This window comes from Eulemur rufifrons, chromosome 7 (assembly GCF_041146395.1).
Source record: "Eulemur rufifrons isolate Redbay chromosome 7, OSU_ERuf_1, whole genome shotgun sequence".
Taxonomy (NCBI): Eukaryota; Metazoa; Chordata; class Mammalia; order Primates; family Lemuridae; genus Eulemur; species Eulemur rufifrons.
The window spans coordinates 44852501-44962084 of record NC_090989.1 but is presented as its reverse complement, the minus strand read 5'-3'; the positions used below and the strand labels follow the sequence as shown (position 1 = coordinate 44962084).

General features: G+C 38.9%; 1 protein-coding gene and 1 pseudogene across 13 annotated transcripts; one reads left to right on the top strand and one right to left on the bottom strand.

Moving 5' to 3' along the window:
* Positions 1–417: 417 nt before the first annotated feature.
* ST3GAL6 (ST3 beta-galactoside alpha-2,3-sialyltransferase 6) lies at positions 418–62662 on the bottom strand. 13 transcript variants are annotated; one of them, XM_069475061.1, is made up of 11 exons: positions 62392–62662; positions 25140–25239; positions 22682–22759; positions 22447–22516; positions 20754–20857; positions 19765–19828; positions 10281–10376; positions 7166–7352; positions 6931–7068; positions 4640–4792; positions 418–3280 (listed from the first exon to the last, which is right to left on the bottom strand). In XM_069475061.1, exons 4-11 carry the CDS (start codon positions 22470–22472, stop codon positions 3194–3196), a joined length of 855 nt encoding a protein of 284 aa, XP_069331162.1. In that variant the 5' UTR covers positions 22473–22516; positions 22682–22759; positions 25140–25239; positions 62392–62662; the 3' UTR covers positions 418–3193. The 13 variants fall into 13 exon arrangements, with proteins under 13 accessions (XP_069331162.1, XP_069331156.1, XP_069331157.1 ...); XM_069475055.1 differs by lacking the exon at positions 22447–22516 and adding an exon at positions 36299–36464 and having other exon boundaries at positions 62392–62615; XM_069475056.1 differs by lacking the exon at positions 22447–22516 and adding an exon at positions 36299–36464 and having other exon boundaries at positions 61919–62401.
* Positions 62663–94311: 31649 nt separating this feature from the next.
* LOC138388675 (U2 spliceosomal RNA) lies at positions 94312–94512 on the top strand (annotated as a pseudogene).
* The last annotated feature ends 15072 nt before the right edge of the window (positions 94513–109584 follow it).

Here is a 109584-nt window from a genome sequence, read left to right as displayed (position 1 = left end):
CTGTTTGAAGCTTTAAGAGAGATGTTTTCAATAACTATTTCTTTTTCCCAAAGAATTTTGCTGTTTTTGTGTAATTGTGTGTACCTGATTGTTTTTTCCTGGAGTTGTGTTTTTTGTTTGTTTGTTTTGTTGAGAGGCAAGTGTTTTCTGAAATGATGCTTATTTTAAGACTCAGTTCATATTGCCACACTGTGCTCTCCTTGAACTACCAATGAGTTTTATAAAAACTAGTAGTAAACCTTTATTTTTCTTTCCAGATGAAGAGCTGAGCCTGATTCAAATGGTTTTTCTGGTTTGTTTTTTGTTTTTTTGTTTTTTTTTTTTTTTAGTTTGTTTGTTTTCATATTAGAGGTTTTTGAAATTTGTTTTTGTTTTTTACTATGATTATATGTCTGATATATACAGCTTTGGAGACAATCAAGTAACAACTGAAAATGTGAAAGTAACCATTTTTGGCAGAATTCCCTTGAATTTTTATTCTTTTGCTTGAAACACTCAAAACATAAAGTCACTGGTTTATTGGATTAATTTTTCCCTGTTAATGCAATTATAGAAATAGAATCAGGCTGTGCCAAAGCAAGTGTGGTCATTACACGTCTCGTAAAATTACACTGACTTGGCTGTTACTTGATCTTAGGAACCAGTGTAGTTAAAGATAAGGTATTGTGAATTCTGATTTATATTTTATTAAACGCTGTAAATCTAAATAGATCCTGTTGTATGTGCCAGGTCTAGTCCAGTTATTTAAGTTCACGTTTCATTATTTGCACTTTGCTTTGAACAATGGGTTTGAGTAGAGAATTTACACAAAAGTTAAAATGATGATGTTATGTATACATTTGCCTCTCCCCTCTTCCCGCACCACCTTGGGAGTGTGGGGAGCAGAATATGAGCTCATCTACATGGAAATATGGCCACAAAGCTGTGGAAGGTGATAAAGCTTGAACTTTTCCTTAGCTTTACCTTGTCACCTGGAGAGCAAAGGGCTATAGCAACACCGTGTCAGATGAGACAATTAGAAGGAGCCAGTAGATTATGTGGGACATTGAAACCTTTTCATACCCTCTTAAGAGAAATTAATAAAGCTCTACCTAAAAATATAATAATTACTTATTAACTCTGCCTTTTGGTTCTGAACTTGAAGTCCCTAAACTGCAAAATCTAAATAAGTGTTGGATGGTTATTAAAATACTTTTTAGGTCAACTGTGGCACCAATTCTCATTTATTCCAACTTGTGACTAGCTCTGTCTTTTTTATTTTTTTGGCACTGGGAAAAGTGGAAACAAAACATGTATTGAATTAGATTGGAAATAAAAATGGCTTGGGCGTCACTGATATTCTCCCAGAATGTACTTTTCTTACCTCGGCATGTACTGTAGTCACTCAGTATTTGTATATGTTGCTAGAATTTAGATTGTATAAATAGTGAGATTTTAATGTGTTCATGTGTTTTTAATAAATTGTATATATGTGTCTTGCTCAGATTATTTGGCTTAACTAAAACACCCTTGAGGTTTGTAGCTTTTTCTCATACTACACAGAATTCCAGATTCTTCAGTTTTAACATGACTCAGAAATTTCATGGCCAATATTATAGTGTTTCCAGCAATATTTGAAAATGCCACTATTGCTTTTTTGTTTTCTGTGACCAGCACTATCCTTTTTGAAGCCTGATTTTCTTTACCTCAAACTGACCCTCAGCAACCAAGCTGCAGCCTATGGCTGTGCGTGGTGTGAAGGAAAAATCATACTGAACACATGTGGATTCCAGTCTAGTACTTGCCTTTTCCACGTCAAAGTTATTAGAAGAATCCAATGAAACTGTGGCACTGTGTAAACATGCTGGTATTAACAGAACACAGTCCATAATCAATGTCTGATCTGGGTTAAATCAACTACTAGTATTCTCCCTCTTATACTGCTTTCAAGTATTTTCTTCCTGTTTCTGAGCCTGATCTAATATTTCACTCTTTATACACTCTCTTTAGACAGGCAGGTTGGGTGTCAGCAACACCAGTGTTTCCCAGTGATATTTATTGTTCAAAAAACAGTAAATCTTTCTTTAGCTTAACCTCTTCTGACAGCTTTTAACTCCATCCTTCTTATAAATTCTACTTGTCGCTTCCTTCCTTCTTCATCTCTCCTTCCCCCACCTCCAAATCGCCTTTGATTATGTTCATTAAAATTTGGGAAGGGGGACTAGCTCAGCACATTAGTGGGCCTGGCTTGTTTGCATCCGATTGCTCAGACACTTCTCTGGTGCACTGCAGGTAGGCAGGTAAGCTTTCCAGTTGAAGATTAGCTTTGTTCATGAAAAAAATTGAGATTTTTCATGAAAATGCCATATAAATCCAAAAAACAGCCTGACTCTTCTTAAGGGGTTACTTGCTTTGTTGTCTTTGCCTTTCCTAGTTTACTTCAAATAGAAAGCTTTTAAAATTTAATGAATAAGCCAGGCAAAACATATTCAAGAATTTCCTCCTCCTTGAGCTTGCCTAGTTCAGCTGCTTGGTATAAAGTTAAACTTTTATATTTCTTTAAAATAATGCAAAGCCACTAGACTTTGGTAATTCTTTAGTTATTTATTCATCCAGAATTTTATGTTTGGCCTATTTCCTTTAACTTAACAACAAAAATGCCATCTTCATTCTACCAAATTACTCATCATGATTACGGTGTAGCTAATTGCAGGGGGAACAAAGCTTAATTAAACCAGAATGAACTTAGATTTCCATAGTTAAGTGGTTCCTGTTTGCCACATCAAGGCACGATCTCATGCCATTGCCCACCAGCCGGGTTTACAAGTAGCCAAATACACTTCTCAAAATGTCATTTTATAGTCAAAGTCTTGCGGTAAACTAAATCCCCTTATTAGGAAGTTGTATCCCTTCAAAAGTCTAAGATGAATTAACTATAAAAAGATGGTTAAAAACACCTTAGAAAACTAGCTTATTTTAAAAACAATGCAATTAAAACTTTACTTATTTCCCTAATAACTAAACATTTCTTGGTTTCCATAAGTTAAATATATAGTATTCACAGAAATTAAGCTGGTGGTTATGAATCACCAGGCAGCAACAGACTTCATATACATAATTATTTGACAAGTGCATCCAACATATTTAAAAATAAACTAAAAGTTGCAGTATAAAAATAAAACTAATACTGTAAGCATCATTTGAGTCTGTAGGGTCAATCTTGAGTCAAGTTGATTACAAAGTTTTTTTCTATAATGTCCTTCAAAAAGAGCTGTTCTGCAGTCACATTGTGGTATGCATTCTAAAGAAGAAAAACAATAAAATTACCATCTGTCCCACTCTCAAAATATTAACAGCAGCAATAGAATATTCTGTATGTACAAAGTGATAAATAAAAAACAGGAATGTCAAGTAACAAGTCACATGTATTTTTAACTTTTGTTACCTTTCTGATTTCTTTTTCCTTGATCATTATTGTGTAAGAACTTTCCCTACAGCCCACTCTTTCCACTGAAACTCACATAAGAGGCTCCTTCAGATCATCCCCTGGTATACTGAGTCATAGTATAAATCTAGAGACCAAAATTTTAAGTCAGAATAGGTGGTTCACTTTTATAAAAGCCCCTGGAACTCATTTTTTTTTTTTTAAATCTGCCTGGAGATAAACTATGATGCATGGTTCAATTTAAGATGTGGTTTTTTTTGTTTGTTTGTTTGTTTTTTTTAATTCCCTTCTCCAATCTGAAGGAAAAAGATGTGTTTTTAAAAATATATTCTGTTCTATAGATACCCTAATTTTCCTCAGGAAGTTGTTTTAATATTCTGTTCTTTAGATGACTCTTAAAATGCTGTAAATGCTACAGGAAAGATTAGGGATGAAGAGAAATGAGCTTAATCTAAAGTATGTTCCAGGCACCTAAATCTCAACTGTTGAAGTGTTTGTCTTACACTGCGGGGGCAGAGAGCGGGGGTGGGGGACAGTATTTGGGTAAACTTAAGAGGACTGATTTCATGAGATACAGCCATATACATCAAATAATTCAAATTTTAAGATTAAAAGTGTACAGACAACATTTTAATCCTATGGTGCCACTCGTGAGGCACCATTACTCTAAGTTAGAAAAGCAGGAAACTCCTTCCCAGTCAATTAAAATAAAAATCCTCAGAATCAAATCTACCACTATTGATCCCTCCCTATTCAATCTAATATAAAGGTATGTAAGATTTGACCATGAAGATTCTTTTGTGGTGTTAAAATATTCTAGACCATCTCATCTACTTACCTGGAAAAGAAATTATTGTGACCACAGCAATGCTTTTAGGTGAATTTGTATTATCTCAAACAGTAGGTTGTCTATACTTAAATAGTACAAATATGACAGAATATCTAAAATAAGGCTTGGTCCCTATATGTATTTGATGACATTTGGCAGTAATGACGTTCTTTCAAGGGTGTGAAGCCCACAAACTGGGAATTGCTGCTATAGTAAAATGATCTCAATTTGAGTCCCAGTTTCAGCCCTTGGTAGCTTCTGTAACCCCCATCAAGCCCTCAACCTCTCAAAACCTGTTCCCTCAATAAAATGAGAGGGTGAGAAGAGAAAATATGAGCTGTCCAATGCTGAAGATCAAAGATTATACCCAAGTATATGTATATTACCTTATTCATCAAAGACATGGTGGCATTCCCATAGTAGTGCAAAGGACTCTTGAGGTCAGAAAAGTTGTATTTAAAACCAGCGAGGTGAACTTCGTGACATATGTGAAATGCCAGTGTGATGGCAATAATTCCTGTCGTCGGGTGTTTGGGTTTCTGCGGGGAGAATGAAATTTAAAAAAAAAAAAAATCCAAAGGAAGTACTTCTTTCCAAAGCATATTTGGTTGGCCTAATTTTATAAAACAGGGGTTTCTGAACATTTAATCAGGAAAGAAATATTTAAACCCTCATGTTCTAAGGCTCAAGCCCTAAACAGTGCACACATATACCTCAACTCTGAAAAGAGTATAAACAGCCAACTCCTTCACTAGTGTATGATGTTTTACCCCATCTCTCTTCTCAACAATTTTGCTTCTACACTTACCTACTTTCTCCCTTCATCATCAGTATTTTCCTTTATTAAATCATTCCCTTCAGCATACAAACATATCTAAAAAAAAGTGAATAAAACAAACTTGCTTGATCCTGTCATCTTCCAATTATTGCTCCATTTCTCTGATCCCTGTTCTAGAAAACCCCATTAAAGATTTGTCTCTGCTTGCTAATGTCCCATGTTCTCTTTGACTCCACTCCAGCAGGGTTTCCTCCCCTTTCCTGTCAGTATCACCAGTGTGGCCTCCACGTTTCCCAAACGAGGCTTTATTATTTGTGCTTAACTTCTGCACAGCATCTGACATGGCTGACCTTTCTTGAAATACAGCAGGTCCTCACTTGCCTTCTGAGACACCATGTCCTGGGAGGACTTTAATCTAGTTACAACTATTTCTAATATCTCTAAGTACAATCAGGGTTGTCCTGTGCTTTTGGAATTAAAGACATTACGGGGACGGGGAGAAGCAAGGGATACATCTGATCATACCTCACTTAGGAAAATAGGAGCTGAAAAGTCACAAAACACACATTCAGAAGCTGTTCTTTACCCTCAAATTACTAAGATGTTGAGTTTAAATTTCAGATATGTATGCCTTCTGACTTAAGAATTCCCCTTCCAGGAATTTATCCCACAGAAATAACAGAAGTGTGCAGAAAACCCCTATAAGCACATGCAATGCTACATTATTCATAGAGGAGAAAAAGTTGGATACATCTAAATGTAAATATGGGAGTAGTTAAATGGAGGGGGAAAAAGAAAATAGAATAATACCTATGGTATAATTGTAATTATGTTGAACAAAGAAAAATGGTACGTGTATGTATTCATAAATGCATAGGAAATAGTCTAGAAGAACATAAAAGGTGGAAAAGATTGGGACATGACATGGGTTATAGAAGGAGTGGAAGGATGATTTCCTTTTTTATTTTTAAGGTGGAAAAACCTTGGGAGATGCCACAGGTATAGAGGGAAGAGATGGATGATTTCTTTTTTGTTTTTGCTTGTTTTTAATATTCCTTTATAAGTTATTTGATTTTAAGCATGTAACACTTTAGAATTTCTTAGTCACAATTTTTATCATGCTAAAGAAAAGATACATGATGTATATTTATTTATTTGGATGTTCCCTGCTTTACAAAGAGGGAAGAACCTCATTTCAGCTGAGGAATTAAAACAGTTACTCAAGCTTCAAATTAAAACACGTCTCTGCCACTGTACAGAGTCTAGAGAGTATTATCTTCTAGGGAATGTAGGCAAACAGGGGTGCTGAACCGAAGTCAATGAGATTTCATTTAATTAAATACTTTGGAGTTTCACGAACTCTTTCAATACTGAGATAACTACCATTTCTTGACAAATAGTGCCAATGTTTCCTCTGTCCACAGAAATATTTCTGGACTACCTTATTGTCCTTCCTCACCTTTCCTCTGGCTTTCTTGTGGTATTTTTATATAAATGCTTTGGACAGTTCCTTTTATCCTGAAAAGCCATGCACTTGTCCTGAAACCAGTCCTACTTCTATGAGCACAAGCCTAGCCTTCTGCCCACCCAGTCAGACTCTCTTTGCTGCAGAAACATTGAAGATGAAGTTATGAGAGAGGAACCATTTAGACATGCACAAAGAATCCCAGGACGGCACTGTAAAGGCAGGAAAAACCCTTCCACTTAAGATTCTTTCCCTTGCACCCTGAAAAACGTAAAGGTAATATCCACAGATAACTAATTTTACTAACTCAGATGTGGCCCTCAGAAACCATCTCATGAGGTGTGGTTCTCAAATAGTTTCCAAGAGCTCCCATGACCTTCTATCCTACCTCAGCCAGATCTTTAGTTTGAAACCTTGCAAAGATAAATACATACCTGATTTTTAGGAAACACTTTTGGAAAATGAAGCAGTTCATAAGCTGCCATTCTAATAATGAAAGGATCTAATATTCTAATTTGATAAGGTTTATAGATCAGGTTTAAGGCTGGTTTCTTCCAAAAACCATTAGTGTTCTGAAATAAAGTAAGAACATAGAACATTATGGTTGTCTTTGTTTTTAAGGAAAAAAAAATAAGGTAATCTGAAGACAGATAAATTTTGCCAACTTACTATTTTGTCACCCGTCAACAATTCCGACAGCCACCTTAAATCATGTGGCTTAAAAACAGTAAGAATTGCTGTCGTATTAGGATCATTGTGAATGGGATCTGAAAAAACAGATTCTGGATAAAAAAGTCGGAAGGTTGTCCTTCTTCCAACTTCCTCTTCATGTCCTAAAACAGGACCATTATTCATTCTGTGGGTAATAAAACATACGAGATTTCCATTACAATTCTCAGAGGTCGCAGAGTTAGACAAACATCAGTATTTATCCTGTGCTCTGAAGTCACAAGACAATTGCTCAATCTTTTACATGTCATGGCCAAAGAGATAATTCTCATTCAGGAAATAGCTACTTGATCAAAGGCAGAAACGTTCATTTGTATTTGAAAATTAATTGTGGAGCCAATGATAATTCAGTTTTACTGCTACGAAAACTGAAGACATGGGGACATAGAACCACAAAATACCATACTTAATAGAGACCTTAGAAGACAACCACACACAATCCCCTGGATTTACAGATAAGGGCTCTGAGGTCCAGAGAGCTGGAGTGACTTGCCAAGGTCACACAGTCATGTAGCACATGGATGTGTGTCTAAGCGACTAACAGGCAAGAAGAATCACATTTAAGGTGGTTTGAAGACCCATCAAAATTGTTGTACTCTGAAATAAAGCAACAATATAAAATTGCTGTATTACACTTAAGCACAACCAAATGAATGTCTACTGCTAGAGTGAACTAAAGAACCACAAAGGATCTACTGTTGGGTGTGTGTACGCTCAAAGCCAAGGTTAGACATGCACTATTTATGCGCACACTATGAAGGTATGCAATAAAAAAGGAATGCTTTGTTTCCAAAACAGTGACCCCTAGGAAGATAAATACTGTTTTACCCTTTGCCACTGACTCTTTGTAAATAGGACAAAGAGTAACAAATAACACTTGAAATGACTTTCAAAATGTTGTACCCATGGTGTTTTCCCACAAGGTCTTCTTGTGGTTCTAAATGATCAAATTTAGACAATTATGTGTAGAGAAACCCGTGATTGCTTCAAAATTGTTTTGTAGGTAAATTATCACGGCTTTCTTAAAATGGATAAAAACAGAAAATAAGGTGAACCTCTCCATGTAGAACCCTAGGCAGCTTGTAACCCAGCAAAACGCCCCACACGGCCAGGTCACCCCAGTGTGTTGTCCCAGTGTGCCGGCTTTCCCATTCTTCAAAAGACTATTCATGGCTACTCCTAACACGCACGCACACTCTTACCCCAGATGATGACCTTACCACACCCTTCCCTGTGAAAATAGAGACAGAAATGTCCTCGTTTCCCCACTCCTACAGCTAAGGGACTCCTGGTTGCTGTACCCACAATCCTGGCCCTCCTCTCCATTACAAAAGATTAACCATACTGTGCTCCAGACCTCACCACCCGCTGACCCCCACCCATCTCTTTTACCACACTAATCTCTTTTTCTACTTATTTCCATCAGTTTACCAATATGTCCTAGCATCTCCTATCTGTACAAAACAAAGCGAAACAAAAAATTCTCCCTTGATTGCATAGCCATTTCCAGCTACTATCTCATTTCTCAACTCCCCTTCAGAGCAAAACTGTCAAAGGAGTTGACTGTACTGGTTTCTCCACTTCCTCATCTGTCATCTTCTCCTCCACCCATTCCAGACGGGCTTCCTGCCATATCATGCCTCTAAACCTGCTCTTATCAAGAGTAGCAGGGAGCTTCGGTTGCCAGTGGGCACCTCTCAGTCCTTATCTTGCAGGACCTCTTGCCAGCATTGGGACACAGCTGATCCCTCCCTCTGTCCTGAAATACTTAGTACTCTTGGCTTCTGAGATCACTTTCTCTTGATTTTCTTCCTACCTCACTGGTGGATCCGCTTCATCTCTTTACACGCTCCTTTTTCTTTGCTTAACCTCTAAGTGTCAGGGGCTCCAGGGCTCAATCCTGGGCCCTCTTTTCTCTCCTAGGCTCTCCCTGGCAAATCTCACCCAGTCTATGGTTTAAACACAGCTTATGGGCCACTCACCGTCAAGATTTTAACCTGTTTGTCCAACTGCCTACTCAACTTATCCAGTGCAAATCTAATAAGCACCTCAAATCTAACATGTTCATACAGAAATCTTGTTTTTCCTCTAAACCTGCTCCTACCCCAGTCTTCCCCAACTCAATAAATGATACCACTCTCCAGCCAATCTCTTATGCTGAAAAGAGAAGAGGTATCTCTGGTTCCTTTATTCCCATTTCCGCCTCATATCTAACACAATGACAAATCCTGATAGCTCTACGTATCTCCAGTCTGCTCAGTTATCTCTTTCTCTCCCATGACAATCCTGTTTGAAGCCACAATCATCTACCTGATTACAGAAACCTAACTGGCCGCCTCCTTTCCACCCTTGTTCTCTTGCTTAAAAGCTTTCAAAAGCTTCCTATTGTACTTAAAATCCAAGCTTCTAATCCTAGTTTATGAAGTCCTACACAGCCTGCTCTTTGCTCACCTTTTCAGCTTCCAGTTGCGCCACTCTCCCCAGCCTGCTACCCTCCAGGCTCTCCATGGTTTTTTTTAGTTAGTTTATTTGTTTGTTTGTTTTTATGCTACTCAAACTCAGGATCATAACCTCCTAAGAACCTGCAGTAAACGTTCTCTCTGCCTGGACAGCTCTTGCTGGATCTTCACATGGCTGCTACTGTGTGGTCACCTAGGTCTAGTTCTGATGTCTCCTCAAAGTGGTCAGTCATTCTAAAGGAGCCTCTCAATCAGTTTCTATCATATCTTTTTTTGTCGCTGTGGCATTTAAAAAATATAATTAGTTTTCCTCCCTTCATTAGAATGTCAGCTTCCCAGGGAGCAAGAACATTGTCCTTATCCACTGCTATCTCCCCGATGGCTACAAGTGTGTCTGGCATATTAAGGAGAATAAATGTTTGCTAAATGAGTGAAATCTAGGCCTAACTTTAGCCAACAACTGAGAGAGAAGGTTGTGTAATCAAGTACAGAAACACATTAAAGCAACTCCCATTCCTTTTAAAACAGTTGTAGTAAAGTAGGAAACCATATTCTTCTGAAACAATTCTAGATTAGCAAATAGGAAACATATTTACCTTATTACTATATCATAGGAGTCGATTTTTTCTCCTAATGTCTTATTCTTCAAAATTCCTCCATTACCAACCACCACACACTTCTTACATGGCAGGCTGTGGAACAGATAGAAAAGTGAGACACTGAGCCATCTTTTACAAAACTGGGTAATTTCAAGAACCCATTCGTACTTTCAGAAGCCCAATGCCAAATTTTACTTGTTGCACAAATAGAAAAAGAACCAATTGTGACTTATAGGTCTAGAGATGTATTAAGAGATATAAGATTCAATAAATAACATTCTATAGGAAAAGTATATCATAACTGTCAGCAACTATTAACTCTTACCAGCCTATACACAGTCTCTCATTTGATTCTCCTAACCATCCTTTGAAATAAGTAAGCCTGATATCCCCACTACACAAATGAGGAAAGGGGTTCAGAAAGCTGTCATACTTCAAAGAGGTAGAACTAGCATTTGGATCCAGACCTTCAGACTACAAAACACCCCTCCACATAGGATTCTGCGTGTGTTTTGTATTATATGTGTATGTACCTTTGGCCAGCACTACCCATCCCTCTGAGATTCTACCTCTGGCTTTCTGTTACCTAAGTGTGGAGATGGACAGTTTGGAATCTGGCAGGGAGAGCTTCTGTATCCTGTTCATATTCATTTTAATTTCCCAATCATGGACTGGTCCTTGGAGCTTAACCAATACAAACTAAAAGTTCACTCTGTGTTCCTGGCAAAGAGCATTAAAGTAGAACCCAGAGGGGGACTTCCTGTTGCCAGCTGGGGTCACGCTAGAACCATGGCTTGTACACCGTTGGCTCTCAGCAAACATGTCCCTAGCCCACCTGTCTCCCAGCTCTTACCACCACCTGGTCAGGCCTGGAGAAATGACAAAATGGACCAGGTCCTTCCATTCTAAGGGACAAAACTACAGAATGGAAGGCTGCTAAGACTGTCCTTCCAGGCCTCTCATGACATGGAAATTCTAAAGAAAAAACTGTTTCTCTAAGCACCGTGAAATCAGCAGACCCATTGAACTCAATACCTTAAGGCTTTTAGGAAATTATTGAGTAGCAAACTATCCAAATGCTGTAGAATATTTAAACATAGAGAATGCAGGAATATAGGAACTATTTAAAAAATGCCAAGCATTGGCCTTGTCAGGTTAAGAAGAGACAATGTACATATTCCTACACCCATAAGTTTACCTTTTCTTAGTAGAATTTGTATAGCTCATCTAATTAAGTTTTAATACTTTAACATTTTAAAAATACACATATTTTAACCACGGGCTCTTAGGTCTCAAAATATTAGCCATGTGCCTAAATTAGTGTCTATATCATCAGACAAGAACAATAAGCACAGTTTCACAGGCTAGTGGGGTTTGGGGGTGAGCGGTGAAACTGTCCAACAGATGCTCTTTGAGGATGTCCCTGAAACCTCACACTACAGACATGTCACATGTCACGATGTGTTCTAGACATGTTTGTTTAAATCTATTTGTTTGTTCTCAACTCCAGAAAGTAATATTGTCTCTAGATGCTTTTATAAGCAAGTTTGACTTCAATCCCAATTCCAGGAAGCCAATTTTATCAAAGGCTCCTTGCTTCGGGGCCAAGTAGCATGGCTGGAATGGGAGCCCCAGTGAATATTCAAACCTCTCCTCTCAGGGTATTATTGCCATTAGCCTCACCAGATCCACCCCAGGAATGCTCTACAGCACTTACAGCATGCTTGGCCTCTCCATAAACTCTGGGTCAGCTTAATTCAGATCAGAGGGTAAAGCTCCTGAAGCTGGCTCCATCTGCCTCCTGGGAATGCTGGGCAAGGCTGGGTGCTGGAGGGCATGGCTAAGAGCAGACGGGATTGAAATAACAGTTGTTCCCATCAGGTGACCTGCATGGGCGTGGAGGAGGAATATCTACATATTGCCTTGACAAGAGTGCCTTGTCTAACCCTCCCCCTCCTATGAAAGTGGGAGGCCACTCCCTTGTCAAGGGAAAGGGCTGCCTTGCCCTGAACCCAGGTGCCCCAGAGGCTCCAGCATCCATCCTGGCCTGGAGTCCCCAGTCTGCCACCAGGATGCCTGCCTGACTCCAGCTACACCAAACATGCAGGGGGCAAGAGCCAGAAGCACAGACCACCAGCATATACCCCCCCACCCCAGATTCTTACCCTCAACAAAAGACGCCTAATCCACAAGCCAAACCTCTGAAGTTGACCCCAGAAAGAGTAACTCAGCTCAGTCCTAGACACACCCAGTTCTATGATGTTGTTCAACAATAATTGTCAGGTTGGATCTTAGTGTTCACAGAAGTTTGTCCCTATCAGACTGGATTACAGATAGTCATCAAGCCCTAGTTCATGTGTAGCTCAAAAAGCACCACGGTAAGGGCAGCTCACCAGTCCCCACTCAGGCTCAAGGTCTTGGGCCTCCCCCCACAGACCCAACTGACCCTTCTAGTCAAGAGAAAAGGGAGAGTTGCAGGCAGATCTCTTTTGCAGGATCCTTAAGAATTAGCTACGAAGACAGGGTCATTCCCAGTGCTCAGTCTCTCCTATTTATGGTCTCAGCAGGTTCAAGAACTTGGAAAAAATGGAAAGAAATCATACAGACATTGCCTCACTCAAGAGAAGTCCCATTCCAAAAACTCTTTACAATTCAATGTCACCACATTTTTAGGAATTTCACTTTCCATTTTCTTCTCTGTCAGCTTTATAGGGGACAGACAGAGCAGGGAAGATCCTTTATTGCAGGAAAAGTTTGCCAATGCCTTTGAAAAGAAACCTTATTAATGAAACTCCACTTTTCCTCCTGGTAAGGGATATTGCAAAGATGCCCACATTTTTCTAAGAGTCACATATAATGCTAGAAACTCTTTTGAGGGTGTTCCTAGGACTACTCTGGCAATAATATCTTATCTACAGCTCGCATTCCCAGGTCCACCAGGGCTCTGGGAAAATGGAATGGTATAGACAAGCCGTCTGAACCACACTCCCCACAACGCACTGCCTCCCTCTCTCCCCAGAGGCAGCCGCTACCATGAAAGGACTGATTCATTCTCTCCCTGGCTTCATCCTCTTGGCCTAGGCTCCCAGCTTCCCCTGCCTCCCTGGATGTGAAATAATGACTTTCAGTGTCCTTTGGGTGAATATATAACTTCACCAGATTTAATTAACACAACTTTTATGCAGTGAATTGTGAGTCCCTAAAGGAAAGAATAGTATCATTTATAACTCTGCATTTTCCACTCTCAAACACTTCCTTATTCATAGGCTGTGCATTTTAGAAATCAGTTTGGTTGTTACATTAAATGTGTGGGGGTCATTTTCCTACTTTCTGTCTGGAGAAGCAGGTACCTGTTACTCCTCCCCCAACCTTGGGAGCAGGTAGGCAAATGCACATGCCCTAAACTGCTCATTCAGAAAACAAAATTAATTCCAGAATGCCTGAACCTGTTAATGGAAAATCTGGAAAACTGCTAAACCAGTAGTGGTAAGAGATTATACTTCCCCCAGGCGATAGGCAGGCTTCTCATAAAGTCGGGCAAAGCCAGGAGAGTTATTACCATATACAGAGGGGAAATGTCAAGATAACCAAAACAGAGAAAATAAACTTGAGTTGCCCATTTCAAATGATCTGTGGTGTGTCTCCTTTTCTGAATGCTTTTTGACCACTCATTTGTTGCCTTCCACAGCATCATATACATGAAAACATACACTCCAGCTTCGGTCTAACAATCTCTGGTCATATTCTCCACAACCATTACCCCATGTGCCTTGCTAGCACAGCCCTGCTTTCGTCTAGAAATGAGCTCACTTCCTCTGCCAATGTTTGGTCTAGAGATAGCCAAGTGACCCATCTCTGGACAGTAAGATATTAGGCAAGTCTGTTAGATGTCTTTGGGAAAGATTTTGCCTCTGGCAAAATGGTGTGAGCAGAATACTTTCTTTTTACCCACCTCTTCTTTTCTCCTTAGACAATGACATGTGACGACAAAAAGTCAGAGCAGCTGCAACTCAGAGGAAAAGAGAGCCACAGAAAAACTAGCCTGGAGCCCTGACGTCACTGAGCCACAACCAGAACCACCCCAAATAGATGTGCAGGTTGCACAGCCCAATGTCAGGGAACACCAGGTAGGCAACTATGTGGACGACTCGGCTCTCCCTGTAGTTACGCAATCGCAGTCTGTGTAGCCATAAGCAGCCGCCCCACAAACTGGAACCACAAATCTGCAGACCTGAAATCACGTATCTATGCAGTATGGGAGATAATAAAGGTTCACTTAGTTTATATCCCTTATATCACTTAATCAGGAGACAATTACTTGCAACAAGAAGATCCTAGAACATTGTGCAAGGGACTGTAGGTGGAGAGACCTGACTACTAGTTCTGGCTCCCCACATGGAACTCCTGGTGCTTTGCTCTAGTAACCTGACCTCTCTGATCTCAGTTTGCCCTTTTGTGAAGTAAGGGGATCACTGAGTTCATGAATGTTGCTATACTCTGTTAGACATGACCATTTCCTCTGGCACAGGTACCAACATTTCTGTACCTTTATCCAACATCTGACCACAGCAGAGGCTAGAAAACAGGTAATAATGGCTGCTCCTATGTCTTTATCACATATGATTCACTCTGTTGATGTAGAATCACAACTTCCCCTCGCCCTCAAGTTTTCCTCCTGGCTGAAAATGCTGCAATGGGTGGGTACGGTGGCTCATGCCTATAATCCTAGCACTTTGGGAAGCCAAGGTGGGAGGATCACTTGAGGCCAGGAGTTTGAGACCAGCCAGGGCAACAGAGCAAGGCCCCATCTCTAATAAATTTTTTTTAAAAAAATTAGCTGGACGTAGTGGCATGTGCAGCAATTCAGTGAACTCTGATCATGCCACTGCACTCTAGCCTGGGCAACAGAGCAAGACCTTGCCTCAAAAAAACAAAAACAAAAACAAAAAAATAAAGCAACAGTGTAAAGAAACCACTCAAAACAGCAGGAGGTAGGATATCTCAAGTACAGAGGCAGATGTTGATATTCCTTATAGAGTCAGGACACTCTTTTTAATAAATACACCACTAATGTCTACTTCTTCTTTTTTTTTTTTTTTTTTTTTAAGTTTTCTAAGGACATGCTCCCACCCTGGCTGGTAGCCAATCTAACCCAGCTCTGCTGATGCTGACATAATGGATTCTGCTTGAGAGAGCAACCATGCAGCTTTACAAATCCCCATCCACTTAGCAGGCAACTGACTTGACACAGGTGCTTTTGTTAGTTACGATATTCTATTTATGTGTAGTTGCTATATAGCCACCTATGCTGCAGGACTAAAGCACTCTTCACAGCACCCCACTCGGCACGCTTTCAGAATGCAATGTTGGTGGTGGGGGATGGGGAACTCCTTTGCACACTTAAAGTGCAAGCTAAGGTTTTGTGATTTAGGGTTTCTGCTGCTTCTGGCTGTGGGAGGATACACTCCCATTGAGGAGAAAGCAACTATCCTCAGGACCAGGGGGCGGGGTGATGCTAAGGAGCCACGTGGACAGCCAGAAAGGATTAGGGCCTTGGAACGTGGGCACATTTTAAATATTCCTTTTCTGTGATGCAATTCTCTTAAAATACCCTCAATCTTGAGTGAAGTGAAGTTTGTTAGAAACGGTCCCCTCCTGTTGGCTGTGCTTTGGAGAACAAAGGGAGGAACCCAGGCCAATAGCGGCTGCATATAGAAAAGTTGCACTGAGCTCAGTTGTTACAGAGCAGAGTTACATAAATGACTTCCGAACTCTGAAAGTGACCAGGCACAGAAACAGATAGGGACCAGGGAAGTGATGGAGAATACTGATAAAAACGGCTAATTGTCCCTCAGTAATCATGTTTCCTTTGCCCCTTATAATCGGACTCATTGTTGTAAAGCTGCGCACACAGTCACCTGGAATACAGGCTGCATTTTCCACGCTACCTTCCAGCTAGCTGTGGCCTTGTGCCTGAGTCCTGTCCAATGGGACGTACTCAGTGGCTGCTAGTAAACGTGTAACAACCGGTCCCAGGGGGGAGAAGAAGAAGCGTGTGAACTAGGAAAGCCTGATTTTATAGTGTCTGCCAATTGCCATGGTATAAATACTTTTGCCACAGCTAATTTCAAGCTTCCACCTTGATGACAACGAATATGGAGCTGAATAAGAAGAGAGGCAGCTCTCACGAGTTGGCACCAACTAGTTGCAGCACATCACTGGATGTAATGAAGTATTACATGTGAGTTCTGGGAGATGTCCTTAAAGGAGGGGGCATGTCCTAAAGCGTTGGGGCGTGCCCTTTGCCTGTTCCTGCTCGCTGCTGGCAGGAATGTAGATGTGATTGGTGGAGCCCCAGCCGTCATGCTGGACCATGAAGAGGGAGTCGTGTTTTGAGGAACAGCAGAGTAAAGACAGAGAAGAAGCCTGGGCACCTGAGGATCACTAAACTGCCAGGCCAGCCCTGGAATGTCTACCAGGCTTCATGCACCTGAAAACTGTGAGGAAAAGGAACACTTCTGACTTGTAATCAGATATTTTGAGTTTTCCCCTTCGCAGTGTAATCTATCCTGACTGAGGGCATCATGCATGCTGTACAAGATAGCTAAACAAAACTAGGACTTATATCTGGTACATCTTAAAGGATTCAGATTTGAAACAACAATAATAAAATGTCTGAACCCTTCTGGAAAGTTCAAAGAGAATAGAAGGAGACTAAAAGGTAGGAAAAAGATCTGTGCTTAGCTGCTGCATTCTAAAATATGCCAAGCATCTTCCAAAAGAATAAGCAAAGAGCAAGGCCAGCAACTATTAACATATAAATATCAGTGAAGAACACAGAAACCAGGGAAAAGGAACGTGAAAGAGGCTGATCTCACCCCTCTCCACCTCCTCCTCTCTGACTGACAGACCCAGGACAAACAGCCAGCCAGCCTACCCAACAGGGCTTCCTCCCGGGACATGTGGAGCCCGCTCCAACTCCACAGGCCAGGAGCTCAGGGAGGACTCTCCCACCAAGGACAGACTTCTTTCTTTCTTTCTTTCTTTCTTTCTTTCTTTTCTTTTCTTTTCTTTTCTTTTCTTTTTCCTTTTCTTCTCTTCTCTTCTCCTTTCTTTTCTTTCCTCCTTCCTTCCTTCCTTTCTTGACAGGATCTCGCTCTGTTACCCAGGCTGGAGTGCAGTGGTGCCATCATAGCTCACTGCAACCTCAAACTCCTGGGCTCAAGCAATTCTCCTGCCTCAGCCACCTGAGTAGCTGGGACTACAGGTGTGCGCCCCCATGCCCAGCTAATTTTTCTATTTTTTGTAGAGACAAGCTCTCTCTATGTTGCCCAGGCTAGTCTCAAACTCCTGGGCTCAAGCGATCCTCCCACCTCGACCTCCCAAAGTGCTGGGATTATAGGTGTGAGTCATCACGCCTGGCCTTGGGCTTGTTTTTTTCTTTGTGTTGTATTAACAGGCACCAGACAAATATAGAATGATTTGTTGAAAATATAGGTAAAATTTAATATTACATGTGAACTGCTCCATAAAATTAAGTGCTATGCAAACAGAAGATAATAGTATTATAAAAATATTCTTTATCTATCTTCAGAATACTCTTTCTGAAGTCTCCAGGAACAGGTTTGCGCAAGTCAAATAAGCAATTTAGCAATGTTGACAGGACATCTGTGATGCTACAAAACAGGCACCACTGTGCTCACTGTGGGGCTCCTACGGGGACATCTGCCATTCAGTCTGTCTCTACGGAGTCTCTGACCATACATTTCCTCCCCGTCACACTCCGACTCTCGGCAACTTCAGATTAAAGAACTATTGTGCAGTCAGCATGATTTTCAATCCCTCCTCACGAACCACACCCCACCTCCTTCCCAATACAGGTAATGCTAAGAAATGGACACAGGCTGCTGGTGGGGAGAAGGAGTGTGCTTGGTGACAGAGGGGGCAAATGGCAGGGGACAGCAAGACCAAGGCAGCAAGAAGAGGGGGAAATGGCCCGGTGGGAGAAGGGGCTATGAGAGCAACTACATAAAGCACAGAAATGGGGTGGGGAACCTGCAGCCTTAAGGCCACATGTTTCCTTCTAGGTCCTTAAGTGCGGCCTTTTGACTGAATCTAAATTTTACAAAACAAATCCTTTTATTAAAAGGGGTGCAGCAGAGAAAGATGAAGATTTTCTTGCCTCCTTTGGTGCTTAAAAAAGAACAATCTTGAATTCGCCTTCCTATAAATATTTGCAGACACTTGCCGCAACTATTTAAGGAATAGCCCTTATCACTCTTTACTCAGACATCTAAGCACTGGAGTCAGAACTACCTACGTTCACATTCTAGCTCTGGCATTTACCAGCTGTAACCAACTGTATGTGTTTCCCCAATTTCAGTCTCTCCATTTACAAAATTAGAGAGCATTGACACAAAGCACATATGCGAAAAGTCTGCACAAAACAATATTCTACAAATGAGAGCTATATGAAATTTTAGGTTGGAAAAAATACAGTTGCTGTTGATATGCAATCAAAATTAAAATTGATTAGGTTGATGGCATAGTCTTAAATTATACCAAACTGGAATGAACCAACACACATTACACAAATCTACACTTTAATAACCTAGGTCTCCGATAGAGAAAAATGAGATAAACCCAGACACAATCCAACACGGCCTCTACTGCTCCATTCTGTAAACTCTATTTCCACTTTCACACCTCTACTCACTACCCCCAACTTCTGGACCCCTCCCACAGCAAGAGAGGAAATTCTGCCATTTTCCTTTTTAATGGAGGCCTGACATCTGTAGACAACCCATGTCATCACACTGGCTCACTGGCCAAATTCTAAAGTGTAGCTTAAAAGTTTGTGAAGTAAGTCTACCTCTATAAAATAAGCCTACCTGCCAAGAAGTCTATCTTTGGCAATTCAATTTCTCCAGGATTAACTTGACAACAAAATTTTCTAAAAACGAAGTTACCTTTATAGTCGTAAAATATCTATCTTAGAAAGTTGTTTGCTTCCTTCAAATATCATTCTGATTTTAAAAAGGAAGACAGCTGCTTCCAAAATCTAATATTCAGCCTCCTTCAAAGTGAAACAGAAGGGAGCTTCATGAGGAGTTGGGAGAATGTCTGGGAAAGGATGGGAAATAGTCCACAATGGGAGGTTTTGAGCTGGTAACAGGGTGTGTGAATTAATTCTTAAGTTGGAACAACTTAAAAAAGGTGAATGTGTGTCAAAAATGTCCTGCCTTGGGACCAACACTGATCATCAAGCCTGCAAACTTTTGAGTCAACCAGTTATGTAGCTTCTAAATTAATTTTGTAGTTTATTTATTTCAAGCATCAAAGAAATAACTACTAGAAGTTTTAGTTACGTGCAAATGCTACGAAAGTTTCCTGTAAATACATATTACATTCCTTGGAATACATATTTTGAAATACCTTAGCTAAAGCTAAAAGTCAGATGGAAGCAAGGAAATAAACTCACTTGTCAAACTCATCAAAGAGATCACAACTCTGCAGTTTTGAAAGAGCATGTCGAAAATATTCCGCTAGAAAACAAATGGAGTATTATGAATAAAAAGATAATCGTGGCTTTGTACGTACATAGTAAGCCACCTTGCTCCCTTCCCGCCAAACCCACTTCCATCTGGCATGGCCACATTTGATTTATTCTGTGAAAAATTAGTGATACACATGCAATCAGCCAGCACTGCTCGGTAAGCACATTTAACATGGTAAACGCTCCAAGGACACTTTCCAAAAACCCCAGAAAAAATAAGATGCTTAATCTGAAAGCCATCATTAAAGAGTAATCCAAAAATTAGCAATATCAGATGATTCTAAAACTAACATTAGAAAAGAAAAATCAATAGTAAGTTTAAGCCAATTGTAGGCCTGTCACCTCTTGGGTTTTTCAGGTCTCTCAAAAATCTACAACTTAAAGCTATATAAGGCCAATTAATTATCAATGAGCAGAAGGGAAAGTGTTTCATCATTAGGAGATGGAATAATTCTCTCTAAATTTAACAAAAATAAAATATCTACTGATTAACTTAAAAGATTGATCAAGAAGCTAAAGCTTGTGGATGAAATCAAATAAAACTCACAGGTAAAAAGGTAAAATGGGGAGATAGCAAGGAAGTTAACCCTCAGGGTTATCTGGAGCTAATTCTCAATCAGAATAAAGTGAGGCATCAGAACTTACACGAATCCCTCGGGGTCAGAGCGAATATAAAGCAATTTCTCAACAATAAAAACAAGTGTGCCTTTTTTATCCTTTGCTTCTACACTGCCTCAAAAGGATTGGAGATTTGTATTTTAAAATTTAATTCCTTTCATCACATCCCAAAACCATATCCCTTAGGAATCATTAGGAAGCAGAAAGATTAAAAGGCCTAAAAATTACATAAACATGCTGTTCTCATCAAACACCACTCAAATTTAACAGGGCAGGGTAAAAATAATACTACTGACCTGATCTTCTTATCCCATAGGGCAAATCAAACTTATCGCTACCGTACAAGGAAGCAATCTTTTCAAAATCGTCTGCACACAGAAAAGGGTGAAACTGATGAGACCTGGAAGGAAAGGAAAAAGGATGATTTTGCCAAATGCTTATTATATTTGTAGACTTTAAAAATCACAACTGAAAATACCTGTAGTATATAATTCATATTGTCATACTGACTACATGAAAATATATAATTATTTTTACATTTTTTAAAAAATAGTTTTAAGCAGTATTTGAATGTTACATAGCATGGGATATACAATGGAACTACACAACTAGACTGAAAACAATTTCCAGGTACGGAAACAAAAATTATGTTACAGATCAGGGGATGAAAATAAAATTTAAAAACAAACCAACCACCAAGTGATAAAATGATAGCCATATACAGGAAGAAACAAATAAAGTAATAAAAGTATTGATGTTAAGCCTAAATTGAAAAGTACCACACGTATGAAGTTGTATCAGCTGTGATGAATAATTTGTCTTGGGTCACTAACCCATAAATGAAAAAGCTGAAATTCACACCCAACCCTAATTCTAAGGAAACGATGTCCTCTTTGTAACAGCTCCAGGTTTCAGAGCAGAGCTTCTCCAAATTGCCACTGGCTTTTCTGTATTTCTGAGAAAGTGTCCTCAAGCACTCTTTAGGGGACTGTCCTCAGAGAATACTGTTCACATGACAAATGCAAATGTACTTGTCACTTCAACTGCAGACTTAGGTACCTGCTGAGCAATCTTGTATAAATATTTTACCCCTTTTGAGTTTTCTCAGAAATGAAAAGATTTTTTTTTCACTAGGTTTAGAATACTTTGATTCTTGAGTAGCATTTTAACCTGCAATCTGCAATCCACATGTGGCTCATAAAATCAATCTTGTGAGTCACGATCATCAATATTTTAAAAAAGTGAATAGAACACTTAGAGTAATGAGAGTAAATATTCTTCCCTTTTTTTTTTCTTATTTTAAAGGTGTGTGTATAATAGTTCCCAAAGTTAAGTGTGTTTCTTACTACGAGTCGTGGTCAAAAAAAGTTTGAAAATGCTCTTCCAGTTTTGCAGTGGTCCTAACTGGACACACACCCATAGATAGACTCCAGGCGGTATGGCACACTTGTGACCGTATGTAAAACTGTTTTATGTATTTGCAGTTTTCCAGAGAGTTGACTGATTCTAAAGGGATGTGTAGCCCTCTCAGTTTAAGAGCCGGTAATGAGAAGGTGCAGTAATATAATAAAAGAAAATATGAACTCTTAATGCTTAATAGAAAAAACACTGAACAGCTGTGCCGATTTTACACTATTACACATGCCTAAAACAGTCATTTATTTCTTGTAATCTAAAAGCATTTTGACCAGCAATCTGTCCAAAGTTGCGGTGATAGAGGAAAAGAACGTTTGTGGATGGAAGATTAAATTCTCCACAAGGCCTGACAACCACAATGAACAAACACTATTTACATCCTATGTATAATAATCATTATTTGTATTCTATGTAGTTCATTAAAAGTTAATAAAAGTCAGGGAAAATTTCCAATCATAAAGTTTACCCTAGAGCCAAGGGAGAAGAAATGGGAACAATGAGTGGGAAAAATAAAGCCCTAAAGAACAGTTCACTTTTTTATGATTAAACACAAATAGACCTCTCTAGCCTCACCTGTGTGAAAAGAATACTGGTTTCATTGAGTTCTTCAATGCCTTTTCTTAAAATACATGCAGGGCTCTGACTAAAATCACAAAAAGAGACAGGATATTCAAGCTCTTCCTTAAATATGAGGGGGTCCACTTTACACTGCTAAGACTTGTATAAAAAAGGTAAACAAGTGCAGAAAATGTTTACAAACACACGGTGAACGTTTTGTATGCCACTTTTTGGGGGGGAATATTTTTACCTCAGCAAAGAGGCAAAAGCTGGCTTTGATAAACACGGCTGGATCTTATTTCTCCGTTTCATTTCCACAGGCGGTACCCTATGAGACAAAAACAGTGTCGGTCAGAAACCAGACCCGGGCAGCCTGCCCAAAGGGAAGCAAATGCCCTGGGAACCCGCGAGTCCCACCACTGAGAGGCTTCTCAGGCAGCAAATAAATGTCCTCCCCAAAGCCCCTGAGGTTTGACCGTATGTTCTCCAAGTCCTGCGCACACCTGAGGATCTGTGGATGGAGGGCAAGGCAGAGTGGAAAAGGCTGAGGTGATTATTAACCCAGAAGTCACTCAAAGAGCAGGGATTCAAAGGACCTTCAGAGAAGGGCCAGGATTACTATTAATACATGGCAGAAGCCACAACCAGGCTTGCTTTTTAGAAGCCCCAGAAAGCCTGAGAAACCAACTCATCTCAGGTGCTCACGGCCATCTAGGTCCTCCATGCCACACCTGGGGACACCCACCACAGAAACCAGCAGCAACCACCACAGAAACACCTGACCAGAGCAGGTTCCATAGACTCTTGACTCGTGATCCCAGGGACTCCACAAATGACACTATTTAGAGTCGTATCTAAATCTCCTCTATTCTTGGCACAGGTTAGGCCCTTGTGTGATTCCTGAATGGAGTACTTGTCTCCACAATTTAAAAGGGTATTGTGAAACGTGACAGAGCGCGACAAGGAAAATAAACGCACGGGGTGGAGGGTGGCAGGGTCCAGCCTTAGCCAGGGAAGAGGAAAACAGGGTAATGCTAAAGAACTTATTAGTAATGATCCATCGATTCTTCTGTAAAGAACTGGTCTACAAAGAAAACTCATCAATTTTTTTTCTATAAATAGCAGAATTCAAACAGAAAGAAATAGCCTAGACCCTTCACAGATAGACACAATTTCAATTTGGGGGCACAAAATCCCCATAGTTAGAACTGCTAGGTTTCTGAACTATGAGGCTAGTAGAGTCCTTATGCAGGGAAACCTGTTTTGTGAATACCCTGAATGGCACGGACCCCTCGCTTTACAGGTAAGGAAGATCCATAAATATGTAGACTGGCATGTTAGGCCATAAAAGCTAAATTATATTTGGAGAACAAAATGAGGTATAAGATATTTGATGTCTAAGGTCATTAAAATATAGAAAACAAACTATTCAGATATTGTGAAGACAAACTTTGGGTGGCTTCTTTAAAAAAGACAATTAGCAGTCAAACAGTTTTTACGGAAGCGAGTTCATTGCATGACCACCCATCTGAAGTCATTTCCCGTGGCACTTGCTGTGACTGGAGTAATGTGTTAGCTTAGGTCACTCCTCAAATCCTGATGACAAAACATTGTGCTGAATTTAGACCCTTCTCATGATCTGCTTTGTCATTTTCCCTGTGACCCCAATAGGATTCATAGGAAAGTAGCAATCTGGTAAGCTTTTTGCTTTCTTTCCTGCTTTTGTCTTCCACTACTGTGGGACGGAGAATGTGGCAGAAATGGAAGGCCAGATCCTCATTTAGTGGATAACCAGACTTCAAAGTTCTCCAGGCCAGTACTTGGGTCCAAAGCCTAAAACTTGAGGGCCAAACCCAGCCACCTAGCATTGGGTATTTTTCCACTGACCATTTGCCTAACTTCCTTCCACGAAAAGCATTGCAATTATTTTTCAATCAACCAGTAATGAAATTAAATGCAGAAGCATCTATTTTTTTTAACCTAGTAAGTACAAGCTAGAAACGTGATCTAAGATCTACTATTGGAACACTGGCAAAAAATACTGATTCTTTGTCTAATACAGGAAGTTATCATGTGATTTATTTTGTAATTATGTGCTACCACCTATTCAGGATTTAAAGGTCATCAAAACTTTTTGTCCTAGGCAAAGGACTGGCAATGGGGAGAAGGTAAAAAAAACTTATTATAGAGACTTTATCTGCATCAAAACTATCTGTGCGTCGTCAAAGTTTTATATGTGACATTTTAAGGCAAAGCTATTTCAAAAGATATGTATGTCATCATTCACCAAATATTTTTAAGCAAAGGAAACCATGTGTAGCATCTATATTTTATCAACAATCTCTTATTCGAGCATTTTAAGTTCTAAAAGTTGAGCACCACTGAGTCTGAGAATTACTCCATTAATTTAAAGAGATGAGCTATTGTATAAATAAAGAATGTTATATCCCAAAGATGGTCAACACCACTGCTTCACTGCAGAGTCAATAAAAAGTAGGTTGTTCCTTATCAGTTTTTAAATTGTTAGAGATACAATCTATAGGGCACTGGAAAGGTAGATACCCAATTTATAATGGAAAGCTAGAAAAGATTCAAAATGTTACAGGTTTCTTTTTTTTTTTTTTTAATAGGGCCCTCTAATATAATTTGTGGGTTTGTGTGAAAGACTAGTTTGGGAGTTATTTTTAAATAGCAAAAATGAAACTTACCCATAGACATTTGTTCTCCACATTATACAGTACAGCACATAATAGAGGAAGACAGCACTCATGAATATGACCAGGAGGTATCCTCTCATGGCTGGCCCACCTGAGACACAAGGAGTGAAGTTCAAAGCAAAGGCAAAATTGTTACACAGATGGATTTTCACAATGACTCTAATATAAGCATTAGTGAATAAACATATAGAGAAGGAACAGTGGAAAAAAGATATAAGCCTATAATTTTGAAAACACTGTGCAGAAAGAGAAATTTTTTTCTGTCTCTCCTCTTATCAATCAGCACATGATGAATTTAGGCCAATAAACAGTTTCATGGTTTCAAAGTTAGGTGCTTCCCTATCACTTTCTGATGTTAGGTAAGAAAGGAAAAAAATTCCTTCAGAACAAAATTTTACACATCTATTCCATATCTAAAACTTTTTCTCAGAAACATTAAAAAGTATCTTTTTCCCTTTTAATAGAAAGCAATTATATGCCTTAAGAGGTGAATAAACATTTCATTTCTCAGTGCTTGAAATGACTTCTAAATGTTATAGATTATAAGTTTTACACATCCTTTTTCTAATTTTGAAAAACTAAGGAAAAATACTGAAAAAATATTTCCCACGTTCTCAATTTTTATATACTTTTAGATCCACTTATTTGATTTTTCAACATCATAGCACAGGTATATTCAGATAATTACTTGCTTGTTTTTGTATCAGACTGACAGTATTGTTCATTGCACATTTGCAGATACACAAAAACCTGGACACAATCCTTTCTAGAATGTAAATGCAAAAAAAAAGCTTTGTAGAATATATTTTTTAAAATCTCTAAAACATGTTTGTTTAGTTTTCTCTTTGCTTCAAAGATAAATATGAAAAGTTTCCACTTTCATATGTAATTAAATGCAAAAGACAAATTTAATATATGGTTCCATAACAGATCTTCTATTTCAATGCACGTGACTTTAATCAGGTATACTATTTCTCTGCCTCGCTTATCTACAACTGCATGTACCACTCCTCTCACTCCTGTCCATATCTGTTGGCCTCAGTTAGGGTGATGAGTATAGAACATGCTAGTCTGGTTGGATACATTTCCAAATAATGTAACACTGCCTCTCTTTTAATGGTAAATAAGTCCAAATGGAAATCTTAAACTACTCCCTTGCCTTCATAAGTAGAATGTACTAAACATAATTTAAGCTTTTCTTGATAGCATGGGGTCATCTTCACTAATATCCTAATTGTGCTGTGCTTTCTTACAGTTGAGACCCTTTGGAGCTAAGGAGCATGTGGGCTATTTGCTAAGCAGTCCTAAACTGCAGTGATTGTCTGGTTAAGATAGCTTATAGATTGCTGTCAGCTGTTGCTTCTCACTGCTATTAAAACAGCCATCACCCTCATATGCCACGATTATAAATTAGTTACAAATGAAGGCTATGTCAGGCGAAAGCAAATAAACAAGTTAAATGAGCAGTCGTTCATTTACACATACTTATAATCCCTGTGAAGAGTCAACACTAGTTGGAAATCAGAAGACCTGATTGACAGCCCAACTCCACATAAGACTTGGGGCACCCTGGGTAAATCAGTTTGCCTCTTCTGACCTAAAGCGTCCTCACATATCTACAGGTGAGAGCACACCATCTACCTCTTTGGTTATTAAACTGTCCTGGAAGGCAGTTTACCATCGGTCAAAATAGTCACCAAATATCTTGCTTAAATGCTCAAATTAAACAGTTAAGGCTCCACTAAGAATAACATCACTTATGCAAATATCCAACAAGGATACAACTTACCAGTATCAGTAAATTTTTAAAAAATATATTTACATCTAAGATAAAGCAGTGTATGAAGGTCTAGAGAAATAACTCAGTATTTACCATTCAATTTGCTCATCCATCCCCCAAAACATACTCCTTACGCAATGTATTATTTTACAGAGCATGGAGGTATGGATTAGCAAGACTTTTGTAATTGTTTTGTTGTTTTTCATTCATTAATATGTGGTTTAACTGAAAACAAAGAAGTTTTTCCTTCAAAAAGTAAACCAACCCCACTCTTGAACAGCCATTGCATACACCACCTGAAAAACATTTAAGAAGCTTAGCCACTCTCTTGTATTTCACCGGCAATACAAAGCTCCAGTATTCAAGTTGCAAAGAAGACTGGGGCCAGGCAGCATATCCTTGTGATAAATATGTACGGTTCCTCTTGCTCGCAGGAAGAAACTTCCGCAAATAAACAAATTCCCTAATTAAAATTCTATAAACGGAAGGACCATCTTGCTTTGAGCAAAATCATTCAAAGAAAAACCAGTTAGAATTAAATATAGGGTACCTGCTTTTAAAAAGACAGAAGGTCCTTCAATATAGCTTCAATTACCAACACAAACAGGTTTCAAGATCTTGACATTAAGGCCGGGCGTGGTGGCTCATGCCTATAATCCTAGCACTCTGGGAGGCTGAGGCGGGAGGATTGTTTGAGCTCAGGAGTTCAAGACCAGCCTGAGCAAGAGCGAGACCCCCCATCTCTACTAAAAAATAGAAATTATCTGGACAATTAAAAACATATAGAAAAAATTAGCCGGGCATGGTGGTGCATGCCTGTAGTCCCAACTACTCGGGAGACTGAGGCAGGAGGATTGCTTGAGCCCAGGAGTTTGAGGTTGCTGTGAGCTAGGCTGACGCCATGGCACTCTAGCCTGGGCAAAAGAGTGAGACTCTGTCTCCAAAAAAAAAAAAAAAAAAAAAAAAAGATCTTAACGTTAAACATGACTGACGCTAATGCCCTTAAAACCAGAATCCCTAAAATATCCTTTACAAAGTTTAAATCACAAAACAATCAAAAGTGGGTAAAGGGCAGTGAGGGAGAAGACCAATGGCAGAGAACAAATATTCACTTCTTCTCAAACTATGATATGCAACCCAATGTACACATACACATGCCAAATTAAGCTCAAGCTTGGCAACAGTTTTTCCTTTTCTTTAATAATAAAAGTATATTTTATTTGAGTGGAGCTCCAAAGTTTGTAAAAAGGTTATATGTCCATCACTCCATTTAAGGCTCAAAATAAGCTTGTTAAATGTTTGTACAAATTTTTTTCTTGATGAATGAGGAAACTGAAGGATTCTAAGGTTGAGTTGTCTCAGGGCACACAGTTCAAGGGAAACAGAAATAGATGCATGGTCTGACCATTTCCTTCTCAGAGTTCTATTCCTGGTGTCATCCTGTCTCTCGAGATAAAAGGCCTGAGGAGAACTCAAAAGAGAGAATTCTAATCTAAACTTTCTTATAGTGTCTTTTGGCATCTTGAGTTCTGGAAGGGTAAATTCAGACATTGGTGAAGGGAGGGGGTGACTCTAGGGCAGGTTCAGCACCAGCTGGGGGCTTGTTAACGTGTACATTCCAGAGTCTCTGCTTGATCTGAATCTCTGGGGCTCAGGAATGTGCATGTAAACATGCATCTTCCAATTTGAGTTTTATGCATATTAGATTTTGAGAATCACTGCTCTAGGATATGCAACAGAACTATGGAGGAAAAAAAGAAGTAATGGATTTGCTGAAAGAGACCATAACAAATGTTACAATAATTATCCCAATGAGACTGCAAGTACCATGAAAAACAGGTACTATCTTCTCTAACATTTTATTTCCATACTTCTAACAACACCTGTCACATAGGAGATGCTAAGTTGATAGTTGAACATAGTTACAGATCCCATAACTAGATGCTCTGTACTAATATTTTTTTACCCTAAATGCCTAGCACGTGGCAAATGCCCAATGGATAATCGCTGACTAGAATCATTAAGATGTATGAGTACTTAGCATGTGCCAAGACATGTGATAAATGCTTTTGGTGTATGTCATCCTGACAACCACCCTGTGAACGACGTAGTAAACTTACAATTTCCATTTTATAGGTAAGGAAACAAACTCTGAGAGAAGCAATAACTTTCCTGACCTGACAAGTAGCAGACCCAGGACTCAAACCCAAATGTATCAGGCCAGAGCCTATGCATTATACTACCTGCCCCCAGATCTGAGCTTTCACAAAGGAGCACAGGCCCACCCTTTTGATACCAGGCGAAACATTACAGAGCATTTATCCAATTTGTCAATCGCATCAGCTCCTTACGCAGTATCAATTCTAGGAATTGATGAAATGAAGAGAAAGTTTATACTCTTTTTGATTAAACTCTGTCGAAATAAAAGTCTGTTACTCCCAACCCTGTTCTTTCCAATGCTGCTCTTCCAGGCCATGCTAGTATTGTTTGTAAAACAAAATAAACCCTATGGAATGACAGTTGACAAATGGTAAGTTTTTTTTTGTTTTTTTTAAACTCTCCTAATGCTTTCTCAAACCAAAGGGAGCTTGTTTTTCCAACCAGCTAGAAAAAAAGCATGTTCAGCAATAATTCTGGAAACACTGTTCTACTCACCAGGTAAGAAAAGCCCTATGAGTATCTCAATCAATATCATACAACACCAAGTAAGAAACACTCGTGGTGACCTGAGTCCCTGTTGCTGGGTCCTTAAATTATAGCCTAGTTTTCATTCTTCTCTCTCCTAGCCACCCCAGCAGCTTGCAGCCAGCCAAACTTCCAATTTTTTTAGTCACTAAAATCCTAAACCATATCCACATTCACTCTGTGGTGAGGCCCCTTTGCTCCCTGCTTCCTCAGTGACAGATGTCCTGCTCTTTCTCCAACTAGGTCTTCTCTCACACCCAGCAAGCTACTGTTCAATACTAATACCCAATAACTTGCATCTTTGCGCAAATTAGAAAAGAATTCCCCCTCTGGCTATGCACAGCCTGTGGGCATCTAATGTCTAATATCTCAGCAGCAGCTAGATTTCAACCATGACTTTCCCCTTAGGCAGGTGCCCTTGTTCGTGGCTCACCTCCATATCTTTCCCAGGTGGCCCTGGTGACACCTGTGTCCATTCAGCCCTTGGACAGGCCCTCGTCCATGCAGGTCTCTGCCAGTCCTCAGTGCACACTGACGCACACTTGAGACTGTGTGGAGCATGGCCAACACATCTTACACCCTGCCTTCCTTCCTCTTTGTGCTTATTGCTCAGTTTGCGATTACCATCTGCAACCATGTGCCCATGTGAACAAACCTAGAACAGACCCTCCAGCTCCAGCCACCCATCAGTGTCTAGGTTTCTTGGTCCAGTACCACAGGTGCCCTAAGCCTAAGCCTCCCAGACCTCGCCATCTTCAAACATGCCAAGCCTTAATGGAGACGTACAGGGACCCACAGTGGCAGATGCAAAGGCCTCAGTCTTCTTCACCTCATTAACTACCCCTTTTTTAAGTTGGCCTTTACTGCTAATTAGACGGTCCAGCATCATTTATATACTGAGGACCTCCACCATCTGGCAGCAATGATCAGGTGAATAATATCACAGATTATTAAGCACTTACTAAATGCCCAGCATAGTACCAAGCCCTTTTCCACATAATGATGAAATCAAAGATATTATCACCCCCCTGCTAGAGATGTTTAATACCCAGAGCAGTAGCCAGAATTCAAACTAAGATCTATCTGATTTCAAAGCCCACACTTTTAAACTGTGCTTAATGATAGACTAGAATTACCATATTTTTAGCTATAACAGTGTGAATTAGTATATTCACTTAATATAAGGGGATGACATCCATTAAATGTATCCATTTAACAAATACATTTACTTAGAACATTATAACACAAAAAACTATTCATCTCACAATTAAAGAGATAAATCTTATGGAATGAGTAGTTTGGTTGACGGGATTTTCTGCTGGAGAGACTAGGAAATTCTCAATAGGCCATAATTAAACATTTAAAGACTAGCACACACAGATTTAAACAATATGCAGTATTATACCTGAAAAGTCTAAATTTAAATCTGAAGCTATAAGCTACTGCTATTTAACACAAATCAAGAAAAATACTGTGACATTACCAAGTAAATTAATAGAAAATTATAATTTGATTTATGCTCCCCTCCCAAAATAACAGAGTTGTATAATTTCAACAAATTGGACCAACTGTATAAATCCTGACTGATTTCTAAATACATAACTGTTTCTTTCTGCGTGGCAGAAGAGGAACATAAGTAACTTACTTTCCTGCTCTTCACTCTTCCAATTCTTCCGCTAATACAATGATATGAAGCTGGTTCCTACATGTACACATACCCTCTCAGTTTTTCAAGAAAGCCAGCGCTTTTGCTAGATTTCATCCTTAGCATATGTAGACAGACCTTTTCACTTAAAGCTAAGCCCTCACAATCAAGGCAGATTACCAAATCCTCCCATGAAAATGGGGTGTGCTCACTACAAAGAATATAAAAAGGACAGAAATGACTTTTCAGCAGAATTTTGTTTTTTAATAGCACAGCCGGACACAGTAAAATCATTCAGCTAATAGCAACTGTACTGCATAGCAAAAATAAATGAACTGGAGTTCCTGTTTTCAAGATCCCTCCCTTTAGACCAAGCTCCATTGCAAATACACAAAGAAGCTTTTAAGGGAACTTCTGATGTTTCCACTATTTTTTCATATTTTCTTCCGGGGCCCATTTCTTCTCCTACAGTGAAAATTTTCTCTATTTCCTTATACTAACATCCTACTGATAAGATACCAACCTCCAAGAAGTACTAGATATTTTTAACACAGTGGTGACTGTTGAGATAAATTTTGGCAATAAAATTCACTGCTTTTAAGTGTACTATTTTGATGAATTTTGGAAAATATATAAAATCAGGTAATAACCACCAAAGTATCATACTAAACATTTCCATCAACCCCAAAAGTTCCTCCATTTCTCTTCATAGTAAATCCCTTTCCCCTACTTCCTGGCCCCTAGCAACCTAATCTATCACTAGTTTTGCTTTTTCTAAAGTTTTGTATAAATGGAATTATACAGTATATATCTTAGTTCTGGCTTCTTTCAATTTACATATTGCTTTTGAAAAAAATTGTCCAAATTGTTGCTTGTATTAGGAGTTCATTCTTTTTTATTGCTGACTAGTAATAGTATTATATTGGATGGCTATACCACAACTTGTTTATCAATTTACCAGAAAATAAACATTTTATTTCTTTGCAGTTTTTTAGTTATTATAAATAAAGCTGCGCTGAACATTCAAGAACAACTCTTTGAGTGGATATATATTTTCAGGGGTCATATAGTAAATATATATTGAACTTTATATTGCATTCTGGTGCCCAGTTTTGAATAGCACATTTACTTCAGTTTAAAATGAAAAAGCCCCTACCAATAGCAATTCAAATTACTGATGCTATTGTGATTTGTAAGAATGTAAGAATCTCTTCATCAAGCATTTCATAATGCCTATGTACTGTACTTTACGATCTGGGGAATAGAGCTCACAGTCTGGTGAGGGAACTAAGTTGTACTGTTTTTAAATTATTTTGATTATCTGTTATGAGAAGTAAAGCAAAATATTTTAGACCCTTGCTACTCAAAGTGTGGTCCAGGGATCAACAGAATTGGCATCACTTGGGAAGTGGACAGAAATGCAGACTCTCGGCCACACTCTTTGATCCACTGAGTCAGGACCTGCATGTTAGCAAGAAGCCCCAGTGGCCTGTGTGTTTGAGAAGTACTGCTGGAGAAGGTCAGAGGAAAGAGGAACTGTATCCAGCTGAGAGGATCAGGGCTTCACAGAGAACATAGCTGTTGAGGGGAACTGGAAGCTCACTCTAAGTTCAATGCTACGTCTTTTAAAAGTCTAGAGCTTGACCTTTTAAAATTTTCAATCAAGAGAATTTTCTCTGAAGAAACTAGTCAGACTCTCTTTGAAAATAAGTGGCTTTAAGAAAAATTTCCCTCACCATTCTAGGGCATGTTTGTGGTTCTTTGTAAATTCCCTGGACACTGTCCTTCCTATATTATTTTCAGTCATATCCTTTTATCTATTATCAGTATCACTATGATTACTGCCATTTGTGAGAAGAAAGATGTGGGACTTCTCCATTCATATTACACCTACAGCTGCAGTCCCCAACCTTTTTGGCACCAGGGACCATTTTCGTGGAAGACAATTTTTCCACGGGCCGGGGAGGGGGAGGATGGTTTCGATATGATTCAGACGCATTGTATTTATTGTGCGCTTTATTTCTATTGTTATTACATTGTAATATATAACGAAGTAATTACACAACTCACCACAGGCTGGGGACCCCTGACCTACAGGACACACACTTCATTCTGCATCTCTTTCGGATTCACCTAAAAGTGCCAATTAAATCACCGCCAACTATTTATAATATTTCCAATTTTTGCTATTCACAACTTGGACTCAAGAAGTACAGATCTTAGAGCTGGAAAGACCACAAGAGTTGAGGGCATTTAGACAGAGTGAGGTTTTATGTACCACATTACAGAAGAGGCAGCCAGGATTTAGAAAAACTAAAACACTTGTCAAAAGTGATCTTGCTAATAAGTAGCAGAGTGTGTGGCATGACGAAGCATTTTTACCTGGGTTCCCCTCCAGCACAATTCCTGTCTTATCACGTGTGCACAGTAATATTTACTTATTCAATGCAATAAAGGAATGAATTAATTAATATCTCTAACCCCCCACTCACCTTGGTTCTGTTCCAATCCTTTCTGATCTCCAGAGTTTTCAATTCCTGAACCACCTTCCCTTGGGGGACACCGCACCGGCCTGGGCCTCCCACCGCTAACTTCGCTGCCTGTGCTTCTAGATTCTCCCTTCCTCCTCCGCCCACCTAAATACAGGTGTTCTCAAGCTGTTATCTTAATCCTGTTTCCTAAACCCGTGTTCTCATTACTTCTCCCCCTTAGCAACTGGCAGTAATCTACAGTCTTTCTTCCCTTTAAACCAGCCCACATGCTGTATCCGGCATAAAATCTTCAAAGTGCAGCTCACATCTTGCCACTTAGATTTAGCCTGGCATTTAAGACTTCTACAATTTTGTCCTCCCATCTTACTTTTCATCATCTTCTTCATGCAATTTATTCTTTGTAGGCAGCAGCATAATTCGGTGTTAAGATTACTTCTTTCCTTTGCAATCAGACCCCCTGAGCTTGAGTCGCAGCTCTTCCGCTGACTAGTGGTATCACCCTAGGAATTTGCTTAACCTCTTTATACTTCAGTTTCCTCAGCTATAAAATGGGAAATAATAATACTACCTAATAGAGCTATTATGATCTAAAGCACTTAGATAAGTATCTGACACATGGTAAGGTAATCTTGTTTTAATTCTTCTTTTAAAACTAGAGAAGTATTAGCTGGCCATACACCAAGCCTTCCCTAGAAAACTAGCTTTGTAATATCCTGGTAGAGATGCTAAAGAACTCATGACATCGTGTGCTAAGAATAGCCTCAAAAAAATAAGTTTACATTACTGTGCTATTATTGCTGCACATTCATTTTGACACTTTAAAGTATCTGTGACAGGAAGTCTTACTCATCTGCTTCTGAATGTAAAATGAAAGGCATTCAAAATAGTAGTAATTCATTGGCAAAACTCAGAATTAGATCCTATTTCTGGTTATATAAACCACACCTTTTTATGCTTTTCATAATAAAACTGCTCTGAGACTTAGTAAAAACAAACAAACAGAAAACCCGATTTGTAATTGGCATTTCAAATTTATATCTTGAAGGAAAAAATAAAATGAAGAACTCTACAAAATATCGGAGCTGACAAATAGGTTTCATCTTCCACTCTCATATGGACCCATTTTAATGTTGAGACAGATTCACATATTGTGTCCTAGGCTTAGAAGCAAACATTGTGGTGACTCAGTAGCGTCTAGCAAGGTAAGGAGGAAGACTGGAATTTTTGTCAGCCCTAAGCTAGAGAATGAAGGCAGAAGAATAAACACTGTGCAACAGATGGCAATAAAAATGGTTACAATTTACTAAACACTTATGTGACAGAACTGGTCTAAATGTTTTAGATGTACAATTCTTTTAATCCTCAAAACCACCCCTTAAGAAAGGTGTTATTATCATCTCTCTCACACGGATAAAGACCCTAAAGCGCACAGGAGTTATAACTTCTCCCAGGATACCCAAGCAGTAAGTGGCAGAGCTGGGACTTGAACCCAGGCACACACCAGAATCCATATTCATCAATATGCGACTCTCAAAATACTTTAATCTCCTTGATGCCAGAAAATGGAAAGATTGACAGAAAAGGTAGCTCCACAAATCACTGAGATGATTACAGCCTAGATTCCATTAAATTAAGATGTTGATGTGAATAAGAAACCTGTAGCCTAGGTTCATCGTACTCAAGAGTTCTGCAAGTCCAGTGGTTCAGGTCTATGCTGAGGAGCTCAAGCGATTCCCTAGAACTAAATCACAAGACCACTGTGAATCTACATATTTACCAGTGCCACTAAAGCATAATGTTCCCAGTCAGTAACTGTCTTTCATGAAAAGATCTCCAAACAAAACTGTAATGTAACAAATTTGCTAGTAGAATTATTATTCTCTGATGAACTTTAATGCGTCAGAAAGACTACCTAGATTCATGAGTAAAATGTAGCTAATTCCTGATGGACATTTGAGCTCCACAGCTTTCTCAAAACAGTTTTGAGACACACTGGTGTCTGAAATTTCTGCATGGGGTTCCAGGAATAGTAAGGAGAATAAACCTAAAAAAATTACAAGGTACTTTAATGAAATTATTATTAATTGTTGCATTTAAAGACAGAGAAGGAACTAGAATTAACTCTACTGAGAAAACAAGGCCCAAAGAGTGCCAGCCTCTTGCCCAAGTTTACACAGCTTATTAATAGCAGAACTTCTACAATATTGGTGATGCATGTAATGTTCTAGTTTTAATTTAAAAGACTTTTCTTACTTCTTATTTACATTTTGGCTTAGAATAGTTCCAAAGAAGGCCCATTCAGATTGAAAATAAAAATAACATTTAAAACTTTAATAACTTTAGTATATGCTGGTTCTATTAACAGTCTCATAGACACTGGCCACCTGTAAAACTAGGAAGAAGGAAAATAACAGGCAGCTGTATTCACAGAAGGAGAGGGGATTTTAACATCACCTACTAGAGATACAAACATTGTATAAAAACATTTCAAGTGTTCAAACTTAACATTTAACGACTCTGAGACAATGGTGGTGTTGCCTTTGCTTACCTGCCCTTTTAGAATCTGTTTCCCAAAGGCCCTCTGTTCCAGCAGGTGAAGAACGTGGTGAGCAGGGACCAGGATGCCAAAGGAGGCTGTCTGCTAAATTTGGGGGGCTTCTCTACCGGAAGTTATCCAAGACCGAAGGGTTGTGCAGCTTCTTCACTAGCAAGTACTGAAATAAAATACAAAGATAGCATACGTGTAAGAATGGCTCAGCTACCTAAGAAAAATTTAAGGCCATTTAAAAGAAAACCCCAGTATTTAATGAAAACACTATTTTAGTATTGTGATCTCCTAAAAACTCACTTCTAACTTCCTAAAAAAATGTTCTACTGGATGATAAAATTACCAAGCACAAAGCAAAAAATCCAACAGCAAAACCAGTAGCACATATTACATTACAGTTGTTCATGACTGGTTTTCCAAAGAATCCCACTCAGTCTCCTTGAAAATAATAACATATTCAGCTCAATTAATCCAAAGCAACCTGGTAAAAGAGAACCATCTGTCTTATTTTTCAGCTTCTCTCCACACATACACACAGCTTTATTGTTATATACAGAGGGAGAGAAGGAGCTATTGCTCTGAAAACCATCAAAAGAAGAAGGGAACAGAGGGAGAAGGGAGAATGAGGAGGTTGAGAAGAATAAAAATATCTAGAAGACAGTGAGGAAAAAGGAAGTGTGGGTGAATTATTGAGAAGAGCAACTAATTTAAGAATGTGCTGTGGGCTTACTCAAAAAAAAAAAAAAAATGAAAAAAATCTCAAACTGCTCCTGCTACAGCTTTTCTTACACAAGACTAACCCTGACACACACACACACACACACACACACACACACACAACTGCATGCACTTAAAGGGGCTAAAATATGGTATTCTGGTATTTTTGAGTATTTAAATTGAAGGCACTTGAAAAACAGCAGGTGCAAGAAGATCATTTTGACTGTTGTGCTGTTTGTTAAAAGCAGATAAAATTTCCATATGAAAGATACTTTCCTTATACTAGAAAAAAAAAGGCGACGTCCTTATCTTCAAGGACAAGCAATTGAGACAGACCTTATTGGGTAACTCTTATCTTTTAAGGCTCCCCACATAATTTAATCATATTATCACAGTTTACTATTCTTTGTTCAATCCAATATATACGTACAGGCAAACTAAGATATCGTGGGTTCAGTTCCAGACCACCGTAATAAACCAAATATCATAATAAAGCAAGTGACACCAATTTCTTAGTTTCCCAATGTAAATAAAAGTTATGTTTACACTATACTATAGTCTATTAAGTGTACAATAGCATTATGTCTAAAAAACAAAGTACATACCTTAATTTAAAGATACTTTGTTGCTAAAAAATGCTAACAATCATCTGAATCTTCAGCAAGTTGTAATCTTTTTGCCTCAATGATGATGGCTGCTAACTCATCAGAGTGGTGGTCCCTGAAGGTTGCAGTGGCTGTGGCAATTTCTTACAATAAAAGACAATTATGAAGTTTGCCACATCAATTGACTCTTCCTTTCAGGAAAGATTTCTCTGTAGCATGTGATGCTGTTTGATAGCATTTTACCCACAGAACTTCTTTCAAAATTAGGGTCAATCCTCTGAAACCCTGCTACTGTTTTATCAACTATGTTTATGGAATATTCCTAGTCCTTTGTTGTTATTTCAACAGTATTCACAGCATCTTCACCAGGACTAGATTCCATCCCAAGACACCACCTTCTTTGCTCATCCACAAAAAGCAAATCCTCATTCATTAAAGTTTTACCATGAGATTGCAGCAATTCCGTCCCATCTTCAGGCTCCATTTCTAATTCTAGTTCTCTTGCTATTCTACCACATCTGCAGGTACTTCCTCCACTGAAGTCTTGAACACTTCAACATCATCCTTGGCCTGGTGCAGGGGCTCATGCCTGTAATCCTAGCACACTGGAAGGCCGAGGCGGGAGGATCACTTGAGGTCAGGAGTTCGAGACCAGCCTGAGCAAGAGAGAGACCCCCGTCTCTACTAAAAAATTGAAAGAAATGATCTGGACAGCTAAAAATATATACAGAAAAAAAAAATTAGCTGGGCATGGTGATGCATGCCTGTAGTCCCAGCTACTCGGGAGGCTGAGACAGGAGGATTGCTTGAGCCCAGGAGTTTGAGGTTGCTGTGAGCTAGGCTAACGCCATGGCACTCTAGCCCGGGCAACAGAACAAGACTCTGTCTCATAAAAAAAAAAAAAAAAAAAAAAAACCATCATCCATGAAGTTTGGAATCCACTTCTTCCAAACTCCTGTTAATGTGGATATTTTGCCTCCTCTCATGAATCACAAATGTTCTTAATGGCATCTAGAATGGTGAATTCTTTGCAAGTTTTCAGTTTACTCTGCCCAGGTCAATCAGAGGAATCATTAGCTATGGCAGCTACAACCTTATGAAATATATTTCTTAAATGATAAGAGTTGAAAATTGAAATTAGTCTTTGATCCATGGGATGCAGAATGAATGATGTATTAGCGGGCATGAAAATATTAATATCCTTCTACATCATCATAGCAGCTTATGAGTGACGAAGTGCCTTGTCAATGAGCAGCACTGTTTTGAAAGAAATCTTTATTTTTCTAAAAAGTATGTCTCAATGGTAGGCATAAAATATTCAGTAAACCATGCTATAAACATATGTGCCATCATCCAGGCTGTGTTGTTCTATTTATAGAGCACAGGCAGAGTAAATTTAGCACAATTCTTAAGGGCCCCTAAGAGTTTTGGAATGATAAATGAGCATTGGCTTTAACTTAAAGTCAACAAGGCCCTTAACTCCTCACAAGAGAGTTAGCTTGTCCTTTAATGCTTTGAAGCCAAGCATTAAAATTCTCCTCTCTAGCTATGAAAGTCCTAGATGGGATAGTCTTCCAATAGAAGGCTGTTTTGTCCACACTGAAAATCTATTGTTTAATGTAGCCCCCTTCATCAACTATCTTAGCTACATCTTCTGGGTAACTTGCTGCTGTTTCACTTTCCACTTTGTTATAGAGACTCCTTCTTTCCTCAAACCCCAGGAACCAACCTCTGCTAGCTTCCAACCTTTATTCTGCAGCTTCTCGCAGCTTTCATAGAATTGAACAGAGTCCAGGCCAGAGATGGAGAATTTTTTCATGTTGGAAGGCCACATTAATTTAGCTATAATCAAATAAGGCACCATTCAAGAAACTTCAATTAGATATGCTTAAAAATGTACATTATTTTGTAAAATCTAACTACTATGTACTTAATAATGGAGGTCCACAGTTTCAGTTGATCCTCTAGATGGGTATCAGTCATTTGTGAACTTAAGGGCTTCTTGATTTGGGCCAGGTAGGAGAATGTAGATTCACAGCAATAAGTGGTTGAAAAGCAAGAAAGCATTTTTCAGGCACGTTGCCAAAGATGTGGGTATTCTACTGTATTTTTCCATATTTCAATTGGATTTTTCTTAGCATCAAATGACTTTAAAATGTCATCTACTGAGAGCTCAGTCAATTCCATTCGCCGTTCTTTAAGTGCCTTGGTGATATCAAATAGGTGAGGCTGAAATGCTAATTTGAGAGTGATGTCATGATTTTCAAAGTCAGTGAACATTTCTTTGCATTCTCCAATTAATAGGTCTATAATAGCTGCATATTCATATTCTTCAAATGATTCGAGTATATCATCCTGCTCATCAATGACCTTTGTTAACTGGGGAAAAGACATCTAAAATTTCCTTTTGAAGAAGTGTTTTGAGAAAAGATACCTTTTTTCAAAATGCTTGGATTTTTTTTGCCACATATCATATATAGACTTAGTTTTACCTTGCAAAGAAATATTCAAGTAGTTTTGATTTGACATGATATCACACAGAAATGTTGCATTCCTACAGAAATATTCTTTCAATAATTCACATTGCTGATTCTGTTCTTCATAAAATTTAACTATCTGTTCTGGCAGAGATAAAATTTTGGCTAACACCTGTCCCTGAGATAGCCAAAGAACTTTAGAACGATATAGCAAATCCACACGGAATACCCCATCATTCAACTTTAACATGTTACAAAACTGACGATGCCCTGTTGCATTTGCACAAATATAGTTAACAATACTTACAACTTGTTGCAAAGTGTCACTTAAAATATTAATAGTAACTTTAGCACAGAGGTTTTGCTGATGCAAGATACAATGAAAAGAAATGACAGCATCTAGATCTGTAATACTTTTTTTATCTGTGCAATAAACCCTTCATGTTTTCCTGTCATGGAAGGTGCACGGTATGTATATATACTCACTCGATTTACCAAATTTAGTCCAACTTCATGAATTTATCTTGCAAGTTGTTGAAGATATCTATTCCCCATGTTCAGTTCACAAGAGTGTCCAAAGTAACTCTTCATAGCAAAGAAAATTTTCTGTTATGATCCAAATGAAGTATAAAACCTGTGCTGAGTCAGTATTAGTTGATTCATCCAAAGCAATTGAATGATATACATTTTCCTTTTGAAGTATTGCATGAAGTTCTCTTAAGTTGAAGGCTAATTCATGCTGCTGATCATTTATGGCTGCCTGAAAAGAGGCAGTTGTTTGTACTTTGAAATGTTATCAGGGTCTAAGCATCCTACAACTTTGACAATGCATTCTTTCACAATTTCTACATCACTGAATGGCTTCCCTTTTTTCCCGAATATATAAGCTACTTTATAAGTTGCTTCAGTGGCATTATTTCCAGGTCTTATTGCTGCCTGAAAGAATTGTCCCTGCTTTTGCTTGCTATCTTTTCATTTCTGCAATACAACCTTTCCTGTCTCTTCCGCTAATTTAAAATATTTGTGGTCTTATGAGTGTCGTAATACTGATGAACAATGAATTTCCTTACTGTTGATATTGCTGTATCACAAAGCAAGCAAATCATCTTATCTTTAGCAAAAATAAGATTATATTGCAATTCCCAATCCTCATTAAAAAATCTATTTTCTTCCTTCAGTGTTCTGTTGGTCTTCTCTGACATGATGGGCTGTTAAGCAGACGGAATTTAAAAATACTGTCGAGCTGTGCAACTATTCAAAAACTCCACTTCAAACAGAAACACAGCACATACTGTGAAAAGCTGATAACAGACTGGCATACTCGACCCCCTAAACTCTTGCCAACCAGCCTCATGTGGTAGTGGTGCCAGTCAGGCAGGGGAAGTTAGAACTAAATCATGAGTGTAGCAGCCGTCAATTTATCCCTTATGGCTTACTAATGTTCTAATTGTGCCAGTCAATCTGAGAGACTATTTCACTGAAACTTATTTTGTTCTTTGGTATTTTAAATACATTCATTTTAAAAATAAAATAAAAACATAAAAGAAGAACAAAAGTGTATTAATAAAAATAAAAAGATTTCATTGTAAAATCTGGACTCAGTCAAAAGGCCACCCTTAAATCTAGAAGGCCACATGTGGCCCAAAGGCAGCAGGTTCCCCACCCCTGGTTCAGGCCTTGCTCTGGATCAGGCTTTGGTTGAAGAGAATATTGTGCCTGGTTTGATCTTCTATCCAGACCACTAAAATTTTCTCCATGTCAGCAATAAGTGCCGTATTACTTTTTTATCATTTGTGTATAGCAGTTTAAAAAAGACATCTGCACTAGAATGTTTATAGCAGCACAATTCACAATTGCAAAGATGTGGAAACAACCCAAGTGCCCATCAATACATGAGTGGATTAATAAAATGTGGTACATATATACCATGGAGTTCTACTCAGCCACAATAAACAACGGTGGTCTAGCACCTCTTATATTATCCTTGATAGAGCTGGAACTCATTCTACTAAGTGAAGTATCACAAGAATGGAAAAACAAGCACCACATGTACTCACCATCAAATTGGTATTAACTGATCAACACTTAAGTGCACATAGTACTAACATTCATGGGGTGTCAGGCAGATGGGAGGGGGGAGGAGGAGATGGGTATAGTCACACCCAATGGGTGCGGTGCACACCACCTGGGGAATGGACATGCTTGAAGCTCTGACTTGGGTGGGGCAAAGGCAATATATGTAACCTAAACATTTGTACCCCTGTAATATGCTGAAATAAAAAAAAATTTTTTTTAAAGTGACCTACAAAAAAGAAAATTTCCTTTGCATTCACAACTTGGCTAAATGTTTGGTGCAAGAGGCCTAGTTTTTGTCCTATTCTCAGCTTTCTGACATGGCTTTCTCACTAGCTTAATCATTTCTAGTTTTGATTTAAAGTGAGAGATGTACGACTCTTCCTTTCACTTGAACACTTAGAGGATATTGTAGGGTTACTAACTGGCCTAATTTCAATATTGTTGTGTCTCAGGGAATAGGGAGGCCCAAAGAGAGGGAGACAGATGGGGGAAGGGCTGGTCAGTGGAGCAGTCAGAACTCACACATTTATCAATTAGGTTTGCTGTCGTACACAGGTGTGGTTTTTGGTGCCCCAAAACCATTACAATAGCAACATCAAAGATCACTGATCACAGATCACCATGACAGATACAATATAATAAAAAGTCTGAAATTCTGTGAGAATTACCAAAATGTTACATACAGACATGAAGTGAGCATATGCTGTTGGAAAAATGGCACTGATGGGCTTGCTAGACACAGTGTTGCCACAACCTTCAATTTGTAAAAAACGAAATGTCTGTGAAGTGCCATAAAGCTAAGTGCAATAACATGAGGTATGCCAGCAACTGGCTCTAATGCTGCTTCGGGTCTTTATCTTTTAGTGAGGGCTCCTGTGCTACATAAAACTTGTCAATAAATCTGTATGCTTTTCTCCTGGTTTTTGGTTTTTTTGTTTTGTTTGTTTTGTTTTGTTTTAGACAGGGTCTCTCTCTTTGTCTGGGTTAGAGTGCAGTGGCGGCAGCGTAGCTCACAGCAACCTCAAACTCCTGGGCTTCAGCGATCCTCCTGCCTCAGCCTTCCGAGTAGCTGGGACTATAGGCATGTGCCACCACGCCCAGCAAATTTTTGTATTTTTTATAGAGACAGGGTCTTTCTCTTGCTCAGGCTGGTCTCAAACTCTGGGCCTTAAGCAATCCTCCCACCTTGGCCTCCCCAAGTGCTAGGATTACAGGCATAAGCCACCACACCTGGCCTTTCTCCTGTTAATCTCTCTTATGTCAATATAATTTTTGGACCCACCCTGGTACCATAAGAGGATGGGGGTGGAGTTTTTTCCTGCCTCTGTACTCCCTGGTGTTAGTAGAAAATATTTGTTATTTTAAAAAATTCTTGGGAAACAAATATTTTTAAAAAGGTGAATATTGTATTTTAGAAGCCACATATGAACTCTAATGTCCATCAGCAGGCAAGTAATTTGATTATTATGAAAATCATATAGTAAAATAAAAAAGTCAGATTTTACCAAATAAAGAAAATTTTTAAAAGTTGAGTACACTAAGATTATTTCTATGTGTTTTATGTATGTTTGTGTAATACATGACAATAAGTCCTCACTTAATATCATCCATCATTCTTGGAAACTGCAATTTTAAGCATAACAATGTATTAATATAAGAAAACCATTTTTTCCAACATTATAAAAAAAATATTGAACAAAATGACATTATTTGAGGAATGGCTGTATGTCATTTCACTTAAAGTCACAGTTCCCAAAACTGAAAGGCATTAGAGAAAAACAAAACCAGTTGACATGCTGAGTTGTAGATTACAGGGCATTTTTTCCTTAAAGCAGACACATTTTAAAATTTACAGAGAAACAGAAAATGCTTATGTTCATATATTTCTATGTACATTTCACTTTGAAATGCTAAGTGATTGATAAATTTAGAAATTAGAAAATAAGTAATGTAGTGCTATTTAGTGGTTCTTTTTATAATAGAGAAGTCTTCACTATGAGACAGAATTTTGAACCTAAAGAAATTATGGATTATGGTAAATTTGTACCTCAGAATTATTTTCCTGAAATGTACAGAAAGAACAGTTCCTTGGTTTCTATCATCTTCTATTCACTATTATCTACTACTCACTAGAGTAAACGATCAATCACAATTTCAAAGTTAAAAGGGCCCTTTAAGATAATTTAGCCTGAATAGATTGGCAAAGAAACCCCAAGTAATGCCAAACCAGGAAAAGCTGGGGGATGGGGATTTAGTTACACCTGGAGAAGCATAAATCAAGGGAAGAAACAAGATAGCCCAGTCTCCTGTTTGAAGAGCCTTCATGAAGAAGAGGAATTAGCCTGGTTCTGAAGGCTGCCTACCGGGCATTTAAACCAAGGCCAGTGAATGCAAAATTGAAGGAGCTAGGTTTGAGTTCAGTATGAAAAACAACATGCTAATATTTAGGATGCCTAAAAATAATACAGGCTGCATTGTTGAGTAGTGGGTCACTCGTTACTAAAGATATTCTCTTGTAAGGACCACTTGGCAGGGCGTGCAGGGTAATGCTTAACAAACTTTAGTATCCATTGGCATCACCTGAACATCTTGTTCAGCTGCTGATTCTGATTTGGCAGGTCTGGGGCTGGGCCTGATTATCTGCACGGCCAGCAAGCTCTCCGGTGATACCAGTGCTGCTAGTCTGTGGCCCGTGCTTTCAGTGGCAAGGATGTAGGGTGAAGGGGGCATTAGAATGTTACTTAAACCAGTTTCCCAAACTGTGGTCATTGCACAGAGTCTTCCAACTACATGATTTCAAAAGTCTTCTCCAACCCTGATTTGGGGGCAGATGATTAATAAATAGGGTAAGTGGCTATTGGCAGAGTTCTGTGACTCCACACGTTCAAATTTCTAAAAAAGTATTGTATCTTAAACCCCTAAGCTCACAGCAGTAATTCATTTTCACAATTCTAAAGAAGAGATGTTTTACTTATATTAAAAAATGGTGCTCTTATTCTGAGCTTGGAAAGTAACTGAAACCAAATAAATGTGCTCCGATGAATGAATGAATGGATTATTTCAGTATACTACAGTTAATGGAAATGCAGGATTCGAGAAAACTTGGCTCTGAGTAATTTTTCCCAGAGATTTCTCTTACAAAATTGTGTCTCTAAAGGGGGTGGGGAAAGTCTCCCAAGGCCACAGTTTGTAGTGTTCCCTCCACTTCCCTACCACCTACATGAACCCCAAGAATTCCTTCAATGCCTGGAAGGCCCCTGTATCTTGGTCATATTTTTCTGTGCTCCTCAGCTTATCTAATAAATTTGGGCTTTCAATGGTACAAAATTCCATGTGATGCCTCTCCTGGACAAATGTGCTGATTATCTGAATAAAAAGCCCTTCCTCAAATTTGAAAACATTCTTATGTTTCTCTTCCAGAGTAAATAAATCTACAACTAACAAGAAACCAGTTTCCTGCCTCTCCTCTGACTCTGAAAGTCCTCATTTTCATTCCTAAGTTACAAATAGGTGGGGCCTGGTGACGACTCACACCTGTAATCCTAGCACTCCGGGAGACTGAGGCAGGAGGATCACTTGAGGTCAGGAGTTCCAGAGTAGCATAAGCAAAAGCGAGACCCCTTCTCTACCAAAAATAGAAAAAAATTAGCTAGGCGTGGTGGCTCATTCCTGTAGTCCCAGCTACTAGGGAGGCTGAGGCAGGAGGATCACCCAAGCCCAGGAGTTTGAGGTTGCAACAAGCTAAGATGCTGCCACTGCACTCTGCCTGGGGTGAAAGAGTGAGACTCTGTCTGAAAAAAAAAAAAAGTTAACAATAACATTCCATCCGATTTCAAAAGTTTCCTTTGCAAACTACTTACTGAGTTATTCTGAATGAACCCAGATTATTTTGGCCTTTAGGAAGTATCATCTCCTGTTTGTTACTTTTTCTCCTTATCTCCTCTGCTATTTTTAAAAGAAAGAAATGGGTTAGCTTGAGGGTAAACAAGCAGATGAGCATATATCAAATCTTAACATTCTCATGTTGGAGACCATTCTGCTCTCCACAGCAAATGAAAATATGTGACAATATGTGTACCACTATCCATCAGACGATCTCCTAAAGCCCATTACAAATATGAGGTGAATCATAACTTGGAGTACCTGATAATTTATTAGTACAAATAAACCAACACATATGGTATATATATTTTCATGAAATCATACAATCCATACTTTCTAAAACCAGTAGGTTAACGCTTCAGGCAAAATGTGTTTCTAATTCATTTCTTGATAAAATTAACTCTGAACGTTTTCACCTCCCCCAAGTAAGCGTTGATTTATTCAATAAAGAATTTCCCAATGCCTACTCTATGCCAGACACTGTTCTAGGGACTGGGGATCCAGCAATGAAAAAGAAAAACAGTTTACAACCTAATGAGAGAGGCAGACATTAGCAAGTAGATCACAAGTAATTATCAAATTACAATTGTGGGGGACTAGGACCTGACTCAGGGAGGGAAGGACAGCAAGAGTATCTGAAAGATAAAAAGGAGTGAACCAGATGAAAGAACATTCCAGGGAGAGGAGACGGCAGCATTTGCAAAGATTCTGGAGAATGAAAATGGTCTACTGGAAGAACTAAGGCTGCCCATAGATAGCACGGGTGGTGATGAAAATAATAGCTCATCTACTACATTCGAGGCTTCACTGCACACACTCATCTAATCCTCACAAAAGCACTAAGCAGGGCACTATTATTCTCATTCTATCTATAGGGAAACTGAGGTCTGGAGAAGTTAAATGACTTGCCCAAGGTCTCAAGATAAAAGGGATCAAGACTGGTTTGGGCTTAGGCAGTTTGCTGTGGGATCTTCATTCCTAACCTCTAGGCTACTACAGCTTCCCAGAAGCAAGGGCAACTTAGAGCTCTCCCCATGTCAAAATTTATCCTCTTAATTTTCATTTTTCACAGAAAGACATGGTGAAATATTAGATGTGTTAAACAAGAGCTTCAGTCTCATTCCCAGAATCTTGATAAAGGTATGATTCCTAGTTGGAATCTATTTCATTAGAAAATATTACACAGAATTTGTTTTCTACAAAAATGTTAATAGAAGTCCAAATGTTAATATAATAAATGTGCATGGGCCCCTTAACCAAAATAACCATATCTTCTCAAGGATATTTTTAACTAGATTTATGATCTCTTTCCTATCCCTATTCCTCTTCTCCCAGGGACAACCAGTATCATGAATTTGATGGACAGCCGGTCTACTTTTCATTCATACACACATACAATCATAAACATTATGTGGTATATGATATTGTTTTAAATAATATTTAACATTTACATAACAAATACATAATATTCTGAAATTTGTTTTTCACTCTATACTTTTGGTTTTGAAGTCTATCCATATGATGCATAAAGATCTGGTTTATTCTTTTTAAATACTGTAGAATATTCCATGAACCAAATATATCACAAAGTTACTCATTCCCTGTAGTAGACGTTTAGATTGCTTTCAGAGAATTGTTTACCTAAATGTCATTTTGGAGTCAAATTTCTTCTTGCCAATCTGGTAGAAACAGTTTACTAAGCCAGTGAATCCTACAAATTGCCAGAAATACTTAAAAATTATAATTTCATTTTTAAATAGAGTTTTTTCCCTAAAGCATAAACCTTTGGTAGTTCAAGCCATAAAAAATACCTAGATATTTAAAATACTATGAATCTCTGAAAACAGAAACTAAACAGTATTTTAAATGAGCAAATAAACTTCTAGTGTATGTGAATCTATAATAATTCTGTTGAAAATAAAACATATTGAAGAGAAAGTAAATGCAGAAAATAGTCTTCTTACGACCACTTTCCCTTCCTGATAACCACACTGACTGGATAGAAAAATCAGTGCTTTGGAGAAAGTAAGATAAACAAACCAAAGGTCCTCTGGAATGCTTTGTTCTGTGTTCTGGCCAGAAAATAATCCAAGGCACAATCTTACAGAAAGGTGCCTAATTTTTTTTTTTTAGAATCAAGGGACTGTGAAGTGCCTACTATGTGCCAAAGACAATGTTTGATAAAGGGGACAGTTAAACAGAGCAATAAAATATTTGGTCTTTGATCTTGAAGTGGTTAGACCTATAAATAGTGTAACTATAAACAATGATCTATGTATATTAATGACTATTTTTAGCTCAAGGACACTGTAACAAGATTTATTACCAAATATAAACTGAAGTCAAGTTTATAAATATGTGAAGACTCATCTATGGGATTCCTAGATCTTTAACATCATTTTCTATAAAAAAAGCATCTGAGGGATGGGGGAGGAAGTGCAAAAACCCACCTAATAGGTACAATGAACACTATTCAGGTGATGGGCGCACTTATAGCCCTGAGTCAAGCCATGGATCAAAAACATCTGTACCCCTTTAATATTTTGAAATTAAAAAAATATAAGTATCTGAGAAAACCTTAAAAGGTAAAACCTTAAAATGTAGATCTTTCAAAATATGGATGACTATTCAAAAATGATTGCATTCTTCACAGTATAAAATAACATAGTCTAGAAAATACAAAAGGAAAGTTGAAGATAGGCATTTCTCTTCTAGAGGAGAAGGGAGAAGAAAAGTCTCTTCTAGCAGAAGTGTACAGAACTCTCAAGAAGGAAAATAAAAAAAAGAAATGTGGGTTCCCAATGAAAGAAGTCATTCCCAGGACACTGAGGGTCACAGTGAAGTCCGACTATTTGGCCCTAATTTCACAAACTAGAAAAATATTTTAGTCCATTATATAAGCAAGTCAAGGAGATACCACTTCTTCTAGATACCTAGCTCAAGCTTAAGAAATCCTCCTGGGCTTAGGAAAACCCTCCCGAGCTTCAGGAGGCAACCCTGAAATCGACTGAAATTCATCCCACTAGTAGGTTAGTGAGAAAACTGGCCAAGCAGATGGAGCAGCTCCATCATATGTCCACCCATCTATACATCCATCCATCCATCCAAACATCCACCCAGCCCAGATATTCATTACTCATCTATTATGTGCCATGGAATCTCAGGGTGCAAGAACTGTGTGAACTGGGAGAGCACACACATACTAAAGGCAAACCTACATAGCTGCACATTTAAACACAGACAATTAAACATAACATAACACCCTTGCCCTCTTGACTACAGGTTCAAAGTACACTACTTTATAATTTTTCAATTATATAAAATGTGTATTATATAGAATATGATTATCCTAAAACCCCCTCCCCAAAGGGGAAAATATTTCCTAAGTATAAACAGCAAAAAACAGAAGTTGAAAGACGCTGAACAGAATAGGAAACGACAAGTAGACCAGAAACCAAAACTAGGATTACTTAACACTTCTAAAAGTCCCCTATGTTTGTGATTTTTTTCAAAATGTACTGAAGACTTTCCTATAGTTATGAGCAAGAATCTGTGGCTTCTGAGCAAAAAGGAAGGGGCAGTTGAGGAATGCACATCCACTCTGCAAGCAGTCCAGGCTGGGGACATTCAGACCAAAAGGCAGTCTGTGCTACGAGCATTTAGAAGAAATGCCACCAGTGGAGTCCCTAGGTCCCAAAGCAGGGTCCCAAAGGTCCGAAAGCAAGGATGTGATCACAGAGCACAGGAACTGACCTGGGCCTGCGGAGTTACTCTGGGGACTTCACAACAGTACCCTCCTTGTGATTCCCCTGACACCAGAAACTCAGCCCAAAATAAACATAGATGGTTGTAAGGCAGTTTAAAGCGAATCCTTCGCGAAGAAAGTATATCATGTGGTCTAATATGCTCTGCGTAGTTCCCCATTACTAACCAAAGCCTAACTGTTGGGCACCTTTTTGATCTGAGAGCTTTCTTATTTTCGCAAATAAGAACAGATCTTTGATATGCCTAAGTATAGCAAAATGAAGCCTTTATTTACAATGTGGTACATTATTTGAAAAAGAGGGATTTCATGTAAAAAAATAAAATGTGATTTTTTTTTTTTTTAATCAAAGATGATTCTAGACCAGAGCAACTAGGGAAAACTGCACCAGGGACATGGCCCCAGGCTGGGTCTGGAAGGAGATGTACCGACACCAGCAGAGACCCACACGAGGTGAAAAGGGAAGATCTGCAAGACTTAGCCTGGAGCATGTCCAGCAACCAAACTGACTCAGTCTGAAAGTGCTAGTGAAGAGCAGAGTCCCGAAATGAAGAAAAAACCATGCAATAGTAATGCAACCTCTATCTTCCTATGGGCACACCACAGACAGGGAGCAACTCAGTGCAAGGGAGGCAGTCTGTGAGTCAAGTTTAGAGCGGAGCAGCCCGGACAGGCTACAGCCACTACTCAGCTGAGCAATTCCAGGACCAGGGGCCAGGTGTGCTCAGGGGATGCAGAGATGAGGGCACCAGTCCCACTGCACACCCTCTGTATTAGTGTCCCAGGGCTGTCAGAACAAAGCACCACAAACTAGGTGGCTTAAAACAACAGATATTTATTGTCTCAGAGTTCTGGAGGCTAAAAGTTTGAAATCAAGGTGTTGACAGGGCAACGTTTCCTCTGAAAACTGTAGGGAAGAATCCTCCCTGGCCTCTTCCCAGCTCTGGGTGGTTTGCCGGCAATCTTGGGCATTCCTTGGCTCGTGGATGCATCACTCCAATCCTGTCTTCACATGCATGCCAGTCATATTGGATTAGGGACCCACCCTACTCCAATATGATCTCATCTTAACTTATTACAGCAGCCATGACCCTATTTCCAAATCAGGTCACATTCTGAGGTACTGGGGATTAGGCCTTCAACAAATCTTTTTTAGGAGGGCCACAAATGGATCTACGTGACGACCCCCTCTTTGCGGTGCCCAGTGCTCAACCTTTACCAGAGAGACCCTGATGCTCTAGAGCCATCCAGAATACCTGGGTGCCAATTAATGTTAAAGGAAAACAGAAAAAAATTAACCTGTAGTGGCAAACGTTAGAATAGTGGTTACATTTGAGGAGAGAAACAGTGACTGGGTGGGGGCACGTGGTGCCCTTCTGGAGGGTCGGTAATGTCCTATTTCGTCATCTGGAGGCAGCCTACCTGGGCGTGGTCACTGAGAGGAAATTGACTGAGCTACACATATCATGTGTGTACTCCTGTGTCTGATGTAGTTCCATAAAAACTTCACATTAGAAAACATTAGAGAAGATGGAGCTGTCGAAGAAATAGGGGTCTTGGCAGCCCCGGTAGAGCCTCAGAGAGGGTCATTCTCTGGGACAAGTGACAAAGCCAGGAGCTGGCAGCTCAGCCCCGCTGGTGAAGACACTTGAGCTGTCAGTTCACCTGTGAGGTGCAACTCCCGGAAGGCTGGTGTACAGCTGGAAATGCCAAAGTAATTTATCTATAACAAGAAAAATGTAAGTGCCAAGGAGTCTGTATATTTGAACCAGTAGATTGGCAACTTTTATAGGCAAATCCACGAGTGATAATTAAAACGTTGTTTGGTAAGCACAGACCCATAACCAGGGCACGTTCTCCCCCACACAGTGCTGGAAATATGCTGAGCATTCTGCTCTGCCCTCTGCTTTCCTAGGCTCCTTGCGGACCTCTCCTCCACATTCCACTCTCAGGCTAATTACAGTTCAAGTCAGTTCCAGTGTTTTTTCTTTCACATTTAATTCTTCTCTGGGAATTTAAGCTCTTGTGGTTAGGGTGTTTTGGTTCTTAATGCTTAATTTCCAAGGAAGAGAAAACACTGCCAAAAGACAGAGTTAAAGCTACTGGGCAACACTCAGACTTAGAAGAAAACATATTTTTTTTATTTCAGCATATTATGGGGGTACAAACGTTTGGGTTACGTATATTGCCCTTGCCTCCTCCCCGCCACCCCGAATCGGAGCTTCAAGCGTGTCCATCCCCTAGATGGTGCCCATCGCGGTCATTATGTATGTATACATCCATCCCCTCCCCCTCCCCCATCTGCCCGACACCCTATTAATGTTATTCCTAAATGTGCTCTTAGGTGACAATCAGTGAAACCAATTTGATGGTGAGTACATGTGGTGCTTATTTTTCCATTCTTGGGATACTTCACTTAGTAGAATGGGTTCCAGCTCTATCCAGGAAAATATAAGAGGTGCTATATCACCATTGTTTCTTACAGCTGAGTAATACTCCATGGTGTACATATACCACATTTTATTAATCTACCCATGTATTGATGGGCACTTGGGTTGAGAAAACATATTTTTGAAGTAAAAACATACACAATTGTTTAGAATTAAATATTAACATCAGATATTACATCATCTGTGAATAACATATTGATGTATCAAATCAAGGGAGTGGAGAGGGGAAGGAAGCCAAAACTTAAGTGCGGTATCAACAAAGAAATACAAATAGAATATTAATTAAAATTTACACATAAATTATGAAAAACATAACTGTGGAAAATGAAGCTGTGAGTAGAAGCACCTGGCTTCTACATTTTATTGTGTGAAATGTATCAATACAGGGGAGGGACTGAAAGTTTCCGGGCCATGGATAGTCTGTGATCCTCTTGACTGTTCTCACTGGAGGTCTCCGTCCTGGCAAAGCACATCTCTAGTACTGAATTTCATACAGAAGTCAAGAAAGACACTTCATACTTCTACCCTTTAAATGCCTAACTTGTTAAAAAAATGAGAGCTCTAATTATCAATTACATATTACCTTAATTACTGTTTTCATCATTTTCTTATGAAAACAATAATTGGAAGAGATGTATTACGTGCCGAGAGTAAACTCCAACTTTAGAAGCAACATGCTGAGTTTACCTGTTTAAATTGTCTATACAGATCTACCTCCCCACCTGCACAGGCTTATAGGACGACATAAAAATACAAGCCATAGGCCTCTAAGTCTGATCCAGCTGCCTCCTATGGCCTCTCCTGCCTCATTTCCTGAAATGCTCAACTTTGAATGTTGTGCTCTAATAATACCAAACTTTGTGCAGTTCTGAGTCCCTACTCGACACTTTCATCCCTCAGGGCCTTTGATCATGCTGCTCCTGATGCCTGGAATGCTCTCCCTCTCCTCCCGGCACCAACCTACTCCCAGCTATAAATTGGAATCATCTGTCGGGATTCTGCTCTTTAAGAAATACTTCCTTTTCCACCTCTACCCTGCAGTGGGGTAAGGATAGAAAAGAGTCTAAGAAAGAAAGTATATGTAAAGCTGCTTCAAGAATAGGGATAAATACAACTATCCTACTTTTTAAACTGTAAAAAAAAAAACCCTCAGACTACACGATCTTAAGTTTTTAAACCAACATTTAGAGAGAGCAGCTTTTGCTCCTTAACCCTAGTTTATTCTGAAAAATTCATAGCTCTATTCAACCAACAGATTTTCCTTCCCCGGCTCCACTAAAACCATGTGTACACACACACACATTACATCCCTCTGCTGTGTGCCCACAGATTCCTTCATAATGGCACAGTGCCTGGCACGTGATAGATACCTAAATATTTGTTGCTGTTCACTGAAGAATGATTAAAGAAATACAACAGAGATGGATTAATATAGTCCAAACTGAAATCAGGTGCTAAGAGGAAACAGACTTGAGAAAAAATCAGAAATATATAAGACCAATCAGAAAGGCTTTCTAAGGAAAGTTAATTTTTAACTATGTGAGGAAGAATAAAATTGACATAATAGCTACAATAATAGAGTTGTAACAGTAATCATGGCAGATAACATTGATTAAATGTTTGCTACTTGGCAGAAACTATGTTGAACTGTTCATATGTGTTTTCTTTTTAATTATCACAATAATTGTGATGTGGATATTATTTCAAATTTAAAGATAAGGAAAGTGAGGCTCAGAGACGTTAGGCAACTTGTTCAGAGTCATGCAGGGATAAGCCATGAAGCTGGAAACAGAACACAGGCTACAGTCTGGCTTAGACGGGAGACAGTGGAGGGGACGGAAAAAGGCACTGAGTATCAAGGAACAGCTCAAACTAAAGCACTGGGAGGCCTGCGTGGCTACAGGATCAAATGGAAGAGTAAAAAGAAAGTTAGCAACATGCAATGGCAGAAAACTTCAAAGACCAGTAGGAGAAATTCTCTGGATTTTTGAGCAGAAAAAAAAAAAATCCATAATAAAAACCATGCTGGAGGAATGTTATTTTGAAAGGTATACATCCAGGAATATTGGTGGTCATAGGTAGAGAGCTTAGGTATAAGATCTTTTTTAAGAATCTGATTATTTTATTTTATGATTAAAAAAGAAGAGCCCTACCTACCAAACTTGTAAAAAAAACAGTTTTTTTTGCAACAGGTGGGCCAGCTTTGTCTTCCAAAAAATTCAGTGCATGGAAAACATTTATAAGTACTTCATGATCAGAAAGCACACATATGTCTCCTAACATCCTGTTTATCAAAAATCCATTTATGTATTATTTACTTGTCACATAGCTGGGATAAAACAAGAAAAATTAACTAAATCACTTTGACATTTACCTGAAATATTGGCTACAAATATCAAAAGTATTTTGACAGCAATGTTCTTTATCTCATAAGATCATTTATAACAGAAAGCTGCTTTAACTATCAAGCTTTATCAATTAAATAAAATTATAAATTAAATAAATTTCTGTTGCTAAAAAGCAGTTGAAAATCCATTCATGTCCTCCTTGAACGCCTAGATTATCACCTCACTGCTCATGTCTAAATGTTACTGGATCACTCATTTTCCAATTTTTAAATACAGTGAGTTATTCATAAAAAGGAATCAGGGAACTAAAAAATAAAATTTATGATTTTTTTTTATTCTTTGACTCTATGCTGACCATGGAAAATGTACACATTCCCGATCTCTCCTTTTTCCACCCTGTTTAAGGACTCTAACATATTCAAGAATTGCACAAGATTTTAATAGAAGCATTTGAGACTTCCGTCTATGGAGCTGGCTTAAACTTTAGCAACAGAATATTTACCAAGACAAAAACTCCACCAAGAGGTCAGAAGGAGTGGGCTGATACATCTGAGGACTAAAATCTGATGAGACAGAAGGGAACTGACTCTATAGAATCAGCTCAAAGTCAAGAAGGCTGTGCTTATATAGTGTGTTCTTGTGGGACAGGAGAAAACAAATATAAAAGGCAGAGCCTTTACTTAGAATTTTTAAAATGTGTATACAGAATATCTCTATTAACCAAGAGGATGCCCTCTGAAGACATCATCTTTCATGAGAATCTCTCTCACATGAGTCTCAGCTAGAGCCTAAGGCTGGACCCCCTCCCCTGGGCCATTGCCTGTTTCTCCCTTCTCTGCTATGGGCTTCTCCTGACTCCTCCCAACTCTGGCAATCTTGATGAGAAGAGTATTTTTATTGCCCATGGCATTTGTTTGTGTCTCAAACTAGGTTAAGTGATACCTAATAGAAATCTAAGAAATATCATAATAAGCAGTTGGAACTTAAACAAGAAATCTTGGCCTACTAAAGTGCTTAAAAATAAATGCATGAAATCATGAACATAAAAGATGTTTACTAGTACAGAGGGAAATGATTTTGTTATTCACATTCTTGTCACATTTATTTTCTCAGTAATGTAACCAATAACCTGACTAGCCCAACCTAAATTATTGTAAATTAGGAATTATGAAACTTTACTAAAAGTTTACTGCACATGAAAACAAATTTAAGAATATCCATCTGGTGACATTTACATGCCAATCTCTTCTTTGTCAGCATAAATATACTATGATATTTTCAGGAAAAAAAAAACCTTTCAGGACCAAAATGTTTTCATTAATCCATATAAATCCACAGGGATGAATTCATTTTTCACCTATTTTCTACAATGGGTAAAGTTTTTGAGGTGACAAATTGGTAATACTAATAATTTGAAGATAAATCATGATCATTGTAAAGATGTTACAACTGAGCTAATATACAGACAGTCCCCGACTTCAGATAGTTCAACTTACAATTACCATTGTTTTTCACTTTCAGTACAGTATTCAATAAATTACACGAGATATTCAACATTTTATTATAAAATAGGCTTTGTGTTAGATGATTTTGCCCAACTATAGGCTAATGTAAGTATTCAGAGCATGTTTAAGGTAGGCTAAGCTACACTAGGATGCTCAGAGGGCTAGGTAGATTAAATGCATTTTAGACTTAATGATATTTTCACCTTACGATGGGTTTATCAAGATGTAATCCGATGGGAGGAACATCTATATTAACCCTGTAAGTCAATCAATGGAGATTGATTAAGTCAATTGACAAATGTTTGCTGAATCTAGAATATGCTAGACACTCTGCCAAGTGCAGAGGACATTGAAGTGAACAAGGCAAGGCACACCACTGCCCTCACAAACAGAAATATGTTCCAATTTTTTTTTTCTACTACATTAATCAGAAAAAAAAAAGCTGAATGTTAGTTGTTAGGTATGTTAAGTAAGTATGTAAGTTAACAAATGAGTGGGTCATCTGGCTAAAAAACTTCAAAAACAATTTTCTCTCTAAAAATTGTGCCAAGCCTCCCCAGAGAGTAATATACTGGTCATGATGAGACATCCTGAAATCAAAGGATACTGATAAAATGCTGGGACCTTCCGTTCATTTCTAATAAACCAGCATTACTAGTTTAACAGAAATAATAAATTTAAGATAATTTTAGTGCTATTAAACCTGCCAAGATCATATACAAAGACCAATAGAAATAAAATTCTCAGGTGTAGTATATGTCTATGACAAATATTGTAAGAGTCCTGTCCATTTCCACTGAAATTGTACTATAAACAGAGCATGAACCTCCCATGACTGATTGCATAGGCAGCAGCCCAGGACAAAAGGAGCAGGAATTCAGGAAAAGGCAAGGCCTTCGATTATTCAGAACACTGCCTCTTGCAACAATGATTGTCTTGCAAAAGATACCAGTTATGATCTGACTAGATAATTAACTTAATTTTTAGTATCTCATTTCAGATGTCAATAGCCAACCCAGAGACTTCTTAGAGACACTAGATGTTCAATTTGGAGAGCAGTTGAGAAATCAGGGCTAGTGATGGAGAGTTTCATGCATGAAGGTGAAACTACATGAGTATGTGGGTGTATTTCAGAGGATATGAATACTGTGCAGGGTTCTCTGAGCCTGCCTGTGTGTGTGGATACGCCCCTGGCCTGGCTTAGGGAAAGGAGGGGAAATCAGTGATGGACAATTAACAGGGAGAAGAAAAACCAACTGAAAGGGGAAATGTGTGTGTGTGTGTGTGTGTGTGTGTGTAAGAGAGAGAGAGAGAAAGACCCAAAAAACCACTGCCCACTGGGTAAAGACTTGGTCCCTAATCAAAAATCTTCACTGGCATCCCATTCTAATTAGAATGCGATTCAAACTTCTTTCCAAGGTTTGAAGGCTTCACAAAATCTGCCTTCCATCTACCTCATTGACTATATCTCCTCCCACTCTCCCCCTTTCACACTCTTCTTCAACTGCAAGTTGTCCCAGCCACTCTCTCTCTTCTCACACTGACTTTCTGTTCCTCAAACACCTCAGATTCATTCATGCCTCAGGACCTTTGCAGTTGCCATTGCCTCTGCCTGGAACGCTCCTCCTTCTGCTCTTCACTTGACTGGCTGCTTCTTGTCATTCACAGCTCAGTGAGATATCACCTCCTCAGAGAAGCTCTGTGACTGCTCTAATGTAGCTTCCTCTATCCTGTCGCTATCACACTCCCATGTCGTATTATCTTTGTAACACCCATTCTATCTGAAATACGCTTTGTAATTTATTTGTATCTCCTTTATTGACTGTTTCCCACAGCAACGAAAGCTCTGTAAGAGCAGGGGCTCTGTCTGTCTCATACAACACTGAACCCCCGCCTCCTGAGAACATCTCTTGTTACATGGTGGATGCTCAGTAAACACTGGCTGACCATGAAGAAAGTCACCAATATCCACTGCAAAACCACTCTCTGCTCCCTTGTTGCTCCCAGCTCCCAGCACGGTGACTATGCCCCACAGCCATACCAATCCCGGGGCTGCTTCCACATCTGTGGGGCGACCCCACCAGCTTTGGAGGGGCCTCCAGTCTCCTCACCTTATTCTCATCATCACCTAAAGATCTTTCCATTCCCAACCGGACAAAAACTAAATAAATGTTTAAAGATTCCTTCAAAGCCCAGTATTAGATGCTACTGAACAAAAGGATGCCATTTGCATACTTCATCTTACACCAAGTGTATAAGAAGGGGAAAGAGAGAACGGAGGACAGGAGAACTTTTTCACTCAGCTTTTCAGAGCTTATGGTAAGAAAATCTCCTAACGGCTGGGTGCTTTCTTTCCCCTCTTTCCCAGAGGGCCAGGAAGAGGAAAGCCCCTGGTCAGATGCAGAAGGTTATGGCAGTAAAAGGTAAGCTGGCCATTTCCCTGGGTTACCAAAAGCTTTCCAAGAAAAAGAAATACGGACCTGGGGAAGAAAGTGCAATCCTAATGTTCCTTATCTGGGTCACCCTCCTAACCTCACTGCCAGAATCTCAGCCCTTCTTAGCCCAACCACACAGCAGTCAAGTTCCTTACCGAGTCTGAGACACCACAGCTGATTCAGTGCTGAAGTGTCACCACCAGGGAAAAGAATTCCTGCTACCCCACAACCGGTGAGGGAACTGTGTTTCTGACACCTTGATATAGAACCATAAATACAGTTTCCTACTCAAACATTGTAATGCACACAAGGTATTCCATGCATCAAGCTCACTCCAAAGCAAATACAATTTTTAACCCAAAGGGTTAACTGGAAACTGCCATGTGTGCTATTATCCACTGTGTCTGGGATAGATAGGAGAGAGAGGTTCATTACAACTGTGAGGGCAGGAATGTTACCCTGGGAAGACTTCTTCCAGGCAAGATATAGCTGGTCCTTGAAGGGTAAGAGCTGCAGTGAAAATATATTCGGAAAGAAAAGAACTTTTGGAATACGACCTATTAGAGATAGCATTACCTCCTGGATTTGGCCAGACACAGCACACCTAAATGGCACATCAAAGATGTAAACTGCCAAGTATAGTGGCTCACACCTATAATCCCAGCACTTAGCAGGGCTGAGGCAGGAGGATTGCTTGAGGCCAGGAGTTCAAGACCAGCCTGGGCATCATAGCAAGACTCTATATCTACAAAAAAAATTTTTATTTTAATTAGCAGAGTGTGGTGACATGCACCTGTAGTCCCAGCTACTCAGGAGGCTGAGGCAGAAGGATCGCTTGAGCCCAGGAGTTCAAGGTTATAGTGAACAATGATTATATTACTGCAATCTAGCCTGGAAAACATAGTGAGAATCCTGTCTCTAAAAAATAAAAAAAAAAAAAAAAACATTCAAAAATTAAAGGAAAGATATGCAGAAGATAGATGGTACCTGAAGTCTGAAGCTGTCAAAAGGAAAGTGTGGCAAAATGTGCACACCACCTGTTCAAGAAGCCCAGCCTGAGGCGTAATTGGAAAGGTATATTCACCCCAAGGTGTATATAAATTGAGTGTGTGCAAAGCAAAGGACAAAGAAATACACGAGGAATGGAAGAATCTGTGAAGAATGTGTACTAAGGAGGCTTCCTCAGATGGTGTAAGGCAGAGGTAGCATTAGACCTTAATGTAAGGCATTGTAACTAAACCTTGGGCAGTCTTAGTTTTTTTGGCTATAAAATGGGGCTATAGATTCCTGTCTCACAGGGTTGCTGAGAAGATTAAATAAGATGGCATAAAAAAACAAATCACGGATCTGAGTAGGTGAATGTCACAAACGAGCTCCATGCTTCCCTCACCTCCTCAATAAGCATCACCTAGAATGCATGTTAAACAGATCTCTGGTCGGCAACCCTGGATGGAATCATAATTTCCATGGCAGCCATCTGGCAATCTGCATAGTTAGCCGATGATGCTTACCAGGGAAATGTGGGAAACACGGCAGTATTCTCTCCTCCTCCCTTAAGGTAGAACATGATATAGAACACAAACGTCTCCAACAGAAGAAAATGGCTGTGAAATTCAGTCCCCTGCCACTGAGTTCTGGAATGAGAAAACCTGAGAATTATAACTTTACAAAAGTCAAACTGATGTTTTTTAATGATATGTCTCTTAATGGCATTCTTCTGTCAATATTGTCTATTCTTTCTGAGCCTCAAACATTTTTATTTATTTGGGGCATAAGAACAAATTGAGTATCTCCAACAAATCTATTGGGATCTAGTAAAAATTGAAGTCCCATTCTATTGCATCATTAGAACAAGATATAGTACAATGGGACTGTGACATTCAGGGACTATATGGTAAAAATGCTGTTAAAGAAAGTTGGATGGAGCAAGGAATGACCATCTCCCTCTCACACTCCACATTACCAGTAACAACAGCCTGGGAAGCCAGACCAGGGTAACACTTTCTAGAAAAGTTATTTTCTTACAAACCAAAATTGCCATTATCTAGAGTGCCTCTGAAGCAGTTAGCCTTATTAAAAGACAACAAAGTAACAATCTAAGGGTGTCTCTTTTGCAGATCTTGATATGAAAAGCAGTCCTTAAGGAGACCAAAAGGAAGCAACACAAACCAACTTACAATGTCAAATCAGCATGCTTTCAAACGGGAAATAATCTGGCAGCCTGACCAAATATTTAACATCTCCATGTAAATAAAAAGACAGCTGCGTGGTCTGCAGCTAGGTAGGAAGATTCAAGACCGGAAAGTCAAATATTCAGGCTCGCATAATAGAAGAGAGTTACATGGCTGGAGGGTCACTGTGGACATGGGTACTGGGACCACAGAAGAGGAGAGGCTTCCAGCCAGTCTGCAGTTTCTTAATGATCTACCTAATCACAATACTCAGGCGGTCCTCTTAAAGCAAATGTGACCTGGGTGGCTTCTGAGACGCTACCATTCACTGGTTCTCCACCCCCACCCCCACACCCACACACTGTTTTCAAAGGTTACCTTTGAACAGCAACCTCCTCTCCCCCGCCCTCTACTGAAGATCCTAAATGAGGGCTCTTTGGGTTTCTTTTTGGTTCTGGAAATCACTTTTTACAGATTTTCTTGTAAACCAAAATAACAGCAGGTAAGAAAGGGGCTTAAGATTGCCGGGCGCTCCTGAGCTAGCGGCCGCAAAATGACAAGTTTCTTTTCCCTTATCCTGACATTAACGGCAGCCCAAACACTGCAATTTTCTCACTGCCTTCCCCCCGCCCCCAAAGTGCCTCGGTGTTTGTTTTGTTAGGTCTAGTTCTGTGGTGGGTAGAAGGTTTCCTCGAAAAAACTTTCTAAGGTAAAAGACGAGAACCCCTTCCAGACCCCTCGCCCCTCCTCGTGTACAGTCCCTTTTACAAGACAATAGTGAGCCAGGAGCTGGTCACCCCTCTGGGCTTCCAAGAGCACAACCTCGCCTGCGATTAGAGAAGCGGGTCCCAGAGCAGGTCCTCTGGGCTCCCACCGCCCGTCGGGGCGCCCGCGGCCGCTCCGGGACCCCCGGGGCACTCCCCAGCCGCCGCCTCGGCGCACCCCTACTGGCTCGCGGGTCCCAGCGCCCCGGGCTCCATTACGCCGCCGCCCAGCACAGTCCTTGGTGCTGGCAGGGTATGTGGAGGGACATTCAGCGCACCGTGCCTCCACCCCCACCCCTTAGCCACAGAAGGTCTGGGCAGCACAGACCCCAGGCCTCCCGGAGCCTGGTCCGGAACGCGGTCTCCCCGCACCGCCAACCTCCCTCCCCCCGGGCTACGCAAACCCGCAGCAAAGCCAGAGAGTTACCCGCCGAGGCCCAGGCGCGGCGACCGCAGAGGCGTGTCGGGCTCCGCGGCCGGGGGCCCGCTGCTCTCCGCCGCCCGCGCCGCTCGCTCCAGCCGGCTGCTGCCTCTCCGGCGGCGCCTGCCGCATCGGGCCGCCGAAGCCCGCGACTGGCAGAAACCGGAGGAAGGTGGCGCGGGGCAGGCGGGATTCCTTCCCCCCGGACCTTGGCGGGGGAGCGGAGGAGGGCGCAGCGCCACCCGGAGTCCGAGGCACCCGCCCGCCGCGCGCTGCCCGCTGCGCCCGGGTCCGGATCCCTGGCGACCGCGCTGAGCGCCTCCCGAACCGCGGGAAGCTCCTCCTGCCCGGCGACTGGCGCCAGATGCGAGGTGGCCACGGGCGCCCCCAAATTCTCGGAGGAAGGTGCTGGGAGGGAGGATGCAGCGGAACTCGCTGTCCCCCAGGGCGGTGAGCCGGGAGCTCAGCGGATCCCCTACCTTTCGGGCAGGGCGGACGCCAGCCGCGCGCCCTCGCCGGGCGTCGGGATAGGAAAATCACCGCGAAGGGAGGGCCCGAGAAAGGCGGCGGGTGGCTTCAGGACAAGGTAGGAGGATCAATTTCCACAGCCAAGAAGACACTCCCATCGCGCCCTGGTTTGTTTGGAAAACTGCGGGAGCGAAAGCGAGGGGCGGCGGGGTACTCCCCTTCCCCGCCGCACTGGCGGGCGGCAGAAGTAAACACAGAGGCTTGTAGCACTGAGGACCGCCTGTGACACGAGGTGCAGCGGGCGGTTTGGTCCCTACCAGAAGGGGAGGAGTGTTCAGAGAGCTTCACAATTCCCAGGCTCTGCCCTTTAAGGGCAAATGTGTTAGTACTTTTTATCTTTTGAAGAAGGTATTACTTTAGGAAGAAGAACGAAGGTGGGAAGTACGCTTCCCCCCCCGCCTTTTTGTATTGTTAAAGTAGCTCTCTGTAGGGAAAAGCCTACGTTAATAATGTCCTCATACTTGGATGACTCTGAATAGTTTTTTAAATTCAGTGTTTGTCAAATAATTCATTGTCTAGCAACATTCAATTCTTAGCTCCAGCCTTTGGGCAACTGAGCAGCATAATCACGTGAGATCAAATGACTCCAGAGGGAAAACCCGTGGACGTACTTGGGTATAATTCAAAGCTGGCAATGTGTCACGCACTGGAACAAAGTCCTTCATCTGTGATGGGCCTTCTGGTATTTGTCTTAATTATAGCAACAGTGTTAGGAGGTAGCTCTTGTTGTTTTTCTAATTTACTAATAAAAAAACTGAAAAGGTTGAGATACTTCATATCCTTTGCCCTTTCTACAAATTGTCTTTGACATAATGCACACGGATTTTGTAATTTTGAACGTCACTTTTGAGACATCAGGGTAGTGAAAAAAGGTTTGGAGAATTTGTCTACCTGTCTAATTTGTCTTGAGGTTTATGTTGCTCTTTTGGTTTCTCCTAAGTTCTTCATTGTCCTTCTCTTGTTCATGACCTTAAAAATTAAACCTGTATTTGACCTCTTCCAGTCTGTCCTGGTTAGATGTTTTGAATATGCTAAGTATGTGCTAAGGGAAGAGGCCATCCACTGTTCTTAGGTGACAGTTTTGCTTCACCCTGAGTTCAAATGCTGCCTCTTCCACTGGCCTGCTGTGTTTTGGGGGAAAGTGACTTCACCTTAGTGGCTAGCTCTGTTTGCTAGATTTGTTTTTCAACTATGGATGGTGCAATCTCTTTGAAATAAAATGATATTGTTTCATGGGATATGCCTCTCTGCACACCAGTGACAGAAACCAGGTTCCCCATACTACCATGGGATGCTATTCAGCACTTGTAGACTCATAGTCTAGAGTAAGGCCAAAGAAAGTAGTATTTCTTTCTTATCCACAGGGTAGGGCCCGCCTTCCAAATCCTTGTGTCTTGTCCCAAATACAGCCTTTGCTGGAATGACTAACGGTAAGAATGTTTACTCTTTGTAGGGGAGACCTACTCATAAGGGTGTGCTTCCCAGCAAGACAATCATATCAGATAGGTGAAACTCAGCACTGGAGATACCTATTAAATGACAATATTCTCTTATAAGTTAACGATATTCCCATACAAGTTAACAATAAAAAGAAGTTTTTTAAAGAACATTTCTCAAGGCTTCGGTTGTTCAGTTTTAAACACTATCTGGCTCAAGACTGAACTTGACCAAGCTAATCCTTTTTACATACGATCCTTCTTCCAACTTAAGGTAAAGATCCTGCCATACCAGTCTTCTGGTTGTGTTGGGGGTTTATCTCCTGTAAGCAATTGTTTAAAGAACATGTGCTTCTCTAAATAAATGCCACAGTGCCTATGCAGTCTAAATCCTGACTTAGAGCTGTGACTGCCCACAGTATGGAAAAACTGTTGCATTAGCAAAAAGCAGTTTAATCCTTTAAGCAGAGCCATGCTTCTTCTCCAAAATCTCTGCTTCAGAGCATGCTCCCAGCTATATTTTCTGCATATGTAAATATCCATTGTGATGATTTCCAACTATTGTGCTTGTACAAAAAAGGAAGTCAAGTCTAAGGAGGAACCCTTTTTGCAACTTCATAGATGATGATGTCCCTGTATTCTACTGGTCTTGTCAAGGGCTCAGAGGTCTTGGTAGCTCAGTCTCAGGAACTGTTTTTACTCTCCTTCCACAGGCTAGAGGGTGAGGGAAGGTGGGACTGGGGATAAGCTCATCCCAATCCCTTGAACATCTCAAACACATGTGGTAGAAGAACATCTGTACAGTGGAAAACATAATGAAGACAACTGACAGAAAACAATGGTAACATTATTTTTTTTAAAAAAAGGATGAATATCCAGAATATATAAAAGATTCCTATGGATCAGTAAGAAAACAATCCATTTTAAAAATAGAACACAGGCCATAAACAAGCAATTCACAGAAGAAATACAAATAGTTCACAAGCATAGAAAAATTTCAGTGTCCTTTTATAATAACACTAAGAAAAAGTAAACAATAATAAGAAATGATTGGCCCAAACTAAAAAGATTAATGGGATCCAATTTTGTCAAAAGGTGTCAGATAACTATTTAGAGAAGTGTAAAATGGTACTTCCTTTTTAGAGAGCAATTTGCTGATTGCTATCAAATTGACAAGGTTGTTTAGGATTTGAATTTCAAAACCCTAATTAAAGTTCCTTAACTTTCCTCCTCAGAAGACTTTTTGGCCTCAAGTCAACAAGCCACCTGCCAGAGAGGAGGGGGAGGAATAAGGACATAAGATCACTTAGCCGGCTCCTGGCTACTCTGGTCAAACAGGGAGGAATGCTTCTAGTTGCTGAGCAGCTTCCTACACACTCAGGGATGATAGAGGCTCTTCCTGGAATTGTGTGGGGGAAGTCTACAAAATGTTTGCATCTGGGAACAGCTTGCTCAGAGCTCTTATTCAGTTATGGGAAGCGTTAGAACCCTGGACTGTTGTCCCAGTTGATGGGCCCCTTCCCTCCAAGAAGAGGAGGGTGTTACAGTATTACATCCTTCCCATATGTCTGTGCAGCCTTGCTCTTCATTTCCACTTCAGTCCTATGACTTCTCATTCTGTCAAAGTATTGCAGGTAACTTTAGGTATTTGCTTAATCCATTAATTATGCTTAACATTCTCAGCTTACACGTTTGTCTCATCTTAGGTGGTTTACAGAGCTGGACTTACGCTATTTCACTTCGAATGGGTGTTTATGAAAACATTTCTGAATGTTTGATTTTCACAATAAGCACCTATTGCGTTTGTAACCCAAAAAATAATTTTCAAAACATTGCACACTTTAGGAATTTTTACATGCAGTTTCTTAAAGACATATCAAATTGAATTTTACTTTTTGGGGAAGGGGAGCATCCATTGTTTTTCCAAGAAGTCATGACAAAAGCTGATGTTATGAAGGTGTGTGTGCACCATAATCATCAGAACCTTCATAGTGATGACTTTTGGATATTCATTATTTTCAGCCTCAGAATTAAAAGAACTCATCTATTCCCAAACTTTCAGGGAATTCTCATATCATCACAAGGATATTTATATAAGGGTGGCTTTTCAAGCTAAGACACTTTTGGGATACAAAGTTGGTGCTGGAGGTCTGTGCACACTTGGGGACCTCTCCCAGCTTTCTGTCATTACACCTGAAGATAATGAGAGTGGCACCAAGAAGATAGGGGAAAATAGAAGGGCAAAATGGGAGTTATTGCATATATTCAAATGTAAACTCACATTTATTATATTCCTGCCAAATGCTGGGTGATTTTCTATGATTAATTGTTTTGTTTTGTTTGAGACAAGGTCTATTCTATCACCTGGGACTACAGTGCAATGGCACCATCACAGCTCACTGCAACCTGCGAGTCCTGGGCTCAAGCGATCCTCCTGCCTCAGCCTCCCAGAGTAGCTGTTACTACAGGCATGTGCCACCATGCCCAACTAATTTTTCTAATTTTTGTTTGTTTGTTTGTTTGGTAGAGACAGGGTCTTGCCTTGTTGCTATCTGGTCTCTGGTCTCAAGCTCCCAGCTTCAAGCAGCCTCAGCCCCCTCAAAGTGCTGGAATTACAGGTGTGAGCCACTGCACCCAGCCATATTATATTGTTTATTACAAACTTGAATTCTGTGGGCTATCATTATCCTCATTTTCCAGAAGAGAAATGGAAGACTTAGAGAAGTTACATAATTTGTCAAAGGGTTCAGAGCTAATATGTGTCAAAACTGGGATGTGAACCCAGATTAACCACCAAAACCTTCTTTTCATCCCCATGACATAGTACCTTTCTATTCAAGATACGAATAATATGAGAAAAAGTGATGACTATTATTCTAGAGTGGGACATTTCAGGAAAACATTTACAGCAATAGTAAACTGAATGAGAATCCTGTGAGGCTTTAATTAGCCTTTTGAAATGGGTATCAAGCTGTCAACTGAAATGGAATTGCACTCATTTCCAATTCCCACTGTTCCAGTTCTGGTTCCCCAAAAACTAGAATGTTTTCTCAGGGATATGTAGAATGTGGATTACTGAAACCTTTCTGCAGAACCCCTGGCATGGGTCCTCCTAGCCAAGTCAGCACTTTCACACCTGAACTCACTTTGGGGGATAGATCCCATTTTTAAGGTAATTATCATGGCTAGTGGTAGAAGCAGTAACTATAATGGCATCAGGCTCATCACAGGGAAAATATGTTCAGCAGTTACCTATGAGTATGCAAATCCATTACTTCAGTTCTTCATTTCTACTCTTTACTGGGAACTCTTTATTATACTACAGAACATTATAAATAAAAGAGGACCAGTATCAATAGTAAAGAGCCATGGATACAGGGAACCACTTGTAATAGACTGAATGTATTTCCGCATAATTCATAGGTTGAAATCTTAACCCTACCATGTGATGGTATTAGGAAATGGGACCTTTAGGAGGCAATTAGGGCTACCACGAGTGTAGAGCCCTCATGAATAGGATTATTGTCCTTATAAAAGGGACCCCAGCAGTCTCTCTCACGCTCTTTTCACTATGTGAGGATACAAGAAGAAGACAACAGTCTGTAGCTTGGAAGAGGACTCTCACTAGAGCTCAGCCATGCTGGCACCCTGATCTCATACTTCAGCCTCCAGAGCTGAGAAATAAATTTCTGTTGTTTGTAAGTGACCTGGTCTATGGTACTTTTTTATAGCAGCCCAAATTGACTAAGAGACTACTTGTGAACATCTGAAGTAGAAGTTTTAAACTAGTATCTGTTTTTACTACAATTTTTGTTTTATTTTACTGTATCTTCTTTTAAACCTTTTAGTTTTTTTTTCCTATACTCAAGATGCTGTATTGATAGCAGTTTTCCCAAATCCTATACGTAACGGCAGTGACTGTTACTTGTGATGAGTATGTTAACCACTTGGTGATATAGTGACCATCCAAATAGCTATCTGCAGTGCTTCCAAAGTGGTAAATACTGATAACTTCAACCACTGTCATCATTTTATTATTGGGCAACTGAGCAGCAGATGACTCCAGAGAGAGGACCCGTGGACATAGTTGGGTATAATTCAAAGCTGGCAATGTGTCCCACACTGGAACAAAGTCCTTCATCTTTTTGTTATTATTGCCCCATAAAATGGAGGGTTTTCTGAATCCTGCCTATGGGACTAAAAAGAAGCATGTATGATTTTGTTTTTGCTTGGAGAAATAAATGGAAACAAACAGAATTTAATTGTATGCCTTTGTGCTTATCATATAATAAACTAATGCATTTTATCCAAATCAAATAAGTCCCAGATTTTGCATGCACCAAATTTTGTATAACTGATAAAAGTTTTTACTGTTTATACACTACAAAGTTGAATACTTTGAATCTTCCTGGACACATTAGAGCTAAGAGTCCTGCCACTGAGAATCTCTCAGACAGACAAAATTGTAATCCATAAGCTGGAAAGCAATAAAACACCAATACTAAATATTTGGAAGTTGTCCCCAAATTTTGCTTAACCCTGGGATGATTTATAATTCATTTGCACATCACTTCAAAAAATGTGCATGTCCCTTTCAGGTCAGTACCCCCTCCCCCAACACTTACATCTATATCTGAGATATCTCTGGGATTCACTGACCAACCTTCATATAGGGACTAGGGAGTCTTCTACTTGTAGCTCTGACTACTTTCTTAAGTCTTAGTCTTGTACCTACAACTGCTTGCTGAGCGTTCAGTTAAGCATGTATTTATCAGCAACCACTATATGCAAAGTACTTTACAGAAAGCAGAGTCAACAAATTCAAAACCAAACTCTTTAGTCTTCCAGCCCAAGCAGCATTTTAACTTACTCATTTTTATTAGTGATGATGCTTTATTCTCCTATCTCCCCATTTGAGGAACCTCAGTCATCCTGATTTCTCCTTCTTTTTTCCCATGTTACTTGAACTTTCTTCCTTCATGTTGTTAACACACTCCACATGCAATGATTAAATACATCTTTACTAATTGCCCACTATTTGCCAGGCACTGTTGTAGATGCTAGGAGTACAGTTTGCCGGTGGGAAAACAAACAGAAATTCTTGACCTTTTGGAACTGATAGTCTAATAATTAAGGGTATTCAGAAAGAGTCTTCAAAGGTCATCTTGTTGATCCCTGCATCTCCGTTTCACCTGGACTTCCCCTGCCATGGTGTTCATCCTACGCCTGGGTCACCCCACCTGAAGTCCCATCACCTAAAGCTGTGTTCTCTGTGATAATACCCTCAGGACCCACAACTCACCCTTTTACTTCTCAGTCTTGGGCTAATCTCCAAACTCTCTGCTTAGGTTTCTTTTCCCTTTCTCTCTAGAACAACCTGCCTCTCCGACCCTACCTCATTCACTCTCCATAAAACAAAGCACAATAGTGGACTCTGCCTTCTCTAACTCAATCAGTGTGGGATTTTAAAACAAAAGCAGCATAAGATGAATTGTCTTCTAGCTATCTGTTAACTTTTACTTTTTATTGTTTAACCAAAAAATCACTGAGCCAACAGAAGAGCAAAGTTTAGTTATCTTCCTGAAATGGAGCAGGGATAAATATTTACAGCAGGGGTATAGGGGGGAACATAAAGAGATTTAAGACAAACTACTAACAGCCATCTAACAACACAAGGCTAAGTATGGCAGCCCCAGCTACATGAAAGCCCTCAACAGATGAGAGGTCAGGTAAAGCAAAAAGAAACATCTGTTGAGCACCAAAGAGGAGCGTTGCATTCATTATCACATCTAACAGTAACAAACCTGGTAGCTATTAAGGTCACTAAATATGAAATGTCCAATTTCGAATCAAAAGTTTATTATGTCTCAAGCAAGAAGCAGTACAATTAATCAAAGTATGTGCCTAAGCTATCAAAACAGTTTTGCCATCTTAATGGTGGCTTGTTTATGCCAGTAGCAAAGAAGCCTGGAGAGTGAGTGGTGATGAAATTGCAAAAGGCATTTTCCACAGCTTGTTGAGAATTGAATATTTTCCCTTTTCCTTGCAAGAAACAACCCAAAGCCTGGAAGAAATGGTAGTAAGTTGGTCTTGCAAGAGGATTGGCCTGTCTCTGTTGACCAGTCTTGGCTGCTTAATCACAAGCATCCTCATCATTTAGTCTATTTGGTTGCAGCAGACATCCGCTGTAATTAGTTGACTAGGTTTCATGAAGTCATAGTGGATAATACCAGCGATGGACCACCAAACAGACACCATTAGCTTTTTTTGATGAATATTCACTTTTGGACTGTGTTTTGTACTTCATCTTTATGCAACCATTGTGCCGAATGCTTGCGATTGTCAAAAAGAATCCATTTTTCATCACATGTAACAATACAGCATAGAAATGGTCTGCCTTTATGTCGTGACAGCAAAGAAAGGCAAGCTTCGAGACAATTTCTCTTCTGATGCTCATTTAATTCACGTGGTACCTATCTATCCAGCTTCTTTCCCTTGCCAATTTGTTTCAAATGGTCCAATATTGTTGAAATAGTGACATCAAACCTTGCTGCTGATTCACGCATAGGTTGAGATGGATTTGCTTCCACTACAGCTTTCAGTTCATCATTATCCACCTTGAACTTAGGTCACCCAAATAGCTCATTTTCAAGATTAAAATCACCAGAATGGAACTTCTCAAATCGTCGACGTACTGTGTATTCATTAGCCACATCCTTCCCAACACTTCTTTGATATTTCGAGCTGTCTGCACTGCATTGGTTCCACGATGGAACTCGTATGCGAAAATAACAGGAATTTTTGACTTATCCATGGTTTCCCAAAAAATTGCTCTAAAAATTTGAAAGATCATCACAATCTAAACCCATCCATTTAGCTTGGGGTTGTACCTTCACGATAAAAATTTTAAAAAAAGTTTCAAAGTGAAGTATCAGTGATATCAACTGTCAAACTTAGTACTTAAGGAAATCGGACATTTCATACTTAATAATATTGAGCTAATATGAAGAGAGCAAAAACAGCCAAGGACAGAACAAGATTGAAACCTAGGTCTGGGCTGGCTTTGTGGCCTTGGCACACGAATTCATTTTATGAGTCAGAGGAAAAGGAATCTATGCTTTTGTTAGGAAATCCTTCAATTGACTCTGACATAAAAAGAAAAATTTTAACTGAACAGAATAAATATAACTTAATGCCCAAGTTTCAAATTTTGATGCAATTTTGATAAAAAGTGACCCATATATGTCACTAGTTGTTTAAAAAAATTCAGACTAAACTTCAAATTTTCCATTACATTAATATTTCTATTTTTTTTTTCTAGTAGGAATTGTGGTCTTTTTTCTGTCCTTAAAAATAAATGTCCATCTGGGAATGGCCCATTGAGTGAAAAACAGAGTGTGATGCATTGTCCTGTAGGCTTTACTAGTTCTTCTCTTTGTAAATGTTATTTCAGAAACGATGCAATACTTGCTTTTGGAATTGAGTAGCCCTTCCCAAATTGTGTCCTGTTGGTAGGCACTAATATGAGTTCTAAGAACAAAGGATTCCTAGGCAAATAAAATTGAGTTCTAACTGTCCTCCACAAGCCATTCACAATACATATTAGCATAGTAAAAGATCAGATAAAAACAGTAATAAAGAGGGTGTTTAACTTTGCTTAAAGGTTAAGCAAATCTTAAGAAGCTTGTTTTTGTGGAGAAAGACTCTTTTATTCAGTATTCTATTATAATCTACACCTGTCTCTATCTCCCAAAGCCATTTAAGACCCAAAAAAAAAAAAAAAATCCTACAGGTTTGCTTCTCTGTACACCCAGTTAGAGAACCAAGGATTCGAATCCTTTCATGAAATCAGCCATAAATAAAAAAGAGTGGAGAAGTATATCACTCACTTCATTAGAAATATATCTGGAGGAAAGTTGCGTGACAGACTTGCAGTGACAGGCTTAATATAAAATCATCACTGTATGGTTCTTGGAACCATACATTTATCAGCATTTCCTAACAGTTGATTATGTAAGTACTTAATATGACTAGTCATTATTTTAGACTGTGTGTTTTAGTTCAGACATGATAAAAAAGATTCTGGTCCAAATTCAGGTTAATTTCTGAAATGACTTTCTATGGTTTTGCCAGCTGGCATTTCTTCGTTTCTACAGAAGTAGCTTGTGCAATCTAAATTCTCTAACATCAAATATTTTTGCAAAGTCTTAGTGCAACAGAAATTCCTTTGGCACCAGTCCCTGTCTACTTACTTCCAGCAAAACTTGATAGTGCCTCAGAATGTGAACTGAATATGGGGATGAAATTTGATATGTAAATCATGATTTCATTCATTTTATTTATTTATGTGTTTAATGAGAACATATTATATGTTCGCACAGCACAGCACAGTGGCATTCTAGGCACTGGACATACAGAGTTCTAGACATTGGAGTTCTTGCCTTGAGAGGTAAAATGGGGGAAGTAAGCATTCAGACTACAAATATTTACTGAGACTCTGTATGTGTCATGCATTGGGCTAGGGTCAGAGAACACAGTGGTGAACAGACAGATGCCCAGCCTTTTTGATGCTAGCAGACTAGCAGACATTGTCTTAGTCTATTTGGGCTAACTTAATGAAATACCATAAACTGGCAGCTTACAAACAACAAACATTTATTTCTCACACTTCTGGAGGCTGAGAAGTTCAAGATCAAGGTGCCAGTAGATTTAGTGTCTGGTGAGGACTTGTTTCCTGATAGCTCCTTCTGTGTCTTCACATGGTAGCAGGGGCAAGGCAGCTCTCTCGGGCCTCTTTTATAAGGGAACTAATTCCATTCATGAGAGCTCTGTCCTCCATAACCTAACTGCCTCCTAAAGGCCCCACCTCTTAATACTGTTTCACTGGGGATTAGGTATCAATATATGGATTTGGGGTGGAGCACAAACATTCAGACCACAACAGACCAATACTATTATCAGGGTTTTGTAACTATTAGACATAAACAGAATGTGGTAGAAACAAGAGGCAACAACTTTCTAGGAGCACCAGGAAAGATGGAATTGGTGATCTGCTTTATGCTGAAAATAATCTTTCCTGTGTTTTTTTTTTTTTTAAGGCTTTTTCTTTACTAGTATTGTCTTATCTTTGCTTAAAATAAAGCATGCATATACTCAGATTTTTACAGAAGAAAATTTCTACCCAAGGATTCTGAACCACTAAGTTGTGAAGGGACCTTTCTAAAACGGTGTTAATGCTCTGACACTTCAACCCAGATTACCTAACACAGCTCCAACCTCTAACAGGAATTGTTGGGGCCTACCCTGGGGTTTCTGATTCTGCAGGATTAGGTGTAGCCTGAGATTTTTTTTTTTTTTTTTTTTTTTTTTGAGACAGAGTCTCACTCTGTTGCCCAGGCTAGAGTGAGGGCCGTGGCGTCAGCCTAGCTCACAGCAACCTCAAACTCCTGAGCTCAAAGGATCCTCCTGTCTCAGCCTCCCGAGTAGCTGGGACTACAGGCATGCACCACCATGCCCGGCTAATTTTTTCTATATATATTTTTAGCTGTCCATATAATTTCTTTCTATTTTTTTTAGTAGAGATGGGGTCTCGCTCTTGCTCAGGCTGGTCTCGAACTCCTGAGCTCAAACGATCCGCCCACCTCGGCCTCCCAGAGTGCTAGGATTACAGGCGTGAGCCACCGTGCCCGGCCAGATTTTTTTACTTTTAGCAGATTCCAAGACGTTGCTGATACTTTTTGAGGGGCCACACTTTAAGAAGCTTGGTTTAGGGGATCCAATATACCAACTTACCAAGCTAAGATCATTACTAGAGGACTGTGAGAGAGATCATATCTCTGTTTCATAAGAGGAATAACAAGGCCAGGTTATTTTAAAAGTGTATAAAATGCAAAGTTATAAGTAGGTAGACAAAATTAACCACAATAATAAATATTTTATGTTTTCAGTGTAATGATCTATTAAACTGAAGCCTGAAGCCTGCTTCAATCACTGATTGTTAGGATTAAAAATACTTTGAAGTTGAGATGCTTTATGATTTGACTTAAAATCACTTTTTTCTCTTATAGACAGGTATTTTAGAAATTTACATTTAAAAAGTTGTGACCACATCTGTAACAAATAGTATAACGTTAGATTTTCTGATAAGAAGGCCGTCCCCAAAATGGGGGGAATTTGTTATTTCTTATGAATGGGCCTTAAATCACTGCCTTAATCTTGAGACACAAACTTCTTTCAAGGCAGCATCAATGAGAGCAAGCAACAGGGACTAGGATGGTGGTGACAATCCAGAGGCGTTTGGCAACATAAGGGGACGGATACCAGCTAAGAGACTTTAAAGAAGGAAACCCAAATAAACATGGAGAGAATTTATATTTTCAGATTAATGTACCTGCAGTCTGAAAACTCGATGTACTCGGTATCAAGAGGACTACACTGATAGGCTGAGTTATTAATAGAAACACAATAATAGAAAAAAAGTATCTAGAGTATCACAAACTTAGTGGTTTTAAACAACACAAATTTATTTTCTTACAGTTCTCCAGGTCAAAAGTCTGAAATCAAGGTCTCAGCAAGGCCAAGGCTGTGTTCTTTCTGGAGGCCCTAGGGGGCAATTTCTTCCCTTGCCTTTTCCATCTTCTAGAGGCCGCCTGCATTATCTTGGCTCATGGCCCCTTCATCCACCTCTAGGGCAAGTAGCGTAGCATCTTCAAAGCTCTTTCAACCCCTGCCTCCCTCATCACATCTCCTTCTCTGTCCATCCTGCCTCCCTCCCTCTTATAAGGCCTTCGTGATTACATTGGGGCCACCCAGATAATCTCATCTCAAGATGCTTAATCTAATAAAATCTGCAGAATTCCTTTCACTGTGTAAGGTAACAGATTCACAGGTTCTAGAGATTAGATATCTTGGGAGTGGGAGGCATTATTTTCCACATATGCCATCTATTTTGTTCGAGTCAAAAAACACTTGGAATAGTGTTTTCAATGCTGGGCATCACATTTTCAGGAGGAAATTGAGTAGTGGTGTTATATAGAAGAGAATGACTATGAATCATTCATTCATTCACTTAACACTTGTTAAGTGTTCACTGTGTACCAGACACAGGGCAAGGAGAGCTCTGGGGATACGGAAAAGAACACGAAGAAGCTGTAGATTGTGGTACTAATGAGCCAGGACTAGACATCTCATGATCTGGTTTGGAATCCTGGCCCCACCATTTAAATACTTTATGACCTAAGAAAATTACTCATCTCTCTGTGCCTCAATTTTGTCACTTAAGAAGTTGAGATAAAATTAGTATCTGTTTCACAGGGTTCTCATGAAGATTAAATGAGACTCCTGATAGAGTTTTTGACACACTGGAATATAGAGCTCAATAAATGTGGGCTTGGAGGAGGCGTGAGAGCGGACTACAGATGGAACAGGGAGGACTTAATGACCACGGGGAATTTGGAAAGGCTTTCCAGAACTAAGACTTCGTAGGTGAGTTTCATGTCATCAGGAGTTGAATAGAATGAGAGATACACATGGAGAAGACAGGGATGAATTTGGAAACCATGAGGCATGAACGGCTGAGGGGGCTGCAAGGAAAAGGCCTCACAGTCATGTGAGAGCTGTATTTGAATACTGTGCCCAGACAATTGACACAGCAAGTGTCAAAAAGAAGTTAGACTTACTTCTATCCAGAAAATACCCAAGTCCAAGTGGAAATGACAAAAGCAACTTTCATTTCAGCATTTGAAAGAACTTGTCAGTAATAAGGATTTTCTTAATTTTGTTTTTGAAGACAATATAAATCCTTCTCTTTGCACCACTATCAAAGTACACTGCCCTTTTTGTGGGGTGTCTGCCTTACATCTGTGCTCCCCTTAGCCTTTGTGGATAGAAGCGCGAGTATTTTCATGAATTAGTAGACCGTTAACTTCAGAGGAGGCTGGGCTGTTCTCCAGCCCCAGTGGTGTAATCAGGATTGGTTTCAACGAACCACAGCACCTTTGCCTTTGTTGTTGATTAGATTAGGGATGGGCGTGTGACAATTCTTGCCATTGAGAGAGGAGAGGAAAGCCTTTGGAAAAGTTTTCTTTATTTCTTCAAAAGACAAATGAGGAAGGTGGGTGTCCTTTCTTCCCCTGTTCCAGCTGTGGGACACCCTGGGTGAGACTGTGATGCCTGAAGATGTGGCATCCGTCTCGAAACCCTCAAGGATCTGAGGATCTGAGGACACAGCTGGCATCTGAGGACGGAAGGATGTCTTCTTAGATGGAAAGGATTCGGATCCTTGATGAGATGGATGAGTTGCTAAATTATCCAAACCTGGAATCATAATAAAATATGTCATTTAGTATATTAATATATACATCCAGTGTTAAAGTCAGTCATTTTTTTTTTCCCTTCTTACAGCCTGAAAATTATCCTGTATATGCAACTGGCAACATGGGACCTTGCCAGTCCAAACTCTCCTCAGAAAATAACCATGGATTCTTTGAGAACTAATTATGAATGAAAATTACTGACCTGATTTTCGGGTGAGAGATTCTATTAGACAAAATTTTGGTTTCATTTTTTTCCCCTTGGAGAAAAAGAGGGAAAAAAAATAGCTTCAATTTTATCTTTGGATCACTATATCATTAAAGGGCTATGTATCCATCCATTACAATTAATAATACAAGATGATCTGTAATATAATAAGTTGCCCATATTAACTTTATAACTACCTTTCAGAATTAATTCCTGCATAGATAAATGATGAATTTTCTAATCCCTAACATTTTTACAACTCTAAGATTCTATGATATAAAAATTTCTAACTATTGCATTAAACTCTCAATATGTATTAAATTGGTTCTTTTGCTACTGCAAAAATTCAACCAAGTGATAGGAAAATGTGTCAGTGACAACAGCAACCAATTAATGCAAGCTGCAGCAAAAGATTATTTACCAAACTTTCTTCCCTTATGTGGAAGAGAAAGCTGTCCTCTTTTTTGGACCATATTTCCCTAAATACCCTCATAATCTCCTTAAGCCTCTCATCCTCCATTTTTTTTTCTAGCCCATCTCATCCTCTTTTTGAATTAGGATGAGTTGAAACAGTTTCCTGGCCCAGTTTAGATTCCAGAAAGGGAAAGCTACTAAGAGATAACAGTGACATGCTTTTTTCTCTTCTCACATTGCTTCTCTTTAAAGTATTTACAGGACCTAGGCCTGCATTTACATCTGAAAAAAAGTTGTTTCATTCAGAAGCACATCCTTTCCAAAATTTATTGAGAATACTGGTAAAGGACAACACATTTACAGGATTCCTTCTTTAAAAACTGGAGAGATGGGCAAGTTGTTGCCATAAAAGTATGTAAATAAATAAATGAATAAAAATAAAAACTGGGGAGAGCAAGAAAATTTGATTTGTCATTCCTGAGTCTGGGGAAGAATATCAAGTCAAATTTAATTACAAAGTCTGAGACAATGGAAAAAGAAGAGGCATTTCTGTTTGTTCTAGGCCGCCTTCCAGTTAGAAGGAGATGGTTTCCGCAGTCTGCAGCTATGTTTCAATGATGTAAATGGAGTTTACAGGACTAAACAGCACTAACTATATTTTTTTATTTTCTGTATTTTTGATGCTCTGGTATCTGGGGCCTTGGTGATTGGGTAGGGACTGCTCTTCCCAAGGTTAGCTAATTCCTAGAGACAGAGGGAGCATGCTTCTCATATGCAAACTTCCAATCCAGAGCCCACACTCTCTCCCCCCACCTCCTCTATAGGACTCTTACATTCCCTTGCCCTTGTAATTGGCCTTGCAAAATGACCCCCTCCCTAAGTTATTGTTTTTTTTTTTTGTTCTCTCCCCAATACCTCAGATTTTCAGATCAGTTAAGCCTAATGAGCAGAACATTGTAACTTCTTGCCTAACTAACTTCTCCACAGGACTTCCTAATGACGCACCATCCATTACCAACAGCTGACTCTTGTATCAGCCCACCTGCAGACCCCATGACTCCAGACCCCATGCAACCTGACCTGCATTCCACTAGGAAAGCTCTTGCCTTAGTCAGTCATGGACATGGATTTGAGAAATAATGTCTTCTCTTCCGGTAATAAAACTCTTTCTTTCCTGGCAATAATCATTGTCTTGGTAATTGGCTTTCTGTTCAGTGAGCAACCAGACCTAGGCTGGTTGGGTTTGGTAACAACACCCTAATCACCTCAGAGCCAGGTACAAGATAACTCAGGACAGCTCCTGCACCCCAGAGCTTGCAGAAATTACTCAAAGTAGCCAATTCTAAGCCTGTTTACCCTACCTTGCCCATTCTTTTCCTCAGAAACCACAATTAAAGCCCTTGCCTCCTTTTCCTCCCACTCCCACTGCCTCCTGACTGACCCTGGTGGGTTTCCTACAAACTGTCAGCCAGGTATATTGGTGCATACCTGTAATCCCAGCACTTAGGGAGGCTAAGATAATTGCTTGAGGCTGGAGTTCAAGATCAGGCTGAGTAACAGCAAGACAACTGCAACAAATGATTAGCTGGGTGTGGTGGTACAGGCCGGTAGTCCCAGTGACTTGGGAGGCTGAGGCGGGAGGATCACTTGAGCTTAGGAGTTTGAGGTTGCTGTGAGCTGATTGTGCCACTGCCCTCCTCCAACCTGGATGACAGAGCGAGACCCTATCTCTAAAAAAAGATAACTTCTTTCTTCATGACAGTCTTTCCATGTCTACATGTCTTACCATATCTGATTAAAACAAATCCTGGGTCCATTTTAAAACATAAAGTCTGCTGTTGGACCTGCTGTGCAGAGCCATGCAGGCGAGGGAATGGCTTATGCAACTCTCCAGGTGGGAATCAGTCCGGGAGCCCATCAAAGGAGGAGCAGCACAGCAGGTGAGGATAAACGAGAGGTAGGAGTTTGATCATGCATCATACGGGGCCTTAAAGATAAGGGTGAGGAGTTTGGATTTTATTCTAAATGTGAAGGAAGCAACTAGAAAATTTTAAGCAAGGAGTAATATAATCTGACATATTCTTTTCTTTTTTTTTTTTTTTTTTTTTTTTGAGACAGAGTCTCACCCTGTTGCCCAGGCTAGAATGAGTGCCGTGGCGTCAGCCTAGCTCACAGCAACCTCAAACTCCTGGGCTCAAGCGATCCTCCTGTCTCAGCCTCCCGAGTAGCTGGGACTACAGGCATGCACCACCGTGCCCGGCTAATTTTTTCTATATATTTTTAGCTATCCATATAATTTCTTTCTATTTTTAGTAGAGATGGGGTCTCGCTCTTGCTCAGGCTGGTCTCGAACTCCTGAGCTCAAACGATCCGCCCACCTCGGCCTCCCAGAGTGCTAGGATTACAGGCGTGAGCCACCACGCCCGGCCTGACATATTCTTAAAAGATCTTCTGGGGTCTACGTGGAAAAGAAATACAATGAAGCAAAAGCGGAAGCAGAAAACCCAGTTAGGAAACGACTGCAGCAGTGGAGGCAAGAGGTGATAGTGCTCACACCACAGTGGTCGCTGTGGATATGAAGCTCTGTGCCTTCTAAACTTATCCTAAACAATACAGGAAATCAAAGGCTAGTCACAAACAAGACAAGCTCTAGCACCTGCAGAAAAACAAGTAGGACTTTGAGAAGTATCAATTATGCCAGCCAATTTCTTTCTTTGCTTTGTTTAATGCTCAATTTGCTAATCTCATCTTCCTAGTAAAATTTTGAAATACAGGAAGGGATGGATGTATACCTACTTGATGAGTGCGATGCTCACTGCCTGGGGAATGGACACACTTGAAGCTCAGACTCAGGGGGATGGGGAGGCATGGGCAATATATATAACCTGAACTTTTGTACCCGCATAATGAGCTGAAATAAAAAAAAAAATTATTAGTTCTATGTTCTTTCTCTTCTTTTTTATGCTTCTGGGGTTTTTTTGTTTTGTTTTGTTTGTTTGGGGGTTTTTTTTTTTTTTTTGGTTTTTTTTTACCTCTTCAAGATGGGACTGGGTCATAACTATCCAGTTTATTTTCAAAATGTTTTGAAAAACAACGATATTGATAAACATACTATGTAGAGTGCCAGATTAAAACCTGTAGAGAATCAAAGTCCCAAAATATTATGGAGCCCATGCTCAATATAGCATTCTGTGTAAAGACAATACTATTAGTAGTCCATTATATAAGTGGGAGGGAGACCAGCAACATCCTGATATTTTTCAGATGACTTCTTCTGTAGTTTGAAAATAATTATTTGTCAATTTCTTCAACAAATGTTTGGTGCCTCTGTTTTTCAGGTGCCCTAAGAATGTGTTTAAACTGCATTTGGATAATCCAGTTGCAATTGAGCATTGATTGTGCTGAGCACTGGTGCTTCCTACTGAATGGAGAGATAGGAGGATATGAGAGAGATTGAGTGGTGGACTTCCTGATTAGGTCATCAGAAAAGGCTTCTCTGAGAAGGGAACTTTTAAGTTGAGGACTAAATGATAAGGAGAACCCAGCTTGTGTAAACATCAATGGAATGAGCAATTCAGGAAAAAGAAATAATAAAGAAACAAGATCCTGGACATCAAGTACTTCCCCATCTAGTCAGGGAGACAGACATAAAAGTAGCTAATTTTAATACAGTGGGGTTCCTACTGCACTAGGCATGAGAAGAGAGTGCTCTGAGAACTCAGCAGAAGGAGTGATTAACCAGAACTGAGAAGTGGGAAAGGGTTGTGCAGAATAGACAAAATTGTAGAGTAGCATTGTGAGGATTTAAACCCATGCTTTATCAGAGGCATCTGTTAAAGAACAGATCACTGGGCTCCACTCCACATTTACTCAATGAGAATCTCTGAGTTAGCTGCCTGGAAATCTACATTCATAATCAAGCACCCTTCTGATGTGAAGACATTTTGGAATCCTCTGCTCTAGAGAATAAATCTTGAAGTCAGATGACTTGGACACAGGGCTAAGTCTCACTTTCCTGGTCTGTGAAATGAGGACAATAATACAATCTTCCTTGTTGAGTGTTAACTATGAGGAAGTGTTTGTAAAGTGTTATCTATTATGGCTGTCATAAGAAAAATACAGCTTTGATCATAACTGAGTAAAGTACTGAACAAGCTGTCTCAGAGCTCACTTAACATATCTCAGAATCTTGCCATGTAATCATGGCAAGATTACAGCTGTCGGAATAAGCTAGGGACACCAGGAAAGCATCATTCAAGGCTGGGGAGAAAGCCAGTTTCCACTGGGGCAAGAGGACAGTGAACAGCTGTGGTGTTGAATGTTTGTAGGAAACAGCTAGCTTTGCCTCTTCCTTGTTTTTATTTTCTTTATTAGTTTACTTCCTCCTTTAAAGTGCAGGGTGGCTCACGCCTATAATCCTAGCACTTTGGGAGGCCATGGCAGGAGGATTGCTAGAGGCTAGGAGTTTGAGACCAGCCTGAGCAACATAGGGAGACCCATCTCTACAAAAAATAAAAAAAATTAGCTGGGCATGGTATTTAAAGACTTTCCTCTCTAGACCCTCACCTATCCCTTGGCTAAATTGAAAGAAAGACATCGTAAAAAGGGGACCTCCCCCCCTCGGGGAGTTAGCCAGGCAGAATTTGGCAGAGGAGGATCAGGACTAGGAAATAATGGGTTGACTCCAACCCTTTCTATAGTCCACACAGCCTGAAAGTAAGTTGCTGACAGGCTCCCTGCCTTCCAACTGGTCAGACAAACCTTGAGGAGGTTAAAGGCAGTGATATAAAATTGTTCATCTCATCTTTAACTATCCACAAAGAGTTGTTTTCAGAAAATGGTCTACCAGGGTCAATGTTACTTGTAGATGTGCAAGAAACCACCTATCTTCTAGTCTCTGATTATCTCCATATATATGAGAGATGCTGGAAATTCTTTTTTGGACTGAGTCTTTTAAGCCTTACCTTCCTCTTCCATAGTCATGCTACGGTAACTAACAAATGAGGTTCCCAATATTGAGTGGGAAGAATGGGTTTCAGATGGTGGCAGGAGGGTGTGTAAGGAGCCATTCACACACTGCATCCTGCCTTCCAGACACAGTGAGGGGCAAGAGGAAGAGGAGGATCAGCTAGGCCCAGGTCCAGATTCCCACTGGACCATATAATTCCCATTCCATATAATGCTATGAAAGTGTGATGGACCCAGCTTATATTTAGATAATTTTAAGTGAAATGTTGACTTTACCAGTGAAAGCAAATTATAAGGATCTGAGTTTAGCACATATATAAAACTCTTCTATTTCTTTTAGGTTTGCTTTTTGGTTTTGATTTTTGTTTTTGGAGACAGAGACTCACTCTGTCACCTGGGCTAGAGTGCAGTGGTGCACACATAGCTCACTGCAACCTCAAACTCCTAGGCTCAAGCCATCCTCCGCCTCCTCCTCCCAGAGTGCTAGGATTATAGGCGTGTGCCACTGCACCTGGCCTACATTTTGTATATTTTGATTCATTAACAAAGAAACAATGGAATGGGGTAGAATAGTTTTTGCTGTTATTAAATACATTAAGTAAGACATTTAAGGATTAACATGCCAGTTTCTATGTGTTTATGTGTGTAAGTATATACTATTAAAATATTAATTTTTGTCAAATGACTTCAGACCAAAACAGTGAACAAAAAATGTAATTTGTCTGTATCTTTGATGAAAATTGAAACCCCTCTCATTTATTTTTATTTATTTATTGTTTTGAAATAGGGTCTTGCTCTGTCACCCAGGCTGGAGAGCAGTGGCATGATCATACCTCACTGCAGCCTCCAACTCCTGGGCTCAAGTGATGCTCCTGCCTCAGCCTCCCAAGTAGCTGGGACTAGAGGCACATGCCACCATGCCCCAGCCAATTTTTTAAATTTTTGTAGAGACAAGGGTCTCGCTATGTTAGCCAGGCTGGTCTTGGAACTCCTGGGCTCGACCGATCCTCCCACCTAGGCCTTGCAAAGTGCTGGGATTATAAGCATGAGCCACTGTGCCTGTCCTTAAAAATCCCTCTTATTTATACTAGCCACTTTATTCATAATATAGACAAACAAAGAAATTATATTTACCTTTTCGTGTGGATATTGTGTTGCAGATTTCTTGAATTTAGAACATTAAAGTCAAAAGTTCTCAGTTTGAGCCTCTAACCAGCTGTGTCATCTTAGATTTAGCTTGTCTAAATCCAAGTTTCTTCATATGCAAAACGGAGTTGATGACATATGCTTGATATAATCACCAACTTTCTAATATTTACCATGTCTGTAGCAAAGGAATCTATATTAGGTAGGGTTCGGGCCACACTGTTCATATTCTGGCTCAAACATTCACTCTGTGTCCTTGGCAAATTCAGAGACTTTATTTTTCTAAGCCTTAGTTTCTCCATTTGCAAAATGGAGATAAGGATGCCTACTTCTGTGTGTGTGTGTGTGTGTGTGTGTGTGTGTGTGGTGTGAAAATAGGAGGTAAGGACAAAAGGATCCCAAAATATGAGTTATAATAACATATACAGATTTGATTGCTCATTTCAGATTCCACATTGCAATCATTGTTTGAGTTAAGTTTTGGTACAGTATCAAAGGAAAATATCCTATTATCTGAAAAGAACATTAAACTACTTCTTTCTTTCTCAATTATTCATCTGTGTGAGGCTGGAGTTTCTTCATATATTTAAATCAAAACAATATACAGCCACAGACTGAACTGAAGAACAAATATGAGAATTCAGTTATCTATTAAGCTGGACATTAAAGAGATTTGCAAAAATGTAAAACAATGTCACTCTTCTCACATTTTTTTTTTGCTTTGGGAAGGATAATTATTTTTCATAATTTTGCATTATGTTAACATATAATAGACTTATTGTTATTGTAAATGTTAATAAATACATATACGTAAGTACTTTTAAATTTTCTGTTTTAATTTCTATGATAAACATTAAAATCATAAATAATATACCGGTCATAACTTCAATTAGAGTGGCTAGTTGGGAAATTTTCATATTCATTAGACAAGCTCTTTTTTTTTTTTTTTTTTTTTTTTGAGACAGAGTCTCACTCTGTTGCCCAGGCTAGAGTGAGTGCCGTGGCGTCAGCCTAGCTCACAGCAACCTCAAACTCCTGGGCTCAAGCGATCCTCCTGCCTCAGCCTCCCGAGTAGCTGGGACTACAGGCATACACCACCATGCCCGGCTAATTTTTTGTATATATATATTTTAGTTGTCCATATAATTTCTTTCTATTTTTAGTAGAGACGGGGGTCTCACTCTTGCTCAGGCTGGTCTCGAACTCCTGACCTCGAGCGATCCACCCGCCTCGGCCTCCCAGAGTGCTAGGATTACAGGCGTGAGCCACCGCGCCCGGCCGACAAGCTCATTTTTGAGAGTGACTTTGGGAAAGTTATGTAACCTGTATGTGCCTCATCAAAAAATAAATAAATAAAACAAGAACAATGCCACTTTATCCTCCAGTGTCAGGAAATTGTAGACAAGATGATGTTATGAGCTTTCCTTCCGCTTCAAGTTCTATGACTCTACAATTCTTTTCTATTATTAACCCTGGTAAAACCTGTTGGAGGTTTAACCATCAGTGAAGTCCAATAAATTGATTCATGTCTTTTTCAAAGAGGACTGAACCCCCTCCCCACCACCAGAAGTCCCACAGAAAGCACAACCATGCCAGCCAGGGTGAACTCTAGCCTTCTAGCTCACATGATCCCATGTTTGGGGGCATATAAGGGAGTATCAGGGCAATTGATTATTTCTTTTATAGGTTGAAAGCAGAAGTGTAGGAATAGATTGCTGATGTAAAGAGGGAAATGACCTGTAGGCATAAGAAATCTAACCATTAACACCAATTCAATTTGGACATTTTATCTGATGTTTTGTTTATTGGATAAATATTTATCCAGTGTCTAATTGGTGTCGGGTGCCAAATACACAATCTTTACTAATCACACCTCTAGAAGAATGAGTTATTTTTCCTCTTGAAAAATAACACTTCAGCAGAGCACGAAATTGTTTCATACTTCACTTTCTTTTTCCATTTTGTCCACTCTGACAGTGTTTTAATAATAAAACACCAACATTTATTGTGTACATATGATTGCCAGGGACTGAGGCAATCATGTCCTTGGGGGCTCCAAGCCTATTTATAACTTGGTCCATCTTTTAAAAAATTCACGACATAAATGGGCAAAGATACAATTTATACTCAAGAGAAGCAATCATTATAACAAAGTTACAAATGAGTGTTAATATAAACTATGCATAGCACAAAGACAGAAGCATTTCTTCTATCTGAAGGATATATGCCAAGACCTTGAATATGCACAGAAAGGACAGCTGGGCCAAGACCCACTTTGGGAGAAGACAATGATGGGCGTGGGGAAGAATATTATATGCATGTTTGGTTTTAGAAAGTGGTTTATAGGCGTTCTAGTAGCCTGTCTTTTGACTTTTGATACATAATCTCTTCTTTTTTTCTCCATGAAATCTACTAGCTGCACTGAAGAGCCACTCAAACACCAAGGTATACACCTCTTTAAAGTCCCCATGATCTGCACTTATTGCAGCCTTGGCCTGGATTGTCCTTATCTTGCTTTTCTCTGGTGGATTATTTACTCCTATTGACTCATCTTTCAAGGCCCAGATAGTATTTTACCTATTCTGAGATACTTTCTTTAAGCAATGGGTCCCTCCTTTCCTGTGCTCCCATGACACAATGTTCACCTTCAGTAAAGAATTATATTTTTTGTACCTTCAGTGTCTCATGTTCATCTTTGCATGCCCAGTTTCCTCAAGAATCCTGGCATGAAGAAATACGCTTGTTGAGTGAATAAATCAGCTGGTGCTATTGTTCACAAGGCAAACTTCACCTCTCCTAATTGCTGATTCAATTCCAATTTAACAGTGTCTTTTATAGATTTTGAGTGAGTTGGGATACTCTCCTTTGTCCTAACATTAGAAAACCTTTGAGAAAAGTATTATTTTCTACATCAAGTGTTTTATCTGAGACAAGAGCAGCTAGATCAAAGAAATTGACATCTATTTCTTGCTTTCGTTTATGTTCTTTTAGCATTCTATTTATATACCAGCACTATCATTTTAGACACTTAAAAATCAGTTTTTTCAGTGTCACTCTATGTATAGTGTGATTTAAGGGCAGACAAGAAGACTGCACCTCCAACTCTCCTCCTATACATTTTCTGAAGTGTGTTAGTCCATTACTAATGATGCATTCTTTTAGGTCAGGATTTCTGAACACTGGCATTATTGACACTTTGGGCTAGAAAATTCTTTGTTGTGAAGATCTGTCCTGTACACTGTAGGATAGAGGATCCTTGCCCTCTACCTCCTAGATGCCAGTAGCGTCCTCTTTTTAGTTGTGACAACCCAAAATATCCCTAGACATTGCTAAACACCCCATGGAGGATGAAATCATCACCAGATGAGAACTTCTGCTTTAGATCGAGAACTTCTCACTTATGCGCTCCCCACACATTTCACTTCATTATTTAATCCTTCTTCCTCTTTCTCTTCTCTTTCTCCTCCTCTTCCTCCTCCTCCTTTTCGTTAATATTTCCCCCAGGTTATCTCTTTTTCTGAGTAGTGTATTTGTCTTCTCTTGCAAGCAGGAGAAAGAGAGAAAATTCCAATTCAAGAATCAGAGCCCCAGGAGGCACTAGCAGGTATGTAAAAGATATAAGTGTTTGCATTTCAACTACAGTGGAGATAGTATTTCTATGAACACCACTGAGGGGCAAATGCATCATAATTTCTTCTTCATCCTCTGCAACCTTTCTTAGAAAAAATGAGAGTTTACTCTTTTCCCAGGAAATGTAACACATGAAGCCATTATTCATCACTAACAACTTAGAGTAAACAATCATTCCAACTTAACAAAGACTGAAGGCATTCCCAGGATGTGAAAATTTCAGTGTTAACATTGGGGGAGTCTTGGAAAAACTGAAATGAGTTGGTCACTCACTCAAAACTTGGTGTATAACCCTTTTAACCTCTGACACATATGGTCCAGTCTACTCAAACAGTCTCTTCATAGAAGCCCAGACCAAATATCCATTACTAACAAAAATGGAATTATGTTCTAATTTTTGTGTTTTTAAAAATGTGTCAAAGTTGCCTAGGCATTGTCACTCTTGCTCTCACTTGTAATCTCAGCACTTTGGGGGGCCAAGGCAGAAGGATCGCTTGAGGCCAGGAGTTCAAGACCAGCCTGAGAAACATAGTGAGACCTCATCTCTACACACAAACACAAAAAAATTAGCTGTATGTGGTGGCGCACACTGCCTGTAGTCCCAGCTGCTAGGTAAGGACACTGAGCCAGGAGGATTACTTGAGTCCAGGAGTTGAAGGCCCCAGTGAGCTATGATCTCATCACTGCACTTCAGAATGGGTGATAGAGCAAGACCTTGTCTCAAAAAACAACAACAAAAAGAATTAAAGTTGATTCTTTACCAATCCCCCCAGCAACAAATATTTCATTTTTTTTCCCTCTTTCTCAATTATCATATACCCACACACTCCAGTACCTTTCATTTGTCCTAAATTTCCAAAATTCTCTTATCTGTTTATTTTGAAAATTAACTTAACCTCTTTCCTTTCTTCTCCACCTCCCAGGTTCCATCCTCATTGCTGCTTTTCAACATGAATATATGGAACTGATTTGGCAGCAACAGAGAAAACAGTCCTTGGGTCGATGGATGGGCACTGAGGAGAAAAACGGAGTCATCAGAATCATCGTTCTCTTCTGTGGGGAAAGGAAAATTCCAGGATCATGTAATATCACATGTAATATCATATATGTATTAGTTTATGAGCTCCTTCGCAACAAGCATAGCTGAAGGTGGAAGGAGGAAAATGAGAATCATAACAGTTGAGTTTTGATGAGATGGGAGGATGGAAAAGAGAAGACAGATCCAGATAGGGTCCTGCTTATATCCCTGGCAGGCGTATGAGGCTGTCAGCGCTCAGTATTCGTTCCTGAGTAGTCAGCAAGGGCAGAGGTAAAGGGTAAGGGCATGACATGGGAATGCAATTTGCTGTTTCCTAGCACTGGATTAAGCCAACATTATGTTCTCTTGGTAACACCCTTATCTTCAGCTCCTTTCTTCCCTCAGTGTTGAGCCATTTTAAACCTACCTACCATTTGGCCAACTAATTTGCTTTTTCCTCAATGTTTTGAAGTCAGTACACCTCCCACTAGAAAATCTTTTCTTTATTCAAAGTGTTCCAAAGCACAAGACATAGACATTCTTACACTTAGAAAGAAAATATTAAACTATGAAGTCACTACTGTCTTATCAAATGCCCATGGACTCAAAATGAAAACATTGTCATGTGTGGAAGTAGTAGTGCTGTTAGAAAAAGACAGAGAAGGAATCCCGGATTCTTTCACTCCGTGAACTTCAGTGGCCCATTGCATTTCCTATGTGTAAAGTGTTCCCCACATAGCCCTCATAATTTACATAGTGAATGCCACGGAATTGAAATTATTTCCTTCACTTACAAAAGTCATTTCTTCCATTTGGGGGCATGTGATCAAAGACTCTGAAAGATCAGGAAGGAACTCACTGCAGACAAGGGCATCTATTTCTGTTCATAACATTCTGAATGCTGCAGAGTGGGGATATTTTCATGCTTCCAGCATGGTGACTCAGCTCTTCCTTTTCCAGTACATATAATTGTTAATGTACCTTGCCCCACCTTACCCAGGGGCAGATGATGCATTTTATTTCATTAATTCCAATTCAACAAGTAAGGCTTGTGTTTGTTGAACTCCTGAGTAGGTTGGATGTGTTTGTGTGTGCATCACCTTAACATTTATTATAGAAATTATCGTCATAACCATAATTTCCCCGAACAATTATATTGAAAATGTTCAGAAAATATATTACCCCTTTGGGCTCTATTGCTTTTCTATTGCTCTTTTAACAAATTATCACCAACTTAGTGACTAAGAACAACACCAACTTATAATCTCATTATAGTTCTGCAGCTCAGACAGCTGGGTTCAAATCAAAGTGTCAGCAGGGCCGCATTGCTTCAGGAGGTTGTGTGGAAGACTTTGTCCTTGCCTTTTCCAGCTTCTAAAGGCCACCACATTCCTTGGCTCATGGCTGTTTCCTTCATCTTCAAAGTCAGTAGTGTAGCATCTTCAAATCTCTGACTCTCTACATTTAAAAGACCTTCCTGCTTACAGTGAGTCTGCTGAATAATTCAGGATATTCTATTTACCATAAAGTCAGCTGATTAGCAATCTTGATTTCATCTACAACCTTAGTTCTCCCTTGCCATGTAACATCTTCCCAGATTCTAAAGATTAAGACATAGACATCTTTGGGGATCATTATCACCTACCATAAGGTCCCAGCTTTATGCAGGCAGTGGTCCTACCAGACTTCCAACTTTGGTTGTCTCTGACTGAGCTTTATGTTATGTCACCAAAATTGGGATGTCACGAAAGCAGAACTCAAAGTCACAGGAGATGGAGGGTTAGAAGGGGGTTTCAATATGCCCTCAGGAAAATGCTGGCTTTGTTTCTCGCTTACCTCTCAGATTTCCCACTTTTGCTTTGATTTTGGCTTTTATGCTACCTTAGTTTCCTTGCCATATAAAAGAAACATTAAATATGTGTCCTACTTTTTTTTCATAAGGCTTAAGTTGCTTTTATTGATTGAGACATAAGATAGCAAATGTACCATTGTGCGAGAGATTCTACAGTTGTTTTTAGAAAATGTAAGTTTGGTCTGGTCTAATAATAATTTACCTCCATTCCCTGCAGGTGTCATATCAAAACTGCAAACTCTTATCCAAGTAGCTACTCCTTTTCCCTCCCTCAGTCTGTTTCAGACTTGCAAATTTATAAAGGAATAAGGGGGCACGTTTGGCTTCATTTCTCTTTTTTCCCTCTGCTCCTCTTATATTTGCAGCTGTTACTTTGGATTCATTCATCATCAAGTATAAAGGGTAGAGAGAGGCAGAGCTATTTTCTCCAAATTATTGTCTACATATAAAATCTCCAAATATCCACAGATAAATTATTACAATTAATAAGAGTTATTTGCACTTTGATACACCTGCAACAATCAGTTGAGAAAGTATAATTTTAAAAATCTAATTTATATTAATAAAATTATATTATAAATAAGTAAATCTAAAAGAGATGTACAAATTGTTTATGTAGGACATTTATAAAAATTTATCAGAAGAAACCAAAGAATACTTAACTAATGGAGAGATATGTATGAATAGAGTCAATATAAAAATATGTCAGTTATTCTAAATATATCTATAGATTTAATACAACTTCAATGAAAATTCCAACTATGTTTATTTGTTTGTTTCCATTGTACTTGGTAAGCTCATTCAAAGTTTATGGAGTTGAACAAAAGGCCAAGAAAAGCCAAGATTCTTCTGAAGAAGAAAAAGGTATGTGGGGTGGGAGATTTGCCTCCTCAGATATCAGTCTACATTGAATAACAGTGTTGAACTGGTGTAGACACAGATGAATAGACAACCCCCCCAACTTACTTGCTTAAAAGAAAACTATTCGTTTATTTATTTCACAATTTTTAAGTCAACAATTTGGGCTGGGATCAATTGGGAAATTTTCTCAACTGGCTCATTTAGCTCAGAGTGTCTGTGAGCAGCTAAAAATCAGTCTCGCAGCTCTGATCCCAAATGTTGGTCCACTGTTGGCAAAGGTGACAAGGCGACTGTGCCACATATCTCTTATCATCCAGCAGGTAGCCCCTGAGTGTCCACATGGTGGTGGCTGACATGTCCAGAGAGAGTAAAAGTGATTCAGTTGTGAAATTCTAGGCCTAGAATTCTGCTGCATATTAATTTGCTGCATATTACTTCTGCTGTGTATTACTTCTGCTGTATATTCCTGGCGAAATAAGTCACAAGACCAGCCCATATTCAAGGGGTGGACAGACAGACAACATCTTTTGATGGAAGAAGCTGCAAAGATGATCCATTTTTGCAATCTAGCACAGTCTACCCTTTGGCCACAATAATTACCATTCCTTTTATTTTTCAGACCCCCAAGAGTCTCATCGAATAATGGCATGTTAGTCTGGGATCTTGTAATCTAAATCAGATCAGACGAGTCTCTTCAGATGTGGCTCTTCGTGTTCTAGAAGCCTATGAACTAAAAAGACCACTGGTCCCCAGCATTCCCCATATAGCACGATGAGGCAGAGATAGGATTCTTGCAGTAGATAGTCCCATCTGAGAAAATGAAGACTTTGAAACAGATTAGCCACTAGTCCATAACAATCTTGAAATCCTCTAGCATCTGTTGCAAGTTCTTTCCATTCCAGGGGCTAGAAATAGTCCTTGAGTAGGCCTGGTTTCACATCCTCACTCCACTGTTCTCCAAGGCCCTAAGCTCCACCTTCTGAGCTCTTGGCTCTGTCTTACGAGATGTTGTTCCTTTTCCAGAAGGCAAAACTTGGTCCTATTTGATTCAAGAAAAGTTATACCTACAATTCTTTTGAGACAGAATTTTGTGGGCATGTCAGCTGACTCTGGGGCAACACACTTAAGATTCTTATCCTCACCTTTTTAGTTGAGAGGGTCTACTACTGCGGTCCCTAACCCGCAGGTCGCAGACCCGTGCCAGTCCTCGTGGCCTGTTGGAAGCCGGGCCCTGTGGCAGGAGGTGGGTGAGGGCGAGGGAGGCTTCCATTGTTTTGCTGCAGCTCCGCTTTGCACTCTTGCGTCACCACGTGGGCTCCGCCTCCTGTCAGATCAGCAGCCTCATTGGATTCTCCTAGGAGCACGAATCCTACTAGGGACTGTTAATGCCAGGGATCTAGGTTTCCCACTCCTTGTGAGACTCTGGTGCCTCATTATCTGGGGTGGAGCTGGGGCAGTGGTGCTGGCGCTGGCGAGCGCCTGCAAACGCAGATTGTCACTGGCAGAGAGGTTTGACTGTTGACTGCACAACGAATGTGGTGGCTTGTGTCATCCCGCCCCCCACCCTCACGGCATCTGTGGAAGGATTGTCTTCCATGAAGCCGGTCCCTGGTGCCAAAACTGTTGGAGACCGGTGGTACTAGATACTACCTTAAATATTTCAAATATCTTCGTTAAGTTTTAATAGCCACACCCTTGATATGATCTGTGGCCTCTTTCACTTTGAAAATTTTTACTAGCTAAAGAGATAAGGTAGATTTGGAATGCGTTGCTCAAAAAAGAGAGAGAGAGAGAGAGAGAGAGAGATTAGGGATGAGAAAGTTTTATCTTTTATGCCAAGTGCTAGCTTTGTATATTCCCTCTAAATTCTTTCCTTAGCTCTTTTAGCTGAATGAAACCAATTGACATTTTCAACATTTTGCCAGGAAATCATTTTGCATGATTCATGAATTCATTAAAAACTTTTTTTTTAACCATCCAAATTACCGCAACCAATTATTTTGCCAACTGTTTTTAACTTTATGATATATGTTACCACTTTTCTGGCCTGCTATAACAATTTCTTCATTTTTTTTTTTCCAGCTACCACTAATAGTTTGCTCACCCTTTTTCCAGCTTTTGCTACCAGGGTTCTAATTTTTTTTCTTTTTTTTTCTTTCTTTCTTTCTTTATTTATTTTTTGTCTTTGCTCAATTCAAAAGCCCAAAGCCACATGTTTTATGTTTTTGTTACAACAGCCACCCACTTCCAGGTACTATTTCTATGTCAGTTTTTATTGTGTGAACAACCACTCCAAAATTTAGTGGCTTAAAATAACAATCATTTATTTATCAACTCCTGATACTCTGGGTTGTTATTTTGGACTGGACTGAGCTGCAAAGTTCTTCTATTGGTCTCGCATTGTCTTACTTATGCTTTCCTGGTCAGCTGGCAGTCAATGGCCTCACTCTGCTTTATCTAAACTGTCATCTAAGCTGTCATCTAAGCCACCATATGTAGCAAACCAGTGAACAATCGTGCCATTGTCCTCCACTTGTCATTGTGTGCCATCCACTTGTCCTTTAGGCTCTCTTTCATATAATCACAAGGGCAAGTATCAATATGAATACGATTTTTTATATTTTAAGTAAAATATTATCTAATATATTCTAATCTAGCATATTCTACTTGAATCCGAATGGATTGTCTGGTTTTCCCTCTAGAGAGTGTTTGCACCAGTGCTACTTAGAAAAATTCTTGTCACCAAGGCTACCTGTAACATTTTGGGAGAAACCACATCACTTATTTAAATAATTTGTGTGTAATTTTTATTGGGGAGGGGGGTTGGTGGGAGGTCTGGTCATCTTCCCTTTAGAAAGCAAAGAAGTCATCATGTCTTATGTAGTCTGCTCTATTTTAGGAAGAATGTAGACCTACTTCTAAGTCCCTCTGGATGGATAGATGGGTGGATGGATGGATGGATGGATGGGTAGGTAAAGCCAGAGAGCTAAAGAGCTGGAATAGATTATTCATATGCAGAAATGTGTCATTTTATTTTAAAAATCTTAATCAATCTGATTTTTGTTTTGTTTGTCCTCAAGCTTTAGGACAAAGGTAAATCACAAGAAAAGCTAATACTCAGAATTTGTTCATGAAACCAAATTCCTGGTTATGTCTAGTGGTCAGTACAGAATTTGACCCAATGCTTTCTATATCGTTAGCCCTTGACCAGTGATTTCCAATGTTCCCATTCATGATCCCTAAAGTATTATAAGAATGTCATCATTCCTTTATGAAATTGTTTATACATATATGATAGTTATAGATATGATAGATATATCATATACATATATATGAGATAGTTAATTTTATGTATTGACTGGGCCACAGTGTCTAGATATGTGATCAATCATCATTCCAGATGTTTCTGTAGGGGAGTGGTTATGGATGAAATTAGCATTTAAATTGGTGGACTTTGAGAAAACATATTGTTTATCGGGATGAGGTGGATCTCATTCCATTAAGTGAATAGAACAAAAGACCAGTTTTCCCCAAGCAAGAGAGAATTCTCCAGCAGATGGCCTTCAGACAAGAACTGTACCATCATCTCTTCCTTGGTCTCTAGCCTGCTGGCCCAGCCTGCAGATTTTAGACTTGCCAGCCTCCATAATCAGGTGAGCCAATTCCTCAAAATCACCCTATGTATAGATACACACACACACACACAAACATACACACACAAACACACACACGCATGCACGTACATGCACACACTAATATGCACATACACATCCTGTTGGTTCTGTTTCTCTGGAGAACTCAGATGAATATTTTATATATATATATATATGTATATGTATATATATGCACAACCACTACACAATTATATATGTAATATATATATAATTTGTACACAAACATAGTACATTTATAAGAAAAAGATTAATTTACTTTAAAGAGAGATTTACAACAATGCATTGACATTTTTAAAAAAAAATTTTGGCTAAACAGAATATTTCATTGTTTAATTATGCTAAGTAAAGATTCTATCGCTTCTGGGCCTTTCGGCTAAGATCAAGGGTAGTATCTATTCTTATCAGTTTAATTATACTACGTAAAGATTCTACTGTACTTTCTCAAAATTCAGCAATAATGATGAAATTCTGGTTTGAGAACACTCAAACAGTCTGATTGCCTGTTTGAATCCTAGTTCCTTCGTTTACTGGCACTGTGACCTTGGGAAAATGACTTCACCTCTCTCATCCCACTTTTCTGATCTACAAAATAAGGGCATTTACACCTACCCCAGAGGACTGTTGTAAAGATACAATGAGTTAATTATGAAATGTTTTGAACAGTGTCTGGTACATAGAAAGCATAGTATGTGTAAGTCCTTTTATTCTCTTCTTTAATTTTGAGCTTATTTGGTTCTTATCCAGAGGATAATTGTTGTCTTTTTGTCACACTTACTACTTTTTCTGATTCTTGAGAGGAAAAGCATCATATGTCGTTAGGGTGTAGTAAAAGCATTGTCCCGTGACACATGGAAAAATGGTTTCTATAGAGATAATAACATGCTGATTTTGTATTAGGTGGCCAAAAAGGAACATGACACTCATAAATCATAAGAAAATACTTTTAAGAATGCAAATATTTTTCTTTTTTTTTTTTTAATTTTAATTTTTTTTTTTTTTTTTGAGACAGAGTCTCGCTCTGTTGCCCGGGCTAGAGTGAGTGCCGTGGCATCAGCCTAGCTCACAGCAACCTTAAACTCCTGGGCTTAAGAGGTCCTCCTGCCTCAGCCTCCCGAGTAGCTGGGACTACAGGCATGTGCCACCATACCCAGCTAATTCTTTCTCTTTTTAGTTGTTTGGCTAATTTTTTTCTATTTTTAGTAGAAATACGGTCGCACTTTTGCTCAGGCTGGTCTCGAACTCCTGAACTCAAACGATCCACCTGCCTCGGCCTCGCAGAGTGCTAGGATTACAGGCATGAGCCACCGCGCCAGGCCTAGAATGCAAATATTTTTCATCAACTGCATTGAAGATAAGAGAAGTCTGATATGTTCTTATTTTTTCCCTATAGAATATCAATCCCATGAGGGTCAAAGAGTTCCAAAGGGGAATTTGCATTTTTAAAAAATTTATTATTCTTGGTATATTTGATAGTGTATCTGATTTTTTGGTAAGTGGGAGTAGGAAGGAGCTTGGAAATTTTTATTTCATAAATTTCTGATGGAATCTTTTATTGACTGTGAATAAGCATGGAAAATTTATGTATACAGAATACTAGGGATGGGAGCAGTAGCTCACACCAGTAATCCAGCACTTTGAGAGTCTGAGATGGGAGGATCACTTAATGCCATAAGTTTGAGATCAGCCTGAGCAACGTAGTGAGACCCTCTCTCAGCAAAAAAATTAAAAACTAGCAAGGCATAGTGGCATGCATCTGTAGTTCCAGGTACTCAAAAGGCTGAGGCTGGAGGATTGCTGGAACGCAGGAGTTTGAGGTTGCAGTGAGCTATGATGGTGCCACTGTACTCCAGCCTGGGTGACAGAGTGAGACTCTGTCTCAAGAAAAAAAAAAAAATACTTTTACAGTCATCATGATAGGCACAAGGTGGGAGCAAAGTGTTATGGATATCAGAGAGATGGAAGGAAAGGTTAATTCTACGTGGACTTTTAAAAGTATTGTTTTAATTTTTGAAAGAGAGTTTGGGTTAGTGCTCAGGGGATTAGTAGGATTTTGTTTAGAGCACCCCTAAAAAATGTATCAAGTATACCTGTAAGTCTACTTTTATGTGGAAAAATATTAACTAATATTTTTACATAATCAACCTCAATCTAGACTTACTTCCCATTCCACAGAATACCTAGAAGATTCTAGAAGACGAAAGGCCTACCTGACAGAAGATCTCAGTCCGTTTTTTCTTAATTGTAATTAAACAAGCTGAATCACACATTACACAATTGATTACTTAATAAACAGTCTTGAATTTTTCTTTTATTGTTCCCTGTGACTTAATGTTATATCCCCAACTAGATTATAAGTTCTTTGAGAGTAGTATTAATATTTTAATTCTTCAAAGCATTTGTTGATTTGTTGAAAAACAAACCAAAAGAAAATCTATATTCTTTTGGGCTGAGGGGTTAGAGAGAGAAGAAAGGGAACTAATACTTCTGCTCAGTCACTCCATGCCTTACACTTGGTGGAGGGACTTACTCTCTGTCATAAACACTCACAACCCTCTGAGGTAGACATCGTCACCTTCATTTTGGTGATGAAGAAATTCAGTGATGTTTAAAGAAATTAACCAATTTATTCAATGTCATTCTGCTAGGACATGTGAGAGCCAAAATGAAAAGCAGATCTGTAGCTCTGCTTTTTAAATACAGTTATACATTTTTATAAATTTTATAAATTTATATGCTACAAGTTTGGGATTTATTTAGGACAAGAGAAAGATGAGTAGAAGCCATGCCATAAATAAATTTTACATATTATTAACAAGGTGTTAAGTGAAAGTATTACTAATCTAGAATGAAGAAAACATAAAACAGCACTGTTTTCTTGTTAGTCACAGAAATAAAACTAAAGTTAATTTATGAATTCCCCCAGTCCCTCCCAAAGGTTTATATCAGGATGGGCCAAAGAAACACCAGGAAGTCTAATCCAACACAGTATCTTGGTCTGGCCGGGCAGAATGGGGCGAATTTTCTCCTTCACTGACCCTCATAACTATGGCAGAGGACAAAGAAAGGAGGCTGGGAGTCTCTGTGAATGTGTCCTGCCCTCTAAGGGACTCTGATTTCCCATCTGCCATCTGTCAGCACCTTTCTGTAAGTATCTGACCTCACAAGGAAAGCTGCCAGCATCATTTCCTACTTGGCTTTGCCGTGTGGAGTCCAGAGGGAACCTGTTTACATCACCTTTCTCCCAGAATCACCCGTGCCACAGGCAGGAATGGCATGGGGGAGGGGAAACAAGAGGTGGGACCGGTCACTGGCAGGAAGGAGGTGACATATCAGGAAAGCCTTTTGGAGCACGTCCTGGAAGGGGGTAGGAAAATAAGTGAGACCGGGCCTAAAGTGCCTGAAACTGTTCAGGGACTCTGTAATCAAGTGTCCAAGTCCCTTGGTGGGGAGGAGAGAGGGAAGTGTCCTCGGAGAAGGGAAACTATAATGATGCAATGTGACAGCACTTTGGCTTAGTCTCTGCTAGTCCTTTTGGCTGCCCAGAAACATTTTCCTCGTACTTTTTTTCAGTCTGTTCTAGAATTTATTCTGTCATAGCAGAACTGACAACAATGACAGCACTGTCCACTTTTCCCTTCCTTTGCCCTATATATACATCTCTCCCTTCTTTCACTGCTTCCCTCTTCCCTCTTATTTTTCCTCTTCTATTCATGCATTCCATTTAACTGCTGATACCTGCAGATACTGTATGGCCTTCTTGATGCTTTTTAGAACAAACAAATTATTTGGTTGTCATCTATTTGAAGATATGGGCCAACCTGCCACAAGAAGTACTACATTTTTATATACATTTATGTATATTTCACAGGATTTTCTACTGGCTAATGAAATTTATTTTGCTATATGAGAATCAAATCAGGAGCTTTTGACAGTGGGATACTGTGAGAAGCTGAACTCAATTTAACCTTACTGAGGAATGATGAAGAATATGACTAATTATATGTGCTAGTTACGGTGCTGGGCAACCGTAGGAAGTGCTGATAAAGATTTATGAAGAACAAAGTGTCAGAGTAAGCATAATCAAGAATTATGAAAAACAGGATGTCAGAGTAAGCTCAACATAGCTACTGATGCAAATTAAATACCTGCTGACAGTTTACTAAACTGCAATGAGGGACTGCAGCTTTAATCCCATGTAAATAGCTCTAAATAGCCATGAGAGTTTTATAACCACTTGCTGGCAACCTGCAAGAATTCAGCCTTTTTGTTTGGTTTGGTTTTGCTCAATAATAAACTTAGCTAATACTGTGTTTATGAATTATGAATTTGTCTATTCCTTTGAGTTTTGTTTTCTTTATCCCCCCAATGGTGTTGAATAAATATCATTATGAATGTTGGTTTGGGAATCAGTTGTGGCTGGGCTCAAATTGCCTGTTCTGCAACTTACCTGCAGGAATATCAGGTAAGATTTAAGCTTTATGAGTTTCAGTTTTCTTATTTGTAAAATCATAATGATAATAGCTATCTTACAAGATTGTTTTAAGGATTAGAGGTATTTGGGTAAAGCTTCTAATATACATTTCTTAATAGCCAGGTATTCCATAAATGAAAAGAATGCTGTTTATTACAAATGAAGTAAATTATAGTAGTTTCTTTTGCATGGAATACATGTCACCATTTAAAACAAAATTTCAGGCCGGGCACGGTGGCTCACGCCTCTAATCCTAACACTCTGGAAGGCCGAGGCGGGCGGATCACTCTAGGTCAGGAGTTCAAGACCAGCCTCAGCAAGAGCAAGACCCTGTCTCTACTAAAAAAAATAGAAAGAAATTAGTTGGACAACTAAAAATATATAGGAAAAATTAGCCGGGCATGGTGGCACATGCCTGTAGTCCCAGCTACTCGGGAGGCTGAGGCAGAAGGATTGCTTGAGACCAGGAGTTTGAAGTTGCTGTGAGCTAGGCTCACACCATGGCACTCTAGCCCAGGCAAAAAAGTGAGACTCTGTCTCAAAATAAATAAATAAATAAAAATAAAATAAAATAAAATAAAATTTCAAAAGACTTACTATGGAATAAATGCTTATGGTACAATATTAAGTACAAATACATGTTACAAAATCTGATATATTTGGGGGCCTAGGTAGTGTCATATTCACATGTTGTGTTTGGAACAGAGGGAACCATCTTGCAAGTGTGAGGGTACCACACTTCTGACAAAATTGTTGAGCTGCTCTAACAAACATGGGAATGTTTTTCTCCAGACTTGTTGGTTGTAAAGTAATAGACTCCTATTTTTAAGCCACTTTTAACAGTACATTCTGTTACATGAAGCTGAAGACACACTAACTGATTTGAAAAATATAGCTTTTTTAAAATTTAATTTTTTAATTTTTCCTTAAGTTTTCCACTTTTCAAGATTTCCATACCTTTAAGCTAGGAAAAGTTATCTTAAATAGCGAGTTATTGAATCTTAACATAGTAAATTATTGGTATGATTTGACCTTATTTGAAGTGTGGTTTCCAAAAACTATTGAGTAATGATTTCCTCTCTTCCCTCCATACCCTCTGCCTCCCCAGCAGCTACTCACCTGAAACTAGGATGACACTAGGATGACACTAGGATGACACTTTACCGTGCTGCCATGCAAATCAGTGCCTTTCAGTCATCTCAATTTTGATTGAACTGTTGACTGTGGCATATTATACACAAAAATATCACAGAACAATAAAGTGAATAGAATTCACTAACCTGGCAATTATATATGGCTATTTTGCTTCCTTTTCCTCAGTGTGATCCTTTATCGTTAATATTACTCTTGTGATTTTCAGCACCAAGGAAAATCAATGACCATGATAGACATGTGATTTTTTTTCAACCAAAGATATTAGAAACCTTAAATGTCATTAATTTTGAAGTGCATTATGACCTAATTCTTATCACAAAAGAGCACTGTACCTTATTTTTTTATAAGCAGTATAATCATAAAATCTTTGCAACCATATTGCCCAAATCCTCATTTTATAGATTAGCAAACTAACACCCTTGTCAGTGGCCATATCTCCCTGAACATGCCTGGTCTTATCTGATCTCAGAAGCTAAGCAGCATCGGGCCTGGTTAATACTTGGATGGGAAAAAACTAACACCCAGAGAATTTAGGAGCTGGGGCTGAGTACATAGCTGACAAGGCAGGAGCTTAACCCAGACCCTCTGACTACCAACCCAGAGCTCTTTTCACCAAACGGTGAGGAAAATATAAAACTCCACAGCAGCCACTTTTCCTATTTAACATTTTTTTGGGAAAATTTTTCTTATTAAATGATGGCAACACAGATATCAGGTATTTATGGTGATGATTTAATATTCTGGGCAAACAGATTATATTTAATTTTATGCATTTCAAAAAATTGTTTTGTGATTTTATTTTGTACTTTAAAAATGTTATATGTACTAAATTTATACATATAATGTCTTAAAATTAATGATTTAGTTTTTAGTTTGGAAAATATGAATGTGGTATTAATATTAGACCCGGGCATTTCTCTTTATAGTAGGTTATTCTGGGCCTTATTAAGCCTGCTTGATTCACAGAATGATGGAAAATAATAACAAAAGAGAGGACATCAGTCAAGAAGCAGATATTCTGTTCATTTATTTTATAATCTTAGAGGGTCAGAGGAGTGGAATATTAATAGTAACATCACACTCCCAAGAAGACAAATCAGGCCAAAGCGAGACTCACAGAGGATTGAACGTCCCAGGACATACCTCATTAAAGAGAAGGAGCACATGGTCTGGGAGCAATTACTTAAACTCTGAGGTCTTTAGTTTTCTCATTTGTTAAATAGCGACACTAAAATACCAACCTCAGAAAGTTGTTCTAAAAATAAAATAAGACAGTTTAAAACACGAGAATGCTTTACACATATAGGTAATATTAATTGGTCTTTGTAGATGTCACTCTTCAATTGTCACTTTCACTTTATCTTTCCCTTTTGTATTTCCTCCAATTAATTTTTATATTCTCTCCCAATGTTTTTCTTTTTTTTTTTTTTCGTTTTGTTTCTCTCTTTTTTTTAATTTCTATTTCAGAGTATTGCGGGGGGTACAAATGTTTTGGTTACATGAATTGCTTTTGTGCCAGTTGAGTCAAAGTTATAAGTGTGCCCATCACCAAGATAGCATACACTGTACTCATTAGGTGTGAATTTACCCAGCCCCTCCTTCCCACCTCCCCTTGCTTGGTTTCTGCTGAGTTTTACTACCATTTGTGTACATGAGTATTGATCGATTAGTTCCAGTTTAATAGTGAGTACATGTGGTGTTTTTTTTTTTCCATTCTTGAAATACTTTGCTTAGAAGGATGGTCTCCAGTTCCATTCAGGTTGTTACAAAGGGTGTTAACTCACCATTTTTTATGGCTGAGTAGTACTCCATAGTATGCATATACCACATTTTATTAATCCACTCATGTACTGAAGGGAATTTGTGTTGTTTCCACATCTTTGTGACTGTGAATTGTGCTGCTATAAATATTTGAGTGCAAGTGTCTTTTTTATAAAATTTCTTTATTTCCTTTGAGTAGATACCTGGTAGTGGGATCACTGGATCAAATGGTAGTTCTACTTTTAGTTCTTTGAGGTATCTCCATACTCCTTTCCATAGAGGTTGTACTAGTTTGCAGTTCCACCAACAATGTGTAAGTGTTCCTTTCTCTCTGTATCTATGCCAGCATCTGTTGTTTGGGACTTTTTGATAATGGCCATTCTCATTGTAGTTAGGTGACATCTCATTGTGGTTTTGATTTGCATTTCCCTGATGATTAGAGACTTTGAGCATTTTTTCATATATTTATTGGCCATTATTCTATCTTCTTTTGAAAACCTTCTGTTCATGTCTTTTGCCTGCTCTTTAATGGGGTTGTTTGATGTTTTCTTGTTGATTTGCTTGAGTTCTTTGTAGATTCTGGTTATTAGCCTTTTATTGGATGTATAGCATATGAATATTTTCTCCCATTCTGTAGGTTGTTTGTTCACTCTATTGATTGTTTCCTTGGCTGTGCAGAAGCCTTTTACTTTAATCAGGTCCCATTTATTTGTTTTTATTGTTGCTGTGATTGCCTTTGGGGTGTTTTTCATAAATTCGTTGCCTAGGCTGATATCTATAAGAGTTTTTCCAACATTTTCTTCTAGAATTCTTAGTTTCCTGCCTTAGGTTTAAGTCTGTTATCCATTGTGAATTAATTTTTATGAGTGGTGAGAGATGTGAATCCTGTTTCAGTCTTCTATATGTGGCTATCCAATTTTCCCAGCACCATTTATTGAATGGGGATTCTCTTCCCCATATATGTTTTTGTCTGCTTTGTCAAAGATCAGATGGCAATAAGAGGATGGTTTTATATCTGAGTTCTCTGTTCTGATCCATTGGTCTATGTCTCTGTTCTTGTGCTAGTAGCATGCTGCTTTGGTTACTATGGCCTTGTAGTATAGCTTGAAGTCTGGTAAAATGATATATTCCGATTTGTTCTTATTGTTTACCAACTTTCTTCTCTCCTTTCCATTTCCTCCTTCTTTTCCCTCTTCCATTCTTTCTTTGCTCATCTTTTACTTTTTAAAAAAGTTTTTTATTGACATAAAAATTGCATATATTTATGGTGTACAACACGATGTTTTGAAATATGTATATATTGTAAAATAACTAAATCATGCTAATTAATATATATTACCTCACATACTTATCTTTTTTGTGGTGAGAACACTTAGCAATTGTCATAATACATTGTTACCAACTATAGTCATCACATTGTACAATCCATCTCTTGAACTTATACCTCCTAACTAAAATTTTTTATCATATGACCAGCATCTACCCAATCTTCTCACTCCTGCCTCAGCCCCTGGTAATCACCAAATTAGTTTCCAACCATAATCCTAATAATATAATCAGTTAATATTTTGATATATATCCTCATACATGTAAATCTATTTTTTAGATGTATATACATACAATTGAGGTCATATTGCATACCCTTTTTACTATATAGGCAATTTTGTGATGAAATACTTCTTTCTGCTGAAATGTGGGCTGTAGATTGGATCCTAGGAGCCAAGAAGGACCCACATCCATGCATATTTCCTCTGTTGAAGAAGGGTCCTCTTCTCTTTGAAAACAGTCATCATGTCCCACTGGCCACACATCTTCAATTAGAGTGGCAAGTATGACCAGAGGTGGTGACAAATGACAAATAGGAAGGAAATAGATGAAGGTTATTACCTTAATATCTCTTTGTGGTGAACTTTTATTTTATTTAGACCTTTATTTAGGACTCATAAAGGAGTTCCTTACATTGATGCTTTCTGTTTTATATTACATAAAAATATAGAACACATACAATAGTAAACTTCTATAAAGAGTTTTCTTAAAAAACTAATATCTTTGGCCTAGTCTGGAAAAGAATAAAAATTGCAGCATTCAAAACTAATATTTTGAAACAACAGACAGGGAGATTTGGAAAATTCTTGGAGTATGTCATAAGGAGCCAAATCACAGACTATAGGTTAGACCAGAGGTAGGTTTATTGCTGAGAAAAGGAAGGAAAGATAAAGATAATTTGAGTTCAGTGTTTGCAGCAATCAGAATTAAACACAAAATAAATATATAACAAACTATTTGTGAACCCTGTGCCTTAGTGTGATATAACTGGTAAGTTTTGTGTCCTTTTCTTTTGTGGTCCCACCCATGATTAGTCTTTTAGCCACAATGGGAATTTCCATGAAATGAGTAATGCAATCAGTGATTAGTCTGAGGAAATTAAGTGCAACTAGGCATTGAAAACAGCTACACAACTTATCTGAGAAGTCAGTATATAGATGAAGGGAGATTTATTGCTTCAGGTGTGAACCTGATGTCTTGATGACCCACTAATTTCACTGTGAGGCTAAGGTCAACTAGTTTTTAGTTATGTTTAGGTGTTAGTGGCACATGGGTTTACCACTTCATATCATTGTAATAAGGTCTTTAAAAGATAGCAGTGTTTTCGTTTTCCTTTTCCTATCATATGTAGTGGCTTTTTTACTACTACATGTAGTTTATACATGCCCTCAAAAATTACAGAGGCTGGCATCAAATCAACTAAATCTCTGACTGAGTTAAAATTAATCTTCATCTTATCTAACTGCCAAACAAAAGTGAATTCTCTCTGGAAGATAACATTAACTAGAATCTCAAAATATCTCTATAATTTATCATACATACTATCTGGTTATCAATAAAAAATTACTAGGCATACCAGGAGAAGAAAACACCAGACTAAAAATTGAGAGTAAATATAGATTATAGAAATATACTCACTGGAGATCCAAATATTGCAATTATTATACACGGACTTTTTTTTTTTTTTTTTTTTTGAGAGACTTAGTCTTGCTCTGTCATCCAGGCTGGAATATATATCAGCCTGATCACAGTTCACCATAACTTGAAATTCCTGGGCTTAAGCAACCCTCCTGCCTTAGCCTCCTGAACAGAGCAGCTGAGATTACAAGCACATACTACCATGCCTGGCTAATTTTTTTTTTTTTTTGTACAGACAGGGATTTGCTATGTTGTCTAGGCTGATTTGAAACTCCTGGCCTCAAGTGATCCTCCCACTTCAGCTTGACAAAGTGCTAGGATTATAAACATGAACCACCACACCCAGCCATATACATACACTTTAAAATAACTGATATTAATATGTTCCAGAAATCGGATGACAAAATGGTAAATCTCAGCATAAAACTGGGAAAATCTAAAAATTGTTCAAAGGAAATTTTAGAATTCAAAAAGTACAATAATCAAATTAAAAAATTAATATAAGCAGATTAAAAGCAATAAATGAAAGAATTAGTAAATTGGAAAATAAGTGGGAGAAAATATCCAGTACAAAGCACAGAGAGAAAAGGGAGTGAAAAAAATATAAAAATATTTTTAAAAAGATAAGAGATTGGAAATAGTGAAAATATTTAACATATATGTAGTTGAAATCCTAAAAGGAAGAGGAGGTAGAAGAGAAGGAGAAAGAGTAGAAGAAAGAAAAGCATAGACAAAATGGAGACAAAAATCTGCAGAAATGACAGAATTTTACAAAACATCAAACCATAAATTCAGATAGCCATAAATCCCATGCAAATTAAATACAGAGGAAACAACATATAGGTGTATCATACCAAAATTAGTAAAAATTAAAGACAAAAAGAAAATATTAATACAAACTAGAGGAAAAAGCTGTATGATCTTCACATTGGAGCAAAAAGACTGACACTTGAATTCTCAACAAAAGAAAGTGAGCCACAAACATCCAAATGGCACCTAATGTCAAAGCTAGAAGAAAATATAGCTAAGATTCTATACCCATTGGAAATATCTTTCTAAAGTGAAAGAGAAATGAATATGTTTTCAGATGAAAAAAACTGAGAGAATTATTTACTAATAGATTCACACTAAAGAAATACTAACGGGAGTTCTGCAGTCGGAAGGTAAATGGCTCCAGATAAAAATCACAAAGCAACAGGATAAAATAAAGAAGAACAGAAAAGATAAATACATGAGTAAATCTAATAAATATTAAATGTATAAAACAATAATATATGGAAGAGTTTAAAATATATGCAGGAGTAAAATCTATGACAGAAAAAGCACAAAAGGCACAAAAGGGTGAATGGTATCAAAGTGTTCTATGAATGTTACATTCTTTGGGAAGTGATATAAGTACTACTTCATATTAGACATTAACAAGTCAAGGATGTGTGTAGTGATCTCTAGGGTAACAACTAAAAGAATAGTAAAAGATACATAATAAGTCCAGGCCTGGTGGTTCATGCCTGTAATCCCAGCACTTTGGGAGGCCAAGCTGGAAGGATCACTTGTGGCTTGGAGTTTAAGACCAGCCTGGGCAACATAGCAAGATCCTGTCTCTACAAAAACAATTTTTTCTAAATATTAGCTGGGTGTGGTGGCATGTGCTTGTAGTCCCAGCTACTTGGGAGGCTGAAGAAAGAGGATGGCTTGAGCCCAGGAATTTGAGGTTAGAGTGAGCTATGATTGGGCTACTGTACCCCAACCTGGGCAACATAGCAAACAAGATCTTGTCTCTAAAAATTTTTTTTAAAACTGAGTAACAAGCTAATAGAGGTGAAATATAAAAATTAAAATATCTAATTAATTCAAAAGACTATAACAGGGAGGAGTAGAGGGAGGAACAAAGGTAGGGAAAGAACAGACAGAGACACACACACACACACACACACACACACATAGAATCAAACATTAAATTTAAGCTCCTAGGTATCAGAAATTATATCAAATATTAGCAGACTAAATACCCAATTAAGAGACAATAATTATCAGACCTGATAATAAAAATACTATATGCTGCTTGTAAGAGACATATCTTAAATATAAGAATGCACAAAGATTAAAAATATTAATAAAAGGATGGAAACATACAATCATGCAGACACTAAATAAAACAGAGTTAGGCTGGACACAGTGGTTCACAACTGTAATCCCAGCACTTTGGAAGGCTGAGAAAGGAGGATCACTTGAGGCCAGGAGTTTGAGACCAGCCTGGTCACAAAGCATAACCCCATCTCTACAAGAAATTAAAAAAAAAATTAGCCAGGCATGGTGGCACTTGCCTGTAGTACCAGCTAGTTGGGAGGCTGAGGCAAGTGGATTGCTTGAGTCCAGGAGTTTAAGGTTGCAGTGATGATGCCACTGCACTCTACCTCAGGCAATAGAGAATAATGTAAAAATATGTACTTGGAGATAAAGAAAGACATTTAAAATGATAAAAAAATTTAATTCACCAAGAAGATACAATATTCTAAATTATAATATTCACAAAAAAATCTTCAAAATGTTTAAAGCAAAGTCATACTGAACTAAAAGGAGAAACAAGCATATCCACACTCATGGTAGGAAATTCTAACACAAATCTCTTAATAACTGATGGAACAATAAAAAAAATCAGTAGGTATTCAGAAGATTTGCAGGGCACATTTAACAAAATTTACCTAATTGATATATATAAAACATTGTAACCAGAAACTCTTGGATACACATTTTTTCCCTATGCACATAAAACATTTACCAAAACTAACAATACGATGGGCCACAAATGAAGTTTTAACAAATTCCAACAAACTGAAATTATACAGAGCATAATCTCTGACCACAAATTAATTCAGTAAGAAACCAATAACCAAAAGATAATTAGGGTTAAAAAAAAAAAAAAAAAAAAGCATCTCAATCCTTACCTAATTCAATAGACAAAAATTAACTTAAAATGGACTATACATCTAAAAGTAAAAGAAAAATCTATAAATCTTCCATAGAAAATATAGGACCTTTGTGATGCAAGTTTCCTTATACAGGATACAAAATATACTAGATATAGAAGAAATATAAATTATGAATTGGACCTCATCAAAATTAAAAACTTCTACTCTTTAAAAGACACCATTACGAAAATAAAAGAAGGGCCAGGCATGGTGGTTCATGCATGTAATCCCAGCACTTTGGGAAGCCCTGGCGGGAAGATTGCTTGAGACCAGGAGGTTGCAGTGAGCTATGATCTAGCCACTGCACTCCAGTCTGGCTGATAGAGCAAGATCTTGTCTCTAAAATAAAAGAAGATAATATAAAAAGAAAATTTGCACCTGAATAATAAGAGAACAAAAAATCCAATTTTAAAATATATGCATAATATTTGAACAGACACTTCACAAAGAAAGATATAGAAATGACCAAATACATGCAAAATGCTCACCATAATCATTCATCAGAAAAATATAAATTAAAAACATATTGATATACCACTACAAAGCTACTAGAATTACTAAACTTAAAAGGGCTGACAATACCATGTGTTGTGAGGATATGAAGCAGCTAGAACTCTCATATACTGGGAATAAAAATGGTACAATCAATTCGGAAAAGGGTTTGGTAGTTACTTATTAAGTACCATTTCTCCCAGCAATTTTGCAATAACCAAGAGAAATGGAAATGTGCACAGGAAGAAATATACTACTATACATTTGCAAATGCTTATATGAACTTTATACAAAATAGCTCCCAAACAGAAAAATACAAATACCAATCAACGGGTGAATGAATTAATAAATTGTGGTATATACATACAGTGGAATATTTCTCAGCCATAAATGGAAACTATCTGCTGATACATGCCCCATAAATAGAGAAATCTCAAAAACATATGTTGATAAAATACAAATAATCCTAAATCTATTTTAAGAAGTTGAGTCTTTGAATCTGTAATTAAAATTACTTCAAAATAAACTTTCCTGCAAAAATAAAATTCTAGCCCCACATGACTTCATTTGAAATTCTTCCAAATAATTTAAGGAAGAAACAGGACTGTTTTTATACAAATTCTTCTAGAGAATAAAAAAGAGATGACTCTTCCCAACTCATTTTATTAGACCAGCACAACTTTAATACTAAATTGGAGAAGGACTTAAGAAAATAATATTACAGGATAATCCTGCTTATGGTCATAGATACAATAATCCTAAACAAAATACTAGCAAAATATATATGACAAGAACAACATAGCATGAGTAGGTGTAGATATACTCCACGAACTCAAGGTTAGTTTAGCACTAAAGAAATATCTGCCACAGGATTTTACTAGAATAGTAATAGAGAAGAGAATTAACAAAATAGAGAAGAAAGATCATACAATCATTTTAATAGGAACAAAAAAGCATGAGATAAAATTCAATGCTTATTTATTACAAAAATTCTCAGTAAACAGGGACAGAAGGGGAGCTTACCTGATAAAAAGACAGCTCTAAGTAAATTTACTGCAAACATCATGCTTAGTGGTGAAATATTGAAACATTTCCTCTAATTTCACAAATAAAACAATAATGCCTGCTACCATCACTTCTATTAAATATTATTCTGAAGGAACTAGCCTATTCAATAAATTAAGAAAAATGTTGTAAGCATTGGAAAGAAAAAAATATTTATTTATTACACAAGAAGAATCTACAGGTTAACTATTAAAATCAATGAGTGATTTGTAAGATAACTGGATACAGGCCAATATACATACATTTATATTTCTTAATGCTAAAAACTTGAGAAGTTAAATTTTTCTTTCTTTCTTTTTTATTTTTTGAGACAGGGTCTTGCTCTGCTGCCCCGGCTAGCGTCCAGTAGTATCATCATAGCTCACTGCAACCTCAAACTCCTGGGCTCAAGCGATATGCCTGCTTCAGCCTCCCAAGTTGCTAATACTATAAGTAGGTGTGTGCCACAACACCTATATAATTAAAAAAAAAATTTTTTTTTGTAGAGATGGGGTCTTGCCCAGGCTTATGTCAAACTCCTAGCAATCCTTCCACCTGGGCCTCCCAAAGTGCTGGGATTACAAACATGAGCCATTGTGCCTGGCTGAGAAGTTAAAATTTTCAAAAGCCTAGAAACAGTAAACTTTAGAAACAAAGTAAGGAAATATGTAAGCTCTCTACAACAAGCTACAAAGCATTATTCAGTGTAAAGAAGATATAAGTAAGTGGAACACAACCATGTTCATGGATTGGAAGACTCAACATTCTCA

Coding starts and splice junctions, on each gene's coding strand:
- ST3GAL6 (XM_069475054.1), bottom strand. CDS start 30,089: ATGGACACAGGTGTCACCAGGGCCACCTGGGAAAGATATGGAG. Junction 19,829..20,753: donor CTATGGGATAAGAAGATCAG/GTCAGTAGTATT, acceptor TTTGTTTTCTAG/CGGAATATTTTCGACATGCT. Junction 3,281..4,639: donor CCATGTCTTTGATGAATAAG/GTAATATACATA, acceptor TTTCTTCTTTAG/AATGCATACCACAATGTGAC.